The following is a 143,227-nucleotide window of genomic DNA, read 5'->3' as shown; positions in this document are numbered from 1 at the left end:
ATGGTGGAACCTGTCCACCTACTCGTATTCTCATGGATCTAAACAGCGCTAATCCTAAGCCGTTGTATTTTGGGTAGCTTAATTGGTTAGGTTTCTGATGGTTGAACCTGTCATACTTACTTTTCGAAAAGTTAATAGCACTAATTCTAAGCCGTTGTATATTGGGTACTGTTGGCGCTAAAAATCGGCCGATGATCTTCAGCGTCGGACACACGACCCGGGAGAATCTGCTTAACTCCTGTTCGGGTAATCGCCCTAGTACGGTTCGCGCGACGTGCCAGTCAATCTGACCTGTTGATTGACAAGGAAAGAAACGTATTAAATTCCAGGGTTTCGATCGGCTAAAGTTCCGATCTGTCTCGAAAAGCGTATCAGTGAATCGGCCGATTTGCTGTAGAGATGACCGGCTACAGAACAACCGATAATCACGTAGCGATTATAAAGAAACTACTAGAGTAGGCTAAACAACGCCACAAATGCAATCACTTGAAATAGATCTAATCGGCTACGTAGCGATAAATAAGAACAACAGTAATGAAGCCGACAATTCAAATCTTAAGCTGGATAACTAGTGATAAAAACTAAAACAATAGATAAAACCTATAATTTTAGTAAATATCGATAACCGGTGAATAAATCTAAACGAAATGACAGCGATGCGCCCGAAGTTAAAGCTTAGATATTACTTGATAAACGAAACTTACAAATCGGCCGGAGGTCGAGTCGATGCAGTCCTGCCAATCCGTACGAACTCGTGAAAGGAAAAGATGTATTGGCGAAGTCGCCGACTTGAAAGTAAAGTACGAGGAAAAAGTAGTTTGTTTGTATTGATTGATGTGTTGTCTTTACAAATTTCTAGAGATGGCTATTTATAGCATGTTACAACTGATTTCCTAACCGACTAGGATCTATCTCTAATTTTAAATGAAAACAAATATTTACAAACACAACTCGTATCGGAGTTGGTTATCATACCTCCATGGGCCAATCTCTCTCTATCTTCTTCTCTGGCCCACCTTAAGCCCATATTGGCCCAGCTGCCCCAACCTTCCAATCGGCCGACTTTTATCAACTCCGTTCGCCAATCGGCCGATACACTGTAGCACCAATCGGCCGATTCCCCACTGTAGCTTTTAATCCGCCGCACCGGCCAATCTTTTCCTTCCCTGACGCCGATTCAAAATACGTGTCAAAATCTGGCGTCAACAGGTACATACCCTGATGGAAGTTGAATCTCTTGCCAAAAGCGTGGCAAATTATAGTTTTTGATTTCGACTACCCAAAACCGGACCATCTGTTTCCTCAGGAATTTCTTGAATCCCTCATACATAGAGGAAAATATTTCACTCTTACTTAACACTAATTAAGGAATGGTGACACAGGGTGGAAAAAAAATATTTATCAACATGTTCACTAACTTGTAAGGACACCGATACACCATTTTGCAGATCAGAAGGACAAGAATACTGGTTCATCTCCATTGCGCTTTAATAGTTATTACACCAAACTCATGAGAAACGTTGAGAATATGGTAAGCCTGTTGCTTGGATAGAATGTTTCAGCCATTATGCAGTAATATATATGACATGTATTTTTTTGTGATCAAAAGGAGTAATATATATGACATGTGAAAGAAGCATGGGATCGACAACTACAGATTCAGAACCCTTATCTTAGGCTTCACACAAAAATTGAAAGAGCAGGGAAAAATCTCAAGCAGTGGCCCAGGTCAAAAATTGGGAGAAACGAGCTGCTTCTGTGTGCTGCAAAACAGCTTGTAGGGATTCTTGTTATCGTCCAAGACTTCAGACAGTTAAGTGATATTGAGGTGCAATTAAAAAGAGACCTAAAAGCAAGAATTTTAGGGATGACGGCCATAGAGAAAATAAGAGCCAAGCAACAATCAAGGATGACCTACATAAAAGCAGCAGATGCACAATCAAAGCTGTTCCATATGCAAATCAATGGTAGAAGGAGAAAGAATTTTATCCAGTACCTGAAAACTGAAGGGAGAATCATACATTCACATGAGGAAAAAGAAGGGCACATTTTTGAGCATTATAGCAAGCAGTTTGGCCAACTAGCACAGAGAACACACACTCTAGACTGGAGTCGAATTGATCTGCCAAGATTGCAGCTAGAGAACCTGGAACAAGAATTCAGTGAGGAGGGGGTATATGCTGTCATTACTGATATGGCTGGTGACAAGGCACCAGGGCCAGATGGTTATATAGGGGTTTTCTTCAAAACAGCATGGCACATCATCAAGCATGGTATCATGGCAGCAATTAACTTCCTTCTATCAGCAACATGGATAGCATTTCAACCAATTAAACAAAGCTCACATGGTACTGATTCCAAAACGGGCAGAGGCAAAGAGTTTGGGAAGCTATCGACCAATCAGTTTAACACATAGTTTAGCCCAGTTAATTTCCAAGTTGTTGGCAAACAGATTGTCCCCACACCTACACGAACTAGTATCGAGAACACAAAGTGCTTTTATCAAGCGAAGAAGTATCCAGGATAATTTTCTGTTCACTCAAAACCTGGTCAAGGCCTTTCACTGAGCAAATAGAGCAACATTGTTCCTGAAGCTAGATATAGCGGAGGCATTTGATAGTGTCAGATGGGATTTCCTAATAGAAGTACTAGAGCAGATGGGATTTGGAGAGAAATGGAGGAGCTGGGTATCTATACTGCTGTCAACTGCAAGCACATCTGTCTTACTGAATGGGTCAAGGGGGCCATGGTTCAGGCATAGAACAGGATTGCGACTGGGTGATCCTTTGAGCTCACTTCTTTTTATCTTAGCTATGGAACCACTACAGAGAATGCTCACCATTGCTAGCAATGAAGGACACTTATCAACAATTCAAGACAGGGCAGCCAAAGAAAGAATGAGTATGTATGCAGATGATGTGGCTATTTTTCTGAATCCAAACAGTGAAGAAGTAAAGGTGGCAAGTGATATCTTTGAGGAATTTGGACTAGCATCTGGGCTGATTACCAACAAGAATAAAAGCATGGTATATCCAATTCAATGTGATGGCCTCAATTTGGAGGATATAATGGAAAGTTTTCAATGTCCAGCAAAATCATTCCCATGCACATACCTGGGGCTGCCACTACATACAAGAGCACTCCAAAGGGTGGACATTCAACCTCTCATTGACAAAGTTGCAGCTAGGCTACCCTTATGGAAAGGCCGTGTGCTAAACAAGTCAGGAATGTTGGGGCTTGTGAACTCAGTGTTGTCGGCAATGCTGGTTTATTTCTTAACTGTCTTTGCATTGAAAAGATGGGCTATAAAGCAATTGGACAAAATAAGGAGGAACTTGCTCTGGAAGGGGCGGTTGAGGCTAATGGGGGACACTGTCTGATCAGATGGGTTAGAATAATAAGACCTAAGAAGTTCGGAGGACTGGGCACTCTTGATTTGAACCTGTTGAGCTGGGCTTTACGGTTACGCTGGTTATGGTATAAATGGAAAACACCCTGACTGTTCATGGGTTGGCACTGAATCACCGGTCAATGAGTTAGACCAACAGTTATTCCAAATTAGCACCGTTGTCACTCTCGGTAATGGCCTCAAGACTGAATTCTGGAACTCCACATGGCTGCAGGGCAAAGCACTAAGAGATTTGACTCCTAACCTATACAAGCTGGCCTGGCGAAAACAAAAAATTGTATATCAGGAGTTGATCAACCATAGCTGGACGAGAGGCTTATGGCGAATGAACATGGTGATAGAAATGACTGAATTTGTGCACATTTGGGACCTAGTTCAGGACATTCAATTCACGGATAGACCTGAGGAAATAGCTTGGAGATGGACATCGGATGGAGAATATAGTGCTAAGTCAGCATAAGCAATTCAATTCCAAGGATCTTTCAGTCCATTTGAAGCACAAGCAATCTTGAGGGACAGGTGGAAGGGAAGCACAGATTTTTTGCATGGATACTAGTCCAAAGCAAGATATTGACGGCTGACAGACTAGCTGCAAGGAACTGGCTATGCAATCCGATGTGCTCTCTTTGCCAAGCTGCACCTGAAACTGTAGAACACCTATGCCTACACTGTCCATACGCAATGCAGGTGTGGATGTTGGTTCACAGTTGGTCCAACAACCTGGTTCCCTTGCCAGTGATGGGCGTCGGTCTTGAGGCGTCGGTCTTGAAGATTGGTGGAGACATTCCCTGAAGGCGATGAACAAGACGCAAAGGCGAGCGATTGCGGCTGTCCTAATCTACATAGTATGGAATCTATGGAATGACAGAAACAGGCGTATTTTTGATGGAGTTGAAGCGGTGCCACAACGATGATTATTTGGCCTCATCAAGGAAGAAATAAGCTTGCGCCAACAAGCATGTGGAGCACTGAGTGTGCCTTAGTTTAATTATGTTAAAACAATATGATTTGAGTAATGAGTTTATTATGTAACATCAATCATGTAATATTTGAACAATCTCTCTTCTCCTTAAATGATATGGCAGGGCTCGTGCCACGTTACCGGAACTTAACTCGTATCTCGAAGGTTGGCCGGATCTTGTTCACGTCATTGCAGGTACAGTGACGATAGCATCTAGTCGCCACCTTCCGCCATTGCGCTGTCCAGGAAAGCCGCCAGCTCGCTGCAGCAATTGCCATGCATTGCCGGGGTCTGCACCGCGCTGTCCATCAGCAACATCCTACAAGGCGCCATCCATGTGACCGCGGTGCCACGTGGACGTGCGCTAGCGGGGACGGCGGCAGACAGGGCGCCGCTGGTCCGGCCCCTCCCACCGGTGCCAGGAGGAACTCGAGACACGGCTCAACCCAACAAAGTGCACTGCAGCTGCACCGCGGTTCAGGTTGCGACGGCCGCGGCAGTAGGGGATGTCGGTGGTATTAGCCCCAACCATTGCGCCCACCACAGTATCGGAGGGCACCGGATTCATTGGAGGCCCCTCCCAAGGCTGTGCTAAAGATGATGACGCCGACGATGAACAGCTCACAATATTTGGGTTTTTCAGTTTCCGCTAACAGCTCACCAATCTCTCTTAATCTCTGTGTCATTGGAAACTAGCAAATATCTTGCAACTCTTGCTTCAACCACATCCTCCAGTTCCATACTCCACCTAATAAAATCTCATAGATGTGCCAGCTCTGTTTTCTGAAGTTAATAGTTCTTTTTATATACTGCCAGTCATCTTGTCCATGAACATCATGGTTTGCGCATGGAGTAGCTGCAAACTAACTATAAGCATGATTAGCATGATGCAACTTCATATGTACCACATCGCCAGGAACGCACTCTCAGGAAGCCATGCATCTATTGTGATCTGTGAAATTTAATAACTTTTTCCGTAAATTGTTTTTTCCCCAAAGAGCCACTGACTAGCAATTTTCAGTACCGTGTTGGACTGGGGCAAAATGATCTAGACTACATTAATTCAAGTTGTTTCTCAGTATCCGTCTTCGCCCTATTTGGTCCCAAGTATGAGTTAACAAAAACGATATATGAAACGGTTTTGATAATTCCCTACAAATTGCCATAGAGTTTTCACCTCCAGCCCATGCAAATCCATTCATTTTTATTTATTTCGTGGTTGAACATGTGATCTAGTCATGCTTTTGGACGTTTTGCACAGGCAGCACACATCTGAATTTTGCTTCCCACACATAAGGGAGGACCTATTGGATTATGCAAGACCTAACATCAAATTACAATGCAGCGATGCGTAGCATTATTCTAACTGTCTTTTGCAGTCAAACCGGCCGCATAAGAAAAAAATTGAAGTCTATTCATACTGCAAATTCTAATATCAATGAATTATCTCATCTCTCTTAGAGTAGAGTTGCAGTGGCATGGTGAACTCAAGAGGATTACGTGAACACAACGTGCCAACTTTCTAAGATAGTAGATCAATGGCCTCCACACTTCAGCTTCCACCAACAGCTCAGTTCAGGTCCGGTCCTTTGCTACAGTACTTCTGTCAAAATCTTTTAGTCATGGTGAATCGAGAAAAAATAATCCTATATTGTTAAACTATATGAATCTTTAGAAATTAATGATTTGAATTTTGAAATATTTAACTTGGGAAAAAGCTAGAAAGATAACTATAATGTGAAATGGAAGTAGTAGCTACGAACACCTGCCGAAACCGCAGGCCTATAAATGTTGACACTCATATTTTCTTGTTCAGGCTATAAAGATAAAATCATAGACTTGAGATATCAAGCTATCAATAATGTATATATATGGCTGGACATGATATAAATCCTAGTCCTAAGATACCCAAACATACTAGTTTTGGATACATATAGATAGGATATAACAGCCACAAAGTCTGACACGATACATTTGATGACATGCAATCTATAAAGGGCCTGCAAGCACCCTTGCTCCTCCCACAGAAACAGAACTGGTTGTGATACTACTTCCTTCCTCATGGCACTCGTCAAGCATACTAATCCCATGACTCTATGCATGGTGGCTACTTCGTTAGCGCTTCTTGCCATCATGTCTTCAAACACCCGATCTTGCGAAGCTTGGAACGGTAAGCACCCCTACTTATTTTATTACCTAAACTGCTATACTGAACGGTAACCTAAACAATTGATGATTTTAGTGTAGGCTTCAGCGGCCGGGTTGGGTTACTGTCACTGAACGGGGACTTGCCGCAAGAATCACCACCACCACCACCAGCATCAAGGGCACCACCACGGGCAGAACCGTGCTTCTTGCCCACTAATCCAGACTATTGTACGGACCCGATCTGCGTGCATGTATGCGAGGTACATGGAATTAGCAACAGCCCCGCCTACTGCAGGCAAGAAGCAGGCTATGACATGTGCTGCTGCCCAAATCCTAATTGACGCCGTTGTAATGCTCCCATCGATCTGTGTGATGAAAATTCAATAAGTTTTCTGTATCTATAACCAGGTGCATGCCTGTCCAGTTATTTCACTTCCTACTCTATACAAATGAAGCAACACAACATTCTTCAGCTCCAACGCACTATTAATTGCTGTAACCCACTCGAGTTTGGGCGCACACTGAGTGTAGGTTAAATTAATTGGTCAGGTTCCTGATGGTGGAACCTGTCCACCTACTCGTATTCTCATGGATCTAAACAGCGCTAATCCTAAGCCGTTGTATTTTGGGTAGCTTAATTGGTTAGGTTCCGGAACCTGTCGTACTTACTTTTCGAAAAGTTAATAGCACTAATCCTAAGCCGTTGTATATTGGGTACATACCCTGATGGAAGTTGAATCTCTTGCCAAAAGCGTGGCAAATTATAGCTTTTGATTTGGACTACCCAAAACCGGACCCTCTGTTTCCTCAGGAATTTCTTGAATCCCTCATACATGGAGCAAAATATTTCACTCTTACTTAACACTAATTAAGAAATGGTGACACAGGGTGGAAAAAAATATTTATCAACATGTTCACTAACTTGTAAGGACACCGATACACCATTTTGCGCTTTAATAGTTATTACACCAAACTCATGAGAAACGTTGAGAATATGGTAAGCCTGTTGCTTGGATAGAATGTTTCAGCTATAATGCAGTAATATATATGACATGTATTTTTTTGTGATCAAAAGGAGTAATATATATGACATGTATTTTTTAAATAATGGAAGCTTTATTATTTAATAGAGTTCTGGCATTTGTGAAAGGCCCATATATGGACCCTACAAAAAAAGTAAGGAAAAAGAATATAAGTGACTCAGAATAATCTAAGCAACACAAAATCTCAGCTCAGATACAGCTCAAAGCCCACCTATTAACTACACTCCAACTACGGAGGAATAACTCGATGTGATTGGTCCTATTCTTTTGTACCATGCATAATGGTTTTTTCGACAACAGAAGTTTTATTAATTTCAAGATTGTTACATCGAGTTGATACAAAAATCATAAAACCCTGCCAGCCTTTCCATAACTAGGATACACACAGCCTACCACAAAGTGAGATGGTTAATATGAAAAAGCTGGGATATTGTTGCTGTAACAAGCATTAAGTTGTTAGGGAAAAGCTGTGAGAATTTCACTGTCTGGAATGCATTTTCCGTATCCAAGAGTTTGCATAGTGCTACAGGATCAGCTTAGCGACTTCTGGGTGGTCCTCCAACGCTGGGATGTGCAGGTGGTCCGAGTCGCGGAAATTGGGGTTGACGCTGCCGTCTAATCCAGCATCATCATTCGCGACTTGTGATCGCCGGAGTACTTCTAGTAGCAGCCAAGTTGTTTGGCTGCCTCCCTGCGCAGGAGCTCTCCGGCCACCGCCGCAGTATCTGGTTGCCTCCTCACGCTTAAACCGTCGCGTGTAGGAGTCATTGTGCAGGAGTCGCGCGCAAAGCCTTTCACATGGACCAAACAGTTGAAGGTGATCAATGATCTGCCACCCCTCAGTTTCCACCACCATCTAAAGAGTCTCTAAGGGCTAGTGTAACTCTATAACATTTTCTGTTTTTCGTTGCAAAATTTATGGAAGACTTCTGCCTGGATACATGACTTTCAATGCTCGTTTATATACAGGTGGCCAGCACCATCTCAACAGACGAGTTTATTACAACAAAAGAGACGCCAAAGTGACTAGGAGAGCAGGAACATGCGACTTTCATTACTCCTCTCATTGACATGCCGATGAGTGCAAAATCATACATCGGTTGCTTCACAATCATGCAAAGTTCACCACGAAACCAGCAAACCATGCATCATGCCACATTGCCACTCTGCAGTTGCGCAGCACGCTTCAGATTTCTGAAATTATGGCCACGGGCCGGTCTGCATTGATGACGACAACAGCCAAATCGCCAGGGCTGAAATTACTGTTAACGTTCATGTAACAACAGCCATCATGCCACACATGCATGTAACACACATTCTGCATGAAGGAAACATGTTTTTCAGTATATCTGAAATTTCTAGCACTGAAACTCACACAGAGAGCATTCCTATTATTCAGTTTAATATGTCACGTTAGAAAATTTCATACAAGCATTTAAAATTGTCATGCTAAACAAATTCAGTTTTTCCCTGAAAAAAATTCCTCATTTGACACTAGAAGATGGCTAAATTCTTTTTTTGACACTGAAAATTTTTCCATCCCTTATATGACACCGAGTTCTATCTTTTATTCTTATTTGACATTTTCTTCATTTTTATCACATAAGTCGAACAAAACAACCAGCAAATCACCTCCAAAATTTGTGAAACTTTTTCTGATTATAGAACAAATGAAGCTGAGTCCCTTTCGCTTAAAAACGCACATGTACCTTTATCATTTTCAAATTAAAATTCACCAAATTTGACTACTTTTGAAGCATATTTGAATTATTATGATAGCAAAACACTTTCCAACAATTTTGGAAAAAATAATTAATATTCCTTACATGAGATATAGTCATTTATAAATTATTTTCTATCATAAGTTACATAGAGAATTATAAGGTTCTTTTAAATTTCCCAAATTTACAATTCTTCATAATTATTTATGTAAGTTTTTCTAGAAAATAATTTAATATGTTCCAGCATCTGATGTGGGAAATATTAGTTACTTTCTTATAATTTTTAAAAGTCTTTTGGTACCATAAAAATTCAGAGAACTTATAAAGGTAGCCTAAGTTGGTGAGTTTTAATTTTAAAACCGTAAAGGTATATATGTGTACTTTTAATAAATTGGTTCATATTCACTTGTTGTATCACTATAAAATGTTTCATGCTTTTTGGAGGTGATTTGTAGATCGTTTCACCTGATTTAACTAATATAAGTGACGTAAATGGCAAATATGGAACTGAAGTTACAAGCTGGTGTCATATTGGGGAGGAAAAATTTTTCAAGGTCAAGAAAGGAATTAACTCATCTTCCAGTGTCAAATAAGGAATTTCCTCACTTTTTAACGGGAGCTTATTCATTTTCCTTCCTTTTTCATGCCTTATGTGCATAAGTAGCTTTGTTCACTTAACTAACAATGCAACAAGTGTGGAAACTGAAAATTCATGCGTAGCTCATACTTCAAATTTGACAGTGTGATGTGTCCAGGCACTCCTCGATTGCAGAATTTACAGGTAGACCTGTATAGGGATGGTCATAAGGTGTTAGCAAATAGCAACCATAATGGACTCCGTGGAGAGGGCGGTTTTGATCATTGAGAAAGACAAGATTTACCGACTACTATGATAAATCAGGAAAAGATCTTCCACCATCACGCGAGATTATTGTGATGGTCTAGACATAATTAACATGAGTCCCCTTCCTCAATGCCGTTTCACATATACCACACACTCCAGGTAACAAAGAACATCAGACCCATGAAAAATTTTAGATTGCAATAGAGCTCGTTATTACGACTTCAGACAGTAGAGATACCATGTAGTTTTTTGAATTATTGACATGTTGAAGTGATTTCTCCATGTCATAGATCTTCAAAACCGATTGTACCTCGGAGAACATTTTTCTGTAAAGCTAGAATGTATTTTTTTAAGCAGGTTAAGACAAAAATGTTCCAGTTGCTAAAAAAGATATTGCAGCTTCGTAAAAAAATTTATACGAAAATATTTCAACATTACGAGAAAATTATTCTAGATAAGAATTTATTCCAGCTTCAAAGGGAAAATATTCCGACATATAGACAAAAAAATATCCATACTACATCTCATTTTATTATATCAATCCTAAACAACACAAAGGTTGTTCAAACGGTTTAAAAAATGGATATCAGGTTTACGACAAACATGAATTCATTAGTTCCGACGAATGGAAGTGAGTTGAGCTCAGCTCATGTCGGATTCATAAGTCCAGCAGTCCACCAGAGGTTACCCAAGTGGTTGATTTGTAAGTGAGGGTCATTGCGACATCGAGAACTCCAAGCTGATCACGAGAACACGAAGGAGACACGAGGGTTTTAGACAGATTCGAGCCTCCAGAGAGTAGTAGTACCCTACGTCCTGTATGTTGGTGTATTGCTCAATGACAGATCTGGTACCCTCAGGGGGTGTCGCCTTATATAGGCCGACGACTAAGAGTTACATGTCGGTTTGAATCTAATCTACTCGGTAATTACATGAAAGGTAATCCGAGTCGGACTACAATACGCGTTCCACGATATCCAGGCAGATTTGAACTATCTTGTTGCCTTGAGCCACGTAACTTCGTGTCCTTGGCCCAGACGCCCTGGTCGGGCGGACCCACTTGTCAGGTCTGGTCAGCATCTTAAGTCATTTTTTTAAGTCATTTTTTTTATAACTTCTCTAGCCCACGGGGAATTGTTTTTCCTTTTTAAGTTGATTGATTGACTCGAGACATTCAGTTTCCTCCACCATCTTAAGTCACCGTTGGCTACCCTTACTCTACCAAAACGTATGCTATTTTTCTCGCCACTCACATTTATAGACAGAAAAACGCGAAATTGGTTTGCGTTCATGCTTTAGGAGCAGGAACATGTGTAGAGGCAAATTATACACCGGTTACTTATCTGTCATGTTGAGTTTGCCAAACCCCCTTGACGATCAGAAATCATCTAAACCAATCCATCCCATCACTACTGTGGTCTGCAGCTGCAGCAGAAATTTTCAGGCTTCTCTGGAGACTGGCTGGATTGCATTCCTGCACACCCACACCGCATGCCTCTCTCTAGAAACTTTGAGCTGGGCATGAAACTGGGCAAATGTTTCCAGATAAATATAAGGATTTCTCTGACCTTCAGTGGGAAATATTGCGAAATTTATAAAAATAAATAAAATACTCGTATTACATCTCACTAGTCCATCAACCCGTGCTCCCACACGGGCTAATATTTTTTTAGAAGCTATTGTATTTAAAAATTATTTAGAAATTAAACTTCTAGCTAATAATCAAAATTGTTCACCTACTACTCTCTTATTTTTCAATACTTCAACATAATACTTATAGAGATATGTATCTATCTTTGTCCAGTTGTGATTGATTTTTAATTAATAATTACTCAATGCACTTTTTCATCCATATTCATATTTTTTCATTTTGTATCACACCTCCAATCCTCCATACATTATGTTTAGCATACAAATCAATATTTTTCATCGATTCCTCACATACATGTATAAATAGTCTAAATGGTGGCAATCATCATGTGTATATACTTTAACTTAGTATTTTTATATTAACAATGACATAAATACGTAATTTAAAATCATATATTAATTTACCTTTTAACATTTTTGTATGATGCACATGACGATAATTAGATTAAGATTTAAATATTTACTTTAGGTTATTTTTAATAACGACATACGTGGATAACATAGATAAAATTTTAGAATGACATTTTAAGTTATGCTTTATAATGATGTGTATTAGTAAATTGGATGAAGGTTATGGGGTTACTTTAGATTATTTTTTATAATAGCTGAGCTCGATAATTGAAATATAGGTTTAGAGCTCATTTTTGAATATTTTCATAATAATAGTGGTGGGTAACTTTTTAGAAAATATAATAGATCAATGGCTATGATTATTAGAGTTTACAGGATTGATGTTTGACGTTTTTAATTTTTATGAGAATTTGTCTCTTTTTTCTGGCTTGTCTCGTGGGAAATAATGCGAAGCCTCCAATGAAAAAAAATGAGACTATAATGCTAAAAAACTATTACCATAAGCTAGCTCTCGTTTGTTAAATATTCAAACACACAATGCTTATGTAGATATATACTTAATATCTTCATCCAATTGTGATAGATTTTAGTTAGCAACTACTCTATAATATTTTCATCCACATTTATAATCTTTAACTTTTCACTTTGCATCGCAGGTATGTGCTTGAATTTGTTTAATGAACCTTATTTGAGATACAATTTTAGCATAGAAATCTATATTCTCATCACTTTATATCCTTATAAATGGTGACACACATCATGCGTATAGACCTTAATTATTATATCGTATACCAATAGTGCAAGATATAGACGATTTAGAATCATATATTGTTGTATATTTTTAATTAAGGTTATTTGATTCAAACGTAGAGTTACCTCATGTTATTTTTAATAATGGCATGTGTGGGTAATATAGATGCAAATTTTAAGGGGTTTAAATTTTTTAAGTAATAGTGGTAGGCAATTCAGTTGCAAATAAGGGGTTATTTTAAATATTATTTATAATGGCATAAGTGGGTAATTTTGATGAAGATTAGGGGGCTACTTTAGTTTATTTTATATAATGGCAGAGGTGGGTAATTTATATATAGATTTAGGGGGTTACTTTAGGCTATTTTCATAATGGCATAGGTGGGTAATTTTTTAGAAAACATAATAGATCCAATGGCTATGATGATTTGAATCTATCGATTGATGGTCCGATGTTTTATTTTTTGTGAGAATTTTTAGGATTTCTCTCTTTTTCCAGAGTATCCACCTAGGAATCCTAGGTGGCTTCACCTAGAGGCTTCAAAAGGAGCCTCCAATTAGTAATAGTAAGATTCTAAGCAACAGAAAGGTTGTTCAAACAGATACATTTCCAATGGATTATGTAAACTGCTGATTAATACTGAGATGAAGGAAGAACATTTATAGGACTTCACAGGACATAATTTTAGAGTATACAAAGGTACAACTGCTATGTGCTATCAGTGTGATGTTCATCAATCGGTGTCAAATAGGCAACTCCAGCGCCAGCAGCAGCCACACAACTCCCAATCCGAGCAGATGAGGTTATGGAGCTTGCTGGTTCATTTTTCTGCTCTACAGATCTGTTGTCCAGTTTCAACATACTTGCACTCTCAGTTTCCACCAAAACTAACAGATATCTTGCATACTTCAACCTCATCTTTGAGTTCCACACTCAATATAAAACTAAGTTCTCAGATATCAGTGGCCTCTGTTTTCTGAAGTTAATAGTTCTATGTGGTACTTACTTCATTGTGACAACTGATAAAAATCATATATAATGCCTATCGTCTTTGTCAATGAACACCATTTGCATGCCTTAGCCTCAAACTAAAAGCATGACTAGAATGCTGCTACCTCCTATCCTACCACAACACCAGGAATTGTCTCAAGAAGCCATGCAGCTGTTGTGATCCCTGAAACTTAACAACATTACATACATTATTTTCCCCCAAAGAGCCACTGTCACCACGTTGAGAGCTACGATGGTGAGGTGGCCCACTAGCAAGTCCGAGAGCGTCCTTCCAATAAATTTTCATGTGGTTTTGCTGGCAAATTTAATATCAGGCTGGACACGACCCATCAACGCTCATTTACAGATATAGGGCCACCACTGTTAATTTCTATAAAGAAGGCAATTTCTTCCAAGAATATTGTTAGATGATCTAGAAGATAGTTAGGAAAATGGAGCTTCTGTCCTATCTTGTTTCCTCGTTGTTAAATATGCAAATCTTCCCATGTCCCTTGTAAAGTGAAGAGAATCATGCATCTATTCCTTTTCTTAATCACGCAGAGTATCATAGAAGGCTTAGTCCTTAAAGTTTCAGTGTTTCACCAATAACTCTTAGCCCTGTCCAACGATTCAAATAATTAAAAAATATCCACTAAGTTCAAGAGTGAAAGCATAAATGTATTTTTTATTTGCATAATTAGTCCCTTGAAGTAATATGCATTTATGTGGAAAAAAACCTTGAAAAAGACACTAGATAAAAGGTCGTCAATGGCAATTTAAGATGTAATACTTGGACTCATCCTAATCCCCTAATGTTGAATTCGTTATGCACACCTCATTAACTAGCATCGTACAGTAGAAGATCTGTAGATTTCTTATTTTGAAAAAAAAATAATCTCTGGACTTGTAATTCCATTTGATCAATTAGTTTACATCGATTGATAACGAATGAGAAGAAAGTGATGAAGTAAGCATTTATAAGAGTCCACAGCACATTGTGCGCGATGGCACCGCAAGGCATTTCTCGCCTACTCCATATGAGGAGGTGAGGGCATGAGGCCATGAAAGTTTGTGCCGAGTGTGCTGGGGAAGATGATGAAGTGATCTAGAATGGTGCTGACAAGCCGACGACCAGGTCGACATTCGACGCGCTGGAGATTCTGACCTTCTGAGCAACATCTTCTATTTGATACCTACGCTCTCTACATTGACCCTACATCGCTTGGCAATTTCAGCTTCCTCCATCATCTCACCGTCCCTGTTTTTCTCTGACACTAGAAATCTGCAGTTGCTTCTATACTCTTACGGACTTACGCAAGTACACATGACTAGGGGTATTAAAGACACTCTAATTTAGCCTAGCAAATTGAAGGATCGGGCTCACTAAGAGCCGAACTGAAATATTATATGATTTGAAGCTAAATATATATAGGGATTAGTTAGATTGTGAAGAAAGCATGAGGGCCATGATCGGTTACCACCCCTACACATGACACTGATTTGACTTTACGATTCAGTTCCATACTCTGAGATCCGAGAAGAAACGGAGATGTAGCTCCTCTGTTTTCTGCCAGTTAATTTGTTGTTCTTCTGTACTAAATACTCATTGCGGTAACTGACAAGACTCATGTGTGTATATATTGCCTGCCGTCCTGTACAGGTACATAATTGTTTTTTGCATGCACAAGCTGCAAACGAAAACATGCCTAGCATGCTACTTCGATTCTGTATCACATCACATGACCTGAAAGGCATATAATTCTTGTAGCCACATCTCAGCCAAAGATTCTGAAATTGTTCACTGTCAAAGGATTCGTAAGTAGTAGAGTAATGTTTTATGTCTAGTTTTGCACCATGAATTCAGTGTGTTCATCAGAGGTAGCCCAAACATCAATGGTACTTCCCACGCACAAGCTAGGAACTAATAGATAATAGATTATGAGTGACCTGAAAGGCTGAAACTACATTATAATGCAGCAAACATATGATTGAACAGAAAAAAAATAGAATTCCATTCTAACTCTGCCTATCATACTTATAGGAAATTTTTTTACAGCAGTCTGCTGTTGCAGCAAAAAAAAAATTCAGGGTTCTGATTTCTTAAGCTCTAGAGACGGTGTGCTGCATTATGACCAAACTCAGATAGCCCCCGGGCCCCCATCGTGATGTTGTCTTGCGCTGCATCCATACCGCTGTGAGTAATGTAAGTTGGGGTCTGTTTTGGCTATAAACATCCACCCGTGGATGATCGAGGCCGGATATTTATCCTTAATCTAAAAAAACTTAAACCAGCCCAGTAAAAGGAAAACAGCAACCCATCAACTTATGGGACCTGAAACTGAGTAACTCTATCAATGGATTCTGCGTGGTCTGTGCCTGTTTTTAATATCAAAATGTAAAATTCATTCCTTAAAAAACTGTTAATTAAAATTCACCGTCGTAATGCCTGTGAACCACGATTCGCTGCAGTCTGCAGTTGCAACGCGCAGTTTCAGTCTGTCAGAGTTCTGAACCTACGGAGATGGGCCTGTTGCAGTGTTCTCATTGAGCCTGTGCTGCATCCACTTTCCTCTCAAGAAAGAGCCCACATTCATGTAAACCAGCCCTGGGCCATCAACCATGATCTGCAGTTGATAATTAGGAAAAGAGTTTTGACAATCCCAACATTAATAATTAGGAAAAGAGCCTGATGTTGATATGAACTATCAGGCAGAAGGAACTTTTTTTTTTTATTTTCTGTGAGTTCGTCAAACATTACTGGTCCTCAACTTGAGAGTGCCTTATTTGTTTTTTTTCTTTTTCCACATTCCAGTATTAAAAAACAACATAAGATCTTTATGCTAATAAAAACATTTTTCGCAAAAAAAATGATCAAAGCAATCTCTACTCAAAACAATGTCAATATGTTCGGGACCTCTCACACAACAAATTTACAACACTTCACAACATCCATCTACCATCTTAACGTAAAAAAAGCAGCATGCTAATGGTGACATCTATAAATTAATAGGCCCAAACTTCGGACTCAAACAATAGAACTAAAAACAGAGCTTGTACTGATCTACAAGCAGAGGCCTCTAACACATTGCATTCTGCTAGCTCCGCACATGTAAACTATTGGGGTGATTCCTGCAGGCATTCTTGTTTGTGACTGAATATCCATCAGCTTATAACAGGTCGACATGTAGTTAGTTGATAGGATGGATAAGTACTTCAAACATTGTGGTGACTGGGTCAACGCTGGGCCGTCTTGCAGGTGTTACAAGCTATTGATGCTAATGAAATAAGATGGGTTTTCAAGTTTTCACCACCATCTTAAGTGTCTCAGTTGTGTAGCCATACACTACCGAAACATTTTGGCTAATTTCATTGCGATTTTGCTGGCAGTGATCTGGATTAATGCGCTGGAGATTCTGACCCGCTGAGCTACATCTTATATTTGATACCTCTGCTCTCTACATTGACCCTACATTGCTTGGCAATTTCAGCTTCCTCCATCATCTCACCGTCCCTATTTGTCTCTGACACTAGAAATCTGCAGTTGCTTGTAAACTCATATTGACTTATGCAAGTGCACATGACACTGATTTGACTTTACTATTCAGTTCCGTACTCCGAGTAGAACAAAAAAAAAACCTCAAAATAATCACCACAAAACCTCGCTCCGAGTTCTTTAGAAACAGAGGTGTATCTCCTCTGCTTTCTGCCAGTTAATTTGTTGTTTATATATATTGCCTGACGTCCTGTACAGGTACCTCATTTGTTTTTGCATGCACTAGCTGCAAACCAAAAACATGCCTAGCATGCTAATTTGATTCTGTATCACATCACATGACCTGAAAGGCATATAATTATTGCTGCCACTTATCGGCCAAAGATTCTGCAATTGTTCACTGTCCAAGGATTCGTGAATTGACAGGGAAGTAGTAGTGTGATGTTTCATGTCTGGTTTTGCACCATGAATTCGGTGTGTTCATCACAGGTAGCACAAACTAGGCAAACATAATAGATTATGAGTGACCTGAAATTATATTATCATGCAGCAAACATATCATTCTAAGTTGTAACTCCGTCGAACAGTCAATTTGATTGCACAAGAAAAAGTTAACATAGACATTTCTGGTGCCGAGCTTGGCTTCTGCCAACACCTTTTGTTCACCCCTCGCTCATTACTTGTGATTTACTGAAGTCTGCAGTTGCATCGCACAGTTTCAGTCTGTCAGATTTCTGAACCTACGGAGATGGACCTGTCGCCGTGTTGCATTGACCCGTTGCTGCATTCATGCCATTGTCCCCTCAAGAAAGAGCCCAAATTCATGTAAACCAGCCAGTACCAGGACCTGCAGAAGACGCGCGGTTGACAGTACGAAAACAGGCGCATGTTGCCACCTGACTGTTGATCTCAACTATTAGGCAGAACCGCAGAGGAACATTTTTTTAGTTCATGATACATCACTAGTGCTCAACTTGAGACTGCCACATTCTTTTTTTTCTTTTATGAGCATTCCAGTTTGAAAAACGACATAGGATTCTCATACTGGGATATTGAAAAATGATCAAAGAGATCTCTATGCAAAACTAAAGTATTCTATTTAGAGAAGTCAATCTGTCCCGGTCCTCTCACACAATAAAACACAACATTTGATATCATCCATCTTGATCCAAAGATAAAAAACTGCAATCTACATGTGACTTCTTTACATATGCACAACCTTGAGATTCAAACAATAGAACTCAAAGCCGAGGTTCTGCTTATCTACAAGCAGAGGCCTCAAACACAATGCATTTTGGTGGCTCACACGACGGAGTAGATGCCACAGTTTCCTGTAGCCCTTCTGGTTTGTGACTACAGCTTAGAATAGAACGCCATGTAGTTGCCATGTAGTTTGCTGACAGGCTGAAGTGAGTTGTCAGGTTGCACAATACTATGGCTACTCTAATCATTGCTGTGACTGGGTCAGCGTCGACCGACCACAACGTTGGCACAAGCTATTGATGCTAATGAAATGAGAAGTGTTCTTCAGTTCCCACCACCATCTTAAGTTTCTCTGTTGTGTAGCCATACACTACCCAAACACTTGTTAATGCAATTGCAAGTCTGCCAGACGATTTCAGGCTGGATATATATAGCTGCGAGCTTAAATTTGTAGACAGAAAAAGAAGCAACAAATTTGTGTGACGTTCGTACTTTAGGTGCAGGAACCTGTGGGGGAGAGAATCATGCATTAGCTAGTTCTTTATCATGCAAAGTAGCCCATCCTTTGGTTATCATATCTCATTCAAACCAGTCGATCACATCACTCACGTTTTGCTGTGGTCTGTAGTTGCAGAAGAAATTTTCAGGGTTCTGATTCTAATCCTATATTCCTATGGAACAGCCGGTCCGCTGCATCGGTGGCCCAATGTTCTACATGCCCTTAGTGGTGTGGGCTTCTTTGCCTCCTTGCCACGTAAACCTGAAACTGAGTAAGCTTTGTCAAAGGATTTTGCATGCATGCTCTATTTATACCTGCTCGTAATGCAATTTGTAGCTATTTCTTTTTTTCTACACAATCCATCTTCTTTTACAAACACGGTATAGATGCAGATATTCACGTGTATCACACAAACTCAACATATAAACGCGAGCATGCACATCTTATTCCATTTTTTTATTATCTCTCCAAATACAGTATAAACGTAGAAATGTTGACATCTACAACACAAACTTGCCTTTGTAAACGTGAGCACGCACATCTTACTCCTATGAAAGATTTTGAGCACGCACATCCTTAATTTGATTGATGAAGTCACCAAGGTGCCTACCTAGTAACTACCTATGGGTATGTTCTTTCAGTGAAAGAATAATTAGCCGAAATACGAGCACTCATGCTGTGACTCAGCGTTACGTACTCTGGCGGACTTCTGCGCAGGAATATCTTGTTCCAAGACCCAATGCAGGGCAGGGCTGGACATGATGACTGGATATTCAAACAAAATGAGCTCGGTTTCAGCAAATTTGGGGTGGCATTTTCAGTTCACCCGTTATGTCAAAGCTAAGGCACGTGCCGCGTGACTTTTCTGCAAACTTAGATTCTTGATGAGGAACCAATTCAAATTCAAATCCTTTATATCTAGATGCACAAAGTCGTCAGACCAACACAAGCCCTGCTACAAGCCTGTTATGCATTATCTTGGATTCTTGGTCAGTCCTGCAACGTCTACACGATTGCAACGCGCGGATTGACCAAGAACGCATGGGATGCAGCTGACAGGCATTGCCGGCCATATGGTTCACGTATACAAATTACTGCTAAGATGTAAAAACTATTTCTTTGCAGTCACAATTTAGAATAATGGTGATGATGAATAGTTTTAAGTGTGTTATTAGGTAATTAGTCCAACAGCCACTCCGTTGTAACCTAGAAATCAGGTTGAACCTGATAACTAAATGGATAAAAGGTACTGAACTATAGGAGAAAGCTAAATAAATGGATAAAAAAATTCTAACAAAGGAACAGCATATTTAACCGTGTATATGCTACAAAATGTAGATAATTGATTGTTTGGTAACAGTGGCTTAATGTTAGCAAATATAAAGTTATATTAAAACTAGTACGTCAATTTTGTTGTTGGAGGGAGTAATATATATGAATGATATTTTTAGATCATGGAAGCTTTATTAAATTACAAAGTTCTGGCCTTTGTGACAAGCAACCTTACAAAACAAAAGAAAGAAAAAGAATGGGACTTAGAATAGTCTTAGCAATACAAAATCTCAAAATCAACATGTAGCTTAAAACCACCTATTAGCTTGCGCTCCAGCTAGAGAGAAAATTTTTGACATTGTGACTCCTATTGTCTTTTACCACAAAGTGAGATGAGTCCAAAAGTCCATAACCTCATTGCCCTCCTCTATAAGAAAGTCAAACTTTTTTCCAGGAAGCTACACGGGATGCTTTGCCAACAAAAAGAAACAAGGACCATGGAACTTTGGAGCAAAGATGACCACCAGTGTGATCTGTGACTACGATAGTTCAGGCTCATTAATGGCGGCTACATGTATGAACAATTTGACTGTAACTTCTCTCCTAGTGGAAGATCTTGCTGTAACAAATCTGTCCATAAAAAAAACATTTTGTCGCACTTGTTGAAATCATTTTAAGAAAGGTCATTGTTATTAAATAGCCCATTCAACTTGTAAACAAATTGGATGGCTATCACTTATAGACATTTCTAGTCGGCCTCACTCAAAGACAAACTGGTTGGCTTGAACAAGAATCAAGGCCAAACTGGTCTATTCACCGCTGACTGACTAGTAGAATTTTGCTCAGTCAAAGCGCTAGTTCAGTCCGAGCAAGCGATAACGCTAGTTAGTATAGTGATATGAGCTTTAATTGCGCGTAAAAAGTTTGAATTGACTTAATTTGGCCCTGTAGTTGTTCTGTGCTTCTCTCTTTGATCCTCTAGCCAACTCCATCTCCATCCCCTCTCTCTCTCTCTCTCTATGTAATCCTTATTACTCTCTTTGGCCCTTTATAGACTTTGAAAGCGACTGAGATATTATTGTTCTAGCTTAGCCAAAAGTTGGCCAAATGGAATTTCTCAGGTCACAAATAATTGTCGTCAAACTTTTAAATTTAGAACTATAATATCATTTCAAATATATAGATTTATATGCATAGATTTGTCCTGCCTTACCTGCATAAATAGATTTGCCTTGAATCCAAGGTTGCCGAGGAAAAAGGGAGCACTTATAGTTTAACAGTCATCTAACACTGTCTCTTGTATACTTAAAACGTGGAAATATGAGCCGGTAGCAACTAATTTATTTGATTGCATCTAATACCATATATTTTTATCCAAAACCTTAAGCTGATGCGAAAAGACAGACAATCTTACTATTACTAATTGGAGGCTCCTTTTTAGCCTCTAGGTGAAGCCACCTAGGATTCCTATATGGACACTCTAGAAAAAAAGAGAAATCCTAGAAATTCTCACAAAAAAGCAAAACATCCGACCATCAATCAATAGATTCAAATCATCATAGTCATTGGATCTAATATATTTTCTAAAAAATTACCCACCTATGCCATTATGAAAATAGCCTAAAGTAACCCCCTAAATCTATATATAAATTACCCACCTCTGCCATTCTATAAAATAAACTAAAGTAACCCCCTAATCTTCATCAAAATTACCCACTTATGCCATTATAAATAATATTTAAAATAACCCCCTAATTTGCAACTGAATTGCCTACCACTATTACTTAAAAAATTTAAACCCCTTAAATTTGCATCTATATTACCCACACATGGCATTATTAAAAATAACATGAGGTAACTCTACGTTTGAATCAAATAACCTTAATTAAAAATATATAGCAATATATGATTCTAAATCGTCTATATCTTGCACTATTGGTATACGATATAATAATTAAGGTCTATACATATGATGTGTGTCACCATTTATAAGGATATAAAGTGATGAGAATATAGATTTCTATGCTAAAATTGTATCTCAAACTTAAGGTTCATTAAACAAATTCAAGCACATATCTGCGATGCAAAGTGAAAAGTTAAAGATTATAAATGTGGATGAAAATATTATAGGATAATTGCTAACTAAAATCTATCACAATTGGATGAAGGTATTAAGTATATATCTACATAAGCATTGTGTGTTTGAATATTTAACCAATGAGAGCAAGCTTATGGTAATAGTTTTTTAGCAATGTAGTCTCATTTTTTTTCATTGGAGGCTTCGCATTAGTTCCCACGAGACAAGCTAGAAAAAAGAGACAAATTCTCATAAAAATTAAAAACGTCAAACACCAATCCTATAAACTCTAATAATCATAGCCATTGATCTATTATATTTTCTAAAATGTTACCCACCACTATTATTGCGAAAAATATTCAAAAATAAGCTCTAAACCTATATTTCAATTACCGAGCTCAGCTATTATAAAAAATAATCTAAAGTAACCCCATAACCTTCATCCAATTTACTAATACACATTATTATAAAGCATAACTTAAAATATCATTCTAAAATTTTATCTATGTTATCCACGTATGTCGTTATTAAAAATAACCTAAAGTAAACACCTAAATCTTAATCTAATTATCTTCATGTGCATCATACAGACATGTTAAAAAGTAAATTAATATATGATTTTAAATTACGTATTTATGTCACTGTTAATATAAAAATACTAAGTTAAAGTATATACACATAATGAGTGCCACCATTTAGACCATTTATACATGTATGTGAGGAATCGATGAAAAATATTGATTTGTATGCTAAACATAATGTATGGAGGATTGGAGGTGTGATACAAAATGGAAAAAATATGAATATGGATGAAAAAGTGCATTGAGTAATTATTAATTAACAATCAATCACAACTGGATAAGATAGATACATATATCTATATAAGTATTATGTTGAAGTATTGAAAAATAAGAGAGTAGTAAGTAAACAATTTTGATTATTAGCTAGGAGTTTAATTTCTAAATAATTTTAAATATAATAGCTTCTAAAAAATATTAGCCCGTGCAGGAGCACGGGTTGATGGACTAGTTTAACTTCAAAGGATATATAAAAATTTAAATTGGAGTGTTAAACATTCCTCGATGTCTAAAGACAGATCAGCGTGTGCTTGTGACCGGAAGTATTCCATCACGAAACGAGAACGACAGGAGCTAGGTGACCTTTGACCATAGAGCTGGAGAGCATAAACACTCTACAGAGGCTCACAGCTTAGCAGTTGGCTTTCCAACCATGATCGTCATCCTCCTCCTCACTCTCGGCTTCACGCCAATCGCCGCCGAGCCCTGGCAAATCTGCGGCGACGCGGCCATGAACTACACGACCAACAGCACCTACCATGGCAACCTCGAGCTCCTATCCACCAAGCTCACCCACAACGCCACCACAAGTCCGTACCACTACGCCACGGCCTCCGCCGGCGCCGCCCCGGACACCGTTTACGGCCTCGCGCTCTGCCGCGGCGACGTGAACGCCACCGCCTGCGGCGCCTGCGTCGCCACCGCATCCCTGGGCGCGCAGCAGCTGTGCCCCTACCGCGCCGACGCCACCGTCTTCTACCCGACCTGCCGCCTCCGCTTCTCCGGCAAGAACTTCCTCCACCCCGACGACTACTCCCAGATCGTCGACGGCGTCGTCAACACCATGAACACCACGGACACCACCAACACGGCGCCCGCGCTACCCGATTGGGATTCTGGCAACGCCGAGAGCGTCGCCGGCATCACCGAGATCGTCAGGGAGCTGCTGCAGGAGACGGCGAGGCAGGCGGCGTACAGCTCCGGGGCGAGGATGTTCGCCACCGGCCGCATGGATGTCGGCGGAGGCTTTCCAACGCTCTACTCCATGGCGCAGTGCGTGCCGGCGCTGACGCACAGGGACTGCTCGTCCTGCCTTCAGGTCATCAGCTTCATGGCCACCGACAACTTTGCAGGTAGGCGAGGAGGACGGCTTCTTGCTCTCTGGTGTAACTTGAGGTACGACACGGATCATTTCTATGACGGCGATCCCACGGTGACAGTCGTATCACCAGTGAAGGAGGTTGTGCCGCCGGCGGTGCTTGCCGTGACCAGACGGAAACACAAGAGTAAGAGCATGAACAACATATCCTTTCTAGAAAGTGCCTCTTAACACAAAAATTTATCGAGTTGGATTTTCAGGGATTGAAACTTTCAAACATTGATTATAAATAGTTTTAAAAATATTAAGATCACTAACATGATAAATCAAATTTCTGTCGGAAAGCATATCCACAATATTATGATATTATAATGGGTTTTATAAATATATTCTTGTGGATATTTTTGTCAAAAACCACATCATCAAGGCCATGTCAATGATCAAAATTACAGATTTTTCAAAACATTCAAAATGGGGTTAAATTAGAGATTTTTCAAAAATGTAGACCGCACTTTGATTTGTCAAAGTGTCAAATATATTCTGATCACCTCACAATTTTATTGAGTCTCATGTCTGGAAACCTTGGTTAGTAGGTATTCACTCAAATTGAGACATCCAAAGTTTTGTGTAGTTTTACTATCCATGTGCATCAAATTTTCTAATCAATGAACCATTTGTACTTGTACAAAATGATTGTCTTGTTTCACGTCAGGGGGCATGATCAAAGTTGTTCTTCCTCTACTTGCATCGATTATTGGCTTGATCATTTCCTTCATATTCATAAAACGAAGGCGCATAAAAGGTCTGCTAATTTGAGATTTCAGTTGGTTCCACTAGTATGTGCATCAATTATATAAAACAAAGGATCACACCGAACATTCAATTTAGGTAATGGGTCTCAGGATAAGCATACTAAGATGAATGTGAAGGAAGATGAAGCCATAGTTTGGGGGCTTGAAGGAAGGAGTTCAGAATTCATGATTTATGACTTTCCTCAAGTATTGGAGGCTACAGCTAACTTTTCAGCAGAAAATAAACTTGGGCAAGGTGGCTTTGGTCCTGTATACAAGGTAAGAGCGAGATAAAACAATTATAATTGCACAAAAGGTGACAGAAGAATGAAACTATAGTGAAATACTCCCTTCGTCTCAAATTACTATTTGTTTTGGCTTTCCTAGGTACATATCTTTTGTTACGTATATATCTAGACATAATATATATCTAGACATAGTATATATCTCGGTGCATCAAAAGATATATACCTAGAAAAGTCAAAACGGATAGTAATTTGGGACGGAGGGAGTAGTCTTTAATATCCTGCAAAAAAATTGTTCTTTTGCTCACTGATGTAAAAATTAAACTTCTCTTTAGGGTCGGTTTCCTGATGGGTTGGAGATAGCCGTCAAGAGGCTTGCTTCACATTCAGGTCAAGGTTTCACACAGTTTAAAAATGAAGTACAACTTATAGCCAAGCTGCAGCACACTAATCTAGTTAGGCTCTTGGGATGCTGTTCTCAGGAAGAGGAGAAGATATTAATCTACGAATATTTGCCAAATAAAAGCCTCGACTTATTTATTTTTGGTAATATGTTTCACGAGATACCATAGCATACAAACCGGGTTCCAAAGTTTTTACTCTGATATATCTATGTTTAACTAATTTTGCAGATGAAACAAGAAGACCTTTATTGTATTGGAATAGACGCCTAGCAATAATAGAAGGGATAGCACAAGGACTTTTGTATTTGCATAAGCACTCTCGGTTACGTGTCATCCATAGAGATCTTAAAGCAAGTAATATTCTCCTGGATCATGAAATGAATCCTAAAATTTCAGATTTTGGGCTCGCAAAAATATATAGCACAAATGATACAGAAGTAAACACGGAAAGAATTGTCGGGACATAGTAAGACGTTTCTTAAGTATTACTCAAGGTTGTGACAAAACTATCTAATTACAGAACTTGGCATCAAAGTTTTTTATATTCATCATTTCAGTGGATATATGGCTCCTGAGTACGCATCAGAAGGCCTCTTTTCAATCAAATCTGATGTGTTCAGCTTCGGTGTGCTAACTCTTGAAATAGTTAGTGGAAAAAGATCATCAAGTCTTCATCGATGTGGAGACTTCATCAACCTTCTTGGGCATGTGAGTCAATCTTCTATGTCCAAGTACTACATGTAAATGGTTTCTTTCTCTAGTTACTCTTAGTGAAATACACAGTTTTTAAAACCACGTGCTACATACACCAACACACTTCTCAGGAATTCAGTTTTTTCACCTTTTATAGAAGAGTGCGGAAGCACTAGCAATATTGGTTTTTCATATGCACTTAACTTTATTAATTATGACCATTCTTGTTTCAGGCATGGCAGTTGTGGAAAGATGAAAGATGGCTTCAAATCGTGGATGTGTCATTAGATATTGAGTGTCATACATTAGAGATAATGCGATGTATCAATGCTGCATTGCTGTGTGTGCAAGAGAATGCAGCTGATCGACCCACCATGTCAGATGTGGTTGCGATGCTTAGAAGTGAGGGTATGACCCTGACCGAGCCTAAGCACCCCGCATATTTCCACATAAGGGTGACAGAGGAGGAGGATATCTCAATAGTCACTGAGCCATCTAGTGTTAATGATATGACAATGTCTGCTTTACGTGGCAGATAGTTTCGTAATTTTCTCCAAGATCGTATCAAAGTTGTAGTGTGCTGTTTCTTTTTTCAAGGGCATTTTCAATTCTGTCTTAAGGCTGAAATTGTGAATTAGTACGACATAACTATGGCTGTACAATGGTGATGCAAGACAGCTGAAATTCAAATAATTAACATTGTTTGGGATTGTAGCAGTCCCTTTTCTTTGAGCATTTCTATAGCATGAATCACAGTTTTGGGTAGCCTATTATAGACACAGGAAAGGAGCTAGCACTGACACAGAGTGCTAAGTCGACCTTGAGTGGCAGCTGTTGCAATCAGTGGGCATGATGGTGCCATTGTTAGGGGGGAAAAAACGGAAGCGAGCACACGAGATACCCACCTCTCTTTCTCTCGATGTTTATGTACTGAATATACAATCCAGTTTTTTTTAAATTTCACAGAAACTATTGAACACAAGATGGCCTTGAATATAAATGCCATGCGACCCAGTAAAAGGAATTCTCATGAATTTCAGGAAGCTAACTACTGTTGACGCTTTTTTGGAGCCAACACACGAAGGCACTCGAGCGTGCAGCATGCGGAGGAGCTCGATGCAGCGCCTCTACACAGGCTGGTCAGAGCGGTTTGATGGACCAGTCAAACCCGTCCGCCGGTGAGCTCGGCGGTAAACCTTCGAACGCTCGTCCGGGAAGGATCCCGTTGGGGCAAGTGCACGCAGGGTTGCTCTAGGATTAGCAGGACACCTATAACGCCTTTAAATATCGTCGAGACGAAGGAAGAGCAGCAAGTAGTAGATTGGAAATGTTTGGGCAAAGAATAAAGGAAAAGTCAAAAATAGTAGATTGGTTTTTGTCGATTGGGTTCTGTTCCCCTCAATCGGCCAAATCCCCATCCCCTTATATTTATAGGGAGGGAAGATCTTAACCACGTAGGAGTCGAAACCATAATACAAATCGTGTCAAATTACAAGTTCTACTCGGATTACACAGATCCAGACCGGCCTGGGCAACCGGTCTGCCTAGGTGTAGATCTTGCAAAGGTCGTATCTCCCTCATCCGAACTCCAAATCGGATGTTCCATATATAAATTTTGATTGCCTCGATGAGAGATACGCCTTGATGAAGTCCAATTTGCCATTTTGGGAACTTTCCCCAAACCGGTCTGACCGATTGGGAGATCGGTCTGAACAAATCTGACCCGATTCTCCCAAGCCTGCCACTTTTGGGCGTCAACACATGCCCCCCATTTTCTAGCAAAGCTTGCATGCCAGAAAATAATCTCCTAGCCCAAAAGTGCCTAAGGATGATGATGAACAAAACATCAGCCATATATATTTTCTTAAGGGCGATAACGCCTTATCATCCATAAAACTTGATTTGCTCAAGCCGTCATTGTATTCACCTGCTTCAGCCTCCACTCCTTTTCTGGTAGATGTTGGCTTAGCTAGCTTCTCCTCAGTTTGTTGCTCCATTGGCTCTCGCTTGCGCATTCTTTGTAATCTCCTTTTTTGAGTACGGGACAAGCCTAAGGGACACCATCTCGGCTATACATACTTAGAATTTGACTTGTCACTGCTCTCACATTGTCCAACAGCAGCACATGCATTATTTTTGACCAAATTGCTATTGCAAGTGACCGGCCTTTGTAATGCACCATAATTTGGATATGAAATAGGACACTGAATCATATATGGTTGCATCTACATACTACTATAATCAGCAGGTGAGTAATAGCATGAGTATGGCCAAGACCATGGCGTAGTCGGCCTAAAAGGTGTATATGATGCAGTAACATAATTTGCATGACATTCACAAGAACAAGACGGCCTTTGACTTTTACCTTTACTATGGCGACCCACATGTTTCTGACCAGACGCTTCCTTCTCATACTTGGCCAACAGATCCTCGAACGTCGGCTTTGCCTTGCTCGTCATATTTCGCCTGGCCTCGGATTTTCTAGGATGACCGGTCCGACCGATTCCCTGACCGGTCAGACCGGTCTGTGCAGGATCGGCAACTTTGTTCTCACCTTGCCCCTCGAGCGTAGAGGTCTTTGTTGTGACTTGAGGGGTCTTTTCCAGTGGTACCTTTTCCTCAGGCCTTTCTTCACCAACGACCACATTCTTCCCTTTAGCATTTTCGGCTTGATCTGGCCGAATAAGCACCTTGGAATTCATCAATTCAAGAGTATTTACCAGAAAAGGATTTCGATCAACTTGCATTTCATGAAAAACCAAATGACCTTCATTAATGGGCGATTGTATTTGCCGGCGAAACACGTTACAGTCATTAGTTGCATGAGAATAAGAATTATGCCATTTGCAATATGCACGCCTCTTCAATTCATCAAGTGGTGGCATGGTATGAGTTATCTTAATCTCCTCACGTGTATGCAACTCATCAAAAATCCTATCGCACTTGGCTATATCAAAAATAAATTTCATATCTTCCTACCGATTCTTTTGGACCGGTTTGAGAGATGCACAAGTACTAGGGTTACCCTTGTGTGGCCATACAAGTTCAGAAGTTAAAACATCATTGCCTTCATCGTCCGAATCACCAGATGTATGATCAACGGCATAAACAGGATGACTGGCCTTTTCATTAGCCTTTTGCAAGTTTCTAGAGTCTTTACCTCGGCTTTCATTAGCCAGAACCTTCTGTAACACTTGACCAACATCTATAAAATCTTGCCCTTCTAGCTTTTCTTTATGAAATTCAAGTAAACCAGAATAAGCTAGATCAGCTAAATCTCTATCAGAAATTGTTAGACCATAGCATCGATTTCTAGTATCTCTGAATCTTCTAATGTAAGGTGCGGCAACTTCAATTCAGATTCACCGGTAAAGAAATAATCATGGAACTTTTGTTCTAAATCAGCCCAACTGCGAATAGAATTGGGTGGCAATGAAGAAAACCATGTAAATGCAGCACCCAACAAGGATAAAGGAAATAACCTTATCCTATAAATATCAGTGCAGCTGGCTTCACCACATTGTATGATAAATTGTGCTATGTGTTCTAATGTGGTCCTATCATCATCACCGGTGAACTTAGTAAATTCTGGAGTTCTAAACCCTTGTGGAAATTGCACACATTCATAAGTCAAAGGGTAAGGCTTTTGATATGTTCTTTTTGGGATCCTAGGATCTCTACCAAAAGTTTGCTTAAACATCTCAAACATCTCCCCCCTTAATTCTTCCAAAGCAGCCCTAGGCCGATTAGAAGCAACATTGTGAGCACCGACAATATTAGGAGGCATTGTACTATATGTACCATGCTGCTGTGATTGATTCAGCATTGAATATTTCAACGAACCATTAGCATTGGGTAAAGGAACATATGTACTCACTGGGGGCACAACATACTCAACCGTATGCGGTATCAAGGTATTAGTAACATTCATTGCATTCCCTCCACCAACCGAATTACCAATGGTAGTACGGCTATGTATGTGATTCATTGGTGATGAACCAATGGGAATCTTAGGTATATGCAGAGTATTCAGAATATCACTATCCTCATTGTTTTCGGCATTAGAAGTAGAACCATTAGGATCTTTGCCGGAAATCAATAGGTTAACTTTAGCATCTATTTGACCAACAAGCTTTGCAAAATTTTCATTCATAGCATCAAACTTAGTGTTCATGTGAGCAGCAACACTAGTGTCAACTAAATTTGCAATTTCTGAATTAACACTAGGACATGCATCGGATCAAACCTTGGTTTGGGGAAGATCAATGACGACATCCATGTCTTTCTTGACATTCCCTTGTCGATCCATGAAGAATTGCGACATATATCGCTTCGTAGCTTCTTCTTCCAGCTCCCGGATCTCCCGCTCCTTGTTCTCACGGATCTTCCTTCTGATCTCATCCATGGGTTTCTGATGCTCGGCTGATAGTTGATCCACCTTCGGCATTTGTATGTTTTCGGCGTCGATCTCAGCAGGTTTAGGTATCTTACCAGCTATGGCAGCCGATTGATCTTCCCCAACGGAGTCGCCAAAATGTGTTGACGCTTTTTTGGGGGCCAACACACGAACGCACTCGAGCGTGCAGCGTGCGGAGGAGCTCGATGCAGCGCCTCTACACAGGCCGGTCAGACCGGTTTGATGGACTGGTCAGACCGGTTCGCCGGTGAGCTCGGCGGTAAACCTTTGAATGCTCACCCGGGAAGGATCCCATCGGGGCCAGCGAACGCTCTAGGATCGGCAGGCCACCTAGAATGCCTTCAAACGTCATCGAGACGAAGGAAGAATAGCAAGTAGTAGATTGGAAAAGTTTGGGCAAAGAATAAAGGAAAAGATACAAAAATAGTAGATTGGTTTTTGTCGATTGGGTCTGTTCCCTTCAATGGGCCAAATCCCCTTATATATTTACAGGGAGGAAGATCTTACCCACATAGGAGTCGAAATTCTAATACAAATCGTGTCAAATTACAACTCCTACTCGGATTACACAGATCTAGACCGGTCAGACCGGCCTGGGCAACCGGTCTGCCCGGGTGCAGATCTTGCGAAGGTCGTATCTCCCTCGTCCGAACTCCGAATCGGACATTCCATATATGAATTTTGATCACCTCGACGAGAGCTACACCTTGATGAAGTCCAATTTGCATTTTGGGAACTTTCCCCAAACCGGTCTGACCGGTTGGGAGACTGGTCTGAACAAATCTGACCCGATTCTCCCAAGCCTGCCACTTTTGGGCGTCAACACTAACACAAAACAAGTTCATGTGAGATGTGGTAGAACAACCTTATAAATAAACTTTAGCCTATGTGGCACGTGGCAGAATTAACTGTGTCCCTGATTTTGATTTCTTTTCTTCATACGCTCATCCCAGGATGCGAGATGTGTAAGGTCTACTTACATTTCCTCCGACATCTAGTACTTTAATCTCAACTTGATTTCATTTTTTTCGTTAGACTTTGTCAATTTGCAATTCACAGAGGACCCCAGAGAAGGTGGCATGAAGACCGTCATATACATTCTGGATGATCTATGGAAGAAACCAAAACTTTACATAACAGCGAAATTATTTCAGCTATCCCTGGCTGATTTCAGGGTACTTTATTTTGCTAGTCATTTATGTAATAAGACTGCACATTATGCTAATAACAAGTTTACATTGCAATGCCGGCTGCTAACAAAGTATCTCATCACCTCAGCGTATTGTATAGTTGCATTGGTACATGTTGGCAAACACCACTCGTGGACTGTGACTACAGTTGCATTTCCCCATTTGGCACGACAGTTCTTGTTGTTTCCGAAGCCAAGCGCCAGCAGCTCAGGTGCCTAGCAGCTCAAAGCTATTGGTATGTAATGTGCGATCAAGCAGAAGTGATTTGTCATATTAGACCATTCGCTAAGTATCTCTCTTCATCGTGGCACCGCTAGAGTTAACTAGAGTTAACTCTATGCTCCACCGCTGAATTGTCTTCCAGATGGCACGAGTCGTTGAAGGTGATGAAATGATATGCTCTCTTCAGTTTCCACCATCTTAGGTGTCTCTGTTAGCTAGAGTTAACTCTATCAAAACATTTGTATTTTCATGTGATTTTTCTGGAAGATTGCAAGTTGGATACATAACTTCCAACACTTATTTATAGACTGATGGACAGCATTGTTTCTCTAAATGACCAGTTTGTTAGAAGAAAAGAAACATGTAACCGACTTCAGTTTATACTTTAACAGCAGGAACATGTGACTTCTCATCTTTTGTGTCTCTCCGATCCTTCACAGCAATGAAGTGAAAACTCAAAGTTTGCCAATCCTTGATGTGAGATCGAGTTCATCGGAATGATTCGAATCCAAAATCAATCGCATTTTTTCATAAGGATGGAAAATTCTTGTCGCAACATTATTAGAGAGCAGAAGATAATAAAAAACAAGTGCTGGCTCAGTTGCAGTACGGTTCTTATTTCTGAAGCTATGGAGATCGACCAGCCAGCATTGCTGACATAACGCAGGTAACCCATATCTCTCTGGCAAATAGCCGGGACGTTCGGTGTTTAGGGTGCTCTATCAATGCCCTTTTCTATCCACGCAATACATAGTCAATATCCATCGAGTCACAGAACGTGTTTATGATGATCCGATTCATACAAATATTGCTTGATTTCGTTTCATGCAAATTTAGCATGGGGAACGGGCACACACTCATGCCTTCATCCCATCCCTTTGACATGAGCAATAATAATGTGCATCATTTAGCTCATCCAATACAGGCAACATTATTTCACCAGTTCACAGAACTAAATTCATAGGTACAAGGCAACAGAAACATGTTCTACAATTCATTACACTCCTAGCAGAGAACTTGACAATAATATGAATTGTGGCTTTGGGATGTCCTAGAGTTTTTTTTTTTTTTTTGCGAAACACGGATGCCTTTTTCTCGTTAGGTAAAATGATTTTATGGAGTACCTCTTCTCGTTAGGTTCACTCTCATTATTCTTCAAAGTTCATGACAAATGGAAATGTAATGGGCAACAAACGAACTCATATTTAATAGACACATGGAATACGTTTCTTGTAAATGCTCCATGGCTTTATTTCGAATAAACGTTAGGAAAACAGAAATATTCTTTTCGCAAATAATTGTCCCAGAGGATAACTCCAATCACAATGTTTGGAGGCAGTGTAAACCAGTAAACAGAGGGTGGCTACCAGCCCTACAGTCCACTCTGCTCTGTAATGACGCTTATAGGTCCCATTGTCTTGGCAGAGCGCTCTCTCCATGCGCCGGGGGCCTTGGCAGCTTCTCCTGAGCGCCTGTCCATTGACAGTTCGCCTTGATGGGAGATTTTGAGGCAGCGGCTGGCCACGTGGATTCGACGGAACGAAGGGTCAGGAAATGTTGCTGGCCGCAGTGCTACCATGCTGCTTACCATATGTTGCCAGCACCGGAATATTGCAAAATGTTATGGCGGTATATTCATCGGCATGTGAATGCGTACAGGAGACTCTCAATATTTGAAACAAAAGTTTTCCTCTGCATTCCAATCTGTTTACTGGTTACCAGCCAAGTTGGGACATGGAAGTTTGCACCAAGATTTTCCATTATTGCTGGCTCAAATAAGGAGCAAGATGGAATCTTTATGCCATCTATTTGATGCTTCTAATATGATTGGCTAAATGGGAATACAGTTCTTGTCTGTGGCTAAACCCAAGCGCCCGATGTCTGTGCGACCAGGAGCTAAGATGAGATTGCCGTGTGATGTGCTGCCAAGCCGAAGCGATTTATCAGCTTATTAGTTCATACCCCGAATTTTGCACATCTAGATTGTGATGGGGTGACACTGATTGCATTGCTGGTAGAAGCTAGAGTATGTGTTGGTTTCAAAGAAATTTGATACCAGTCTGAAAATATAATGAGTCTCCCTTTACGACGGGTAGAGCTCCTCTTTTATAGTGACCCATGAGCCACTTTACATCCAAAAATATACATCCTCAACTACTACATTCTTAGGATATGCCGTACATAAAAGCCATCGGGGGTAACTTGTACAAATTGAATTCCACTACGTAGTCACGTTTCTCATGTCTCCATGTAGTCACGTTTCTCACGCTTCTATCCCTTGAACCTCGGGACTTTGCCTTCGCACCAGACCAAGCCTCTAGCCTCATGCCTTCACCCTTGACCCAGGAAAGACGCCCAACCTCATGGCACTTGGTTCGTCATGTTGCTTCAAGAGCTTATAACCTCGCGACGTCTCCCTTCAGGTTCCATTCCTGAGTAAAGAATGAAAAGGTGAAAGCTCGGTGCTCTAGACTGACTTCAATCACTCGAGGGTTAACAGTCGCTAGCTTCGAATTCCTAAAGTAACTAAGCGGATGCGAGGGTAAGAGTTTTATTGCTAGAATAGTTTCCATAACAAGTTGCAAGGTTGACTAAGTTTTATCTCTTGGTCAAGAACTTGAGAGGTTAGAGAGTTTTTATCCACGAACAGCGCTCAAGGATGTTTAGTTTTTTACCGATCCCCAACAATATGCAACCCAATGACCAGCACTATTCAGTTTCCACCACCATCTTAATTGTATCGGTATATATGGTAGCATAATTCTAGCAAACAAATTTGTTTGATTTTGCTGGTAGAAGACTGGAAACAGAAGTGCCAAAGTTGCTCATTTATAGACGCGTGAAGGAGAAAAGGGTTTGTTTCATGAAAATAAGCGTGAAATTAGCATGAAGTGTGTATCTTGCATTGGTTGTTTCTCGGTACGGTTATCATGCAAAGTTCGTCCAGCTCTCAATGATCCATTCCAAAACATCACATTACTTGCGTTTTACTGCAGTCTGTATAGCAGCAGCTGAAAATTTTCAGATTTTTATTGAAGCTATGGAGACGGGCCAGTACGAATTGCTAACGCAGTACAGCCTATGCTTATATTAGGGCCGGGCAAGATGTTGTTGTCCTGCAGTGTCGATGCCATTTCCCTTTAAAGGCATACACAGATACACACTGCCCCTCCATGATGTGTGCAGACGATGCGCAATTTGACCAGCCTAGCAATCACTTCCGCATTCATAAAGGATCAAAGAGGAGGTGGCTCATATAGAAAACAAAACGGCTGCAAGTCAACAAAACTCTATGGGGAAGACAACACCCTCATCTAAATATTCGTATTTTTCATAGTTTATATCATCCATGATTATTTTTATATAATTTAATATTCACAAACATATAATTAACTTTTCCCATGGTGGAACTATTTTGCATCGAAGAATGATTCATATGTATACTAATTTATTCACCACGTGAACACATTTTATTCTTCTATAATAATAATAATAATAATAATAATGTATTCTCTATGTACATTGTTCAATTTGCACATCTCTACATAATATTAAAGCATGTAAGGCTTCTGCCAAAAAAATTTCATCCGTCCTAGCAAGTGGGTCCCACTTCTCAGAGGGCACCCGCGCTGCCCCAGCCCGGCCCCGGGCGCCCACCCCGACCGCCTCGGTTGGGGGAGAGGGAGGAGGAGCCGAGGAAGAGGGAGTGGGGGGCGGCCGGATCCGACGGAGGAGGAGAGGGAGGAGAGGAGGTGGGGGCCGGAGGGAGGACGAGTGAAGTGGCGGCGGGCTCATCCTCAGTCTCCAGGTCGGAGACAATGAGAAGGGAGTACTCAGAAGCCGCCGCGCGCGTGGATCTCGGCGACGGGAAGGAGGGTGAGGAGGCGGAGCGTGAGGAGGAGGAGCCGGCGCCGGTGCTGCGGATGAGCAGGAACCTTACGATGCAGGGCGCTGGCTTCTCCTTGCATGCGTGTTGACTCCATCCCCACGGGGATGGCGCCGGTCTTGATCCGTTTACGATGAAGCTGGTGGAGCACAGGAGCGGGAGCGTTCACTGGCAGAGCGGCACGCAGGCTGCTCGACGCACGCCATCTCACTCAAGGCCTCTCGATCTCTCCCCTAGATGCGGTTTGGTTTGGTTTGGATGAGGTAAGCAATGGAAGAAAAAGAAAAATAGTTTCTGAGTGATTTTTTTTGCCCATCCCTCCATAGCTAGCATGTGTCCCAACATGGTTCACAGATTGGTTTTTATATGATGATACATAACTAAGTATAAATTAACAACATTACCAATTGCACTGACTTCACAACAAACATGATAAAAAATGTGGTACGCTACACAACACGATAGAAAACATCGCGCGCTAAGCAACGTCGTTTTGCCGTAGCAACGCAAGGGCATCTCGCTAGTAAGAATAGACTATTGCTTGGAACTATAATTTATTGGTAGTGTTAAATTGTTTGTTCGTTGTATACAATCATTTGTTCACACGTATTATAGTTGTTCGTGATGTTCAATTTATATTATTTGTCCTATACGATGAAAATGTTTGTGATATTCAACCTTTCGTTCGTAGTATAATATTATTTGTGCATCATGTTTCATATGTGTGAACAATTATTTGTGAAAATAATTGTTTTGCCCAGCATGATAAAAAAACTGTTTTTCAAATTCATCCAAACATAGTAAATTGTGCCATTATTTCGAAGATTTTTTAAAAAATATAATAGTGCAATCGAATTTTAATTTTAATACAGGTTCAAGATTCATATATTTTTTTTCATTACGAACATGTTGCATGTGGATGTAGATGACGTCAGTAACGTTGCGCACTTCTCTTCAATGCTCCTTCGTGTGGTGGGCTGTGTTTGTTTGTCCTCTTGCGTCTGGTGGTGGGTTGAATTGTCAAAGTAAAAACACGGACAAGCTTTAAGCGACAAGTAAAAGAATTGTCAAAGTGGATATGTGAGAATAGTAAAATGAATCTTTTTTTTCCTCTATGTAAGGAACGGACAGGACGGAAGGGATAACTCTGGGCTGAGGACGAGAGCTGGAGACGCGACGGCATCCGGCCGGTTGGGATTACGGACGCGTTTCGAGTTCCCGTGTTGGACATAGAGGGAAGTAGTCTCGGCATCCGAACAGGTATCCCCAAATCCATAGCCTGATAATCCTGTAGCGATCAAAGCCCGCCACCCCGCACGCTGAGACGAGAACGAGAGGTGTCTCTGATTCATCCAGTGCCGACTTTCCGGGGACGTGCATGTGCACCATGCATGGCCTCGGCCGCGGAGGACTCATTGTCGTCGGCCATGACGGTGGCGGAAGAGAAGGGCAGGAAGAGGCCAGGGTCAGAGCTGGCGTCGGAGGCGCCCAAGCTGATGGGAGCAGAGGATGTGGGCAACGTCGTCGAGGGTGACGAGCAGGCTGCGGCAGACGTGAAGAAGTACAGGGTGCCGCAGGATCAGATCGACTTCATCAGTTCATCCTGTCCTAGGACGTCTCCGACTATGTCTTCGCGACGCCGGACAACATGGACGACATGCCCATCTCAGACGAGTACAAGGCGAGGTACCGAGCAGAGAGGAAGCAAGCTGTTGCTGTCATGCAGAAAAGCCGCAGCAACCGGAGGAAGATGCAGGAGTAGGTGAAGGTGAAGGCTGAGCTAGAGAAGCATGGCTATGTTGAGATTGAAACTACAGCCCAGATGCTTGAGAAGCACCAGCTGGTGCAGGAACATATCGGCGGTTAAATTGCTCAAACCGCCGTAGTGATAATTGTAATAGTGGTAGTGGGATTGGTGTTTGAATGGAACAATCGGACCATTTGACAGTCCATAGTAGATTATATGTTTATGTCAATTTCAAGCTTTACTTAAATCATATGGTACTAATAATGTTGGTAGTGGGATTGGTGTCTGAATGGAACAAATCAGGGGCGGAGCTGGGCTAGCCCAACGCCTAGGGCCAGTCAATGGGCTGGCAGGCTAGGCTAGCTACAGTGCGAAATAGTGAGCTACAGTACAGGAAACATGGGCTGACGCCTTGGGCCATGGCCCTACTGGCCCTATGCATCCCTCCGTCACTAGAATCAATTGGACCATCTGACAGTCCATACTATATTATATGTCTATATCGATTTTAAGTCTTATAGCCATCGATCGAGAATGTGATCGATACGTATATATTACCTATCTATGATACGCATCCCTGCTTCTGCAGTTTCTGCTGCTCCAGAGAAATAATGTTTCAATGGCTTCATTTCAAAATAATTGTTAGGAAAACAGAAATATTCTTTTGGGGAATAATGGTCCCAAACCAAAACTCCAATCACAATGTTTCGAGGCAGTGTAAACAAGAAAACAAAGCATGGTTGCCAATCCTACGGTCCACTCTGCTCTTTAATGGTCACCACTCACTCAGTCACTCCTATACGTTCCCATGTCTTGGCAGAGTGCTCTCTCCTTGAGCCCAGTGGAAGGCCTGACGGTTAGCCTTGATGGAAGATTGCCCTAGGCTATTGCCACCGGAGGAGTATTGATGACTCAAATAAGGAGCAATATGGAACTCTCTATGCCATCTATTTGTTGCATCTAATATGATTGGCTAAATGGCAACACAATTCTTGTTTACCGCTAAACCCAAGCGCCCCGTGTTTATGCGACCACGAGCTAACATGAGGTTGCCATGTGGCGTCCTGCCAAGCCGAAGTGATTTAACATCTTAGTGCATACCCTGAATTTTACTGATCATTGCTGTGATGGGGTGACATTGATTGCGTTGCTGGTAGAAGCTAGAATACGCAACCGAATGACCAGAGCTCTTCAGGTTCCACCATGTCCCTCAGCTTTCGAGTGTCCAGGCCGCCATCATCGGCCACCACCATCCTCTAGATCTCTGCTCCGGCCACTTCCTGGGGCCGCAGCACCTCGTGGCACGTTGCCGCCTCCGCCACAGGGTCAAGTTGCTCCGTCACCATCTCCGCAGCTGAACCTTGAGGTTTGTCGCCGTTGAGGTTTCCCACGTCTTGTGCCTATTGCGTCTCCTCTGGCTCGCCGTCAGCTCCGTCCCCGTCTACCTCCTTATCTTATCCACCGCCTTCACTTCATTGTTGCCGCTATGCTCAACTCACCACATCTGAAAGCATCGAAGCCACTGAGTACTCGCCGGCCATCACCTTGGGCTAGTTCCTCTTTGCTACGGCCTCTAGCACTGGTGCCTTCGAGGGCGTCGACGGCATCCTGCAACTCGAGCACCTGCTTGGTGACACACGCACCACGTCAAGCACGTGCAGCATCCTCATCAACGCCTCCTGCGCGTCCCCGTGTAGTGCCTCCATCTTGCCTACAATCTTTCCCTAACCTCCTCCTGACCTCCGCCTCCAGCATCGCCCGTATTGACCTCATCACTAGGAAACCACGCGTTGTTGCTGCACCCTCACCGCAGCCACCTCCGCTGACGTTGTCCACTTTCTTAGTGGCATCGTAGCCGTCCCAAGCTCAGGATGTTAGGTTTAGTCCCACATTGCAAATTGATGGTGGAAGAGCAAAATAAGGTGAGATAGTCCTCACCTATCAAGCTAGTCTTTTGGATTGAGTTAGGCCTAAAATCTTATTGTTATGGGCTCCTATTGACGTGGTTTCGTGGAGCACCAGCTCGTTGGTATAGCGGGTTAGGTCAAAACCCGTTGCGCACTCTAATAATTGGTATCAGAGCTGAAGGTCAGGAAATCTGGAATAATATCGCTGGGTCACATGGTGGTGGGGAAGTCTATGAACATCTCCGAAGGGTCATAAAGGATTGTGTGTGACTAGAGAGTTGGACTTTGGGGCCTAGGATAATGTTTTCTTGGAAATCACATGGGATACTTGTAATGGAAGAGTTGGGCCTCATGTGTGACTGGCTGGCGATCATTGTGGGGTTCAGGAGATGCGAAAGAAAGAAGGAGAGGTAGGCAGGGGTACTTAAATATCTTTCTTCCAAGGTAGATTGCACATAAATATCAAATGATATGCAAGTGAAAAATTTGGATATTTATTAGGTCCTCAAGGAGAATCATAGTTATTGAAATTTCCTCAGTCTCCAATAAATAACCAAATAAATTGACTACCCAAACATCCAAATTAATTCACATCTCAACTTCTCAAGAATCTAAAAGAGTTCACATCACGCTGACGTAGTTCAATGCATAAGGTGCAGAATTTTCTTGGTCTCCAATAAATATCCAAATAAATTGACTACCCAAACATCCAAATTAATTCAAATCTCAACTGCTCACATCACATTGACATAGTTCAATGCAAAAGGTGTCGAGTGTATCTGATAAGAAAAGAGCATGTAATGGACTAGTATGTATTCCAATCCAAAAGGAGCTAATAACCATACAGGCTACAGACTACAAAACAGTATAATAAACACCCAAATGATGGTAAACAAGTACATCCATGCAGCTAATAATAGCACCAACAATACCACAAGCAACACCATGCAGTGTATCTATCTTATAGTAAAGGTACGAAAACAAGGTAACCATAGCACCAGCAACACGGTGCAGTGTATCTATCTTACAGTAAGATTACATGAATAATGTAACCATAGCACAAATAGTATTATGAAATTTATATATCTTATAGTAAAGGTACGGAAATAAGGTAACCATAGCACTAGCAACACCTTGCAGATTATCTATCTTATAATAAAGGGACAGAAACAAAGTATTTGGTGTACCCAGCCAAAACAACTACACATGTTTATGAAAGCATCTTTGACTAGCGAGTCCATGAAAGAAACACATAGCATTCTTCAAAGCATGTGAGAGCAGCATCTTGATGATAGCAGCCCATCAAATAGCATTACAAAACGCTTGCGGTTCCTTAAACACGCAACGGTGGCCTGGAAATTCTTCAACCATCTTGACAACATCCTTGACATCTTCATGAAGCTGCTGAATCATAAGTCTAGATGGTCCAACAAATGGGTAGAAGCTTATAGTGGTCACTAATGAATTACCCCATCTTCTCTTCATAGATTGCCTTACAGTAATCTGGGATGTCTGATTAAATGCTAGCTAGCCGGCCATTAGTTTGATTCACAATAGTTTGGCCACTGCTAAGGTCAACAGGGCCTCATAATTTAGTGGCTAATTTTCTTGAGATTCCATACATACCAAGATAACAGTGTAGAAAAAATTTCAAATAACTACAACCAATTTAAAAAATAATAAAATAAAAATATCATTCGGATTTTTGTTAGCAACTTCAACTTAAGATAAGTTCACCTGATAGTCCATATGCCTTCAATCACCATGACTAATGGCACCAGCACATCTAGCTTCCGCGCATAACTGCAGTCCTTACTCGCACACTGCGACAGCTCTCCTCCACGTCACGTGCTTTGGCGGCGCAATCGGGTTCATATACATCCTGACCGGGCTAACTACTAAATATATTTGGATATTTAAGTACCCCTGGCTGGGGGTACTTAAAGCTTCTTCTACATTGCACATAAATATCTTGATCCAATAAATATCCAAATAAATTCACCTTTAGAAACATGCTAAGTTTTAGGCCACATTGCACGAAGTGGGTACTTGTTAGGTTAACAAAGTACTCTTTGCTTTATCATCTCAAAAAGAGTCATGGTTCTAGCATATCATTTGATAATGGCTTCTGCAATGGACTTCAATGCTAGTTAACACACAATGGTATATTTGATGGATATCACCCGATATATGAATTTTTCATCAAGTTTTGTTTGGAACCTTGTGATGCCCATCATGAAGAAATGGCATATACATATCATATCTTTACTGAATATTTGACTCTATACATATGCATGAAGAGGATGCAGAAAACTTTTATATAGCAAGGAAATCATTCATATTGTATGGGGCCACTCATCACTTGCTATAACACACTATTCATTCTACGAATCCCGACACATAATTGATGTCACATGGCAATCAGACGGATGTTTTAGAACTGCATACCTTGGTTTGATACTTATATTATTTTGTTAGGTCTTATCAAACTATATATGTTGTTCATATATGTCATGGTTTCAAGGTGCCTTCGGTACTCTTCCTGTTTTTAGCTCTTTTTAATAATATTGGTTCCTGATGGTTTGACTTAGTAAAGTCATGAAAGTTGAGCCAATGAGTTGTACATGTTGATTTGTAGAGTTCATTCCTTTTTTCCATACTTATCATGCTTCATTTTTCGTACCCTTGTAATTCCACCTTAATCATTCCTCCAATGTAATCGAGCCAAGCAGACCGGGCAATCCACTCAAGGAGAAGTGAATAAATAGTGGCCTAAAACAGACCACCAACAAGTGGTCCCCATGACCTTCCACAGGCTGTGGGCTCTAATGAAACAAAGCGAATGCAATCATGACACATTATATTTCTCGAAAAAAAAGGAAAAGAAAGTCATGAATAGGTGATTTCCTGGTCATGCAATTGTTTATCAAATGCAGAACCTTTGTCATCAATGTTTCATGCATGAGTGTGCCCCTCCTCGATGATCTAGGCGCCAACACTCCTCCCCAACCTGATGCGACCCAACCACCCGACCTAGCCAAACCCTCCTCAGCCTAGGATCACCCCTCTGCCCTGACCCTGCACCACCTCCTCTTCCTCCTAAACCAGAGCTATAAGTTCAATGCTAGGCCAAAATGCTGGGGATGAACTTAAAGATGAGATTCTACGGATGAATTTTAATGATGAGTGCTATGGATGAATGCTATTGATAAATGATACAGATGAATGCTATGGATGAAATGCTAGTGATAAATGTCTCACATCCATACATACTGCCTTTACTTCCTAGTTATTTTCTAATAGCATAGGTCGCCTTCAAAATCTTCGAGGAGTAATTCTTCAAGGAGAGATTGTAATGGATGGTATTAGTGATAAAATGTCATTTTTAGTGTGTTGGCGGCGGCTAGCATGCCAGTTTGTCAACCGCAAGTGCACGGATCATTGTAGCTTTTTCCTTACAGTATTCCTTCCAAGGTTTATCAATCTGTGGATCGGCAGTGAACTGGCTAGGGTCTTCTATGTAGTCTAAGCGATCTATCCTAACATGAAGCATTGATTGCAAATGAGTGCAAACTAGATATAGATTAATGGTTTGAACAAGGGTAGATCACATCCACAAATATATATGATATAACACCACCAAGGGTAGCAAAAGCCTATCATCTTCTAGTTGCAGTTCTAGCCAACGAACAAGCACATGCATCTCATCCAAAGCAATCATTAAACTACTACCTCCAGTCAACCTCCCGAAAACCCTCACCCTACACAGAAGAACACCCCGTCATGATCCCCCCTATCAGCGCAGGCAGTTTAAGGGTACGAATACAGGTGAACATATCTAACTATCATGAAGGGTCAACATACTAGATCTTATCACCATGATCATATAAAGCATGTTATGTAGTCTAAACTATAGCATTGAGTCACTAATAGATCGGATGACTTGAAGAACATTGCTCACATAATTGATGTATTAGATCATCATCTCTGAGTACATACCATCGATGGTCTATTACTGCCTCTCCTGCACTGCACCATGGCACAACCACACAGGGAGGCCATGGTGACTAGGGTTTGTTCTAAGCCATCTCCTAGACAACTCCAAAGATTTGCGATGGCCCTCAACTTTTTCTGGTGAATGCCCTAGGTTTCGTCGAGTTCTGGTGGATGAATGTGTGTGCTAACGGAGAACAGGGATATTTATAGTTTAGAGGTGTTATGGGGTGAAGGGCACGTCGATCAGGGTTGAAAATAGGCTAGGCCGATCGGCCTAGACCCACATAGGATGATCGGCCTAGACCCACATAGGATGATCGGCCTGCCCTCTGTAGGCTTTCAATGCCTGAGTGCTTGATACGAAAGTTGTAGATCTTTTCGAGGCATGCAACTTTTCCTGTAAATTCACCCCAATCAAAGTTCGGATGAGGAAGATATAGCCCATACAAGTTCAGCTCCTCCTGCAGGCCCGCAGTTCAATGTTCGTGCTTCGGCCTTCCAATATCCAAAGTTCAGGTCCAAATCTAACTTGTAGGAAAACTATTTATTTATGTCGTATTTCCTGTGATTTTGCAATATGATTCAAAACACAACATATATGCGAATGCGGGGTTATTTCATGTGCCAAGTGGGGGTTAGTATAAGATTTAGTCCAGAAACACTACTTAAATAGCACTAAAAAGGTGGCAATAACAAGCACCAACGGTGTGCTAGGTTGGATATGTAGTTCACTTGAGAAAAAAATGCTAAATGTTCTTTACTTCTAAGCTGGGAGCCACCATGGTGGATAAGCAACTTTCCATTGAGCATTTTAAGAGTAGAAAACTCCTCTAAATACAAAAATGAGAGCTCCCTTAAATATAAAAAAGAAAGATACAAGTGAAAATGTTAGGATATTTTGGGTTGTTCCCATTTTATTGTATTTGTCATATGGTACATATTATTTTACTTGGATTTCTTTTACTTGAATTTGCCATGATATGGTTTATATTTATATTGTATTTATGACATGGTACTCAAGCAGCATAGCGCTTGGGACAAATTAGCATCTATATCACCACTGTGTGCAGAAAGTCTCTCAGACATGATGTAGATATGAAAGCATATAGCATGGATTATGATCGAGTTTTGGAAGCCTGCTATAGGACAAGGCATGAAGAGTCGAGCTTGCAACAATTGATCATGTAGTGTGTAACGAACATGGCCTCATTAGGCTATTTGTTTGTGATTTTGATGATTGTATGACAACATGATCATTAGGACTAACAAAGTGTTTAGAATATGTATTGAAGATATTCTAGGTCCTAAAGAAGCAACCACAACAAAAGACAAGCAAAGAAACAAAGAAAACAATGTTTACTGTAGTCATCAACTTATTCCGTGGCGGCAAGGAGAGAGCCACTAAATCAATCGGTGACAAGCCCGCAGAAGGAAATTGTGACCATCGGATGTTCTGATGGCCCTTGCGAAAAGCATCGGAGCAACCATCAGACGTTTTGGTACACTACGCAAGAGACAAGTCAACTAGGACCATCTGATGGCCTAAATTCTAGATGCATCGGACGAATCGCTAGGCTGAAGAAGAATGTCAACCAGGCACTGGATGATCCGATGCATTGCGTCGGTGACCGTCGGACGAATCATACTTACATTGCCAAGTTCCATTGCCAAGTTCCAAAGAAATTTTGGGCAAAGAACCATCAGCATCGGATGATCCGATGGTGGCGTCAGAAGACGCAACAAATGAATCGGTGCGCAGCGAATCAGTCGGTAGATTGCGTCAGTGAGGAATTTGGACGCGGGAAGGCTAATGTCTAGTAGCACCGGATGTTCCGATCCTACCAAAATGCATACCATCGGTACACTTTAACTAGCCATTGGAACAATGGCTCTTTGATGCCTTGGGCTATTTATACCCCCTCCACTTGCCCATTTGGAGTTGCTGGTGTGTGCAGGAATTCATTGGAGATCAAGACTTATCAAGAACACGTCCAAGCCACCAAAAGTACATAAGTGATTAATCAAAGGCTTAGCACAAGCTTACAAGAGTGATTAGTGCTAGAATACGCCTAGAGAAGAGAGTGTGCAAGGTGTTGCTGCCTTGTGATCGGTTCAAGGAGTGAACCACAGTTGTACAAGGTGTGCCAGTGCCTTGGAGCCTTGCTGGCTCGCCAGTAAGTCTTCGACCCTCCGACTTGGTGTGGAGCGGCGTCGACGTGACCATGTGCGGGGGACGAGGAGACCCCTTGCTTGGTGGAGAAACTCCGTAGTGAAGACAACATCAAGGTGACTGAAAGAGAGGGAGTGGTGAGCCTTGCCTTAGTGGCAAGCTTCTCAGCCAGCATGGTACGAACCTTTGTGGTGAGTCCAAGACCTTGACCGGTAGAGACTTGGTGACCGGGAGCATATCCTTGGTGGAGCTCCAACGTGGACTAGGGGTGGCATTTGCCTACCGATACCACGGGATAAATCGTCGTGCCTGAGTTTGCATTCTTCCTAACCCACTTCTTTACGTTTCCACATTTCATACTTGCAACTTGAGTGCTTTACTTACTAGAGTAGAATCTTGATAGGATTGGCTATAGGTTGCAAAACTTGTTTTGGGTGGGAAGAATCACTAGATCAACCTTAGTTGTATATCTTGATAGCATGACCTAGTTTATGTTTTATGTAAAAGTAGTGGATGTAATAGGTTAAAGTTTTAAGTTCTTAGGCTACGAGCATCGATTCCTTACATAGTGACAGTTGTTCATGATGTAGCGGTCAAGAGCCTCGGATTATAAAGGTTTCTACGTATATATACTATGATATCTGATTAATATGGCCATCATATTAATGATGTTTTATTTAAAATGCACCTTTAACCTAAAGACACCGAGGTAGTGATAGCCTGGCATCTTCATAATATACTAAAAAATCTGCCACTAAAACTTAAGTATCTCTTGTACGCCCTAGTGTTGCTGATAACTCTAATCTGACCTTACCCCCATCGGTTTCATGAGTAATGGGCTCAAATTTTATAAATGCTGGAAAATGTTGGACATACCGGAATATTTGTACTCGAGATCTAAGCTAGGGTCCAGTATTCTCTTGATGAGGACCTCAAGTTTTCCTGGGGCTAGAATACATCAAGCTCATCCAAGTTGTCCGATACCCGGTTAAATTCAGCAATACTGGCAAGCTTATTCCATCTTGATAAAGTCATCCATCTAGATCTATCTCACTTATTCCATCTTGATAAAGTCATCCATCTAGATCTATCTCACAATTCCTTTGGACGATCAGCTCCTACAAGATGTTTCGTCTAGGACCGACCTGAATGACTTTCTTTCACCAACATTTGACCTGGGTTTACTCTGCTCAAATGACTCACCTGATCAAAGGATGACGATGAGGGGTGTGGTTGTGAGACTGATGAAGATGAAAAGAGACTATTGCACCAAATTATAGGCAACAATGCAGAGTGCTTCCCAATGATTAACCTTAACCATACCTATGTATGTCGGATATCACTACTTTACAAGTACTCCCTAGGTCGTTTTGACTTTTCTAGATTCATAGATTTTATTATGCACCTAGACATACACTATATCGATCTAGATACGTAATAATATCTACGAACCTAAAAATTCTAAAACGACCTACAATTTGGAACGGAGGGAGTAGAAAAGGTGCTCTTTGTCTCGGTTACACGTGTCCCCTATAATCCCTGCAATAAGTTTCGTGTAATTTGAAATGTGGAGTTGACTCTCTGTTGGTGATAAAAAAAAGTGAAAAATATTAAAGAATAATATGCCTTGGCCATAGGCGAGTTATTTTCCCTAGCCACAAGTCCTCACCTACGGCCCAGAGAGTCCTCATCTAGTAAACAAAATCATTTTTGCCTTCAGCACCCTCCACCTTGAACTCGGTCTGTAGCAAAACCTTAACTTTATGAAATAGCAATATTCTAAAGGATGTTTAATTGAAACTATGAGTCTACATGAATAATTTTCCAAAATATCAACAATGATAAACTGGAAGTGATCCAATAGAAAATGTATAAATCAATTCTCTCAATATCTCCACGTATATATGGAAGCAGAAATGTTTTTTTGGTGCATTCATGCGGGGAAAAGAAAGTAATGGCAGTCATTCACTTATCTGGCGAAATGTTCTAGGTCAATATAATTCATTTTGCTCATTATTAATGGTTGCACAACCTATAGGGATCAGTGATCTTTTCTTCTTGCTTCAGACCATTCAACCTAAAAAGGTAACAGGGCGAATTCAATATGAAGCTAATAATCAGACATCTAAAAGCATCGCACAAGCACAGGATTTGGGTTGCAAAACATTGGCTCACACCAACTGATGACTCGATGTGCATCTCGTCAGGCGTTTTCATCCAAAACTTGTAACTCCACCATCATTGTTAGAATGCCGTAGAATAATTCTATGGAGAGGCTACATTTTACACTAAACGATGCAAAACACCTAGTGGCATTTCTAATGTAGATTCCACATGGGGTGATGACCTTTTGGCCAATCTATAACTCTTGAGCCTGAAATGAAATTTTTGTAACAGCAACATCTAGGAATTGGTAAGTTTGTGGAGTTGTTTGACAAGAAAAGACTTCTTAGTTTCCTCGAACATCTCAAATTTGTATCTCAACATAATTTTTTTTCTTGGACAAGTACATGCATAGAACTTGAATCATAAAGAATGTAATTTTTTTTGTAGTCTATATATAACTACTGATCTCAATGCCTGCAATAAAGTGTTTCTAGTGATCAGATTCATGCAAAAGTTGCTTGATTTTCTTCCATAAAAGTTATATATGCATGAGGAGAGGAGAGCCTCCTTGTGCTCGTCCGATCATCCCACACTGCCACATGAAGAATAACAACCTTCAACATAGGTCATCAAATACATGCCTGGTTTTCATGTTATCTGGTGCATCACACATTTGTAGCACTAAACTTGAAAGAGAGAATCTCAATGTCTCTATTTACTTCGAGGCTTCAATGCGGTCCAAGGATCCACTACAGATCGGATTTTTTGTCACTGTCCCACAATTTTGGTGACAGTTAAAATGAACAAAGTCACTGCGGATTGTTATGATGACAAGCAAGGTGGAACACTCACCAAATATAAAGATTTTGTGACAATTTTTGAAGTAATCTCACCAAATATCACTCGTAAATTCTTTGGAGATCAGTAATTTCTGAGTCAACAAAAATCATCCTCTCGGTACCACCGTTAAGACGAAAGAACCTATGCTGGCTGACTGACTTGGTTATTCCAGAAAAAGAAAATGAACCTAGCATCAGCTCAGTTCAAAAGGCACAGAAACTACTCGCACGCCAGCCCACTAGCCGAAGCCCAATCCGCTGCTCTCCGCCGCCGCCGCGTCCTTCCCACGCCGTAGTATGCCGCTCGTCGCCGTCCGCTGCTGTGCTACCCCGTCACATACACCAACACTCCCTCGACTCCGCCTAGCACTACTGCTCGATTCCATCGTAGCTGCTCGACTCCACCAACAGCTTCCCTCGAGCCTATGGAGAGTAGCTACTTGATTCACCCTCTGCACCCTCACCCAAAGCATACCATCCTCTCCCAGGTGCAGCCCTGCATTCCTACTCGACTGGTGTAAGTGGGTACAAAATGCGAATGTTCATGTCTGAACCGCCAAAATTCCTGTCCTACATGCAGCATAGATTCCCAAATTTATATGTTGTTTTAAGCAATCATTGGTTATTGTTATTTGAAATTGAAACCGGTATGAGTGAAGCGATGAAGCCATTTCCGTTCTCTCAGTTTTTGCTAGTCGCCTACTATGTAATAAAGCTGCAGACATGATTTCCTGTTATTCTGATTGTAATTAATCCTGCGAGAAGTAAAGCAATGAAGCCATTACTTCATTCTATTGATCTGCTTTTTTGCAAGCTCGACCTCATCACGTCATGAATTTGCACCAAACTTGATATGAAAGATACATTGCCTAGATCTAATTACAACTTCACATTGCAGTGAGTACTCCTTAGGCTAATGTATAATTACATCGGTGGCTGGTTTCGACTGCTAACATAATTGCATCGGTGGCAGATAAACTTTTGAAGCTGGTGACAGGAAGTTACATTTAAAGTTGGGTACATACTTCCCACTTGTAGACGGCATTGGCTGCTAATAATGATCAAATGATCTGCGCTCTTCAGTTTCCACCACCATCAGTTTCCACCACCATCTTAGGGGGGGGGGGGGGTGTTGGCTAGCTTAACTCTAGCGAAACATCTGCTATTTTTCATGCCAAATTTCTGCAATATTTCAGGCTGGATGCCACGCCAATGCTCATTAATTTATAGACAGATGGCCAGCACTAAATCTGCAGAGGAGTATGTGACAAAGAATGCAAATTTGACATGTAGTTCATTCTGTCATCCTTTGTGTCACTCCTCATAACGATGAAGTTAGAAATCATGCGTTGGTTGCTTCAATGTCATGCAAAGCTCGCGCAACCCTTACCATGAGGCACCTTTTGAAAGCAAGGGGGAGCAAAACCCAGGGATGGAAAAACCCCACGATGATAATTAAAATTATATCTCCATGAATTACCTACCTAGTGAAAAGTTCGGGATCCCAGAGGGATTGGAGTTTTCAAATTAGGCACGAGAGTTCATTGAAACCAACAGTCCATTATACCACTGCTGTTGCAGCAGGGAGGCTTCAATTCGGCCCAAAATTTCAGCCCAATAATAGTTCGGGTAACTGTCTATTTTGCAGACCCAAGAGTTTTGGAGGATTATTGGACCGGTCATGACGAATTTGGCCCACGCGTACGTTTTGCAATCTTTTCCTTGGATTAGCATTGCTGCAGTTACACCATTTAGCAAGTTTTTCTCCTTTTATTTTCCATTTGCTTTACTTTTTTCTTCCTTTTGTTCTGGTATTCTCTTTCCTCTTCCTTTAATTTTCCTTTCCTTTTCCATTTCTTTTCTTTCTTTTTTTTATTTTTTATTTTAATTGTACACATTTTGATGTGGCTATAACAAATGAAAAATTTAATTTAAATATCATGTTTAAAATTTATGGCGTTTTTAGTTTTTCAAATCTCCTTACAGATGGATGACGTCAGCGATCTGGCATTTCGCGCTCATATGATCCTCTTCATATTGCACTCCTTTTTCGCGTGGTGGATTAGTCTTGTGTCAGTATCTAGTAAGCCTCCTGTGAAATAATGTGGAGCACTTTTTAGGCGATGATAGGAAATTATGTCAATATAACCTCTCCCACAAGCTTAAGCCTCTCTCCGACCAATGGCCAGGGAAGTGGAAGTGGTAGGCTGGTGCTGTGTCCATGCCGTTTTCCTAATTGCACTAACACATAATCTGGTCCATGAAACAACAAATATCTGTGCTCTTAGCAGAACAAGATCACACACCTAGAAGCAGCAAAATCCAAATATGAGATATGGACAGTAGCCAGAGAAGCAAATAAACATAATATCATTTAGTTGAAGGAGATATGAACACTAATCATCTGCATAAAGTAGTGTCTAAGTATCTTCCAGCAATGGTATGACTCCTTCCTTTTCAGCAAGGAGTGAGAATTGTTCATTTACAAAGATGGTAAAATTCACTGAAATTTTGAACTTTGTATGTAAATTAGAGAAGTTATAATTTGTATTTCACAAAGTATCCGAACTCACCACATGCATGAACAAAGGATCCAGGCCCGGCGACGCGCGCGCCCTTCTTGCAGGAGGTGAAGAAAAACCGGTCTCCGGTCTTGGGCAGCGGGCGGAACTGGGCGGTGAGGTCGCCGGGCTCTGTTCATGGCCAATGCGTTAATTCACAGCTTATGTGTCGGTTCATACCCTTAGCATCTGAAGAACCATGCGTTAATTCATAGCTTCTCTGTTCATGGCCAATGCAGAAAACAGTAACTATTGAGAACAGATTGTCGTGTTACGTTCAGTTAAAGCAAACTAGCACCTCCGTAAATTGTCTCTGTAGTTTCTTTTTTAAATCTCTGTAACTTGCACGCACACGGAATACGATCTCCGGAAGTTTAACTTAGAAACAGAACACCTCGACCAAACAGCAGGAAGGAAAACTGAAGAAGAACAGTTCTATCAGCTACTTAGCTCCAGCGCCGCACCACAAGAGCGCTTGCTCACTGATCTCACAGGCCAGTTGCCCATAGAGCTTTCCCGGCGACCTGCTAAAAACCCTGCTGTTACGCTCCTTCCAAATGCTCCACGAGATCGGCATAAAAGCCAAGTCGATTCCTCTCTTCTTTAGAGCATCTACGAGAATCCATCCTTGACCCGCATCAGTCCTTTCCAGAAGGGTGAAGCAGTGGGTTTTGCCTCTACTTGAGAAAGAGTTTTATTCTTCAAATATTTGTTATGTAACAATTCTTGCCACATACCTTGCTCGGTAAGAAGTTTAAAGAGCATTGCGCGAAGATGTGATTCGAAGTCTCAGGTTCTTGCTTGCACAAAGCACAAGCAGCATGATCCTGCAGTCCCCGATGCTGTCTCCGTTGAGCAGTCCACAGGCGGTCCTTAACTGCTAACCACATGAAGAACTTCACTTTCAGAGGCGCCCACGCTCTCCAAATGAACTTGCATTGTGTGCAGCTTGATAGCTCCTTGGAAGAAGGCCCTATATACCGATCTAGCCGTGTAGTTGTCGGATGGAGTCCATCTACAGGACACGATGTCCTCGACCCAGGTACTAGCTGAATTCCATTGAGGGCATGCCAAAGGTGGACATATTCAGAGAGTATTTGCACTGTAGCGAATCCGACAATGTCTTTTATCCACTGCTCTTGGTGTAGAGCTTTAGCAACGGTGCGCCGTCTTCTGATCCTTGGACTTATGAGGTTGCAGAGATGTGGCGCCATGATACAAGGAGAGGAATCACCATACCATCTATCTGACCAAACTAAAGACAAATTCCCATCTTCCAACTGAACTTCAATTGAGGCATGAAACATCTGTTGGATCACTTGGTCATGTTGAAAATCCAACTGCATACGGCTCCATGGTCTGTTATGGTCTGTCTTTTGCAACCAGAGCCACCTGAGTCTGAGAGCAAAGGAGGCAAGACGGAGATCAACAATTCCCAGACCCCCAAAGTCGATTGGTCTGCAGGCTGTAGTCCAGGCAACTAGACAGTGGCCAATTTCCTTTAACACCCAATTCGGTATCTTCAAAGAAATCAAGGTGTGTATGCAGATGAAACTCATCACAACTTTGACAGTAGTCAACCTGCCAGCCCGATTCATCAATGGTGCTCTCCAAGTTGGAATTCTAGCAGTTACCTTGTCTACAAGGGGTTGGAGGTGTGATTTTTTCAGCCAGCCAACTGTCAATGGCAAACCCAAGTACTGAATTGGAAATTCAGCAATTCTAGCTGGCAGGATGTGGCTGACCCTATTTAGTTGATCTTCAGAGCAACCAATTGGGGCAATCAAGCTTTTCTACAGGTTAGTGTGCAAGCCAGTAGCAGCCCCAAAGAATTGCAATATCTCCCTGACAGTGACCATATCTTGCACTTGAGGAGCTACAAACAAAACCACATCATCAGCATATATTGAGCATTGGTGTTGGATTTCTTGGTCAGGTGGTGCTGTCAACACTCCTTGCTGCACTGCTATTCTAAACAACCTGTGCAGCACTACCATGAGCATTATGAATAGCATTGGGGATAGTTGATCCCCTTGCCTCAAACCCCTGGAGTTATGAATCAGCTGCCCAGGATTTCCATTCAGTAGCACTCTTGTGGAGGCTGTTGAGACCAAGGCAGTTATCCAATCCCTGCACTTACTGCCAAAGCCAAGTGCTTGCAAAAGTGGGATCAGGAAGGGCCAAGATACAGTATCAAATGCTTCCAGTGTGATTGCAGTGTGGAATGCCATGGGATGCTGAGGTGGTTTCAGTTGGTTCATTTTACCATTTACTGCTACTCCCTCCATTTTAAATTGTAGGTCATTTTGATTTTTCTAGAAAAGCCAAAACGGCTTACAATTTAGAATGGAGGGAGTACTAGTTATGGGATGAGATGTTAGAGGGAGTGCTGATAATGTAACTACAATTTGGAAAGACCTACATGTATGTTGTCTTTCTTTTTTAAAAATTCCCATTTCTTCTTAAGAAATGCATTCTTAAATATTTTCAAAGGCTTATATCTTCATCGTCAGATATCAGTTTCACTAAAACAGGTGCAAAATTGAACGTGCTCCTGTTGTTTTTTGTGACTATTGTTTTACCATGTAACACATCGCATGAAGGTACAAAAATTAGAAAAATCAGGAGACAACATGGGACAACAGAAACTAAAATTGGCGGCCATTATACTACTGTTGAGACTGACAGTGATAATGTCAAGACTGTTTGAGACTGACAGTGTTAATGTCATGGCATACATTATGTCTTGGACAGGAGGATTACTCCCTAACAAACTCATCAGCATGCAACATTTACATTCAGGATGGCATACAAAATTCCATCCACAGAAAAAATTCTACATGTGCTACGATCCTAACATTCCTACCACGAGATGTGATCGGAAAGCCTTCTTCTGTGTGGAGCTCTTCCGCTGCTGCTGCTGCTGCTGCTGCTTCATGTCCAGGCAAGCTCGTCAACAGCCATTCCTGAACTCGATCGTCGTAAGGTTTCGTCCATTATCTTGCGAAACAAGTCCAAGTCATCTTGAAGCGACGATTTGGATCCCTTGGACGCCGGAGAAGGTGCTGGTGCTGCAATTGCATCCGGGATCTCTTCCTCCTCAAACAACAACGAGGACAAGTGCTGGTCCATCTCATCCTCAGTCATGGTTGAGCCCTCGGCTGTTGGCGCGGCGTCGTCCATGCACTTTTCCAACTCGGCCCAGTCGTCTTTTTGATCAACAAGCGCTGCAGGGGACTCCTCAAACAACAACGAGGACAAGTGCTGGTCCATCTCATCCTCAGTCATGGTTGAGCCCTCGGCTGTTGGCACGGCGTCGTCCATGCACTTTTCCAACTCGGCCCAGTCGTCTTCTTGATCAACAAGCGCTGCAGGGGACTCCTTGGGATCAGGCGCTGCTTCCTCTGCTTCGTCTCCCAGCTCAGCGGCTTCAAACGGATCACGTGTGCGCTGCTTCCTCTGCACGGACGGCTGAGGCGGCTGGCAGTGACGTGCTGGTGCTTCCACCGGCATGTGGCAGGCACGTACCACCGGGAGAGTTGCCGGCGGCGCCTGCTGCTTAGGTAGCGAACGCGGCTGCAGTGGTGTGGGCGCCGGCGAGCGACTCGGTGGCGGCGCTGCAAGACGGGTCGGAACTGGCGGCATGTGGCAGGCACGTACCACCGGGAGAGTTGCCGGCGGCGCCTGCTGCTTAGGTAGCGAACGCGGCTGCAGTGGTGTGGGCGCCGGCGAGCGACTCGGCGGCAGCGCTGCAAGACGGGTCGGAACTGGCGGCATGTGGCAGGCACGTACCACCGGGAGAGTTGCCGGCGGCGCCTGCTGCTTAGGTAGCGAACGCGGCTGCAGTGGTGTGGGCGCCGGCGAGCGACTCGGCGGCGGCGCTGCAAGACGGGTCGGAACTGGCGGCATGTGGCAGGAACGTACCACCGGGGGCGTCAGCGGCGGCGCGGGTTCTAGCGAGCGACTCGGCGGCGGCGCTGCGAGACGGGTCGGAACTGGCGGCGGCGGAGGCTGAACTGAAGTGGCGATGTGAGGCACGTACGGCAGTGGTGGCGCGAAGGACGCCGTGCAATAACCCGCCGGCTGCACGACCGGAGGCGTCGGGGCGACGGCACCCCGCATCCGCTTGGGGCACGGCGGCTCGGCACTCTGCGGCGCTGGCCTCTTGGGCGCCGCTGCCTGCGCGATCGCGACGGGCGCAGGCGCTGGTGGAGCGAAGAAGGCGGCAGATTCTTGGCGCGCCGCGGAGCCTTGATCGGCCCTGGGGGACACGTAGATGTTGCACAGCACAAACTGCCTGTCGCCAGCGACGGCGTCCTCCAAACAGCACGAGTACTCGTCCATGAGCCAGTCCGTGTACGCGCCGCCCTTCTTGTACCGGAGCTTCCTGATCTCGCCGACCTTGACACCGGCGTGGTCCACGACGTCCTTGACGCTCTGCGAGTGCCACGACCCAGAGCCGGCGGCGCGCGTGGCCCTGCTGGCCTTCCCCTCCCTCTGCGGCTGCTGCAGCTTGCAGTGGGTGAAGAAGAATCGGTGCCCGGTCCTGGGCAGCGGGCAGAACTGGCGGGCGAGGTCGGCGGGCTCGCAGCCGTAGACGTCGGCGTGGTTGATGACGGGGCGCACGGCCTCGTGCAGCGGCGCGCCGGCGACGAGGCGAGGGAGGTAGTAGGTGGCGGACTCGAGTGGCGTCGGGTTGAAGCGGAAGCCGCGGGAGAAGATCACCGGGACCGGCGCCGCCATCTCCATGACGCTAGGAAAGTGGGGTCAGAGCGGGCGGCGGCGGTGGCAGAAGGGAGAAGGTGATGGGTGGAATGATGGATGGATGGAGCACCGGAGGGGAGGGTTGCCATGGATTTATAGGCCGGAGGACGCGCAGCTGGAGTTGTTCCCGGTTCGGATCGTCGGTCTGTAGTCGACTCGGTTTCCAGTTTCTAGAGCAATCGAATCGGATTGCCTGTCTGGCTGCAGATTGGAATCCGACATTCCGAGTCGCTCCCCTGCCTTTGGTCGGACTCCGTCACAATGACGGCAAAGGGAAGTTTCCAAGCTTCCGGACGGCCATGGGATGCTCTTGACACGCATGCTTCTGTGTCACCGCGCGTGCGCGGCGAGGGGTATGGCCTCCGCGAGCGGCGTGGCGACGGGCGACGGCACGGGGCACACGGGGCAGGTGGCGCTCACCCGGAGCCACCACTCGGCGCAGCACGCGTGAAAGCCGTGGCGGCCTTGTGCGGACGCAGAGGTAGGAGGCGAGCGTGGCGGTGGAGACGAGCACGAGGATATGCCCACCGCGATGGCGATGCCGTAGCCGAGGCCCACGCCGCCCGCTGCGCAGGCGGTGGAGACGGCAGCAGGAGCAAGCACGGGTGCGGTGGCGATGGCCGAGGCGCGGAGGTACGCGCGCATTTGGGCGTGAAACCGTGAACTTGGTATGGCGCGAGCGAGGGGTGAAGAGCTGCTAGAGTGAGGAAGAGCTGCTAGAGTGAGGAACAGCCGTGAACTTCTCTTCTCACTTCTTAATCATAAACTAACCTACAATCCTTTTAATATCTCTAGGGTCTATGTTGTCTTATTGGTCTGTGTTGTCTTGATCAATACGAACAAGCCCGATCTCTTGCTCTCTTTCACCCTCAGTGGTTTCCTGCCATGTGGTATTCTTCTCCTTTGGTTGTGGCATCGTGGATTATTTTGTAGCTGAGAACACAGTGGATGCCCTGTTGGTCTAAAGAAATTTGATACCAAAGAGGTTTGTGAATGGAAAGAGATAACACTTGGAAGTTCTGAAAAATAACGGGTCTCCCTTTACAACGGGGTTGGGCGCCCCCTTTTATAGTGACCCATGAGCCATTTTACATTCCGAAAAAGTACTCCTTCAACCATTACATTCTTAGAATATGCTATACATAAAGGTCATTGGGGGTAACATGTATAAATCGAATTCCTCCACGTAGTCATGTTTCTCACACCTTCATGTAGTCATGTTTTCCACGCCTTCATCCTTTCAACCTCGGGACTTCTCCTTCATACCAGAAAATCTCCAGCCTCGTACCTTCACCCTCGGCCCGAAAAAGACGCATAACCTCGTAGCACTTGGTTCATCACCCTGATTCAAGAGCTTGTAACATCGCGACGTCTCCCTTCAGGTTCCATTCTGTTGACAACAAAAGCTTGCTGACACAAAATCCTGAAGATGGTGGACCCTGCATCACCACATGAGGACCTGGGAGATCTGCTTAACTCCAGTGCAGAATCCAAATCGGCTCGCATGGTGTGCGCGGGCATGCCAGTCAGTTTGACCATTCAACTGACAAGGTGGAGATAATTCTCTCGAAGTTCGATGGAGTCGGCTGATCGGGCCGATTTAATATAATTTACAATAACCATCAGCCATACGGCCGATAGGAAACACGATGCTGTTGAGTTGTTGCTCCACTATAGCTAGAGCCACAAGCCGATGAGATCTAAACTAACATCACCACCAATATTTTTAGGTGAAACCACAGCGATGCGCCCGGTAGTTGCAGTCTAGAAATATTTAGCAGGACGTTAATCTGAACCCCGCCAGCTGATGAATCCAATCACAATGTAACTTACTCCCAACAACACTCGAAGGGGTAATCAAGATTAAGATGCAACAGGCTATTAAATGATCTATCGTCTATGATGAACCGATCTAAAGCTAATTAAAGCAAACTGAACGGCAAGACGAAAGAACAGATAAATATCAGCCGATGCAAACTTAATCAAGACGGGATAACTGGTGAATACCGTAGATCGAGACAGAAGCGATGCGCCGTAAGTCAAAGATCCAAGATACTCGATAACTGGTAGATGAAACTAGACGAAACCACAGCGATGCGCCCGGTGGTTAAAGCCTAGAACAACTGGTGATGGAACTTGCAGCTCGCCGGAGATCGAGGTCGATGCAGCCCAGCTTGCTAGAAGGAACTCGTCGAGAATCTACATTACTCCTACTCCTAGGGTAATGGCGTGAAGCTGAAAGGTAAAGGTAAATATGTTGTATTATTGATCGTGTGATTATTCTTTACAATGGCCACGTCCCTTTATATTTGTAGGGCGGACGTTACATAATTGGTATCTAACCACGCACAAGGCAAGTCATGTACACAATTTTTTCTAATAAAAAACTCTATCTCTAACTAACCCAACTCTATCTCTAAAATATTTTATTCTATGAAACAACCTCCCATACATGCACAAATCGGCCGCATGCATAATTATTATGGAAGCCTCCCACGCATGGCATGCAAAGCGCACCAGAATCCATGTTATATATTCTAATCATTTTTATCCATACGTGCTGGCCTTTCCTTTATATCATCCTTGCCTCTCCTTGCCGATCAATCCAATGAAGCCGATTTGGACTCCGTGCCCATATACACGCATGCTAGCTTCTTATTGTTGTACGTGACTCCAATTATCTTGTACTCCGAATTTATAGGATTGGTCAAAATCCGGTGTCAACACATTCCTGGGTAAAGAGAGTAAAAAGATGAAGGCTCGGTTCTCCAGACTGTGAGCACTCGAGGGTTAGCTCGGCTGGAGTTTAGTCATCAGCTACAAGTTGCTAACTTCGAGTATCTAAAGTAACAAAGAGGATGCGAGGGTAAGAGTTTTATTGCTAGAATATTTTCCATAACAAGTTGCGAGGTTAACTAAGTTTTGTCCTTGGTTCAGAACTTGCGAGGTGAGAGAATTTTACCTACGAACGACGCTCGAGGATGTTTAGTTTTTGGGTGATCCCTAACACGGTCACCGCTGAATTGTCTTCCAAATGGCACGAGTCGTTGAAGGTGATCAAATGATATGTTCTCTTCAGTTTCCACCACCATCTTAGTTGTCTCTGTTAGCTAGAGTAACTCTATCAAAACATTTGTATTTTCATGTGATTTTTCTGGAAGATTTCAAGTTGGATACGTAACTTCCATTAACAGCAGGAACATGTGACTTCTCATCTTTTGTGTCTCTCCGATCCTTCACAGCGATGAAGTGAAAACTCAAACAAAGTTTGCTTGCTTCTGTGTCAAGCAAAGTTTGCCAATCCTTGATGTGAGATCGAGTTCATCGGAATGATTCGAATCCAAAATCAATCGCATTTTTTCATAAGGATGAAAAATTCTCGTCGCAACATTATTAGAGAGCAGAAGATAATAAAAAACAAGTGCTGGCTCAGTTGCAGTACGGTTCTTATTTCTGAAGCTATGGAGATCGACCAGCCAGCATTGCTGACATAACGCAGGTAACCCATATCTCTCTGGCAAATAGCCGGGACGTTCGGTGTTTAGGGTGCTCTATCAATGCCCTTTTCTATCCACGCAATACATACACTACGGGAAAGCTAAAAATTGACGAGTGTATTTTTTTTGCCGAGTGTTTTTTTTCGAGCACTCGGCAAACAAGCTCTTCGCCGAGTGCCAAGCCAAAAACACTCGGCAAAGAAAAAACACTCGGCAAATCGGGGCTTTGCCGAGTGTCAAATAAAAAACACTCAGCAAATCACCCTCTTTGCCGAGTGTTAAAAAAAACACTCGGTAAATTTGCCGAGTGGTTTTTTTGACATTCGGCAAAAAAATAATTTTTTTCCTCTTGTCACCATGAAATTTTTTCTACTCCCCACATACAACATGTGGTACTCCATGTTAAAATTTGGTATATTTTTTGATTTATTTGTTATATTTCTTTAATTAATTGCATTTCAAGGAAATTTTTGGTATAAGTCAAATTTGAACCGCAAGTGATTCAAATTATGGAAAAAAATGAGTAGAAAAATGATATTCATGTTATTTGTCCCAATTTGAGACCCGACCCATGAAATGAAAAGAAATTTCGAACATCTTGTTCAGGAAATACGACCATGAACGTGTAGCAATAGTATTTTTAAATTGTAAAAAAATAAGCAAAGTCTGAAAATCATGAGATTTGTCATGATGTGATGATATAATACGTGGAGGCTGTGGAAAAAAATTAAGAAGGTTTTGCACATTTCATCATGTACAATGATTACAAACCGAAGCATCTCAGAAGAAAAATACTAACTTTGAGAGGATTCCATAAGATTTAGAGTCGAAGTGACGGTCAAGTTTGGTTTGACTACCAAACTTTTTGTATAGTCAATAGAGAACATATATTGGTCGTGTGAAAATTTGGTATTTTTTTGAAACTGTTGGATATTTTTTAATTTTTTTTCAAAAAAACTTTGCCAAGTGTCCTACGTTGGACACTCGGCAAAGAAACCCTTTACCGAGTGTCCACGTAGGACACTCAGCGACCAGCTGGTCCCCCCCTCAAAATTAAACACCCGGCCGCAACCCCCACCCCCCCCCCCCCGGCCCCCTCTTCACGCCGCCCCCCCCCCCCCCTCTTCACGCCGCACCCTCCTCCTCACGCCGCCCCCCTCCCCTGCACGCCGCCGCCCCACTCCTCCCCTGCACGCCGCCGCCCCACTCCTCCCCTGCACGCCGCCGCCCCCCTCCTCCTCCCCTCACGCCGGCCCCCTCCTCCTCCTCCTCACGCCGCCGCCCCCCTCCTCCTTCCCTCATGCCGCCGCCCCCTCCTCCTTCCCTCCCGCCGGACGCCGCCTCCCCTCTCCCCTTCTCCCCCCAGATCCGGCTCTCCCCTTCTCCCCCGGCGGAGGCCAGATCCGGGCGGCGGGGGCTAGATCCGGGTGAGGATGGGAGGCGGCCCTCCCTCCCCCGGCCGGATCCCCTCCCCGGCGACGCGCGGCCCACCACCGTTGTCTCCATCATCCTAGTCGACAAGGTCGGCCGCCGGAAGCTCCGGGTGGCCCGCCCCTCCCCGGCGGATGTGGCAGCGTGGCGGGCGGCGGCCGTGGCGCGGCGGCGTGGGGGGCGGCGACCGTGGCGAGGCGGCGTGGCGGGTGTCAGTTGTGGTAGTGGTGGAGGCCGGTGGGCGGCGGCCGTGGCGAGGCGGCGGTGGTGGAGGCCGGTGGTGGTGGGCGGCAGTGGTGCCGGTGCTGGTGGCGGCTGGCGTTTTTGTTTTTTTTTATTTTTTTCGAAAAATATGTTTGCCGATTGTCTTTGGTCACTCGGCGAAAGCTTCACCGAGTGCACGACATAAAACACTCGGCAAAGTTAACTTTGCCGAGTCAAAATTTACCATGTGTCGTTTGCCGAGTGTTACACTCGGCAAACGTTTCGCCGAGTGTTTTTGGGCCTTTGCCGAGTGCCCTGTCTGTTTCCCGTAGTGATAGTCAATATCCAAGTCACAGAACGTGTTTATGATGATCTGATTCATACAAATATTGCTTGATTTCGTTTCATGAAAATTTAGCATGGGGAACGGGCACACACTTTTGCCTTCATCCCATCCCTTTGACATGAGAGCAATAATAATGTGCATCATTTAGCTCATCCAATACAGGCAACATTATTTCACCAGTTCACAGAACTAAATTCATAGGAACAAGGCAACAGAAACATGTTCTACAATTCATTACACTCCTAGCAGAGAACTTGACAATAATATGAATTGTGGCTTTGGGACGTCCAAGAGTTTTTTTTTCGCGAAACACGGATGCCTTTTTCTCGTTAGGTAAAATGAATTTATGGAGTACCTCTTCTCGTTAGGTTCACTCTCATTATTCTTCAAAGTACGTGACAAATGGAAATGTAATGGGCAACAAACGAACTCATATTTAATAGACACATGGAATACGTTTCTTGTAAATGCTCCATGGCTTTATTTCGAATAAACGTTAGGAAAACAGAAATATTCTTTTCACAAATAATTGTCCCAGAGGATATAACTCCAGTCACAATGTTTGGAGGCAGTGTAAACCAGTAAACAGAGGGTGGCTGCCAGCCCTACAGTCCATCCTGCTCTGTAATGACACTTATAGGTCCCATTGTCTTGGCTGAGCGCTCTCTCCATGCAGAGCTTGTCCTGAGCGCCTGTCCATTGACAGTTCGCCTTGATGGGAGATTTTGAGGCAGCGGCTGGCCATGTGGATTCGACGGAACGAAGGGTCAGGAAATGTTGCTGGCCGCAGTGCTACCATGCTGCTTACCATATGTTTCCAGCACCGGAATAGCAAAATGTTATGGCGGTATATTCATCGGCATATGAATGCGTACAGGAGGCTCTCAATATTTGAAACAAAAGTTTTCCTCTTCATTCCAATTTATTTACTGGTTACCAGCCAAGTTGGGACATGGAAGTTTGCACCAAGATTTTCCATTATTGCTGGCTCAAATAAGGAGCAAGATGGAAATCTTTATGCGATCTATTTGATGCTTCTAATATGATTGGCTAAATGGGAATACAGTTCTTGTCTGTGGCTAAACCCAAGCGCCCGGTGTCTGTGCGACAAGGAGCTAAGATGAGATTGCCATGTGATGTGCTGCCAAGCCGAAGCGATTTATCAGCTTAGTTCATACCCCGAATTTTGCACATCTAGATTGTGATGGGGTGACACTGATTGCATTGCTGGTAGAAGCTATTGTATGTGTTAGTCTCAAAGAAATTTTATACCAGACAGATGAAAAGAGGTAACACTTGGAAGTTATGAAAATACAATGAGTCTCCCTTTACAACGGGGTAGGGCTCCCCTTTTATAGTTCCGAAAATCTCCCTCCTCAACTACTACATTCCTAGGATATGCCATACGTAAAAGTCATTGAGGGTAACTTGTACAAATTAAATTCCTCTACGTAGTCACGTTTCTCACGCCTCCATGTATTCACGTTTCTCACGCTTCCATCCCTTCAACCTCAGGACTTTGCCTTCGCGCCAGACCAAGCCTCTAGCCTCATGCCTTCACCCTCAACCCGAGAAAGATGCCCAACCTCATGGCATTTGGTTTGTCATGCTACTCCAAGAGCTTGTAACCTTGCGACGGCTCCCTTCAAGTTCTGTTATTCCTAAGTAAAGAATGAAAAAGGTAAAAGCTCGGTGCTCTAGACTGACTTCGAGCACTTGAGGGTTAACTTGATTGGAGTTTAGTCATCAGCTAACAGTTACTAGCTTCAAGTTTCTAAAGTAACTAAGAGGATGCAACGGTAAGAGTTTTATTGCTAGAATAGTTTCCATAACAAGTTGCGAGGTTGACTAAGTTTTATCTCTTGGTTAAGAACTTGCGAGGTTAGAATTTTTATTCATGAATGGCGCTCGAGGGTGTTTAGTTTCTTACCGATCCCCAACAGTATGCAACCCAATGACCAGCACTATTCAGTTTCCACCGCCATCTTAATTGTATCGGTATATATGGTAGCATAATTCTAGCAAACAAATTTGTTTGATTTTGCTGGTAGATTTCAGAATGGAAACAGAAGTGCCAAAGTTGCTCATTTATAGACGGATGGTCAGCACACTGCTTCTAGAAGGAGAAGAGGGTTTGTTTCATGAAAAGAAGCGTGAAATTAGCATGAAGAGTGTATCTTGCATTGGTTGTTTCTCGGTATGGTTATCATGCAAAGTTCGTCCAGCTCTCAATCATCCAAACCAAAACATCACATTACTTGCGTTTTACTGCAGTCTGTATAGCAGCAGCTGAAAATTTTGAGATTCTTATTGAAGCTACGGAGACGGGCCAGTACGCATTGCTAACGCAGTACAGCCTATTCTTAGGGCCGGGTAAGATGATGTTGTCCTGCAGTGTCGATGCCATTTCCCTTAAAAGACATACACAGATACACACCGCCCCTCCATGATGTGTGCAGATGATGCGCAATTTGACCAGCCTAGCAATCACTTCCGCATTCATGAAGGATCAAAGAGGAGGTGGCTCATATAGAAAACAAAACGGCTGCAAGTCAACAAAACTCTATGGGGAAGACAACACCCTCATCTAAATATTCGTATTTTTCATAGTTTATATCATCCATGATTATTTTTATATAATTTAATATTAGCAAACATATAATTAATTTTTCCCATAGTGGAACTATTTTGCATCGAAGAATGATTCATATGTATACTAATTTATTCGCTACTGGACACATTTTATTCTTCTATAATAATAATAATGTATTCTCCATGTACATTGTTCAATTCGCACATGAGAATAATCTATGTTCGTTACGTAGACTATCACTTGGAACAGTAATTTATTGGTTCACACATATTATAGTTGTTCGCTGTATACAATCATTTGTTCACACATATTATAGTTTTTCGTGATGTTCAATTTATATTATTTGTCATATACGATGAAATGTTTGTGATATTCAACCTTTTGTCGTAGTATAATATTATTTGTGCATCATGTTTAATCTTTTATTCGTGAAAATAATTGTTTTTCCCAGCTTGATAAAAAAACTGTTTTTCAAATTCATCCAAACATAGTAAATTGTGGCATTATTTTGAAGATTTTTTTAAAAAATATAGTAGTGCAATCGAATTTTAATTTTAATACAGGTTCAAGATTCATATATTTTTCGTTACGAACATGTTGCATGTGGATGTGGATGACGTCAGTAAGGTTGTGCACTTCTCTTCAATGCTCCTTCGTGTGGTGGGGTTGAATTGTATCTGCCCGAGGCAGTAGCAAGAGAAACTAAAAACACGGACAAGCTTTACGCGACAAGTAAAAGAACGACAAGTAAGAGCAACTCAAGAATATACTAAAAAATTCTTCCAATGAGATAGGCTTTGCTAAAAAATTCCTCCCTCGTACCAGCCTACAGCAGAATGCTAAAAAGCTAGGTCATGTTTACTTCCCTCCAAACTCCCAACTTTGACACTATGCAAAAAGAAGATTCCCCATCACATCAAACTTGCGGTACATGCATGGAGTACTAAATGTAGACGAAATTAAAAACTAATTGCACAGTTTTGTTGTACTTTGCGAGATGAATCTTTTGAGCCTAATTAGTCAATATTTGGACAATAATTCACAAATACAAACGAAACGCTACAGTTGCGCATTTATGGCAAAATGCCAATTTTGCCTATCCCAAATTGGGAACTAAACAAGACCCTAGTCTCCCAATATTTCAAATCAGTCCACGTCATCGGATTGGATCCATTTTAGAATTCGTTTTTTCCCTTTAAAAAGGATCACGCCGCCGGCTGGAAACCTCCTGTCGCCGCTGTTGATTTTCTCACGCCATCGAGTAAATTTGGTCCTCTCGCACCATCGCAACATCATCCAGACCCTATAGCTTGCTACTTCCCTCCAAGTTTAAAGGACGGTGTTCAGATGTCAATAACCTTCCAAAGACACATAACAATGTCACAAAGAGCGCCAACGCTGTCAGTTGTCCTCTTTGACTGCAGGATAGCTCCATTATCTTCTTGTTCTGAGTTAAGGAAAGCTAGCAGGTTCTTGTACTCGAGAAGATTATCCTACAAAACAGCAAGATTTGACAAGGAATTATTTGTGCAGTAGTACAGAAGCAAAGTAACAGTTTGGAGTTGACGAAAGGTACCTTCTGCAAATTTGTGCCACCGCCCGGTCCATTGAGGCTATGCAATTGGCCATCAGATGAGCCAAGGATAAGATTTCAATCATAATTCATAGGTGCCAACTGATGACGTATTGATTCAGTTAATTCAATTTGTAGATGTCAGAAGCCACGCTCTAATTGCCAATTAGCAATTATAAACTTTCCACAATCCAACCTCAATTAGGAAAAACAAGTTTGCGAGTCTAACCGAGAGCCTTTAACAGACCTGAGCTGCTATTGAAGTAGGTGACGAGGAGAATGACACCCTGCAGACCTGAACAGCTAAACCGTCAGCGTCAAAGGAGGGGGGAATACCAGGACGACGAGGGCAATGGTGAGCACGGGTGGCGCGCGCGACTTGGGGTGGAGCAGGCCATCGACGGACGGCAGGCCCTCGTCTGCCACCTGCCGGCTCAGGTTCACCGACCTCCTAGACATCCTCTTGCCCTCCCTCCCGAATCCGGCCAGCCATAGAAGCGCGTCAACCGCAAATCGGAATCCCCTATGGCACGAGGAGGCGGAGGTACCTCTGTCAATGGCACCGGTTGCCAGGAGAGGAGATCCGCGTCCTGGCCTGCCACCGCATGGCGCTCACCGGTTGCCGGGAAAGGAGAGCCGGCGCCGGGAGAGGAGGCCGCGCCGCCTGTCGCCGGGAGAGAGCTGCCGCCGGGAGATAGCGCGCCAAAAAAAAATAGCACGGGAAGGGGGCGCGGGAACGGAGTTCGGGAGGATTGGGGGAACACCGCACGTCGCTAAAATATGCGGGGTGGTGGGGTGATTTTTCGCGTCGCTAATCTTTTAGGGTAGTTTTAAGTGGACTGTTGGAGTTCATTTTTTCTCTTTTTTTCCCAAAAGAATGTATTGGGAATAAGATTAGCAACCTCTTGGAGTTGCTCTAAAATAATTGTCGAAGTGGATAAGTGAAAATAGTAAAATAGATTTTTTTCCCCTCTATGTAAGGAACGGTCAGGACGGAAGGGAACTCTGGGCTGAGGACGAGAGCTGGAGACACGACAGCATCCGGCCGGTTGGGATTTCGGACGCGTTTCGAGTTCCCATGTTGGACATAGAGGGAAGTAGTCTCGGCATCCGAACAAATATCCTCAAATCCATAAGCTCTGCTTAGCAGTCCCTAGTAGAGAATTGGCTTTCGATGCGTCCCCTTTTGTTCCGGTTTAAGATTCACCAACCGGGACTAAAGCTCGGTCACTGGTGGGAGGGCTCACCAACCGGGACCTTTTATCCCGGTTGCAAAGGCTAGTGGGAAAAAAAGACCCTGAGGGACCTTTTATCCCTGTTTGAAACACCAACCGGGATAAAAGAGTCGAGAGCCTTTTATCCCGGTTTGTAATACCAACCGGGATAAAAGGGGGTCATTTATCCCGGTTGTTGTTTCAAACAAGGATAAAAGGGTCCCCAACGAAGTGACTGGAAGAGGATTAAATCTCTCGAACCCTTTTATCCTGGTTTGTAATACCAACTGGGATAAAAGGGGGTCTTTTATCCCGGTTGGTGTTTCCAACCGGGATAAAAGGGTCCCCACGAGTTAATACAAAAGGATAGCATCCCCTACATAATCAGATGTGGTGTGTAGGTGGGATGGCAAGGAAGCTACACGCAAGGCTGGAGGTTGTGGGTTCGAATCCCACGAACCGCGCACGCACATATTTCGCGTGAAAAATCACGTGTGGGGGGGGGGCCTCCTATGAACATGGGATTTCTTTTTTTTTTGCGGCGCCTGGCGTGGTGACCCGTTTTATCCTGGTTGGTAATACCAACCTGGATAAAAGAGGGTCTTTTATCCCGGTTGAGTGACCCGGGATAAAAAGACCCCCCTTTTGTCCCGATTGGTTTATCCCGGATGGATTTTCGTGATATTTGCACCCTACCAACCGGGACTAAAGGCCAATTCTCTACTAGTGAGTACTTAGTAGTATATAGTATATATAAGATCTAAATGTTCATGATTATGGATGGTTTAGTAATTATTACACGTGAAAAGTGATATTTCAAACGGAATGACCTTTTAAACTTTATACTAGTGTCAAAAATAAAATTTTAGTGATGTCATTTGTGTTCTTTTACCATGATACATTTATACTACCTATACTACTAATGCATACTACCTATACTACAGCTTAAGATTTTAGTAGTATACAATTAATCTCAACCGTCGGATCCTTACATACGAGTCTTTTTCAAACAGCAATATAAGGTAGTATTGTGTACCGAAAAAATCTCAAATCCATAGTGTTGACACCCAAAAGTGGCAGCGCTGCCGATTAGGCTTGAAAGCTGATCTGGCAGGCGAAACCGGTCTGACCGGTTTCCCTGACCGGTCAGACCGATCTGCCCTAGTCCAAGAAGAAATCAAGAGTCCTGGTTGAATTGGAGTTGAAACGGGACTTTGTTGCGGGAAAAGGCCTCCCACCCTATAAATATAGAGGGTCCTAGCCGACTGAGGACCAATACCCAATCGACAAACAATCTTTTACCTTTTTTATTTCCAAACCCTAACTTTTCCAACCCCCTTACTTTCCTCCTTCTTCTCGACGGCGGTTGAGGAAGCTCTGAGTGGCCTGACCGATCTCAGAGCAACCCTAGGCGCGTCACCTCTGACGGGGTCCCTCCCGAGACGGCGATCTTAGGTTTTCGTAGCGGCTCTGTAGGGACCGATCTGACCGACCTGGTTCAGCGACACTGACGAGGTGATCTTCAGTGCACGCGCGAGCAAGCGCAAATTATGTGTTGACCAGAAAAAGCATCAACACATTTTGGCAACTCTGCTGGGGAAAGAAAGATCTGGTTTCCATAACCGTTCCAGAAAACCCTAGCAAGATGGGATCTCCTACGGAAATCGACAAAGACAACATCATCACGGCTTCCGCAGAAGATCTCAGTGGGGAGGAGGATCGGAATCTGGTAGCGCTCCAGGAATACGTCAAGATGCAATATCTCCTGGGCATCAAGAAAGATTGCAAGGGCAAGATGACGAGAGTGCAAGACTGCGAGTTGCCTGCAATCAAGATGAAAGACAGCATGGTCGAAGAAAGTGCACAATGTAAGTAATTTCCCCTTCGACCAAGCCACCGTTAATGATGAGCTCCGTAAAAGTCTTGCTGATCAAAATAGGATCACTAATACATGCACTAATGGCTCGGATAGATCAACTTGTAGGAAATGAATCTGTTTCTTATGTAAAAATAATTTTTCGCATGTTGAATCGCATGGGGTTGCACAAACTAGTTCATCGGCAAATATGGGAGCCATTCATGAAAACCCTGCATACGACGTGCCGTTGAGCTTCTATTCGGGGCACCTCGGACCCAGCCGCAATAGCCGAGCACGGCTGGAGCGGTCAGACCGGGCCTTTCAGGCCGGCCAGCTGACTGTCGTCCCCGAACGCCAGTACCGATCATTGTCGTGCCTAGCTCGGTCGTTCCTGACTGTGTTGGTGAGTTTGGGCTTAACCCATTCTCATTTGGCACGATAGCATACATGTCTCCTCCAATCCCCAACAACGTTGTGGCATCTAGAGGGATCTCGAATGATGTGTTTTCTGATTTGCATCGCATTCAGAACGGCAACCCACCCCATGCGAGCACCGTGAATACATCAGCCCAAGAGCACTCAGAGATACCCTCCCTTCGCAAGATTAGGAAATTTAGAGAGGAGGTGTTAGCTTTGATGCAAAGCAAATATGGCATAGATACTGGGATTTCAAAATTATATCAAAAGCCGTATCAAGCTGATTTTGACTATGTTCCCTACCCAGTCGGTTGTCGCATGACCGATTTTGTTAAATTTAGTGGCGAAGATAACCAAACTACTTGGGAACATATTAGTCAATATCTGGCTCAGCTAGGCGAGGCGGCATATTATATGCTTTGCACGTTTGTTTATTTTCCTTGTCATTAACTGGAACCGCTTTCGCTTGGTACAAGTCCTTAGCTCCCGGCTCTATTGATTCATGGGAACATTTAGAGCAAAAATTTCACGATCATTTTTATACCAGGAATTTTCAATTAAAGTTCACGGATTTGACATCAGTTAGACAAAAGGCAAAGAAGAATCTGTTTTTGATTACATAAGATGATTCAAAGAAACAAAAAGCTGGTGCTTTAATTTATCGCTAACCGATAGTGATTTAGTCGACCTTGCACTTAAGGGTTTAAAATCCTCCATTGGAGATTGGCTAGAAGGTTTTGAGCTTCACACTATCGCACAAGTGTTAATGAAGGCCTCAACAATGGAACTTAGAATTGGTAAAGAAAAAGATAGCTTCAAGTCACGTCGGTCAAATATGCATGCCATTGAGTATGATTCCAATAGATCGAACGACGATGATAATGCAGTTTACATTACTGAATTTGTATGGCCTTCTAAAGCTAAATATTACTCTTGTGCATTACTTAAGCAAGCCCAAAAGAGTCAGCAAGAAGAAGTAAAATTTACTTTTGACGTTTCCAAGTGCGACCGTATTTTTGATGAATCACTTAAACTTGGGCACTTGAAAATGACTCATATCATGCCTCCACTTGAGGAACTGAAAAGGAAAGCATATTGCAAGTTTCATAACAGTTTTTCTCATGCTACTAACGATTGCAATGTGTTTTGTCGACAGGTTCAATCGGCTATAAATGAAGGCCGATTGACTTTCCATGAAATGCAAGTGGACAAAACTCTGTTGCCTATCAACACCATGGACATTCTGCAGCCCAAGGTGTTCGTTCAGCTGCATCAAGCCGAAGCAACTAAGGGTAAAAATGTGGTAATTGGGGAAGAGAAGCTCGATTTGAGGGGCAAGGAGTTGACAAGGGAAGTGGTATACGAAAGAACTCCAGATGGCAAAGAGTCATTTAAAATCACTGTAAAATCCTCTAGACATGGGTGGCAAGCCTCACACTCGGGATCTGGCCAAAAGCCGTCTGAGTCGTGCTGGACCGGTCAGAGCGGTTCAGGAGACCGATCAGACCGGTCTAACACAAGGTTGTCCCTAATGCTAAAGCCCAAACGCCCGGAAATTGGGACCTGGAAGCTTAACATGGCAAAAGATCAGGGAAGCAGCCCCAGGCAAAAATTCACCTTTGAGATGCTTCTGAACAAGTATACCAAAGAAAAGGCCGTTACAAGTGATCGGCCGGTAAAAAAAGAATGAGGTCACCTGCCCGCCAAGAGAAGCAAGGTTCACCGCCGAGAGTGGTTGTTAGACAGAGGGGTGACCAGGTGAAGCAAAGGTAGCATCCCTCCACATCTTGGGTTCCTCAGGCGTCGAATCCTCCAGGCCTGGTGTAGGATGATAATGGGGTGATGTGGGTGCCTTATCAGTCTGTGCAGCAGCCGTCTTTCCATCCTGGATGGGGAGGCTCCAGAAAGTCGGCTTTAGACAGTCTCTGCATCACGTGCATGGCTGGTGGGCTCCTCGCCTGTCTGGTCAGGGTCAGCAGACCCGACCGGTCAGACCGGTCCCCTATGACCGGTCAAACCAGATCGGTTTGTTCAGACACCGCGCGCTTCTTCCCCCAGGCAGGTGTAGCGTCCCAAGCAAAAGGAAGGGGAAGTTCAGAAGATAGAGATAGACTCAAAGAAGGGTAGAGGAGAAGCTACTATCCAAATTGGGTCTATGAAAATTCCCGTTGAAGCTAATGCGGAAAGACCGATTGATATGAACAATCCAATCGCAGCTCCTGTTCAGAAAGTATCCGCTGCCAATGATCATGAAGCTAGCAGCAGTGGGTCAAATTCTAAATATCTCCTACCAAGGTGGTGTCCTACCGGGTCAACTCGCACACAAAGGAGGAAATTCCAGAGACTAAGACTGCAGGAGAGAAGGGAACAGGAGCTGGAAAAATAGAAGGATGAGGCATTCAACAAGTACAGACCCATGGCGCCTCAAAATAACGAGTGGAGAGCAAAGGCCGACATTTAGGCTGAACCAGTCAAACCGGCTGAGGAACCGGTCAGATCGGTCAAGACGTCTGAGCCAGTCCCTAAACCAATCAAACCGGTCCAGGAACCGGTCAGACCGGTCTCGTCAGAAACTTCGTCCGTTTTCGCTCTTTCTAACCCTATGGCGTGCAATGAAGAGTTGGCATCAGTCCATGAGATAGAGGACAATGAACAACTTGTTGATTATAGTTCTTCTCCTGAGAGGATGACGCTGGATATAAATGTGGTTCATATGTCAATGGATGGTTATGTGCTCTCGGAGGAAGATTTGGCTCACCTTGACTTTGGGCCTAAGGAAGTAGTATTCCAGAAGCCTAAAGCCACTGAAAATCATCAGAAGCCTAATTGCATTAACACATAATTGGTCCATGAAACAACAAATATCTGTGCTCTTAGCCAAACAAGATCACATACCTAGAAGCAGCAAAATCCGATCCAAATATGAGATATGGACAGTAGGCAGAGAAGCAAATAAACATAATATCAGTTGAAGGACAGAAGGAGATATGAACATTAATCATCTGCATAAAGTAGTGCCCATCTTCCAGCAATGATTCCTTCCTTTTTCAGCAAGGAGTGAGAATTGTTCACTTACAAAGATGGTAAAATTCACTGAATTTTTGAACTTTGTATATAAATTAGAGAAGTTATAATTTATATTTCACAAAGTATCCGAACTCACCACATGCATGAACTAATTATTGTTACATTTTGCTTTCTTGGGGGTTTTTTTGTGTCGGAATTGAACACGTTCCTTCTTCTTCTTCTCTTGGGCTTATAATACCCAACACATGAGCCCAGCTTCCTTCGTTCCAGGCTAAAAATCCTATATCAATTTGAGCCCAGCAACACGAACCAGCCAGCCTCGAGCTGACCCACATACCAAAACTGCTCTCTCCTCATCTTCTGCTCTTGGGCTTACTACAATGAAGTAGAAATGTTTTCTGGCAAATTTGTCGAGTTAATAAATCTAGTATACGACTATATTATGATCATACATTCATATGCATTTTCAAAATTTATTCAGTTTTTGCCATTATTAATTGTTGCACAATCTATAGTGACTTTTCTTCCACTCGATGGATTGACCATTCAGACCAACAGGGAGAATTGAAGCTAAAGCTAATCATTCAGGGCCCATTAAGAGCATCATACAAGTAGAGGATTTGGATCACAACACAATGGCTCAAAACAATTGATAACTCCATGTGCATCTCAGCAAAATTTGCAGCTCTGCCATCAAGGCCAGCATGCTGTAGCAGATTTTGTGGAGAGGCTACATTTTGCACTAAATTAATGATGCAAAATATCTAGTGCGACATTCCTAGTGTGGATTATGCACAATTTTTGGATCAGCAGCATTTAGGAATTGGTATTATTGCCTTAATGCCTACATGTCCAAAATCTGTAACAAGATGAAACACAACACTTGACACCAAACTTCAACTCAATGTACATGCAACAACTTGCTCCAAGAACTCACTTAGTTCAATGCCCAACTTTATGAAGTTGTTTGAGAAGAAAATAATTCTCAGTTTCCTCAAACATCTCAAATTTGTATTTCATCGTGATTATTTACTTCGACTGGTAAGTCTGACTCTCAGAGCCAAAGAACTTGAAACACAAATAAGGCATCTCTTTTTTACTCTATATAACTACTAATCTTAAGGCTTGCAGATAAAGTTTCTGGTGATCAGATCAGATGCATGCAAATATTGCCTGATTTCCTTCCATACGAATTATGCATGAGGAAAGGAGAGCCATTCTGCTGCTCGTCCCACCCCTTCCACGTGACGAATAACAACATTTAACATATTCGCAAAATACATGCCTGGTTTCATATTTTTTTAATCTTAATGTATGTCTCTCTTTTGCAATATAAAAACATTCAAGTTTGCACGACACTCAAGCTTGCACGGCCATCTAGAATTATCATACTTCGAGGCTTCAAGGCGGTCCAAGGATCCACCGACCACCGCTACAAATCGGAGTTTCTGGTGACTCCAACAAAATTGGTGATAAATTTAGCAATATATATAATGCTAGAAAGAACTTTACATGGCTTAAATGAAGCATTCACAAAAATTATCCTCTGAGTAACGCCATTGAATGGGGGCTCCTATCTGTCTCGGAAGATATAGATAAGGATGTGAACTTCCAGCCCAATACCGGCCCATCCTCCCCTTCATCTTCTTCCCTGAGCAGCTCCCAATTGTCACATCCGGTTTTAAAACAAAACCAAATGGTACCTATATGTATGGCATGATTCATTCATATAGTGACATCATCAGTAAATAATAATAACAAAAGTATCACGTAAAGATTATAAATAATGATTGAAAAGTCTATCAGAGATATGCGCTTAATCCTGGAAACGGAGGCTCCAAACTTCACGGGCAATCGACTGGGGGTCGCGTACGCCTAGAACTCAACATCATCTTCAGAAAATCTCATACCAGTTTCTTCTTCTAAGCAACGTTGGTTATAGCAAGGGTGAGCACGTGTCGTACTCAGCAAGTGTAGGAAAAATATGAATGCAAGGTTTAAACAAGGAAAGGCTGACCGGTTAACTACATTAAGCATTTTTAGTTGGTCAAATTTTATTAGTACCTGATTACTAAGGTATGAGTATATACCAACCCACGTTAAGCATGAACATAAATAAAGATAACATCAATAAATAATAGCAATCTAATTCAACTTCCAATAGATTAATCATGTGAGGGTCCAAGCCGCTCTTGATCATGAGCACGGCTGATCGATCAGTTTTACACTCTACAAAGGTTGCACATCTTTAACCACAAGTCGTGTTTCCCAAGTCGCCCGGGTTTGCAAGGCCCTTAAACACTGCCAAGGTGAGTGGCTAGGGATTCACTATGAGGTCTTCACATAGTTTACTTAATACAAAATGACCCGCTAAGGTTTCAAGTCAAAGGAGTGCAGTACCTTAGCCAAGAATACCACTTAAGAGGACCAGGCTATACCCCAACGATGCAACCCCTCTTGCCCTTTTCAAGTAAGACCATAGAGTATTAAGTTCACTAGTTAATAGCTAAAGTTAGAGCCATACGACACTTGTGGTTGCACTATTTTCCTATTTTCCTGGGTGGTTCTCCATGTTCCAATTAAAACATGATATTCTTGTATTAATAGAAGGTATAGCATAAATAAAACAAGTTCATCATATTGTTCATTAGAACCATCGTAATCCAAGTATAGCAGCTAAGCATAGCTACCCAACGGAAAGATAAACCTAGGTTGACAAGAAATGATCATAGAAACTTGGCAAACCTTAATAGGACCCATCAATATTAAATGCAGAGCAATGCAAAAGTGATTAAATATAGTTATTGGGATAAAAGCACGAGGACACACTTGCCTTTCTCCAAAGAATAGCTGCTTAGATTATCTTCAACTCTTGTTCTTCAAAGCTCTCGAACGACATTCCTTCTACTTGCATCAATCATCGGGCACAAGCATGCAAGACAAACAAACAATCACAACTAGAACAATACATCAATCAAAAGAAAAAAGCTTTGAAAGAACTCACTAAAGGATAGGGCTCGATTGGGTGATCACACGAATGCTGGTAACGGAACTAAGGTTGAAAAGGCACAGCTACCGAGAGATTTGAATTATAAAAGAAAAGAGAAGAGCTACATGCTTCATTTATTTTAGTTGAGAAAAACAATGTAAAGATAAAAATATCCTTAGTTGGAATTAATCAAGTTATATTTACGTATGAAAAGATGATGTAAAATTTAATCTAATCTTATTTATAAATATTTAAGTACTATTTATGCAAATTAAACATTTTGATTTGAAAAGAAGCATATAAAAGCATCTAAACGTATAACTTTATTTTTCGAGTTCAACTAAACAAATATATTTCAGAATACAGTTATTATTCACATTAATCAAATAAACATTAGTTTTGAAATCCGAGTTATACTTTACTTAGCTTTTATTTGGAAAATAAATTGAATAAACATTAATCAATTTAAGTTTAGTTATGAACAACCATGGTGTAGCTCCTAATTAGATTTTATTAATAAGAACTAGTTCAATAGGTATTAATCAAATTAAAACTTAATTAAGAAAGCGAGGTAAAGATCTAATTAGCTTTTAATTAGAAAACAAGTGTATAAGCAATTAATCATATTAATATTTTAAATAAATTTCAAAACATGTAACATGATTAAAACTTGCTCCTAAAATGTAGTTTAAGTTGGGATTAATCTAACGCAACAAGAACGGATTGAAACAGAGCTAAAATGTAAATCGGTGGTTGCAGGGATCTAATCATGATTAATCGAAGGTGACAGGAGCCAGCAAGGAAGTTCTACAAGACACTATAAATAGTGCTCACAAAAGGCTGCAAGATGAGTGTTAGATTTGTTAAAGATTACGGCTTGGGTTTGATTGCAAGGATCAGATAAAGTCTAGGGGGTTCATTGTAAAAGGCTCAAGACACAGGAAAACTTCTAAACATTATAGGATCTTCCAGGGGCAAAATCGCAAAAGTTCAGAGCTTTGGCTCCCACGACGGTTGGCGGTCCTGAGCGCTCCAATCGCCGACACTCCAGCAACCCTGGGCTTCGGCTGGCTAGCGGATTAGAGAGAGGAGATGGAAGGGAGCTAGCAGGGTGGCTCACCGCCGGCGGGAGTGGATGGAGACGGCAGGAATCGGCAGGATGGTGTTGGTGGCCGGTAGCTTCGGTCTTCGTGTGGGCGGGCGTTGGCGCTCCAATGGAGGAAGACTGGCGATGGGGCCTGTGGGATGCGTGCAGCTCAGCATCACGGTGCTCCACGTGGTGCCAGCTCCCTCCGGCGGCCGTCAAACGCGATGAATCGGTCGGGGAAGTCTGTGGCAATGCTCTGTTCTTCCAGCTCAGCGGCGGCTTGCTTCAAGCGAGCGGGCGGCGCTTCGGCATCTAATCGAAGGTGGCGGCCAGTGGCACACCCCCTGCTCAACTTCGTGGACCTCATGGTGGTGTCGGCCTACTACAGTTGTGCGCCTGGGCGGCGAATCGGGTGGAAAGGCGATGACAACCCGGTGAGCTCTAGCGGACCACGGTGGGCAGCGCTGCGCGAGGATGAAGGCGAGGCATGGGCGGAGGAGGCGGCGGGCTGTGCAGTAGGGCGCGTAGGGCTCGGGCTCTCGCCCTTTTATAGACTCGTGGCCCGAGGTTCCCCGAGGTGCGCATGCCAAGATGGATGCGGCGGCGCACGCTGTGTCCGTGCCCGACTCAGTGCTAGGCCCGGATGGGCTAGGCGGGCTTGCAGCTGGGCTGGCCGGAGCGACTCCGGTAGGAATAGGATAGTTATTCCATTTTATTTTCAGAAATATTTCCTGTGTAAAGATAAATATAGATAAATCAATAAAGCCACGAAAAATACTCAAAAATCCCAAAAGATTCCTAGAGATAGTTGGGGACGCGAGGAGTCCAAATAAAATACTTGAGGTCGTGAAAAGGATTCTAGAACCTTCTGAAAATTGGATATAGCTCTAGGAAAATGAGAATAAATCAGAGAATCATGAAACACCAGAATGCATCAGCATGAATGCACACACAAAGAACAATTTTATTTAATTCAGAAAAATAACAATTATTTTTCCTATACTAAATTTCCTGACAACAAAATAAATGTTGGAAAAAATTTTAAAATTATGAAAAAATCTTTGCTTACTTGTTCTTTCCAATCACATCCTGAAATTTAAATTTCAGGGTGTGACAACCCCCCCCCCCCCCCCGCCTTCTCCACCACCTCAACCGGCGGCAGCCGTGCGGCGGCGCTCCGATGCTGCCTTGCCCCCGCCGCCGGCCAAACCGCCACCCAAACCACCACCACCCCCTGGGCCTGTCGCCGCCACCGACCTCCCTGGTCCTCTAAGGCCGACGACCATTAGAATCCCCGAGACCCGGACCCCGAACCCTAACCCTAAGTACCGTCGGCCTCAACCACCGCTCGCGATCGGCGGCGACCTCGCCACCCCCGTCCACCTCTCAAGCTTCTACCCAAGCGGCGACGCGTCACGAGCAAGGTGGCAGCGCGAGACGCGTGAGGAAGATGGAGATCGTGCGGCCAGCGGCTGGGCGCGCGAATCTCCAACATCGGAAGATCAAAGGCTTTCCCATCTTGCGGAAGATGGATAGGTTTTCCGCCCTTAAATCCCTATGGTTAATGGACCTAACATTAGCCCAGTTCAAAGGCCCAAGACCTACTTGTACGCCAGCCCACTAATCCAAGCCCAAAATTGATAAACAATACGAGGTTAGTATGTATGTTAAACAGGTGAGTTTGAATTGATATCAAAGGATGTAATTAGTTCATTTCCACACTTGTACGAGGAAGCATTCGTTCTCCCATGAACATAAGAGGTATGTTCAACTTTGAAGTCAATTACAGATCCATTTGATTCCAGCAGCCCAATGAATTTGGAAATGTACAATGCAGCTTTTTAGAAAATAAGAGATGAATTTATTCTCCATCTTTCCTATACACTATGATAACCACCTAACCTACCTTAGAACAAGTGTGAAAATTGCAAATTCGTGTGTAGCTGGTACCTACCTACAGAAAGAATATATTGCTCTTCAAGTCCCAACCCAGGAATCCAGTTTCCCATCAACTCAGGAATCTGCTGTTTACCCCAGCCCTGAACAACTGCATGGACCTGGGGCCCGAAGTGTAGAGCTTGACCTCTGTGTGAGCCGGCACAAAGAAAATGTCGCCTTCCTTTGCCTTTGCGTTGTCAGGCATGGAGCCTCCCTGGATTTCTCCTTCACCTGTCATGACGATGAAGATGGATGGCCCAGGCACCGGAGACATGGTGACTGATTTTCCTCGGGGCAGCAGGTAGCGATCGACTTCAAATTCGTCAGTTGACGGGGTGTAACGTGTCACGTATGGCTGTACAGGTACTCCTTGCAGAACTTCAGGGAAGGTCTGCATGTAGAACATGTAGCGAATCAAATATTTCTTACAGGCATATTTATAGCATGATATTTCTGGGAGAATCAAATGGGGTGCTATGAACAGGTAGTTCACATAAAGGGGGGCGAGTAAAACAAACCTGATTATATGTTAGCATTGAACAAAGAGTTTGTACATCTCTGTACTTAGGGGTCAGTCCAGCACGAACAACATTGTCTGAAGTAGCCATACACTCAATGCACTCGCCTGAGAGATATGCATGAGGTTCATTGGCACCCACATAAAGGGCTTCACCAGGACTGAGTTTAACATAGTTCAAGAAAAATGCTGCCAGAACGCCAACATCTCCTGGGTACTGCTTCTCCAATGATAAAACCAATTTCTCCTTCTTTGTTAATGTTCTAACCTGAATCCAGGAAACATTAGCAGCACGAACAGCTAAAAACAGAGTATGGAAACATTATCAGCATGAATAGTTAAAAGAGTAACAGGCTATAGCCAAAACAATAAAAAAAAGCATGCTTAAATATATCTTCAAACACAAAAGCTGTTGCAACACTCACGAAAATATATCAGGGGCTCACTTTACCCCTGAACTGTTTCTAATCATGTTCACCATGTTGCCTCATATATGAGGTGAGAAGACATGAGGGAAGACAACAGAATAAATCTATTTTTCTTGGGGGAGAAAAATGAGGATAATGATAGAACAAAAGAAATATTAATTGTACATGATTGTAATGTTTCTCTAGTTGCTCCAAGGATGCAATGAAAAATGGGTGGACGAGTTGACAGTGCACTACAGTTTGCATAAGGTTTACAACTACCTGTTTCTACTGAATGCTTGAGGCTTCCAATAACTTGATGAGCATCAGCAATGATGTTTGAGGCACAACAAACTTTCGAATGAATTTAGTTTTAGTAAGCATAAATATCACTTTGTTAGCTACGTTTGACCATATATTTGCTGCCCAATTGGATCAGTTGTCTCATCTTTTGTTGAGTCTTCACGTCTGTCAAGCTCTACATTACTGTCATTACCTACCCAACCAAGGTGGTTTTTAGGAGTTTCATATATAGGATCTTCAAGAAATAATCAATGTTTTTACAGCATGGAAAACATAATCTGCACTTCTCTGCTACTGGTAGTAAACTCCCATTGGTGAGTCCTAGCATCAATATAAGACTGGCTAACTCAACTATGCTTTCTCTGAAAAGATCTAACCCCAGAATAATCTAGAAACAGACAATGAGACACGAGAAATGGGTAAAAGCAGAGCATCGTGGAATGAAAAGAACCTGTCATCAAACCTCAGGCTGAAACAAGTTACAAGTACTTCAGAAACAAGAAATTTCCTGTGTCAAGAAAATGATATTTACCTTACTCTCAACATTCAAGCGATTCTTAAGTTTCGCAATCGCTTCAGAAACTGCTTCTTCACTTGCTATCATTAACTTGGTGAATGCTGATTTCAGATATGACCTCACTCCAATCCCGCCATCTTGCTCTTTGACACTCAAAAGCTTCCTAGATTCTTCTTTGCCAACTAACTCTTGAACCTCGGGTACAGTCCTCAAAACTTCCTTGAGCTCCTGGACACCAGAATAAATGAAGTCACTAGATAGTATATAACCCACACTGCTAAAAATTCAGTGCCTGGAACACTTTGCATTCCTTTATAGACGGAAAGGAAATTCGCAAAGAGAGACACAATAAGCTCATAATTGTAAACTGAATTACTCCCAGAATGTATACAGCAGATATTTCACTGTCTCTTACTGCCTACTACTCCAAAACAAGATCACTCAACCCACAAGCCTGACTATCAGTCAAAAATGGTGAAAGACATCTACAAATATTTCAAGGCTCAAGCTACATGCTACAAACAAACAAGAATCTGAACTTTTACAGTAAAAGTGCATGGTAATCGACTTCCTATCTCAGTCACTTAGTAGTCAATTCATTATGCTTGCATAGGCAGTTCAGTTATCCACTGCGCCACAGAAAATTCAGTGGTAAACAAACACTTGCCCATCACTTGCCCACTTTTGCTGCTACCCACCAACCCAGCAAGCACTTTCAAGAGCAGTGCTGGATGTGATTTCAGGGCCCATCAGCCTAAGATGCCATTGGCCACCGGGGTATATCCAGAACACTTTAGTGGACAGCATGGCTCGTCGCTTAGCATAAAGGCCACACAGTCGGAACCTCACGAAAGGCGTGCGATTTACCAGCATGTGCATACTTTGTTTATAGAAACCTCTTCCTCTGACAGTTTCAGATCAGAACAAGGAAAGGAATAACTTAAAATGCTCAACAGTCAGGATTCAATCGTGTTGTTTAACAAAGAGTTTCAGTATCCATGCGATTAAATTACTGCATACTAGTTACCAGATTCATTTACTACTTACGAACGAATGCAATCAATTATTGTCACAACTACCAGATTCATGTAGTCATGAACACGATTAATTATATTGGCATAATGAACAAATCCATTAGCAGCCAGAGAGACCTCCACGGCTCCACCTGACGTCAGTCAACTCCCCACACCTAACAACCCGGGATCATCCGCGGAATCCTGCAGCCACGTCCGATAAACCAGGAAACTAACCCCCAGGACTCGCCAAACAAACGACTAATTCAACTAATTCAGCAGCCGGCGGCATCTGCTGATGTGATGCCATGCCACCCAATTCCAGAATTCCAAGTCAACGTCATCGCCGATTGGAGAAAACGATACCAATTTTCTCGACCAAGTAACCGATGGCACGTCGCGCGCGGCCGCAGAAAAGACGGGTGGTGGTCGTCGTCGTCGTCGTGGGTTACGTACCTGGGTAGCGGTGAAGCCGCAAAGCGCGTGGAACTCGGTGACGGCGATGGCCATCTCGGGCTTGTGGTTGGCGTCGCGGTACGTGGCGGGGCGCAGCGCGTGCAGCGCCGCGGCGAGCGCGCGGTCCGGGTGCGCCTGGATCGACAGCGCCTTCGCCACCGACAGCACCTGCGCGCGCACCATTGAATCATCGATCAAGGTCACACCTTAGGATTCAACCGATCAATGCCGGAATGGCGGCGAGACCGGAGGAGTTCAGCGACGGACCTTGAAGAGGAACGGGAGGTCGCCGCCCCATCGCGCGGCGACGTCGCGCCCGAGTGCGGCGGGGTTGCGCGCGATCCAGTCCCGCAGCGACACGTCGGGGGCGAGCGACGACGGCGCGGACGGGTGCGTGCCCATCCACAGCTCGGCGCAGGGCCGGCCGTCGTCGGCTCCGCCGGGCCCGGCCTCCCCGGCGGCGAGGCGCGCGACGAGGGAGTCGGCGCCGCGGCGTCCCCAGTCGTAGTGCTGCACGGCGCAGCGCAGGCGCATGAGCCCCGGCATCGGCGGGGCGGGCGGGCCGTTGGTGTCGGCGTCGGCAGGGGCGAGGAGGCCGAGGCCCATCCCGCCGCCGCGGCGCCCGAGGCCGAGCCGCCGCTCCAGCGAGGCCGTGGAGGACGCCATTGCGGGGGTGGCGGCGGTTGTGCGCCGGGGGGAAAGGAAAGGAGGAGTGGGAGTTGGGAGAGGTCGGTTGGGTTTTATGGATGGGAACGGTGGGAGAGAAGCGGCGGGCGGAGGAGACGGCGACCGGCGAGGGAGGAAGAGAGAGGGAGAGCAGAGGAGAGGAGAGAGGATGTGAGTTGGGTTACCGGTGGTCGGTTGGGCGCGCGAGATGCAGGGGCGCTGGTGGGTCCGTTGGGTGTTAGAGGAGCAGAGCTTCAAACAGGGAGGTCGATGAAGCACGCAGACGGTGTTTTGTTTCTTTTTTAAAAAAAACGAAAACGCAGTTCAGTTTCCACAAAGCACTTGTTTCTATTGAATGCGTATATACATACATTATGCGTATAGACATGCCTACTTAGTTGTGCACACTAATTCGTACTACCACAGTTAGGTAGTGATTGGTTGGATGCATAAGCCCTAGTGATTGGTTGGGTGCATAGCCCAATAGTTAGACCCAACTTATGCATCACGACCCTCTTAGCCTGACTAGCTGAAAACGAGAGGACAGGTCGCATATGTGAAGCCACGGTCCAGCTCCAACTGCGCATCCGCTCACCTCCCAAGATCAATCTGTCGCCCCTCCCTTCTTCCTCATGTTGTTTGCGGGGCCTGCGCCTACGTCGTGCGCCTTCTGCGGTCACGGCCGCCACGGCCTCGATATCGCACCGTCGGCGGTGACATCGGAGGCTGGCTTCTTCATGTGCTTCTTCGACTTTTGGAGGGAGGTGGCCTCGCTCCCTTGAAGACGAGACGAGCAGCCACTTTCTTGCATGCGTCAGACATAGAGGACGGTGGAGACTGAAGAAACTCGGGCGAGGCAAAGATGAGGATGAAGTAGATGCGTCGCGCGGTCAATTCACGTCGAATCGAGGTTGATTTGTCGATGAAGCTTCATTCTTCCTTTCACCACTTTCTTGCTCGTTACAGAGTATTTGGTGCCACGCTCTTTTTTTTCGATTGTTGGGGGTTAACAAAAATTGGATGCTATGATTTGTTAGATCCAAGTTGCTGCCTCAATAGTGGCTGATTTAAGCAATGACGATGGACTGATGTTGTTTGTTTTTTCCTTCGTTGTTGACCTGGCAAGAGGAATGTTTCTTTGAACTTCTGTATGAATCAATTAAAAGTGAAAAAGAAATTGCAGCTGATGGTAAGAACGATGAGAGCAAGAACGCAATAGCTGATAGTAAAGATGATGGAGAAGGAAAGAAATGGGATGGTAAGTTCACCTTCAACCAAGGTCACCATGTTATACTGTGCATCCAACCAAACATCCAACCAAACATGAGCATAGCAAATCAAGTTATCTTTAGCCACTCAAACAAATATGAGCAATTTGCATTGGTTTAGCCTGATCAGAATCGGTCTGGGTTATAGTTAGCCTAGCTAGAAACTAGTGCAGCCTACCAATCAGCTTATTGTACAGCACGAGCAAAGTCTAAATTTACTACGGCCGGACTTAGTGTCCAAGGGACTTGGTGAACAAGGGAAAAAATTGCTGCTTAAGGAACGTAGAACCGACCTACACTAATCAGACTAGACTAGTACTAGCTAGTAAGATAACCAAAGAACATAGGATCATTACTAACATTCTACCTCTAATCCTTATCCTTATGTCCATCTTGACGTTGATCACTAAACTCATGGATCAAACCCGACCTAATGCCATTGTTAGAATATGTCTACGAGGCCCATCCCGCCGCCGTGGCGCCCGAGGTCGAGCCGCCGCTCCAGCGAGGTCACGGGGGCGGAGGATGTGGAGGACGCCGTTGCAAGGGTGGTGGTGGTTATGCGTCGGGAGGAAAGGAACGGATGAGTGGGAGTTGGAAGCGGTTGGTTGGGTTTTATGGGTGGGAACGGTAGGAGCGAAGCGGTAGGTAGAGGAAACGGCGAATGGCGAGGGAGGGAGGGGGAGAGCAGAGGAGAGGATGGAGGTTGGGTTACCGCAGAGGAGGAGCGGTTGAGTCGGGCGTGGTGGTCATTTGGTTGGGCGCGCGAGATGCAGGGGCACTGGTGGGTCCGGATGTTGGAGGAGCAGAGCTTCAAACAGGGAGGTCGAGGAAGCACGCAGCTCTGTTTCTTTTTTTTTCTTAACGAAAATGCAGTTCAGTTTCTATGAAACACTAGCTTGCTTCTATTGAATGCATATACGTAATGATGGTATATACGACATGTTTCTATTTAGAAAGCGCATACACATATCAAGATTCAAACTTTACAATCGTTCATCAATAATTTAGCCAATATTTTTTATATTTGTAATGTAAACTAGTTGGATTTGTAATCAAATGTACTCTCCAATTATTATAAGTTTATAACCATAAATAATGTAATATAAGATAAATGAATGGTCAAGATCTATTTTTGGAAACCGTGCCATATCATATTATACCTTAAAACAGGAACGGAGGGACTCGCTGACCAAGGAACAAGTGCTAAACTTACTGTCCAAGGTACTCAGCTGACCAAGGAACTTGCTGCCTAAGGAACGTAGAACCTTAGGAATGTAGAACCGATCTATATTAATCAGACTAGACTGGTACTCCCTTCGTTTTAAATTATAGTTTTTTTTTAATTTGGTAAATTTATAAATTTTGCCATATATTTATATTTAGATATAGTCTATATCTATATGTATAGTAAAAATTACAAATCTTAACATTCAAAATGACCTACACTTTGGGACGAGATGGAGTACTAGCTAGATATCCCAGGACACGGGATTACTACTAACATTCTCCCCATCAGGATCCTTGTATCCATCTTGGATCTTGACCAGTGAACTTATGGAATCGAACTCCCTCTATGCCTTTGTTAGGATGTGTATGTGAGGAGAGGAGAGGATGGGGGGATTGGGTTTACCGCGGAGGAGGATGTTGGAGGAGCAGAGCTTCAAACAGGGAGAGGAAGCTCGCAGCTGTTTCTTTTTTATTAAAAAAAATTAAAACACAGTTCAGTTTCTACGAAGCACTAGCTTTGCTTCTGTTGAATGCATACACATACATTATGCATATACATGGCATGCCTAATCCCTACTACTACAGCTATTGTACAGCTCGAGCAAAGTCCAAATTTACTAAGGCTAGACTTTCTGATCAAGGAAAGAAACTTGATCAAACTACTGAAGCATACGTGGGCCCAAAAGGACAAGTGTGTCATCTCCACCACGCGGTGTGGGCCCCGCCGTTCCACCCCCCCGGGCCCTGGCCCCCTCGTTCGTTCCTCTCCCGCGGAGGAACCGGCGCCACGTTTCCCTCTTCCCCGCCCCTCCGCGCGCCCACCCGTGCGCAGCGAACGGCACGCACGGCAAGCATGCGTGCGCGGGCGTCGGCGTGGCCGCGACAGGGCCGCGTGGGGTGTGGGGCCACAGGGAACGCCGGCGGAGGCGGATCGGGATACCCCGCGCGCGCGGTCGCAGCACCGCCGGCCCGGTGAGAGGTTTCCCGTGACGGCGGGCGGGCACGTTGACTGCTCTAGCCGCGTGGCGCACGCGCCGTCCGTCAATTCTGGTGTTTGGGACGCGCGACAGTTCGCAGGGCGAGGTGTGTTTTGGACCTTGTTTAGTTCCAGAATCCAAACTTTGGCACGGCAGAAATGAAGATTCCCATCACATCAAACTTGCAGTACATGTATGGAGTACTAAATATTGATGAAATTAAAAATTAATTGCACAGTTTGGTTGTACTATGCGAGACGAACGTTTTAAGCCTAATTAGTCAACGATTGGATAATTATTACCAAATACAAACGAAATGCTACATTGTACTACAGTACCGTACAGTGATTTTGGCGGCGCCAACTTCACCGAACTAAACAAGGCCTTGGTCTTCCATCGGATCGGTGCATGCAGTGCTTCTTGTATACGGAACAACACCCCCACACACCTCACGTAAATAAACTAGGACCTGCGACTGCAATATACGCAGAAGAGCCCATGAATCCGCGCATGTGTTATACTTGTATATCGTGAAAGAGATATTATTAAACCTTATGCAATACCATATAAGATTTTTCACTGATGTGGAGGAGAGAGCGTGGGGGAGAGAGAAAGGTAAGGATGGCAACAGATCAGGTTCGGAAGGATATCCGCGGGTTTTGATTTTGGTTCCTAGTTTTCGCTCACGGATTTACGGGTTCGGATACCTGAAATACTGCGGGTTTGAAGTGGATTCTTAAATTCACCCGTGGAGCTCCATCAGGGCCCGAAACATTCAGCCCACTAGAGGCCCTTCTAGCAACCCTAGGTATATAAGCCTAAATCCTTACTCCCTTTTCATCTAGTCCGCCCGCACGGCCGCACCCCGTCCCTCAGGCACCCCGCACCTAGGCACCCCGCCCTCCTGCACACAGCCGCGCCGCCAACCCTGCCCGGTGCGGCGACGCCCCGCACGGCTGCCACCAGCCGCACGCCCGCACCACCGTCCCCCAGGCACCCCGCCGTCCCGCACCCAGCCGCGCCGCCAATCCCGCTCGGCGCAGCGGCACCCCGCATGGCGGTTGCCGGCCGCACGCCCGCACCCAGTCTGCTCGATGCCTCCACTCTCGGGTTTCGATTAATCCGTCGGGTTTTGGGGATGGATTTTCACCCAAATCAGTGTTCAGGGCGGATTCGGGTTTCGGTTTTGGGTGCCCAGACACTCCACCTGATCCGAACCCACCCCGTTGCCATCCTTAGAGAAAGGTCGTTGTTTACTGTCTCGTAAGCTAGATTTTATGATCGTGAGATGACTACTCCACTGTTGTACAAGTTGTGGTTGGCATGTATACAACTCATATTGTTTTTTTCCTTTGCATCACTACAAAATAATTTAAAAAAAATAAAATATTGTATATGATGCTTGTTAAGTCGTTTCACCACACTGCCGTGTGGGCCCCGCCGTTCCAACCCCCTCGTTCTTCGTTCCTCCCGCGATCCGAGGAGGAGCCGGCGCCACGTTTTCCCCTCTTTCCCGCGCCCTTCTCCGCCCGCCGCAACGAAGAACGATTGAACGAACGGCATGCCTCTGCATGCACGTCCGCAAGCGTGCGTGCGCAGCACGGGCGGAGACCGGGGGGCCGTCGGCGTGGCCGCGACAGGGCCGCGTGGGGTGCGGGGCCACAGGAACGCCAGCGGATCGGGATCTCCCGCGCACGATCGCAGCACCGCCGGCGCCGGCGCCGGCCCGGTGAGGTTCACCGTGACGACGGGCACGTTGACTCCACTAGCTGCGTCCTGCGTGGCGCACGCGCCACTCCGGTGTTTGGGACGTGAGAGCTCGCAGGGCGACGTCATGTGTGTTCTTCGATCGGATCGGGGCAACCCCCCCCCCCCCCCCCCCCCCCCCCCCCCCCCCCCCCCAAGTGTAACTAAACTAGGACCTCCTGCAACTGCATTATACGCAGGAGAGCACGTGATCCGCGCATGTGTTAATATGCTTGTATATTTGTGAAAGGAACCTTATATCTCTGGAGCTTTTAGATTCTCCCTCTCCTACAACTGCCAAAATGGCCGAAATCATTCTCGCCTTCTCTTTTCCTTTTATGGGCGGGCAACCTCTCCTTTTCTTTTTTTTTTTTACCCCCAATCGAAAATCATTCTATCAAATGAGTCTCCTTTTTTTGGGCATTCGTTATCCAAAAGAAAATCCACCTTACATGCATGGCCCAGAAGAGAGGACAGAGATGGGAGTCATGGGCCGAGCTTTCCAACAAACATCAAATTTCTGCCTGACCCATTTAGTTCCCACGATGAAAACCGGATTCAACAAGCTCTGTCCTACCACACCATACACGCCCTCCTGCAGGAATGAAATGAAGTTCACGAATAACAGTACAAGCAACATTTCGAATTCGGGTGGCAGTAAAGGCAGCGTCATAATGTAAACAATGAATTTACATTGAATCCGATGCTTCGATTACACTCGCTCGAAATAAAGGTACAGAGAGTTTCCCGCTGAATCGCATCCTACTTGGCCAAACAGGAAGCAAAAGCCTAACCCTCGTGAAGCAGTGGGGCATCAAACAACGAAATGAGCCAGGATTTGTATAGTATGGTCAGCAGCCGCGAGGAGCTACTACTGGGGCTATGTCGTTAGCTATTGCTGTTGCGGCTGTGCTGGCTCGTGCTCGTGCTGCTGCGGAGTGGCGGGGGAGTCTGGGGCGATGGCAAACTGGAGGCCGCGGCCCCGGGCTGACTGTAGGATGAAGGCCACCTCTGCTGCCGCCAGTGCAGCCTCTTCCTGCAGATGAAGGGGGGAACTAAAAGTTAGATGGAGCAGTGTGCGGCATCAGCGGCATAAGTTTATGACCAGGAACCATAGAGTGATTTATGTAAGCATTAATACTCTAGTGAAATGATGTTTATATGCCCAAGAATATTTTCTTTTGAATGGTTACAAAAAGGTGCATCTGGATTATTATAAAGTTGGAGACCAACAGATGACTCCTTCAAGATAGGATCAAATTGAGGTACCTGCCGTTGCCGCCGGCGATGCAAAACACTGAAGATCCATGCCATGATATAGCAGGGCAGCAGAAACCCAGCAGCTCGCAGCAGGAAAAGCTGCAAAGGTTCGAGTCCACAGTCAGTCTAAAGCACCAACTGAACTGCAAAATATCAGAAGGAAAAAAAAAATGGCCACTACACTCACTGAGAATATGGTTGAAGCATCATCATCGTTCCCTTCGTTGTCTGAGATGGACAATGTATGCCTCAGCAGCAACAGTGCCATTAACTGCAAAAGAAGCAAGGATCTTCAGGTACTCTTACCTAGATATGATAATACTAGAAATCTGACACGGGCCATTCGGTAAAGACTGGGAGAAAAGCAAAGGTGAACAGGCTTGGAGCCAAGGTGGATTCGCTATAAAAAGCAACAACAGTTTCCCTACTTGTTAAGCAATTAAGCAACTAAAATCATTGTAATTCCATCCATAAACAAGTTATAAGGTAACTGTAAGATACATAAAAACATTGTTCTTTGATCCAAAACAGAACTGCCCTAAATAGCTATTACACAATATTTATACATTGGTTAGGTTAACTAAGTTACAAATGGCAATAAGGAATGGCTGAAAAGTACTTACAATAAGTGCAGCAGAACGGCAGAATGCAGCACCACCAGCATCTGTAGTAGCATAACCATCATACTCTGCCTCAAGAAGACGACGCTGAGCAGCTGCTACAGCGAGAATTCTTGGGTCACGCAAATCCATAATCAAATCTTCACTGCAAAATGATAAGTATTGGCTTAGGTATGTTCTAGCTTTTAAGCACTCAACTAAAATGGAACAAAATGGCTGTTGCAACAGTTACTGAAAAAGATACCAAGAAATAACTTACCCAATGTCTATGGTTGTCTCATCTGGTTCAACACGAGGTGGTGCGGTGTAACCAGGCTTGTATTCCTACAGATTATCATCAAGCCTGGAAGGAATCAGTATACAAAGAAAGAAAACTCTACAGATGTACAGAGGAAAGCCTGAAGACTGTTCTACAAAACTAGCATACTGCAGAATTTAGAACCTTCCATAACAGTAGTTTTCTTTTAAAAAGTTCTTTAATACTTTTATTATTCAAGACTCAGAACTTTTGATAGAATCAATAATGGAGGAAATCCATGATTAAAAACATACAAATCCAACCATATCAAAATTGGTGAACTGGAAAATGCCCATTTAAAACACACACACAGCATTTGCATATGTTTGCTCAGTTTGTTACAATATCATCCAAATTAGATCATTAGTCTAAAAACACTAAAGTCTGATCCCAGCAACAACCACACATAGTACCAACCCTTCTAGTACAACCCCAAGTTGGTAGCTGAGCGACTGCACATGGTGTGACAGCACATGCTCATGGATCTACCATCTTAGTTCTGGTTTGGTGGTGCATGATGCTTGTGAGGTTATTGTGAAGACAAGAAAGCCAAGTGCAACCACAGAAGTTGCACTGTTTCAACAAAATAGATCTTGAGTACAAAGAAGCATGTGCAACGAGGTTTCAGAGATACAAATATCAACATATGTACTATACCAATTTTGCAACAAGCACAAAAGAAAATTAGAACAAGAATGAAACATGTATTAGTGGTATGAAGTTTTGAAAACTTAACCGACCTGATGGCAAATTTCACATGTAGTGTCTCCTTTCTCATTGCACCAGCGTTGAACACAAGCTCTATGAGCATACTGCACATGGAAAGTGAAGCTATAAACACCATTTCGTTCAACATGAATACATAGAATAATGACTTCTATATCATCAGAAGAAGTTAAATACATATCTTTTATACAAGTGCAATTTGAGAATATTCATGATTACGCCATTGATGTACCAAGGAGTAAAGTGACTTAATTGAAAGATAGCAGTAAAGGATAGTTGGTTCAGAAGTCATCATTACTATGCTGTATCCAAAGAACAGTCAAGAACATGAGTTCACATTAATTTTGATTCAGAAGATATGGACCAACTAAACTTGATAGAATGTAAAATTCAGCCAGCTATTGCTATAGACTGAACTGGAATGATAGTGTTACAAATGTCAAGTGCTTTAACATACAAAATCGCATCAAATGGATGCACAGTAGGTGAATAACTGGTTTATCTCATTAGCTCTGTTAGCATTGTGGTAGAAATACAATGGAACTCAACTGCATAGTTCGAATGCCAAAGTGAATGAATGTTCTGGAACTATTAAATGCCAACAACTACAACATAAAGAATATAAACAGACCGTGAATTTACATTAATTGTGATTCAGAAGATATGGATCAACTAAACTTGATAGAACATAAAATTCAGCCAGCTATTGCTACAGACTGGACTCAAATGATAGGGATACAAATGCCAAGTGCTTTAATATACAAAATTGCATCACATGGAAGCACAGTAGGTGAATAACTGGTTTATTTCATTAGCTCTGTTAGCAGTGTGGTAATAATGCAATGAAACTCTACTACATAGCTCAAATGCCAAAGTGAATGAATGCTCTGGAACGCCAACAACTACAACAGAAAGAATATAAACAGACAATATTACAGGGACATTTCGCAGTAACTGTTGGGGACAGGTGTTACGTTATGAATGGCACACAATATATGGGAACCGGAGCAGGAGAGGGGATCCAGACCTTGAGGCTGCCGCTGCAAGCGCACGGCTTCTCGAGATTCTTGACGCTGTCCTCCTCCTGGCATATCCGGCACTCAGCCGCCTGGATGAGCGGCTCCTCCTCCCCACCGCCTCCCTCCTCGTCGTCGACCAAGTCAACGACCGCGGACGGAGACGCAGCAGCCGCGGAGGCGCTCACACCCTCAGACGGCTCGGCAACCCCGTCGTCCTTGGACTTCGCTAAGCCCTCCACATCAACCACCACGTGGTCATGGCCGGCCATCCCAAATCCCTCCTCCCCCGCAACCCTCGCAATCGCTCTCCCTATCAGAAATCGATCTCCTGCAAGGAATAGGCGTGGCGGGGTAAGAACAATCAGATATTTCTCTCAGTCAACAATTAATAAGATGGTACAATTAGGAGTAGCATGGACATGTAATGGGTAAGAACTTAAGACAGAAAGAATGGAGCACAACGCTGGTAACCAGTAACCACCGATGTCTAAAAATGGAGCGCCTCCGTTTAGGAGAAGCACGGTAGCAGCAGCCGCAGCAGCGTCCCTCCCTCCCCGTTTACTGAAAATCGGACTACTGGTCTGGAGCCTTGAACCGACCCCTCACAACCCTAGGTACCGCCGCCGCCCTCGAACTTCTGCGGAGTCCCCCCAACACGAAGGGAAACCGAAAGGGGAATTAGACCTCTAACAGGCGAAATCTACGAGGCTGGCCTGCCGCCGAACCAGGCCGCCGCACCCCGAGCTGCGGCGCCGGCGGAGCCCACGAAGGGACCCAACCCCTAGCGGGCCCGCTGGCGGCCGGCCGCCTCGATCGAGCGCGGGGGAACCACGGCCCCACGCCGCGGCGGCGGATCTAGCGCCGGGGAATGGGGAGGGGGTCGGGGACGTACCTCACCAGCGGCGTTGGAGGGCGGCGGCGGCGGCGGCGACGGGTTCCTCGGTTCCTCCTCCCTCTCCGCTCCTCCTCCTTCCGGTCGGGGTCGTTCGCACGGCTGTGGAGAAGACTGAAAATTCCGAGTTTTTTTTTTCTCGTCCAACAATTTCCCTTCGCCTTTGGGTTTGGTCTAAATACCACGCGATTTCTTTTGTTTTTTTTTAGTCCGCCTGCGGAGAAAGCGTCTGCGCTCGCAACGGTCAAACGCGGCGCGCCTGCGCGGCCAGTGGGGCCCCGCCGCCGCCGTCGTCTGCCGGCGTAACGGCCGGCTCGGCTCGGCCTCGACCGCCTCGCGACGTACCTGCCGTTAGTTGACGGAGGGTCGCTCCGTTACTTTCGGCCTCGCGACGTGTTCGTGCCGTTGGGAACGGGGCAACGGGGGCCGTACTCGCTGGTTGCTGCTGTCAGCGCACACGCACCCGCACACGCTAATGAAAAAAATCATTTTGCGGGTTGGGAACCGAAAGAAACTCCAACAAGCATTGCTGGGCTGAGTTTTTTATTAGACTCGAGTCGGACTCGGGCCGCCGTTCTTTTTAAGTAGATAAATAAATAAAATTAATTTTGCCTCAAAAAATAAATGAAATTAATTGTTTAGCAGGTTTGGGCTAGCCTTTTTTTTTCTTGATTTTCGCTGACCACGCCCGTTCTAATAGTGTGTTTGGGCGGACCAAGACCGTATATTCCCACTCATTTATTCCAAATTTTCCGTTGCCAAATATTACGGTGGTTGAGAGCTTAATTTTTCTAAATTTTTTCTACACCAACCATGACCTTATATTGGAAAAAAAATATACTAAAGTTTCTTATGAAACACCTTTCCTACAGCTATAGAATCAATTTCATGACAAATGTGCTAACATATGAAAATAATCATGAAAAATACCACAAAAGGATAAAATCGCTAAATAAGGCTTTATGTAAAAGAATACATAAAGAGCTTTTCATGATACTTTTATGCAATTTTGTATTTCTAGGATTTGAATCTGTATTAAATATTACTAATCTATGGATATAATAACAAAAACTTTCTAATGTACCTTTTTTCAATATTGGCATCATGTTCTCTATGAACTCACATAATTTTTATTTTAAAAAAATCAACTTACATGTGAAGGAAAAAATAAAAAAAATCTTATTGTGAGTTAGATTAAACCAATTAAAATAGTTTGAAGATCAATTAAATTTTGTTCAAAAGTTAAATGGACAAAGCGAATTGTCTAAGTTAATAAAATGGATCTTTTCCTAGATATGCTTCACCATTGGCCAACTCTAAATAAAGTATTGTGAACAGAAGAGAGAATACAATGTTGGCGGTACGCGAAAATATATAAAACAAAGTTTCTCATACACCTTGAATACCTTGTATAAAAGCATAAAACCAAACGATATGTATATGCGGTTATACAAGCCTGTTCGCTTCAGCTTATAAGCCGGCTGAAAAGCTGAAACGGCTGATTTGTTGTGAGAAAAAAATACTGTTTGGTGGCTGATAAGCCGGTTGAATAAGCTGAAGCGAACCGATCAAAAAATTACTTTGTGGTTGGGTTTATGGCTGAACAAGGGCCGCCGGGCGTCCTGTCCCGTGGGGCGTGCGCGGGCACGTCGTGTCACGCCATTTTTTTTTATTTTCGTTTTTTCGCTAGTGCTAGCTGCACATGGCCAAGAATATTGTGTTGAGCATTTTTCTTAACCAACTCTTGCACGCAAAGATACACCAGCTAACCACATGACGGACATCCACATCGTTAACACGCACGTACATCCTCCACCGCGTAGAATCGATCAAACCAAGACTTTTCCGTGTGGTTCGCATGTGACAAAAATTAGCCTAGAATGACCAATTAGAAGCGTACCAAACTGACATTATTTAATATTGTTTGACAGGTAATATCAAGACATACAGGTATGCTCAACCGCTCTAACAAGCTGTCGATGTCAGTAGAATTGACGCAGAAAAGCTTAACACACTGCATTCTTTTAATCCACCCGAAGGCTCACAAATATTGGGCAACGTTGGTTAAGTGAGTTTTATGATTTTGTCGCACAAAATATGTACTCTTTCGGTTCTTAAAATGTTCGTTGTTGTTCAGTCCAGTAAAAAGTTTTAGAATGCAAAACTCTAAGTCATACTTAAGTTATCTTTGATGATAAAAACAAGCCACAACAAAAAAAATTGATATTTACACATAATCTTTTTAAATAAGACGAATGATCAAACATTATGTCCAAAAGTCAATAATGATAAATATCTATATGCCTACATACCTCAATAATAGAAACGATAATAAATTAATCAAGATGTTTTTTTAGAAGACGTAGGCTCCTAATTTTGAAGTTATGCTTTCTTTCTTTTTATGGCCAGCAATGGCTTTACCTTTTTCCTGTTATATGTAAGCTTTTTGGCTAGGTAGACGGCACACACATGGCTCCGTGTAGACTTGAGCATTTTTCGGGACTCGGCTGAAAAAGTCCGGTTCATTTTAGGTCGAAAATTTGTGGTGTCGGGTTGATTTTTCGGACCGGTCCAGACTTTCCGCTATTTTTTGTTGGAAAATAAATCAAATAAATTGTCTGCATGGGTCAGGTCGGCTCAAATTTTTTGAACTTGATTTTCGCTGACCACGCTAAGTCCCGTAATCATCGTGAGTGGACCAAATTCCAGCTGGCTCGAACCCAAGCAAAAATGCTCAGGTATAGCCCCTTGCCCTGACCCTAGCCCTGTGGAAAGTCATCTCAATTGAGTTATTTTACAAGCTTGGTCAAATCTTATATGTCTAAAAAACCAGCCTCCCATATATATTTTCCATTTTTCTTAGTGTAGATGTAACGAGTGGTCCGAAATGCTTATAGTAAAAAAGAACCTACCTTTTCTTGGACCTGGGCCGAGAAATGCTCGGGTCTAAGGCATTTTGCATTCTCTTGTGTTATGTCTCGTGTGCCTTTTATTTATTAAACTGTTCAGAATAATTTGGCAAATTTACTGTAGTACTGAAGGGGAATGCAGAAAAGCGTTCACACATGCCACGTCGTCACATTTTCCTTAGAATTGAAGGTGCGATCCAGAAATTCCACACGCCTGGGCGGTCACACACCTTACTGGTATAACCACCCAAAAAATATTTTTCGTACGATCGACCTCCGCTCCAAAAATATACTCCAAATATATAGGAGAACCGTAAATCCTTGTATCAAAAAGAAATAAGTTCTATATGAAATAACGACTTCTGGTTGGCCTCCCTCGTTGATTTGTCACACTCATTCCAAACCCTTATGTATAACTGACAGCGTGTACATATACGGACTAACGTGTGAAGGGGTTACGGTACAGATACGGTAGTCGTGTATTACAGTAGTATAAACTCCAAAAACTCTCAAGTCTGAAGAAGGTGCGCTCTCTGGTCTCTGCTCCATTCCTCTCTGCACGCGAATGCAGGAGGAGAGCTCATCAGTTCCTCCGCTCCTGGCCCCACGGCGAGTGCCGGGCGTTGGCGCCGGAGCCCGGGTAGTCCTCCAGCTCCAGATCCATCCTCCCGCCGGCGCCGCCGTCGCCGGCCGCCTCCGCCTCTACCGCCAGGACGGCCTGAAGGACCAAAGAATCATGTCAGAGTTGCACCTGGCAAACGAAGCACTACTGAAACTACTGACAGGGCCGGAGCACATAACAATTCACCAAATTACCATCACAGATCCTAAAAATTTGTTGTTGATCTAAGTTGAGAAGGCTGGTATATAGATCAAATCAAATCAAGTCACCTGATCGTCTGCGCCGCACGAAGGCGGAGCTGCTCTGGTATCCTGCTTGACCTTCAATCCTGTGCCAAGGTGCATGAGAAACAAAAATCTTCAGAACTGAGGCACAAAAGAGGACAGCAGTTTTCGTTTTTGAAATTTTTTGATAATGGAGAACGGATCGGAAGATCCAGAAGGTTACCTGGAGAAAACGAAGTATCAGCAGCAGCGCTTGATGCGTGGATGAGGCAGCAGCACAAGGCGAGGGCGACCATGGCCAGGCGCATCGCCATCTCTCTCTTCTCCAGGCTTTCTTGAAACAATTCTTGTGCTCTTTACTCACTGTTCTTCTACATCCATGGAGCTCACATGGAGCTCTGGATCCTCACCTATTTTATAGCGATTCCAGTGTGGAAGAAGATGATAGAGGATTCTGAAGCGGCATCCATGATGGTGTGTAGCTGTAGCCCATCTTCTCTATATAGGCGGCTTTTCGGAGAGCAAAGTGCCTCATTAGCACGCTGGATGAGCTTTTTCTATGACTATACCTAGAAAAAGTTGGTGAGCGTTTCCGGCAATAGGCCTGCTAAAGCTCCTCAATTACTTCAGTGATGACCAATCGATCCACATGCGTTGGTTCTTGCGCATTTGCATCGGCAGGGGCTCCGATCGAAACGCAAGCAAACCGAATTTCCTCGATCGGCATGCGAAAAGGCGGTGCGAGAAGATTCATGTCATGTAAAAGATGGCAAAAAGAGGACATGGAAGGCGCACATGATTGGCAAGAAATGGCAAGATTGGGAGTGAATTTAAAAGAGTTTTACACGGGAAAACTGTGATCAAGAGGGGATCTTATCGGGGTACTACCATGCATGCTATTGCTTGCATATTGGATGCTGACATGGCGCAGATGATGCTGGCAATTTCTGCTGCTGCTTGAGGACTGTGCCTCAGCTCAGCTTCCCACCAATCCGGTACCGGCGGCTTTTCACATCCTGATGCAGGCAGTGTGGGCCGCAGACTTGTACTAAACTAACGAAGGTTCATTTGCCTAGTTTAATCACATCGTGGATTCAGCACTCAAATAGATAGTTTGTGAGCCTCCACTAAACCTAATTTACCCTATCTGATCAAGTAAAAACAGTACTTAACAAACTCATCATCGAGTTAGCTCGCCTCAATTGGAGCTTGACAGCTATGAAAAAAGGTCTTCTTGAGTTCTGACGTCAAAGTTTGTCTTCAGTGAAACTTCAGGAACATGCAGTAGGTAGAAACTTTGGTCGAAGTAGTGGAAGGGTTGAAATAAAGTGCCAATTGATATATGACAGTGGGTAGATGTTACCATTGAATTTCACCATTTTGATGAGTCACGTGCATTAGCATCTTGTTTAGGACACCCAAAAGCAGCAATTGATTGTTTTTTAACACTTCGTTCAGACTTGAGACAGTGTCCATGCAATCGACTTGTCATTTCTCTGGAAAGCAGATGACGGACTTGAACGTAGAAGACACGTTTTCATGTGAAGTGAAAGAGAAATGAATGAGAAGACGACCGCACGTTCAACTCTTACAGTCTATCCAATAGCAGAAGCCTCCAAACTTACAGAGTCAAGTTGATCAAGAAATTGAAGCAGTTGATCCTGATTGACCTTGCAGGGAAGAACAACTGAACAAGTACGTATTAGAAAAGACGACAGCGTGAAGAAGTTGCTATAGTTTAAGGACGAAATGTTTATCTCAGCCTCCCAGGTCTTGAGTCTTGGTCTTACCAAAGAAATACTGGCTTTCCTGCAACTTCTGGACAATTTCGTCCCAGTCATTGTACTTCTTCGTAATTCAAACACGAACAGAGCTTCTGGTTTTATTTGTTTTCTAGACAGCCACTGCAATGATTCTACCGAAAAAATGTCTAAGACTGTTCATACACGGATTTGCAATTATATCTGAGGAAATACAGAGAGAAAAGGCCATTCCAGCCCAATCCAGCCCAGAGGTGCCAATCTGTCTTCTCATGAGAAAACAAAAGGGAAATCCATTTAATCCTCTTACAATTTTTTTTACCGAAGTCTGAGGAAGCCCAACATATTTTTTTTATAATTTTTTTATTCTAAACCTATTTAATTTGCTTCCACATAGAGTCGAACCTGAGGCTGCTGGATGCTACTTAGGTGCTCTAACCACTAGTCTAGAGACCCTTTCATATCCTCTTCAACTCTTACTTGAGTCTGATTTATTATTATGTGTCTTTAAGTATTCTAACTTGATAAAAGAGAAAAGGAAATTCAAGAAATGAATGCTCCCTCAACTATTTTAACGGGATACATTACAAAAACAAGGGAGAGACTTTTGTTTTTTGAAAACTACAAGGAAGAGACATGAGACAGAAGAAGAAATAGAGAAGAAAGAAGATGGAGGGGAAATACCTCACATGTGCCCCCACATTTTTAATGGTTCCCACTCTTTTTCTCTATGGAAAAACATATTTGTATCTAAAAAGAAAGAAAAAACAAACTTGCAGCCGACCAAATTTAAGTTTGCATCTTTTTTCTAAGTCACTACACGGTCCTTCCCAATCCAAGAGAACCAGTCCATGAGCTGAAGATGTGTTACTCTGTTTCCCAACATCAACACAACTCCGGAGCCACGTCATATCTAACATTGTCTTCAAACTAGCATAGCATAACATCAGCGCTTAGATGAAAAGAATCTCAGAAGAAAAAAAAATATTATGCACAGACTAGGCTCTGTGTGAGAAAGAGAGAATAAAGTTCTACACTCCTCACTTTCCAGGAAGCTTCAACTGTCAGTTTGAAGAAGGTTACGAGAAAGTACAAGCACCAAGACCAAATTTTTTTTTCTGAAATCAACCAAGACCATAGACTCTGAATCTGTCGGTCAAGACCATCTTGCTGTCTCCTATCGTTCCACACGTAATTTCAGAGAGGAAACATCTTGTCATCTGCTTCGATGTTTCAGATTAATTCTGCTGAAACAACAACCAACAACAGCTCATCAAGACCTTTAGTTTCCTATATAACCTCCGTTGCTACATCTCCCTTCTCCCATTGCATTTGCTAACTTCCATTTTTTTCTCTGACAGCAGCTTAGTCTCACCAAAACAACAAGAACTTTCAGAGCTCAGAAGCTTACGAGGCGACGCCAATGGAGAAGTCAGTAGCCACTACAACAGGCCACTATTTGGAATCCGTTCTGCAAGAACCATGTGGTATCATCCTCTTCCTCGAGTTCCTCGCCTGGTGCATCTCAATGTTCAATATGTTCCTCCCCAGCTCATGCCAATCCTGCAACTGCAACCATAGTCCTGCTGAAAAGGCGGTACAGGAATCAATTCTCACTGAAAAAGAAGTAACCAAGACAAGGAATAAGAATCAGGGCAATGATATGGAGTTGACACATGATGATATAAACGTCGTGATGAGAAACATAGGCCAGGATTTTGGTCAAGAAAACAGCATGGTCGGCAAGTCCATTGGCAATGACTCTATTGCTAGGATTTTCGATGAGGATGAACCCAGCTTGCAGGAGGTATGGCAGGCGTTCTTGGTGTTTGATCACAACCATGATGGGTATTTTGACGCGTCGGATTTGGAGCGAGTGCTCCAGAGTCTAGGACTAGGGGAAGGTGTTGGGGTGGATGAGTGTGAGCAGATGATTGCCAAATATGACACGAATAAGGACAGGAGAATAGATATGGCAGAGTTCACCAAAGTTTTGGAGGCTGGCATTTGCTAACCCAGTTCGTGTACGTGTGTGTTTGCTTCCATGTTCCAGAAGCCAAAAGATTGATGATATGCAGAACAGGATGCTGAGATTTCGTTTTGCAATTTAGCAGGAAAAATGGATGTTTATTTTGTTCTACAATCACATTTTACCGTGTTAAGTTTAGTCAATGACAAGAAAAACAATTGTTCAGTTCCATGAATGCAAACTTCATCGTACCTGGGCATTTTGCACATCTAAAATGGTTACAAAAATACAACTTTGGCACATGACCTTATTACTGAGCAATGGAACACAATATATTTAACTAAGATATAAGTATTTATTTGTAACACGGCAGTGAGGGGCCCCGCGTTGCTCCCACGTGAGCGACACGGCCGGATGCAACCGCCACGCCGCCGCCCCTTCCTCCACCTCCCACGGCTGTGCTGCCGCCCGAGCCAGCCAACGGAAGCCCACGCGGCTTGCGAGGATGGCACCTTTGTCTCTTCCTTCATCCCTTGGCGGGCGCGGCCGCCATGGCTGCTCGAGGGAGCAACCGTGAGGTGGCACGCGGCGGGGCCGGTGAGGCTGGATCCAGTGCCCACGGCGTCGGATCCACCATCTGGCACGGTGGCGGTGGCCTCCCCCACCCAAGCCGGCGTCTCCCGCCCGGCATAGCGAGGGCCGCTGCCTGGGTGGCCGAGCCTCATGTGCGGGGGCGGCATCGACGTCTGGGCGAGTGAGGTAATGGCTGTAGGATGGACGCGAGGAGCAAGACAGTGGCCCGCGCGGGGTGTGGTGGCTGCATGCCGGCGGCCGCCGGGCGTGACGCGCCGCATTTGAGTCGGTCGGCTAGGGCTGACAACGGCATGGAGGCACGCAGTAGCTGGCCATGGAAGTAGGTGGCGACGGTGAAAGAAGGCTTGCGCGCTAGATCTAGGGCACGGTGGCTCGCAGGCGCAGTGGTGGGCTGAAGCCAGCGTGCAGAGGCGTTGCGCGTGGGCAGCGAGCGGTGGAGGCTGCACGCGGAGGCGCTCCACGTGGGGAGTGGTGGTTGGATGGTGGGCTTGCAGCGTGGAGGAGGCTTGGGGCGTAGTGTGGCGATGCCCCGAGGAGATGCACGACGACGCTGGGGTGGTGGCCGTGTGCGAGTAGCGGAGGTCGAGTGGTAGCGCCTCTGGGCGTCGACCGGAACGGAGATGGAGGTACGGCGGCGGCGCCGCCCCAACTAGGCTGCCGTGGCTATGGTCTGGGAGTGCTGAGCCGTGACCGTGCAATGAGGGGTTGGGATGCTCCGGCGAAAGCCCTCGCTGGCTTCGTACTAGTGGAGATGACGGTGGCACCCTAGGGCGTCGTTTCCCCATCGGGGGCGTCATGTTGGAACTACAACCCTGCTGCACAGGGTTTCTCTGAATGAAAACCTTGTCTAGATCTTGGATGAGCGACGGCGGCGCCATTGGCGTCATGCCCTCCTTGGAGGTATCGTCTCTAGAGACCCAACTCGGCTTGAGGCATTGCTGGTCCATTGGTCATGGTGGCAGCAGCCGGTGGCAGCAATCCCACCGTGTGGCAAGCTGAATGGGTATTGCAGAGCCCACGTGGAGGCGATCGCAGTTATGGTGGTAGCCAGGGGTTGTCGCATGGTTGTCGAATTTGGCTGCTTGCAGCAAACTGTGGCGGTTGGCATTGATTGGCAACTGTCAGTGTGGCGTGGGACTACGTCGGAGGATGGCGCTTGCGGCAATGGCATCGTGGGATGACTAGGCTTGTAGCGGACTGCGGCAGGTTCCTCAGCTTGGCTAGGCCATCCGGTGCGGTAAATCATCAGAAGATGGCACAAGCGAGTTCTTTGGCTCGCTGATGAGGCGGCGGAGGCTATGTGCGCAGGTGAAGCAATGAGGCGAGGCCGACCCGTGGCGGCGGTTCGGCTAATTGATGGAGATATGGGGAAGCGGGGCAACATTGCTCCCCACCCTGACGATGACAAAATAAACGCAAAATCGCCTAGATCAAGTCAGGAATGGCCACGATACTTAAATCGCTCAAATAGCCACCTTAGACTCGAACCAAGCCGACTCCATGACGTGGTGTACCATGGCGGGCGTGGTGAGACCCCCGTGCACGGTGTTTCTTCGAGGCGATGAGAGCGAGGTGGAGTCCGACGACGGAAGTGGCGAGACCCCCGTGCGTTGTGTTATCATGGTGGCAACTGCGAGGCAGCCTGAGAGAAGTCCGAATTCGGTGGTATCACTCTGTCAGGTGGAGTGTGGTGTTTGCAGCGGCACTTTGGCGGAGGGTCCCGCACGGCAGTAGCCTTCTCGGTGTGGTGCAGTTTGCTTCTATCAGGTTCCCTATCGACGCAGGATCATGCCTAGAGGTTTCGGTGACTACATGAGCGTGAATGTTGGTGGGTGCCACGGTAAGCTTTGTTTCTGCTACCGTTGTCGGGTGGAGTCAAATCCACTAGAGATGTGTTGAGTTCGGCGCGTGTTGATGTCCCAATCCAACCGACCGATGTGTTGTTTAGTTGAGTTGAGTGCTATTGCGTGGTGCGGCACGTCTTGATGACCCAATCCAACCTCCCGGTGTTTGTTGTTGTTTTTTCTTTTTATTGTTTTCGTCCAATCTGGGCTTTATCTTTTTTTTTAAACATAATCGATAGCTCTCCTGCCTGGTTCATTTCAAAAAAAATATATAAGTATTTAGTATTCTACATATGATCCTAAAGTTTGTATTATTAGCACTCCAGTGTAGAAAAATTAAACAACTTGCGTCCTGAACCAGAACCAAAGAGGGCAAATTCCTGATGAAAGTAGTTTCATACAATTGTTTTGGATGATGGCTATTTATACTCCAAATGTTCTCATTTAGCTTCTCAAGTCTGTAAGCTGCATAATAATTCAGAATGTCAGTGGTGTTGGTAGGGCGTGGCCTGTTGCGTAGGAAGTAGCAATGGGAAACAGGAGGTCGGGGCTTGAAGCTGGCGCGATGGGGAGGCGCCGTGCTGGTTGCACGGCATCGAGCTGGGAGGCGAGGGAAACGTGGAAGAGCTGGACAACGATATCCCTTTGATATTATTGCTTGCCTAATTTCCTAGTACAATTGGGTTTATATATCGCCCCTACTACAAAGGAGAATCCTAACCGATTACTCTTTGGCCAAACAAAGGCCTAAACCAACTCTATCTTACTTAATAAGACTCTAACTAATTGGGCTGCTGCCGGCGCCTCCTATATGGTATGCCGACCATAACATCTCTCCCTGCCTCGGCAAATAACTCGTCCTCGAGCTGAAACTCCAGAAAGGATTGTTTGAACTGCGCCAGAGGTTCCCAAGTGGCCTGACTCGCATCCATGCTAGCCCACTGAACATGAACATCCCAAATGCCGCACCGAACACGAGCCTGTAGTACCTTGGCTGACAGGGAAAGGAAGCGGCCATTTTCCAGTGCAGGAAGTGGAAGCATCTGTGCCGGCGGATCACCATGGAACCGCTTGAGGAGCCCCACATGGAACACGTCATGAATTTGGGCACCAGCAGGAAGGCGCAACCGATAGGCGACCTCGCCAATGCGCTCCACAATCTGAAATGGTCCTGCATACCAGGGCCCCAACTTGCCTTTAGGGCGATCAACCAATAACAGGGCTTGGCGATGAAGAAGGCGCAGTCACACCCAATCACCAACATCGAACTGCAGCTCCCTTTGATGGTCATTGTAGTAGCGCTTGGAGTACTCCTGTGCTTGTAGCAACCAATCACGAACTTTAGCTATAAATATGTTGTGTTCTTGCAGCAACTCCTCCACCGCGGGCAGTGTTGCTGTCCCTAGCGAGTAAGGCAGCATGGCCGGAGGTGGTCGACCATACACCACCTGAAACGGGGATGTTCAGAGGGATGAATGGAAGGACGTGTTGTAACAATATTTTGCCCAAGGCAGCCAAGTAACCCATGCCCGGGGACGATCACCAGTGATAAACCGAAGATACATAGCAATCGTCTTGTTGACCACCTCGGATTGGCCATCTATTTGTGGATGAAATGTTGTGCTCATCTTCAATTTCACACCGGCAAGTCTAAACAACTCCCGCCACAATGCTTGTGAAAACCGGTTCACGGTCACTGATGATGGATTCCGGAAACCCATGCAGCCGGACAATATCCTCAAAAAATGCCTTGGCCATGGAAGCAACAATATATGGATGACTGAGGGTGATGAAATGCGCATATTTGGAGAATCTATCCACAACGGTGAGGATGACAGACTTCCCGTGAACCTTGGGAAGCCCCTCAATGAAATCCATGGCGATGTCCGCCCAAACACGCGATGGAACATTCAGTGGTTGCAACAGTCCTGCTGGCTGTAGTGTTTCCGTCTTGTTGTGCTGACATATGGAACAAAACCACACAAACTCACAAACCAGGAATCGGTCACGGGGAATATGGAAGTTAGTACGCAGCTGCTGGAGGGTCTTCTGAATCCCCTCATGACCGACCGTGTGCGCCATATGGAGCACCTTGCGGGCATGCTCAAAACCATCAGGAAGAAAAATGCGCCCGCCATAGAGAACCAGCTCATCCTGTACACTCCAAGGATCTCCCAACTGGCTAGCAAGTATGTCATTACGGGTGCCATGCAACTCATCTATCTTCTCGGTGTTATACTTGATGTCAGCCAATAACTAAAAAGATGGTCCAAAAATTGCCTGCACAGCTGTCTCCAGAGCATCACGGCGTGATAAGGCATCAACCACCGTGTTCAGGCGGCCGGGGTGGTACTCGACTGCGTAATCGTAACCAAACAGCTTGCTGATCCATTGGTTTTGAGGGATAGTAGAGAGGTGCTGGTCTAGCATATATTTGAGACTGTAGTGGTCAGTGTGGATGATGAAGCGGTGGCCCCAAAGATACGGCCGCCAATGGCACATAGCTTGACCAATCCAATTAGTTCTCGCTCATATGCCACAATCTTCAAGTGACGAGAAGCAAATGGTCCACCGAAGAACGCTATAGGCCTGGCCCTCTGGTGCAAAATGGCGCCAAACCTGGACCCAAAGCATCACAATCCACCAGGAACTCTTTGTCAAATGCGGGCAGTTGCAGAACAGGAGCTGTGGACACGTCTTCTTCAATGCGGACATGGCTGTTTCAGCCTCAGTGGACCATAGCAAACCCTCCTTGCACAGCAACTTAGTCAATGGTTTGGTGATGATCCTGAACTCTTTGATGAACTTGCAATAATACCCCACGAGGCCGAGGAAACTGCGGAGGCCACGGGCTGACCGTGGGGTCGGCCAAGTTGTCACGGCTGCCACCTTGTCTGTGTCCATGGCCACACCATCCCCCGAGATGACATGGCCAAGGTAGGCGATGGATGTAGCCCCAAATGAACACTTTGAGCGCTTGGCAAAGAGGGAGTTGGTGCGGAGCGCGACGCGGACTGCATGAACATGTTGCAAATGCTTCACCCAAGTAGCACTGTAGATTAAGATGTCATCAAAGAACACAAGGACAAAGCGGTAGAGGAACGGGCGAAGCACCTCATTCATGAGACTCTGGAAGGTCGCCGGTGCGTTGGTCAAACCGAATGGCATCACCAAAAACTCGAAGTGACCATGGTGTGTACGGAACACTGTCTTCTCAATGTTGTCCGGGTGGACACGAACTTGATGATAGCCCGAATGAAGGTCCAGCTTGGTGAAGAAACGGGCACTGCGCAGCTCATCCAGTAACTCATCCACCACCGGAATAGGGGACTTGTCCTTGATAGTCACTGAGTTGAGTGCCCGATAATCCACGCAGAAGTGCCATGTGTCATCTGGCTTCTTCATAAGCCATACAGGTGCTGAAAATGCCGAGGTGCTCGGGTGGATAATGCCTTGTTCTAACATCGTATGATACTGCTTCTCTAACTTGTCCTTCTAAAGCTGTGGGTATCTTTAAGGCCAGACTGCCACCGATGCTATGCCAGGCAACAAGTGAATGTGGTGATCATAGGCGCGTGCCGGAGGCAATCCCGACAGCTCATCAAACACGGTGCTAAACTCCAGCAGTAGGTGATCCATCAAATTAGAACCAGCACCACTAACGGCGCACACCGCGGGCTCCTGAATGTCATCCTTGGCTGATTCAATCCCTTTCCAAAACCCTCGGCGGTCACCACGCCAGAAAGCCATACATAGATCATCGAAGTCCCACAAGATCGGACCCAAAGTGCGGAGATATTCCACCCCCAAAATCGCATCAAAGGAGCCCAATGGAATGGCGTAGTAGTTGATGGAGAAAGCTTCCATGCCGATGGTGATAGGGACATCTAGGGCACAGCCTTCACAAATAATCTTGTCGCCGTTAGCTAATGCCGATGCGCAGACCTGTACATGGACGAATGGGCATGCCCAAGTGACAGGCGACAATGATGTCGACGAAGTTGTGGGTGGAGTCGGAGTCTAGAAGGGCGCGCAAGAACTTGGAGCTGCATCGTATCCTCGGTCCGGATGCCCCTGAACGCATGGAGGGAGATAGTCGGCGTGGCATCATCCGTTTCCTGATCAGGTAACTCCATCCCTTCATCGTCATCATAGTCTGCGACCCCAATGTAGAAGAGGCGCTGGCAGCAGTGGCCGTGGACATACTGCTCATCGTAGTTATAGAAGAGGCCCTGCTTGCGGCGGTCCAGGAGCTCGGCCGGGGACAACCGGCGGAACAGATGCGGCGGGATGGAAGCGCCCTGCGGTGTAGGAGACGGTGCTGCTGGTGTAGATGTCAGGGTAGTGCCGTGCAAAGCCGCTGGGGTAGGGAAGGAAGGCCAGGCTGACGAGCGAGGTGGCCGGCTCGGTGTGGAACCCTCCGATGCCTGGGAACGGTGCTCATAAGCCTATGCCAACGACATGGCCACTTGCAGGTCCTCGGGGTTCTGGAGCTCAACATCGATACGAATCCGCTCCGGGAGGCTAGCCATGAAGAGCTGCACCTGTTGATGAGGCGCCAGACGATCAGCGTGGCACAGAAGGGCAAGGAAGTGTTCCTGGTACTCGGCCACCGTGGAGCGGAATTGCAGCTGTGCCAACTTGCCCAAGGATTGCTTCGGAGAGGTGGACTGAAGTCCTGATTGCACAACTCCTTGAAATCAGACCACAACGGAGGCCCAGAGTCGCGTTCCAGCATGAAGTACCAAGTTTGGGCCATCCCCGTCATGTGATACGACACCAGCTAGACTTTATCCTCCTCCAAGGTGCTTTGGCCATGGAAAAATTGCTCACATCGTTGAGCCAGCTGAAGGGATCTTCCTTGCCGTCAAAGGTGGGAAACTCAAGCTTGTGGAAGCGAGGAACGGCCAGCCCAGCAACCAACGGACCCGGGACAAGAAGGTTATTGGCGGCAGTAGGCAGTGGTAGCGGTGGCAAGTGTGGCACAGGTGATGGAGAGGGGGGGAACTGGACGTTCAAGATGGAGGCGTGCTGGGAACGCGCAAGTGGAGGAACATGTGGGGGCGACGACGGTGGAAGCGGGCGGCAGACTGCCGTCGTTGGGCATGCCAAACGGACGAGCAATCTAAAGAGTAGCAGAATCGGTAGGGCGGTTCTCCACCTCAGCGATGTGAAGGTGTTGAGCGGCGAGTTGTTTGGAGATGTCTGCCAATTGGCGTTGAATGGCAAGCAAGATGGACTTGCCACCATCTGGCTGTGTATTGGCGGAAGCGGCGGCAACGGCGCTGTCTACGTCAGATGAATCGGCACCCGACATCCCTGATACCAGATTGGTAGGGCGTGCCTGTTGCGTAGGAAGTAGTGATGGGAAACAGGAGGTCGGGGCTTGAAGCTGGCGCGACGGGGAGGCGAGGGAAACATGGAAGAGCTAGGCAACCTTTGATATTATTGCTTGCCTAATTCCCTACTACATACAATTGGGTTTATATATCACCCCAACTACAAAGGAGAATCCTAGCCGATTACTCATTGGCCAAACAAAGGCCTAAATCAACTCTTTCTTATCCGAATAAGACTCTAACTAACTGGGCTGCTGCCCTGGGGCGCCTGGGGCTGCTGCCGGCGCCTTCTATATGGTATGCCGACCATAACAGGTGTTCTGCTTCATGTTGAGCTGGTGTCATTTGGAGTATAAATATTAGTTCTTCATACAGTGCTATGAATGTCATGGATTGTCAATGGCGCTCTTCATACAGCGAGGAATTGTCAGCTAATTATTAGCTCTTCATACAGTGCTGTTCATGTAAATGAATCTTCCCTTTTCCATTTCCATAATTTCATATATCTTAGATCATCAATATTTTCCAGTGATCTCATTGTTCTGTAGCTCTTGCCAAGGAGCATAAGAACTGTCTAAATAGAATAAAAGCTTGTTCGGGTGAAATAAAATTTCATATAGAAGGAATAAAATGCTAGCTTGTACACATGAAACAAATGATAAAAATACTCATGGAACAAAATTTGTACGCATGGCTTGCGAGGCAAGAACTACTTTACTAGAACAAATAAATTATTTAGATGGAACAAAACTTTTATGCATAAGGAACAAACAGTCTATACACTTGGAACAGATCATGAAAAATTGTCAACAAAAAAACTTGTATTCCTAGTCCAGCTAATAAGAACTATCTAATTATACATCTATGATAGAAAAGATAAAATAACACTTCTCAAAGGCGACTGGTGAATCCCAGAAAGTTGTTTCGATCTTCTCTGCAAACGAAGTTGTGTTTTTTTATCTTCACCATGGAGAAAAGGAGGGTAAGCTATTTTTTTATTTCTTCACATACGCGTAGGAAGGGTGATTTCTTAAGATTGAAAGGGTGAAATAGTAATTACATGATAATACCCTGTGGTTAGCTGTTCAGGCTGATGGGCAAGACTAGTGCTAATCTGAGTGTCAGGAAATCAATTCAACTTTACTAGGATGATTTTGAATAATTTTTTGATGTAGGCATTGGCAGATATAAAAAAACACCAAAGCATAATTTTTTTGACGTAGGCATTATTAGACAGCAAACCTGGGCATTCCGGTAGTGCATACAGTAATTGTGTAGCATCTGTTAGTACAACGACAGAGATTGCACCACAAAAATAGAGAGCACGCTATAATGTTTCTATATATTATTAGACGTTAGTACGTAACATGTACTCGCAGCAGATTGATGATTGTATTCGATCCTAAAATTTATTGCTTTGTTTAGAATCGAGTAGAAAAATTACAAGACTAGTAGCTTGAAAACGTAAATGAATCTTGTACACACATTTCCAGCGTAGAAAAATTGAAGAATGGAGCTATGTGGTGCACTGAAGACAACTTGAGATACTCTGTTTGGCAATACAACACTATAACCTATAGTGAAATTGAGGAGCACATTTTATAGGGATGCATAACAATATATAGTAGACTGACGTTATCCTTCTGGCTCCAGCCTTCTTAGTAGCATCGAAACTGAAAACCATACAATGTCCAAAAATCACTGGCTATCCCATATCATGAGTTCATGACTGCCAAAGATTGTTCTCCATGCAGCTAAGCTGTCATTCTAGTGATTTCTTCGATAGTTTTCATCTGTTGTGGCCTTTTAGGCATGTTTTTTTTTATGTGTGTGGCATGTCTAAGGTGGGCGTGTGTGTTTGTGCGTGAACATGTAACACCCTGGTTCTTAGTCTCTTTTATAATTCACTAAAATTTTAATATTTTAAAATTTGTAACCAAAACCCATATGCATATATTTATTTAACATCTTTAGGAATGATTAAAATTATTTCTTAATTTAATTAACCTTTCATAAAGCAACCCCTAATACTTGTGTTGCATTTGATTGCTTCTAATCCTAGACCTGTCTAATTCCCATAACTTAAACAAATTTGATGATAACAAAACCCAATACCTCACAAGCCCCCTAAATCTATCCCTAAACCCGAATTTAGTTTTGGGATGAAATCTCTACTCCTCCTTAACCCGGCCCACGTGGCCCTTTTATCCACTTTCCATCGCGGGCTGGCACAATCTGGGTTTCCGGACTGCTAAGCCCTCTGCTCTTTCTAACTTTTCTTCTCTTTCTCACCCAGTGCCCTGCTCCCTCTTCTAGACATGTCGTTCATACATTATCTATAGCTAGGTAGTGTAACACACAGCCCACTTCGTCGATCAAGAGACCAGGGTACACAACAAAATCTTTAAACTAATTAACAAAGAGGCGGAGGAATGAAGGGAATATCATCCACTGGAAATGAAATTATCCTATAAATGCAATTATCTAATTGAATATGCAAACTAAATTCTCCCATACATGAACTAACGCATGGAAATGATGAAGAAAAAAATGCATGTGTGATGCACGATGACTATTTTGCCATCATGACCACAAACTCGCTAATTATTAACTAGACCAGTACTACTAGTTCTGAGTTGCATTGGCTGCTGGGTTTCCCTTCCTTTATTTTCTTCTTTTTTATTGATCATGATCGATCAGACGACGACATGGATGATCAGATCGATCCATGCCAGTAGTACTCGACCCCGCTGCTGCTGCCTGATGCCCCACCGCCATTGTTGTTGTTGTTCTTGTCCGCACGGCCATCACCACCAACAACCTGCTGCTCCGGCGCTGCTGACGACGGCCACTGCTGGGGCCCACTACCGCAAGCAGCAGCCAAAGGGAGCTTCAGTGCCTGATCCATACCCTGCAGGGGCCCCACCAGCTGTTGGTCAGATGAGCCACCCATCATCCCATGCCCATGCTGATGCATCGCACCAAATGAAGGTGGCACCGGAAGAAATGGCAGCGCCGCCATCCCGCCATCAGGAAACCCTCCTCTAAGAATGCCGACTAAAGATGGCATCGTGCCTGTAGGGTTGGAAGGCAGAGACAATGGTGGGAAGGGCAGGGAGTGGTGGTCACTGCCGGGGAGCTCGCCGAAGCTGCCGCTGCCTGCTGACATGAACGTCGGGAGCACGTTGGGGAAGTTGGCGGGCATAGGTGTCGTAGTAGTAGGCATCATCATCAGTTGTTGCGTGAGGTTCATCTTGTTGGAGTCGTTAGAGGTCGAGGATGGTGCTGGTGGTGCCGAGGAGGAGGAGGAGGAGGAGCCCCCGGCGCGGCTCTGCTTGTTCTTCCGGGAGCTGCCGCCGATGGGGACCTTGCGGAGGGTGCCACCTTGCGTCCAGTTGCGGCGGCAAGCCTTGCAGAAGTAGCGCGGCTGCGTCATGCTGTTGTTGTTATAGTAGCAGAACTTGGTGTTGGTGGAGTCGCAGCGCGGGCAGTTGAGCCCCTGCTCCTGCTGCGGCCGCGGCTTACGCTCCCCACCGCCGCTCGCCGCCATCTGCTGCTGCCATGCCTGCTTGGCCTTGACGTTCCTAGCTGCAGCAGCTTCCTCCCTAGGTGGTGATGCCACCATCGCCGCCTCCTGCACCAGATCATTAGAGGAGTATACAATGCACACTCAGATTTTATATATGTAGCATGCAACAAAAAGGAATATAAGTAATCATGTGATATAAGCAAAAAGATAGGATGACATGCAAGATGATGGATCAATTCTATAAAGATGCGGTGAGCGGCGTGCAAACTAGCTTATATTCCGGCCCATGGATGGAAATTTAACCAATGTAGTATGAACTCATTTCAGCATGCCAATTACAAAAATGAGCATTTCCAGCCCGCCAACGTACACCTGAATTCTGGACCAATCCACATGATCCACCGGCCCATTTTTCCAGCCCACTTTATCCAAGCTTTTCTATGGAACAATCACAACTCTCCTGTAGCGTCCGACCATAGCCTATTGCATCTCCTAAATTTTAAGCCATCGATTCCATGAGATCAAACAACCCATCTGTCCATCATATTTATTTTATTTTGATTGATCATGGCCCACTTGTAGAAGTAGAATCGGATGGTAGCCTGTATAGACGTGTCCTAAATTTTAGGCCGTCAAATCAAGTGATCTAGCAACCCATTTCTTCACCCCGACTTCTTTTCTCTCCATCAACCATGACCATCCCATAAGGATCCCACATCTTACTATTACTAATTGGAGGTTCCTTTTGAAGCCTCCAGGTGAAGCCACCTAGGATTCCTAGGTGGACATTCTAGAAAAAGAGAGAAATTCTAGAAATTCTTACAAAAAAGCAAAACATCCGACCATCAATCAATAGATTCAAATCATTATAGCCATTGGATCTATTATGTTTTATAAAAAATTACCCACCTATGCTATTATAAAAATAGCCTAAAGTAACCCCCTAAATTTATATATAAATTACCCACCTCTGCCATTATATAAAATAAACTAAAGTAACCTCTAATATTCATCAAAATTACCCATTTATGCCATTATAAAAAATATTTAAAATAACCCCATAATTTGCAACCGAATTGCCTACCACTATTATTTAAAAAACTTAAAGTAACCCCTTAAATTTGTATCTATATTACCCACACATGCCATTATTAAAAATAATATGAGGTAACTCTACGTTTGAATCAAATAACCTTAATTAAAAATATACAACAATATATGATTCTAAATCGTCTATATCTTGCACTATTGATATACGATATAATAATTAAGGTCTATACGCATGATGTGTGTCACCATTTATAAGGATATAAAGTGATGAGAATATAGATTTCTATGCTAAAATTGTATCTCAAACTTAAGGTTCATTAAACAAATTCAAGTGCATACCTGCAATGCAAAGTGAAAAGTTACAGATTACAAATGTGGATAAAAATATTATAGAGTAATTACTAACTAAAATCTATCACAATTGGATGAAGATATTAAGTATATATCTACATAAGCATTGTGTGTTCGAATATTTAACAAACGAGAGCTAGCTTATGGTAATATTTTTTAGCAATGTAGTCTCATTTTTTTCTATTGGAGGCTCCGCATTAGTTCCCATGAGACAAGCTAGAAAAAAGAGACAAATTCTCATAAAAATTAAAAATGCAAACACCAATCCTGTAAACTCTAATAATCATAGCCATTGATCTATTATATTTTCTAAAATGTTACCCACCACTATTATTGTGAAAATATTAAAAAATGAGCTCTAAACCTATATTTCAATTACCGAGCTCAGCTATTATAAGAAATAATCTAAAGTAACCCCATAACCTTCATCCAATTTACTAATTAATACACATCATTATAAAGCATAACTTAAAATCTCATTCTAAAATTTTATCTATGTTATCCACGTATGTCATTATAAGAATAACCTAAAGTAAACACCTAAATCTTAATCTAATTATCTTCACGTGCATCATACAAAAATGTCAAAAAATAAATTAATATATGATTTTAAATTACAGTAAATTAATATATGATTTTAAATTACAGTAAATTAATATATGATTTTAAATTACCTATTTATGTCATTGTTAATATAAAAATATTAAGTTAAAGTATATACGCATGATGAGTGCCACCATTTAGACCATTTATACATGTATGTGAGGTATCGATGAAAAATATTAATTTGTATGCTAAACATAATGTATGGAGGATTGGAGGTGTGATACAAAATGGAAAAAATATGAATATGGATGAAAAAGTGCATTGAGTAATTATTAATTAAAAAAGAGAGTAGTAGGTAAACAATTTTAATTATTAGTTAGGAGTTTAATTTATAAATAATTTAAATACAATTGCTTCTAAAAAATATTAGCCCGTGCGGGAGCACAGGTTGATGGACTAGTAATTCTTAATTCGTGTACCTAGTGACCCATTTATACACCCCAGTTATTTTCTCTCAAATCGATCACGACACCCTCTCTCCCCTTGATCCAAATGTAGATTATTTGGGCATATCCTAAAATTTTGGACCATTAATTAATGTGATCCAACACCCATTTCTCTACCTCTCTCCTCTGCCCCCGATCGATCATGACATCAATTCATCTGATTAGATTTCAGGACATCAATTCATCTGATCTAACGACCCATTTCTCCAACCCCCTTATTATCTCTCGATTGATCACGTCCTTTACGAGCCAACCATAGCCTATTTTGGGCATGTCCTAAATTTGGACCGTCGATTCATGTCATCCAATTGTCCATTTCTCTTCCCCACTTCTTTTCTCGATCAATGATGACCCTCAAAGGATCCTGCCATTGCCTATTTGGGCAAATTCTATACTTTGGGTTGTCAGTTCATGTGATCCAATGGCCCATATCTCCATCCCACTTATTTTTTTATCGATCATGATCCTCCCATAAGATTTTGCTATAGCCTACATGGGCAAGCCCTCAATTTTGGGCTGTCAACTCATGTGATCAAACAGCCCATTTATTCCCCTACCCAATTCAATCCAAACTTTTCTTCCGATCGACCCTCCCGTAGGATACAAGCAGAACCTATTTGGGCATGTCCTAAACTTTGGACTGTCGATTCATGTGATCCAACAGCCTACTTCTCCAACTCACTAATTTCTCAATCTAGTTATTGGGCTTTTCCTAAATTTGGGCCATCAATTCATTTGATCCAACGGCCCATGTTACACCTATTTAATCTAATCTTTCTCCCCATAGATTCCGAGATCCCTACCCTCCCGTTCTACCGCCGCCACCCACAACTCACCCCTAGAGTCTCCGTCCCCCATCAGCATTACCTAATTTCTTGACTATCATGACCTTCTCTATTATGCCCTCACCCTGTGAATCATTAGTTCCTCTTATCCGATGGCTCCCCCTGACCAGATTTATCATTGCACATACTCAATTGGCTTCTATAGGATGATGACTTGACACCTCCCATCTCCGTTCCTGTTTATCACTACCATCGGTGCACCTTTCCCTTTCACTCGCTACACTCCAAAAAAACGAGGCCCCTACACTGAATCCTCACCTCATTGGCATGTCACTGGAATCGGAGAAAGTACGATTATGTAGGTTTTATCACCTCAAGGATGGAGTGGCATCTGATACAAACAAATTCCGGGTAAAATTATCTTTCCCCTTATATCCTATAACTTGCTACTGGCTTTTGAGGCATATACATATAGTAGTACTTGTCAACAATGCACGGTGATTAATCGATCTGCAAGTGAATAGAGAAAAAACTAGAGGAGGAAAATCTTTAGTCCCTCGGTCTTTATATATGCAACTACCAAAGAAAAAAAAAAGATAGATCGATCCACGCCTTAATTCATCTTTGAATTGGTTTGGTAGTTGATCCGCTCCATGGAGGAGAATATGCATGGATACATTATCGATCGAGTATTTGTGCTGATGTACACCTCAACTCCTAGCAGCTAGCTATGATGCTACTCTTAGTTGGGGAGGTAAAACCAAATCATGTTCACGCGTTATCGACCGAGCTAGTTCATCACCACACCCAAAAGAAGTAGCATTTATAAATACACACAGATCGATCGATCTGTATATGGAAGGAAGGATGGAGGGAGTATCTAGGGAAAGTGAGAAATGGAGGAATAATGAAACAAATCACGAATGGAGTAGTTACCTGCTTGTTCTGCAGAGCAGATGGCGCATTAGTGTTGCTGGTGGTGCTGGAGATCATGTCCATGGATCCTTCCTTCCGCCAAACTGTATATACCAAATTAATAAAGGATCGATGAGGTCACAAAATAATTTAAGCCATGATCGATCGACCCAAGCAAATCAAACCTGTTGTGGAACACCTTACCAGCAAGGAGTTGAGGATGGAGGACGGACTGACAATGGACTGACAGCCTCCGATCTGATCCCTCTCGTCACTGGGGAGGAAGAAGGAAGAGTGAGAAAGATATAGCCCCTGAGAGATGCCTTCAGTTGTATATAGAGAGAGGGATGGGTGGATGGTGTGAGGACCTGGACATATTGTGGGCTGCTGGAGATGGAGCCACCGGTGAGGTGGAAACGTTAGGACGATTTTCCGTGAAAGCAACCACGCGGCATGGCAGCTAGATGATGACGCACGCACGACATGATGGTCCCCCCTCTCTCGCGGGAGAACCATGCATGGTCTGCAGCCCGCCCATCGAGAGAATCTTTCCAGGTCTCCTCTTTTGTTTGCATATACAACAGAAACGGTGTAGACACTAACAATCCAGACATGGTGCATTGTTGTCTTCATGCATCATCTTCTTCCACTGCAAGCAAGGCAACCCTTCCTCCTTGTCCTTGTTAAATTCTTACTTGAATTACTATACATTGATGGATCCATATATAACCTAATTGGGAAAAGCTATATTGTACGCGAGTCTTTTTGAAGCCTTCTGCATTCAATTTTTTTTATGCTGAACAGAGGTGGACTCAAACTATGGTGATAGCGGTTTTGAGCTCAAGCAAACTCTAGTGAGAAATTAGGGTTCACGATTCGGGTATGAGGTTTAGGGTTCGAAATTGCTTGAGTCTAGCCGGCTTAGAAGGAGGGCCGCCAGCGGCAGTCCGGCCTTGTGATGGTGGCGAGCGTGTGGGTGCTGAGGCAATGTGGTGGGGATGTCACCGCCGTGGCTGGTGGAGGACATTCGGTAAGTGCGGTTTGATTAGGAGTGATGACAACGAGGATGGCTATGGCAGGAGGGGTCGAAAGGGAGCTACCACGACAGGCTAGAGTCTCGGTGTGGTCCTTCTATTTTTTTTTAATTTTTTAGTCGGACCATCCCTGGAAATCCATTTTCAGGTATGGTTTAAAATCTGCACCGGCAAATGCTTGGTTTGTAGCTGCAAAAAGCAGCTGCTGATGTAATTAGAACTGGAAATATGATTTTATCCGTGCCTACAAACTGTTTATATAGTAGTATTGTATATCTTTTTCAACATCGAGGTCCTCCTTCTCTTTTAATTGATGTCGATTCACTAGATGAATTGGTTTAAAGTTTCCCTTTCAGTCTCACACACAACCTAATGCAGTCACTAGTGGCTGTTGTCTTCTTCCGAGGCCACCAGCATCATCTTCTGGCTGGATGGCAGGCCACGCGCAGAGGCTCAGATGAGCACGTGGAATGTGCTACGGGTGCATGCCTAGGCCACGACAATCCAGGGATTTTTACGAGCACCTCGAGCAGAAATTTTTTTCCCAGGGATTTTTCACACCTGTTATACGCCGCCGTTAGTGAACTGCCTTCCAGTGTCCACTTCACATTAGTATTTCTCCATGATCGGGATTATCTACTCTTCTTCTCTTTAAACTTCTCCGGGATTTAATTCTTGCTGACTGCAAAGCCGCACGTGCACTGGAGCAAAGTGCACTTGTTAGTGGAGCCCATTAATGGAGCCCACTGTGTAGTAGGCCCCTTACTCTAGATGTGCATATATGTGAAGCCGGTTGATTCCCCGCCCTACACACCAACTAATTCCGCCCCTTAAATTTCACATGCTAGTTAACCAGCAGGAAGACAAGGCAAAAACTTATGGCGCTCCCAGCCATATCCGTAACTTCTTCACACCACATGTCCAAGCACCATCCACTACTACAAAATGAGCCATCCCCAATGGTATATTACTGCCGGTTAATATAAAACCAATGATGATAGAGTATCACAACCGATTTTACAGTAAAACCTGGCGGTGAAAAAGACCATCACCGCCGGTTTGTATTACGAAGTGGCGGTGATAACTGGCAGTGGTATGTGCTTTGAATCCAAAATATTTATGGATTCCAGTTTCAATAGACCTCACGTCCGCACCCCTAGCCCACTCCCCTCTCCCGTCCGCCCCTCCCCCAGTCCCCCCACCCCACACTTATCCGCTCATCCTCTCATTCTCTCACCCACCACCCCTCTCTCTCCCCCAGCCGAATCCTCTCCTCTCTCTCTCGTCACCGTCCACAGATCCCGCCGTCTCTCCCCTATCCACAGATCCCATCGCTACCCCTCCCACCACCACCCCTCTCCTTCCCCCTCTGCTTGCCCCTCACCTCTCACATGTGGCGAAGAGCATCAATGGGGCAAGGAGCGGCGAAGGCAAGGAGCGCGGGAGGGCGCAGCAAGGCGTGGTGGAGCTGCAGCGTAGGAGGAGGAGCGGCAGCATGTGTGGAGGATGCGGGCACGAGGGAGCTGCGGTGCATCGGCATCCAACGTAGGGGAGCCATGGGGCGAGGCACGGCGGGCTGACGAGGTATGGGGCCTCTCTCTCTCAGTGATGGGGTCAAGGGCAGCGGTGCACAGGGGCAAGGGCGGCGTCGGGAGACAAAGGCGGTGACGGGGGCAAGAGCGGCGGTGGGAGGCCCGAGGGTGACCAGCTGGCTCAGACGGCGGCGGTGTGTGGGAGGTGCCGGCGGGAGGCGGCCGGCTGGGGATTTTTTCCTTTTTTTTTCAACAGACATCAGCGCTGGTTCTACCACCTCGGTGAAGGGGGTGGGTTTCACCGCCGACCTTTTCCCAACTATACCCAAATCCGGCAGTGATGCTATTTTTGGGTCCAGCTGTGATAGGCCTTTTTGTAGTAGTGATCACTTGCAGATCATCACTGTAGAATATGCACTGGTGCTCTCACCTCATCGGTTGCCACCACTGCAGATCCACTTGAAACCATGCACATCTGTTCATCGAAAAAAAATTAGTATTATTCGTAGAATAAATTTTAGGATCAAATACAATCATCACTCTGCTGCGAGTGCATGTTGCTCCCTCCATCTCAAATTACTATTCATTTTGGCTTTTACAGGTACATAGCTTTTGATATGCATCTAGATATAAACTATGTCTAGATACATAGCAAAAGTTATGTATCTAGAAAAGCTAAAACAAATAGTAATTTGGGATGTAGGGAGTACTACGTAACGTAGTCGCAACAGAGTGATGGTTGTATTTGATCCTAAAATTTATTTGCTTTGTTTGGCCTAAAGTGAAATTGAGGAGCACATTTTAAAGGGATGCATACCATGCATACATAGTAGACTGCTAGATGATATCTTTCTGCCTCCAGCGTTCTTAGTAGTATCAAAACTGAAAACCATACAATGTCCAAAAATCACTAGCTATATATCATGAGTTGATGAATGCCAAAGGTTGTTCTCCATGCAGCTAAGCTATCATGTATGATGTAACTACATAGAGCAGTAGGCTTGGGAGGTATCAAGAAATCTTATAGCTCAGTGGTGTGGTCGGCCGGTGTAGTTTCCACTGCCTGCAGTTCAAACCATGCTCAATCTGGGTTTTCACACCGGGGTTGTGTCCTCAAAACAAAGTTTGCAGCTACTCTTACGTGGAACCACAAAGGAAATATGGCACACCCATTGTCTAAAGTATAGGATGATTCTACTGATTTCTTCAACAATGCGGTATGATGTTTTTATGTGTGTGGCATGTCTGAGGTGGGCGTGTGTGTTCGAGCATGAATATGTAACACCCTGGTTCTTAGTCTCTTTAATAATTCACAAAAAAACTTTTTAAATTTTCACTACGGGAAACAGAAGCTTTGCCGAGTGCCCGGGGCACTCGGCAAAGGCCTAAAAACACTCGGCAAAGGCTTTGCCGAGTGTAACACTCGGCAAAGAGCACACGGCAAATTTTGTGTCGGCAAAGACTAGTTTGCCGAGTGTCAAAACTCGAGCACTCGGCAAACATTTTGCCGACGGTCAAAAAACACTCGGCAAAAAGATGTACTCGATGAAATGCGGGATGACGGCATCGGGGTAACGGCGGGTTTGCCGAGTGCCAGACGGGAGGCACTCGGCAAACACCGGGTCTTTGCCGAGTGCCAACACTCGGCAAAGACCGGACCTTTGTCGTGTGCCGGGTCCCAGGCACTCGGCAAACCCGGCCCCCTTTGCCGTGTGCCGGGTCCCAGGCACTCGGCAAACCCGGCCCCCTTTGCCGTGTGCCGGGTCCGGGGCACTCGGCAAAGTGTAGTTTTTTTTCCCCGAATTGCGTACTGACGCTGTCACGTGGACCCGGGGTAACCTTTGCCGAGTGCCCCTGATCTAGCACTCGGCAAAGGGTGTGCCGAGTGCTAGATCAAGGGCACTCGGCAAAGTGTAGTTTTTTTCCCCGAATTGCGTACTGACGCTGTCACGTGGACCCGGGGTAATCTTTGCCGAGTGCCCTAGGGATGACACTCGGCAAACAATGTGTTTGCCGAGTGCCCTACTGCGACACTCGGCAAAAACGTACCTATATTGCATGTGCAACAACACTTTTAGTAATTAAAAGTATGTAAACTTTGTGTAAACCTAGTCAAATTCACTAAACATTGCGTATTCCATTTTTTAAGTAATATTGTTCCATTATTTCATGGATTTATAGCTCATATTTAATTTATATCTATTAAATTCATATACGTGCAATTAATGAATAAAAATTACCAAACGGATCTGAAAAATTCCCAAAATTTGACATGAACCAATCTATGTTCTCTATAGCCTATAAAAAAAATTTGGACTCAATGAGAATTACATTTATCGATTCATCTCAAAATCTTACCGGATCCTTCCAACTTCTACGAATCATCTCCGGAGATGCTTCGAATTCTAAACATCATATGTCAAAACTTGTGCGAAACCTTGTCAATTTTTTACCACAGCCTCTACATATGAAATCATAGCATCTTGCAAAATCTCGTGATTTTCAAACTTCGTTTGTATTTTTGAGAATTAAACAATCATTTGGCCACACGTTCGTAGTCGTGTTTCCTTAGCAAAATGTTCGAAATTCCTTTTCATTTTCTGGGTGAGACCTCAATTTGGACTCACTAACATGAATATGATTTTTCCACTCATATTATTCCATTATTCCAATCACCTGCAGTTCAAATTTGACTTAAATCAAAAAATTACTCTAAATGAAATTAATTGATTAAATATAGCAAACAGGTCAAAAAATAGTCCACCTTCTACCATGCAGTGCCAAATACCATACATGTAGAGTGTAAAAAGTTTGGAGGGTGGAGGAGGGAAAAAAAAATTATTTTTGCCGAGTGTGTCAAAAGACACTCGGCAAACCCTATAGTATGCCGAGTGTGCCCCCTAGCACTCGGCATACTACTGGCTTTGCCGAGTGTCCCATCACGACACTCGGCAAACTAATGGCTTTGCCGAGTGCCCCCCGTAGACACTCGGCAAAGCTTAACGTCCGTCACGGAGTCGCGACGGCGGCGGCACGGGGAAGTCACGTGCTCGTCAGTTTGCCGAGTGTCCAACTTTGCCGAGTGCCTTGTGGGTGTTTGCCGAGTGTTTTTTTGGCGGCACTCGGCAAACCGGTCCTTCGCCGAGTGTATTATGTTTGCCGAGTGTTTTTGGTATTGCACTCGGCAAACCGGTCCTTCGCCGAGTGCCCGAAAAAATACACTCGGCGAAGTAATTACACTCGGCAAATTCGAGGTTTCCCGTAGTGTTTTAACCAAAACCCATATGCATATATTTATTTAGCATATTTAGGAATAATTAAAAGTATTTCTTAATTTAATTAACCTTGCATAAAGCAACCCTAGAGATTCCTTTTTGAAACTTCCCCACATTATCTATTAGCTAGCTAGTGGAACACAAACACACACACACACACACACACACACACACACACACACTTTAAAGTAATTAACAAAGAAGCGGAGGAACGAAGAGAATACCCACTGGAAATGAAATGATCCGATAAATGCACGATAGCTAATCGTCCAGCAATGATTATGGAAACTAAACTCGCTCATACATGAACTAACGCATGGAGATAGATTATGAAGAAAAATGCATGTGCGATGCACGATGACTAGTTTGCCATCGTGACCACAAACTAGCTTATTATTAACTAGACTAGTACTGAATTGCATTGGCTGCTGGGTTCCCCTTGCTTTATTCGCTTCTTCTTCATGATAATGGTACTTTGCATGGTGATTTTTGCTGCACACACGTCAGCTATCAGACAACGACATGGATCATCAGGTTGATCCATGCCAGTAGTGCTCGACCCCGCTGATGCCGCCTGATGCCCCTCCGCCATTGTTGTTGCCGTTGTTGTTGTTGAACGCACTGCCATCACCACCAACAACCTGCAGCTCCTGCGCTGCCGACGAAGGCCACTGCTGGAGCCCACTACCACCAGCAGCAGCCATAGGGGGCTTGAGTGCCTTATCCACTCCCTGCAGGGGCCCCACCACCTGTTGGTCAGATGAGCCACATATGATCGCATGCTCATGCTGCATCGCACCAAACGACGGCGGCGCTGGAAGAAATGGCTGCGCCCCCATCCCGCCGTCTAGAAACCCTCCTGTCAGCATGTTCAGTAATGATGGCATTGTGCCAGGGTTGGACGGCAGAGACAAGGGCGGGAAGGGCACAGAGTGGTGGTCACTGCCGGGGAGCTCGAATCCTTCGCCGCCTGTCGACATGAATGTCGGGAGCACATTGGGGAAGTCGGCTGGCATAGGTGCCATCGCAGTTGGCATCATCAGCAGTTGTTGCGTGAGGTTCATCTTTTTGGAGTTGGTGCAGCTGGAGGATGGCGCTGGTGGTGCCGAGGAGGAGGAGGATGAGCCCCCGGCGCGGTTCTTCTTGTTCTTCCGGGAGCCGCCACCGACAGGGACATTGCGGAGGGTGCCGCCCTGAGTCCAGTTGCGGCGGCAGGCCTTGCAGAAGTAGCGCGGCTGCGTCATGCTGTTGTTGTTGTAGTAGCAGAACTTGGTGTTGGTGGAGTTGCAGCGTGGGCAGTTGAGCCCCTGCTCCTGCTGTGGCCGCGGTTTACGCTCGTCGGCGCCGCTCGCCACCACCTGCTGCTGCCGTTCCTGCTTTGCCTTAATGTTCCTAGCTGCAGCTGCTTCCTCCCTGGATGGTGATGCCACCATTGCCGCCTCCTGCACAAGATTAGAATAGTGCAGGATGCACAAATTAGATTCTACATATATGGAGTAGCATGCAACAAAAAGGAATATATATACAATCATGTGTTTTAAGCAAAAAGAGAGGACGATATGGAAGGTGATGGATCGATTCTAATGGTGCAGCATGCAAACTAGCACTACGGGAAAGCTAAAAATTACCGAGTGTTTTTTCTTTGCCGAGTGTTTTTTTAACACTCGACAAACAAGCTCTTTGCCGAGTGGTAAGATAAAAACACTCGGCAAATCGGGGCTTTGCCGAGTGTCTAAAAAAACACTTGGCAAACCCCCCTCTTTGCCGAGTGTTTTTTTTTGACACTCGGCAAAAAAAAAAGTTTTCTTTCCTCTTTTGACCTTGAAATTTTTTCTACTCCCCACATACAACATGTGATACTCCATGTTAAAATTTGGTATATTTTTGGATTTATTTGCTATATTTATTTAATTAATTGTATTTCAAGGAAATTTTTGGTGTAAGTCAAATTTGAACTGCAAGTGATTCAAATTATAGAAAAAAATGAGTAGAAAAATGATATTCATGTTATTTAGCCAAATTTGAGACATGACCCATGAAATGAAAAGAAATTTTGAACATTTTGTTCAGGAAACACGACTACGAACGTGTGGCCGAATGATTTTTAAATTGTAATAAAAGCAAGCGAAGTCTGAAAATCATGAGATTTGTCATGATGTGATGATACCATACGTGGAGGCTATACAAAAAAATTGAGAAGGTTTCGCACATTTCATCACGTACGATGTCTACAAATCGAAGCATCTCAGAAGAAGAATAGTAGCGTTGAGAAGGATTCGATAAGAATTGGAGTTAGAGTGACGGTCGAGTTTGTTTTGATTACAAAACTTTTTGTATAGGCAGTAGAGAACATATATTGTTTCATATGAAATTTTTATAATTTTTTGGAACTGTTAGATAATTTTAATGTATTAAGTGCAATTATAGAATTTTAATTGATATAAATTGAATTTGAACTATAACCGCATAAAGTAATATGAGTAGAACAATCAAATATATATTGTTGAGTGAATTTGACCTAAAATCGCATAATATGATCAAATAATATGAGTAGAAACTGTTATGAAAAAGAAGGAAAAATAAAAGAAATGAAAAAAATCTTTGCCGAGTGTCAACACTCTGCAAACAAATTTGTTGCCGAGTGTTACGCTCAAGACACTCGGCAAAGAAAAAAAAATCCCGCGCCCCGCCCCCTAAAATCCCGCGACCGGCCGCCCCTTCACTCCTCCACTCTTCCCCTTCTCCCAGGCGCCCGACCCGCACCCCTCCTCTCCCACACCTGCCCGCCGACGCCCCCCTCCCCAGGCCCCCGCCGGCCCCTCCCTCCCTCCTCCCTTACCGGCGACCCTCCCCTTCCTCTCCCCTCTTCCCTCTCTCTCGCGCGGCGGCCCCTCTCCGACGGCATCTCCGGCCGCCGCCCCACCCCTCTCCCCGGATCCGGTCGGATCCGGCCGCCGCCCCGCCCCTCTCCCCGGATCCAGTCGGATCCGGCCGCCGCCCCGCCTCTCTCCCCGGATCCAGCCGGATCCGGCTGCCGCCCCTCCTCCCCGGATCCGACCGCCGCCCGCCCCTCCTCTCCCCGGATCCGGAGGTGGTGGCCGGTGGGTGTGGTGGTGGAGGTGGTGGTGGTGGCCGGATGCGGCGGCAGCACCTCCCCTCCAGGCCCGATCCGACGGCGGCTCCTCCCCTCCCGCCCAGATCCTCTCCCCTCGCGGCCGGATCCAGCGGCGGCCGGTCATCCCCTCCCCTTCTCCTCGGTGACAGGTGGTGTGGCGGCGGGTGGCCCCCTCCCTTTCTCCTCGGCAGGTGGCAGTGGGTGGCCGGGTGCCCCCTCCCCTTCTCCTCGACGATGGCGCGGCCCGCCCCTTCCCTTCTCCCCGGCGGACGTGGCGGCGTGGTGGGCGGCGGCCGTGGCGAGGCGGCGTGGTGGCAGGTGGCAGTGGTGGCGGTGGTGGAGGCTGGTGGTGGCGGCGGCCGGCATTTTTTTTTCAAAAAATATGTTTGCCGAGTGTTTTTTTGGAACTCGGCGAAGCTTTGCCGAGTGCCCAACGTATGACACTCGGAAAATCCACTGTTTGCCGAGGGAAAGTTCGCTGAGTGCTACACTCGGCAAACGCTTTGCCGAGTGTTTTTGGGCCTTCACCGAGTGCCTAAGGCACTCGGCAAACTTAGCTTGTATCCCGGCCGATGGATGGAAATTCAACAAATGTAGTGCAAGCTCATTTCTGCTTGCGTATAACCCACATGAGCATTTCCAGCCCACCAACATACACTTGAATCCGCGTGATCCAATGGCCCATTTTTTTCCACCCCCACATTATCCAAACTTTTTTAGAACAATCACAACTCTCTTGTAGGATCCAACCATAGTCTCTTTGGGCATGTCCTAAATTTGGAGCCAATGAATCCATGTGACCCAACTTTTCCACCCCATTTATTTTATATTGATTGATCATAACCCAATTGTAGAATTAGATCATGACCTATAGAGACGTGTCATAAATTTTGGGTTGTCAAATCATGTGATCCAGCAGCCCATATCTTCACCCCCTTCCCCCAACTTGTGTTCTCTCGATCAACCATGACCATCCCATTAGGATCCCACCATAGCTTATTTAGGTGTGTCCTAAACTTTTTACCACTAATTCCATGTACCCAACGACCTATTTCTGCATCCCACTTATTTTCTCTCAATCTCGATCACGACCCCCCTCGATCCAACCATAGACTATTTGGGTATATCCTAAAATTTTTGGGCATTAATTCATATGATCCAACAGCCTATTTCTCCACCCCTATTCTCTTCTCCGACTGATCAGAACCATCGTGTTAGGATCTGCCTATATCCAATTTACTAGGCATGTTCCAATTAAATTACAGGCCATCAATTCATCTGATTTAACGGCCCATTTCTCCAGCCCGCTTATTCTCCCTTGATCGATCATGACCCTCACGAGCCAACCATAGCCTATTTGGACTTTTTCTAAATTTGGGCCATTGATTCATGTGATCCAATGGTTCTTTTCTCCACCCCAGTTCTTTTCTCGATCAATGATGGCCCTCTCATAGGATCTGGCCATTGCCTATTTGGTCAAACCCTAAACTTTGGCCTGTCAGTTCATGTGATCTTATGGCCCATATCTCGGCCTATTTGGTCAAACCCTAAACTTTGGGCTGTCAGCTCATGTGATCTTATGGTCCATATCTCTGTCCCACTTATTTTGTTGATCAGTCATGATCCTCCCATAGGATCCAGCTATAGCATAAATGGGCAAGCCCTGAATTTTGGGCCGTCAACTCAAGTGATCAAACGGCCCATTTATTTCCCTACCCCAATTAAATCCAAGTTTTTCTCCTAACCGATCCTGCATTAGGATCCAACCATAACTTATTTGGGCATGTACTAAATTTTGGACCATCGGTTCATGTCATCCAAAGGCCTACTTCTCCACCCCAATGCTTTTTCTCAATCTAGTTATTGGGCTTTTCCTAAATTTGGGCCGCCAATTCATGTGATCCAGCAGCCCATTACACACTGTTTAATCTAATCTTTCTCCCCATCTCTCGCCATCCTCCCGTTCCGTCGCCGCCACCAAAGGTCATCGGCGTCCAATACCAACAATCCACCCCTAAAGTCTCCATCCTCCATCAACATTTCCTAATTGCTTGACTATCGCAACCCCCAAAACCCCTGATTCATTAGCTACTCCTCTTCGATGGCTCCCTATGACCAGATTTTTTCATTGCACATAATTAATTGGCTTCGTCAGTATGACAACTTGACACCCCTCGTCTCCGTTCCTGTTCATCACTAAAATCAATGCAGCTTTCCTTTTTCACTCACTACACTCCAGTGAGCAAGGCCCCCTACCTTGATTCCTCACCTCATTAATTGGCATGTCACTGGAATCGGGGAAGAAGGTATAGAGTGTGAAGGTTCTATCATCTGAAAGATGGAGTGGCGACTCCTACAAATAAATTTTGAGTAAAATTATCTTTCCCCATAAATCCTATAATTAACTTGCTACTGGCTTTTGAGGCATAAACATATAGTACTACTTGCCACCAATGCACGATGATTAATCGATCTTAAAGCTGGAATACAAAAAAAATAGAAGGAGGAAAATCTTCATTCCCTCAGCCTTTATATATGCAATTAGATAAGAAAAGTAGACAGATCGATCCACACATCAATGCATCTTTTGTTGCTCCGTTCCATGGAGGAGAATACACATGGATACATTACCGATTGAGTATTTGCACTGATGTACACCTCAACTCCTAGCAGCGAGCTGCAACGTTACCATTAGTCAGGCAGGTAAAAACAAATCATGTTCACGCATTTTCAACCTAGCTAGTTCACCACAACATCCAAAAGAAGCGGCTTTTACAAATCCACACAGATCAATCATTCTGTATATGGAAAGACTGATGGAGGGAATATCTAGGGAAAGTTAGAAATGGAGGAGTAAGGAGCCAGATCATGGATGGAGTAGTTACCTGCTTGTTCTGCAGAGCAGATGGCGCTGTAGTGTTGCTGGTGGTGCTGGAGGTCATGTCCATGGATCCTTCCTTCCTTCCGCCAAGCTGTATATACCAAATTAATAAAGAATCGATGAGGCCACCAAATAATTTAAACCAGGAACGATCAATCCAAGCAAGTCAAACCTGTTGTGGAACACCTTACCAGCAAGGAGTTGAGGACGGAGGACGAACTGACAGCCTCCGATCTGATCCCTCTCATCGCTGGGGAGGAAGGAGGGAGGGTGAGAGAGATACAGCCTTAGAGAGACGCCTTCAGTTATATAGAGAGAGATGGGCGAATGGTGTGAGGATTTGGACGTATTGTTGGCTGTTGAAGATGGAGCCACCGGTGAGGTGGAAACGGAGGCCAATTTTTCGTGAAAGCAACCACGTGGCATTGCGGCTAGATGATGATGCATGCATGACATGATGGTCCCCCCCCCCTCGAGGGAGAGTCATGCATGGCCTGTAGCCTACCTATCGAGAATCTTTCCAGGTCTCCTCTTATGTTTGCATATGCAACAGAAATGGTGCAGATACTAACGATCATGACATAGTGCACCATTGTCTCCATGCATCATCTTCTTCCACTACAACAAAGCTGGTGCTTCCTTCTCGCCCTTTTTAAATTATTACTTGGATTAGTATCCATCAGCAGATCCATAATCTAACTAGGAAAAGCTATATGATAGGTGAGTGTTTTTGAAGCCTTCCACATTCAATTTTTTTTACCCCAACCAGAGGTGGAATCAAACAATGGTGAGAGCAATTTTGATCTCAGACAAGTCATTGAGTATCTCCAGTGAGAAATTTGGGTTCAGGATTCGGATTTTGGGGTTTTGGGTTCAAAGTTGCTAGAGTCTAGCCAGCTTAGGAGGAGGGCTGCCAGTGGTGGCCAACCTGGTGTTGGTGGGCGCGTGGGTGCCAAGGTTATATAGCGGAGACATTGCCGATGTTGATGGTGCAAGACATTTGGTAGGTGGGGTTGGGGTGGGAGTGATGACAAAAAAGGATGGCTATTGGCAGGAAGGGTTAGAAGGGAGCTGCCATGGCAGGCTAAGTGTCACCGTACCTCCGTGCTGGTCCGGCCAACACGAAGCACCGATGAGATGTTGAGATTGTAGCTCGTCGCGGTAGGGCAGCAGCACATGGGGTGGCAATAAGGGCAGGGTAGAGGCAGAAGAAGTTCCAAAAGGATGTTAAAGACAAAGATGGTTTGTTAGATCTTCATCTAAAGGTGTAAAAAGCTGAGCGTCAATGTGCTTGGAAACACTCAAATAGTATCTAGACAAACACTTCTAAATTCCCCAACACTGCACAAGCATGCCCAATGGTGGAACACATACCGTACTAAGGGCAAGTACATTGGTGTCATCTATTATGCGGTATAATGCATTGACACGTAACTATGAGATAACTTAAACATGTACAATGGGTTGTGTTCGAAGTTGTCTCCTAATAACTCTATAAATCCTTAATTTGTGAAAACAAAGTAATATCATGAGTTGTGTGGCAAATACGACAACTCATACAGAGTCGGTAGCCACCGGCCTTGACACAGGCACGGCCCAGGTGCAACACAGGTTGGCGGGCATCACCCACCAACAAGGGTGGGGTTGGCACGGGGCACATGTGCAGGAGGAAGCCTTGGCCCTGATGTTGTAGGCCCTGGCACGGTGGCGGCCCGGAGCGGGTGTAGCTTTTGAGGTGGGGCGAGCGCCGATGCAGGCGGCTGTAGGCTCCTTGTTGCTTGGGCGGCTTGTGCATGGTGATTGGGAATGGCCTATCTAGGGCAAGCCTCTCGGTATGGTCATTTTATTTTTTTTTCAAATTTATTAATTGGACTGTTCTTGGAAATCTATTTTTAGTACAGTTCTAAATCCGCACCTGCAAATGCTTGGTTTTTAGCTGCGAAAAGCAGCTGCAGATGTCAGAGCTGGAAATATGATTTTACCCGTGCCTACAAACAGGTAGTGTACATCTTCTTCAACCTCCAGGTCCTCCTCTTTTATCTCATGTTGATTCACTAGACGAATTGGTTTACTTTTTTCAATCTCACACACAGCCTAATGCAATCACTAGTGGCAGTTCCCTTCCAAGGCCAAGAAGCCAGCATCACCTTCGGGCTGGATGACCGTCCACGCGCAGATCAGATGAGCATGTAGATGCCTAGGCCACGATAGTCCAGGGATTTTTACCAACACCTCGAGCAGAAAAATTTCCAGGGATTTTTCAAACCTGTTATGCCGCCGTTAGTCAACGACCTTTCAATGTCCACTTCCCATTTGTATTTCTCCATTAGCGGATTTTAATCTACTCTTCTTCTCTTTAAACTTCTCCTGGATTTCTTGCTGACTGCAAAGCCGTGCACCGGAGCAAAGAACACTTGGTGTTAGTGGGATTTATGCACTCTATTCCCTGTAGAATAGTGGTGCACCCACTTGAAACCATGTGCATCTGCAGCCACGCCGTGGCCTTCGCTGTCGCCGGCCTCCTGGCTGATGGCCCTCACTCAGCTCGCGGCTGGCATACCGTGGCCGGCGTGCAACAGCAACATCACGGGGTACTGCATGGCTAAGGGCACCTATGCCGGCAACCTCCGCCTGGTCGCCGCCGCGCTGCCACCTGCCAGGCAACGTCTCCGCGTCCCCTGCCCTCTTCTTTTCCATCACGATCGGAGTGGCTCCGGACATTGTTTACGCCCTCGCCCAATGCATCGGTGACGACCAGAGCGCCTCTGCCAGTCTGCCTGCCACGACTGCGTCACCTTTGGCTTTGACACCGCGCGAAAGCTGTGCCCCTACAACAAGGGCGCAGCCATCTTCGGCGACGCATGCCTCCTCGGCTTCTCCGATCGGGATTTCCTGGTCGCCTCCACCAACCTGGATGATCAGAAGGTATTTCTCTACATCATCCAGAACGTCTCCTCCGACGTCGTCGCTGGCCGGTTCACCGCATCCGCCTTCATCGCCGATTATGTTGCCACCACGAACTCGCAGAGCAAGTTCGGGTGAGGAGCCATTCGCTTTGACGACGCGACCTACCCCAATATCTACGGCATGGCGTCGTGCACCCTGGACCTGGCGACTTGGCAGTGCTGTGGGTGCTTCCCTGCGGTAATTGCTGAGATGCATGCCATGGCAGTTCACCCTGAACACGAAGGGTGCCAGGATTGCCGGGCTGCGGTGCACCACGCGGTACGAGGCGTACCGCTTCTACAACGGCTCCAGCACGGTTCCTCAGTTGCCAAGCATCCAGGCTAGTGAGTTTCTTGGGTTTTATTCTTCTCGACTAGGAAAAATCTGTCGTATCTCTTGATATCAGTCAGTTTATAGATTGGCTGCGTGCTGGGTCCTTCTCATTCGATCAGACGCTGAGTAACTGACAAGGTATGAGATATCATGCACACCATATGTTCGATGAGTACCTACAAGCAGTACTGATGAGAACTGCCGGCTATTAGTTATTGGGACAAATGTTTGTCCGTTTCCAAAAATGAGAATGAGAATTCAGGGCCTATCCCGACACAAATTGGTATTCTCAGAACCTTACATAGGTTTATTCTCGACACGAACAAATTATCTGGCTCTGGCTCTATACCAGCTAGCATTGGCAACATTAGTAGTAGGATTGAAATCATCTGGTTGTTCGATAACCAGTTAGATTCAACTATACCTGTAAGCTTGTTCCACCTTGACAAACTTGTTCCTATCAGATGAAGGTTTACAGAATCAGTTTAGGAGAGTAGACATCTTATCCTGTTGTGCTCTAAACTCTGATGAGGATCTTCCTAATTGGTGGTGGGAAAAATCTGATGTCCCTTTTGTCTAGAAAATGAAACAACCTCGCATCTTATGTTTCACTGTTCGCTGTCAAAATATGTCTGGTGTCTGGTTGCTTTGGTAGTGGGTGCTGACTGCAGGCCCAATTCTTTAGGACAATTTGGATATGAGGTGAGTTATATTAATTACCTAATGGGATACAGTTTATTCATCTGGGCAATATGGCTAGCGAGAAATAATGTGTGTTTTGAAGGAAAACTAACGAGATCACCTACTGAGATTATATGTTCAGCTAGTTCTTTTCTTACATATTGGGCATGTCTAAAGGGGAAGGCGATCAGAAGTTGCTGGAAGAAGGCACTACCGGAAACCTTAAATTTGCCGAGTATTTTTTTTGCCGAGTGTTTTTTTTACACTCGGCAAACAAGCTCTTTGCCGAGTGCCAAGCCAAAAACACTCGGCAAAAAAAGAAACACTCGGCAAATCGGGGCTTTGCCGAGTGTCAAAAAAAAACACTCGGCAAACCACCCTCTTTGCCGAGTGTCAAAAAAGACACTCGGCAAAGAGGGGGCTTTGCCGAGTGTTTTTTTTGACACTCGGCAAAAAAATAATTTTTTTCCTCTTTCCACCTTGAAATTTTTTCTACTCCCCACATACAACATGTGGTACTCCATGTTAAAATTTGGTATATTTTTGGATTTATTTGCTATATTCATTTAATTAATTGCATTTCAAAGAAATTTTTTGGTACAAGTCAAATTTGAACTGCAAGTGATTCAAATTATGGAACAAAATGAGTATAAAAATGATATTCATGTTATTTGGCCCAATTTGAGACCTGACCCATGAAATAAAAAAGAAATTTCGAACATCTTGTTCAGGAAACACGACCATGAACGTGTGGCAGTAGTATTTTTAAATTGTAAAAAAACAAGCAAAGTCTGAAAATCATGAGATTTGTAATTATGTGATGATATAATACGTGGAAGCTGTGGAAAAAAATTGAGAATGTTTTGCACATTTCATCATGTACGATGATTACAAACCGAAGCATCTCAGAAGAAGAATAGTAACTTTGAGAAGGATTCGATAAAATTTAGGGTCGAAGTGACGGTCGAGTTCGGTTTGACTACAAAACTTTTTGTATAGTCAGTAGAGAACATATCTTATTTCGTGTGAAAGTCTGGTATTTTTTTGAAACTGTTGGATATTTTTAATTTTTTTAAAAAAAATTTTTTGCCGAGTGTCCTAGGGTAGACACTCGGCAAAGAAAAACTTTACAGAGTGCCCACCTAGGACACTCGGTGACCCTTTTTTAACCCTACCAGCCGGCCGGAGCCCGGCCCACAACCCCCCGGCCCCCCACCCATGCCTCCGGACCGCCCCCCTCCTCCCCCTAGCCTCCCCTCACGCCACCCCCTCCTCCTCCCCTAGCTCCCTCCCCCGGCGGCCCTCCCTCCCCCGGCGCACATCCTCCACTCCCCTCCCCTCCCGGCCGGCGGCCGGCCCTCCCGGCGCACATCCTCCCCTTCCCTTCCCTCCCCTCCCCTCCCCTCCCCTCTCCCTCCCCTGACCGGATCTGGCGCCCCTAACTCCCCTTTCTTCCCCGGCCAGATCTGGCGCCCTCCCTTCTTCCCCGGCCGCGGGGCGGCGACGGCGGCGGTGGTACATGGTGACCGGGGCGGTGGCGGCGGATCTGGCCGCGGGGCGGCGGCGACCACGTCTTCGAGTTCAACTATGCCATCAACGGACACGCCTGCCGCATGCTCGTCACCTCCGTCACGGGCCACCTCATGGAGCTCGAATTCGATGACCGGTTCTGCCGCTGGCACTCCTGCGACCCCACCGACCTCTTCCACGCCCCCGTCTGCAAGTTCGTGCCCCAGGTATGCCGCGGCAGATCTGGCGCCCTCCTTTCTTCCCCGGCTGCGGGGCGGCGGCGCCGAGTCGAGGCAACGGCGCCCTCCCTTTCTTCCCCGAGTACTCTACTTCCCCGGCCGTAGGGCGAGGGCGGGGGCGTGTCAAGGCGGCAGCGGGTCGTGGCGGCGGCGGGTCGTGGCGGCCGGCAGGGGTGGGTCGTGGCGCGGCGGCAGATCTGGCGCCCTCCTTTCTTCCCCGGCTGCGGGGTGGCGGCGGCGGTGGGTCGAGGCGGCAGCGGTGCGTGGCGGCCGGCCGGTGGTGGTGGCTGGCCGGAGGTTGTTTTTTTTTAATTTTTCGCAAAAAATGTTGCCGAGTGTTTTCTGGCCACTCGGCAAAGACTTTGCCGAGTGCGCAACACAAAACACTCGGCAAATCCGTGTTTGCCGACTCAAAATTTGCCGTGTGCCGTTTGTCGAGTGTTACACTCAGCAAACGGTTCGCCGAGTGTTTTTAGTCCTTCGCCGAGTGCCCCTGGCACTCGGCAATGTTAATGTTTCCCGTAGTGAGGGGCAGTGGCGCTCAAGAAGACGGCCCTACAATTCCATCGACATGAAGCACCTCGCGACGATGGGGGAATGGTGCTTCTTCAGTAATCAATATGCGACAACCTATGGCTGATTGTTGGAAGAGGACTGCTTTGGCCACCAGTTACCATGACGACCTGTCGATTGTGATGCAAAACTCCATTTGGAGCTGTTGGAGTTGTTCCAAATTCACTCCAGGATAAAGGCCGACCTTCCCGACCCTTAACACTCAGGGTCGGGCGAGGCGGAGAATCTCCCGACCCCGGGACTCGAGATCGAGCGAGGCGGAGCATCTCCCGACCCCTGGACTTTGGGGTCGGGCGAGTCGGAGCGTCTCCCGACCCCAGGACTCGGGGTCGGGCGAGTCGGAGATCGACCCTCAAGGGGTCAGGCGCATCCGACCCCAGGCTTGAGGTCGGGCGAGGCGGAGTCCCAGGCGCATCCGACTCCAGGACGAAGGACTCAAGGTCGGACGAGGAGGAGTTCCATCCTTGCATGGGACCAAGAGTCCGTACAGCTCAATACCCCTGTCTAGGGTTATGGTACTATATATACATACACCCTTGCTAGGGTTTTAGAGATAGGACGACAGAAGAAGAAGAGATTATCAGATTCTCTTGTAAGCCGCCATAGGCATGTAACCCTAAACTCTTGAGATAGTGAGATTGTTGCCGGCTGGTGCCCGTGGTTTTTCCCCTTCACATTGAAGGGGTTTTCCACGTAAATCGTGTGTCTCCTTTGCGGTTTGATTCTTTACTTCATATTCCATACGCCGTTCATAACAAGTGGTATCAGAGCTTTGGTTACTGTTTGGATTTCATGTCAACGTCGATGAAGTTTGATCTACCGCTGCTGAACTACGACACGCGGTTCTCGCTATGGCAAGTCAAGATGAGGGGAATTCTGGCGCAAACTCATGATTATGATGAGGCGCTGGATAGCTTCGGGAAGAAGACAAAGGCCGAGTGGACTCCAGAAGAGATCCGCAAGGATCAGAAGGCGCTCACCTTAATACAGTTGCATCTTCATAATGATATTTTGTAGGAGTGTCTGAAAGAAAAAACTGCTGCAGAACTATGGCTGAAACTGGAATCGATCTGTATGTCCAAGGATCTAACCAGTAAGATGCAGATGAAGATGAAGCTGTTCACCCTGAAGATGAAGGAAGAAGATTTAGTGATGAGCCACATCGCTGAATTCAAGAAGATCGTCGCCGATCTAGTATCAATGGAGGTGAAGTATGATGATGAGGACTTAGGTCTTTTACTGTTATGTTCTTTGCCAACTTCGTATGCAAATTTTCGTGACACCATACTCTTGAGCCGTGATGAACTAACCTTAAAGGAAGTTTATGAGGCTCTCCAGTCAAGGGAGAAAATGAGAGGTATGGTGCAGAATGACAGGACGTCGTCCTCCAGGGGCGATGCTTTGCTTGTGAGAGGCAGAACTGATAACAGATCCTCCAATGATGATGGAAGAAAAAACTATGAAAGGAGAGGCCGTTCAAAGTCCAAGCCGCATGGTAACAAAAAATTCTGTGTTTATTGCAAGCTAACAAATCACAATGTTGAGGATTGCAGAAAAGTACAGAATAAGGAGAAGAAGAAAAATAAGTCGGCTGGTAAGGTCTCTGTTGCTGCTGCCGTGTCTGATGAAGAATCTGGAGATAGTTTGGTGGTATTTGCCGGTTGTGTTGCTGGTCATGATGAATGGATCCTTGATTCCGCATGTTCATTTCATATTTGCATTAACAGAAATTGGTTTAGCTCGTATAAGCCTGTGCAAAAAGGGGATGTTGTGCGGATGGGAGATAATAGCCCGTGTGATATTGTGGGGATTGGATCAGTTCAGATCAAGACTCATGATGGCATGACACGTACTCTGAAAAAAGTCAGGTACATACCAGGGATGTCCAGAAATCTTATCTCATTGAGCACGCTTGATGCAAAAGGTTACAAATATTCCGGTTCGGATGGTGTTCTGAAGGTATCAAGAGGTAATCTTGTCTGCTTGAAAGGTGATCTCAATTCTGCAAAGTTATATGTCCTTAGAGGGTGTACTTTACCTGGTTCTGATTCCGCTGTTGCTGCTGTTACTAATGAGGAACCTAGTAAAACTAACCTTTGGCATATGCGTCTGGGACATATGAGTCACCATGGTATGGCAGAATTGATGAGGAGAAACCTACTGGATGGCTGCACTTCGAGTAAAATGAAGTTTTGTGAGCACTGTATTTTCGGGAAGCATAAAAGGGTACGTTTCAACACTTCTGTTCACACCACTAAAGGTACTCTTGATTATATTCATGTTGATTTATGGGGTCCTTCCCGTAAGTCCTCGCTTGGTGGTGCTCGTTACATGCTCACAATTATTGATGATTACTCTAGAAGGGTTTGGCCTTATTTTCTGAAACAGAAAGATGATACCTTTGCTGCTTTTAAGGACTGGAAAGTCATGATTGAAAGACAAACTGAAAGGAAGGTGAAATTGCTTCGTACTGATAATGGTGGAGAATTTTGTTCGCGTGAATTTAATGATTATTGCAGATCAGAAGGCATTGTAAGGCATCACACCATACCCCATACTCCACAACAGAATGGTGTGGCTGAACGCATGAACAGATCCATCGTATCCAAGGCTCGTTGCATGCTGTCTAATGCCAGGATGAGCAAGCGTTTTTGGGCTGAAGCTGCTAATACTGCCTGTTACTTGATCAACAGGTCGCCTTCTATTCCACTAAATAAAAGAACTCCCATTGAGGTATGGTCTAGTACGCCTGCTGATTACTCACAGCTGAAAGTTTTTGGATGCACTGCATATGCTCATGTTGATAATGGAAAATTAGAGCCTAGAGCTGTTAAATGTCTTTTCCTTGGTTATGGCTCGGGTGTCAAAGGCTATAAATTGTGGAACCCGGAAACAGGAAAGACCTTTATGAGCAGAAGTGTTATTTTCAATGAATCTGTGATGTTTACTGACAGCTTGTCATCAGATCAAGTTCCAGACAAAGAGCTGCAGCGCATGCGCATGCAGGTGGAGAACGCTCGTGATGATGCTGATAACCCCGACCCCTTGGTCTCGGGGTCGGATACGCCAGACCCCTTGGCTCCAGGGTCGGCTGATGCTCAAGCGCCAGACCCCTTGGCTCCGGGGTCGGATGTTGCTGCGCCAGACCCCTTGGCGGCGGGGTCGGATGTTGCTGATGCGCCAGACCCCTCAGTCTCGGGGTCGGCTGATACTCATGATGATGTCCAGCAAACTCTAGAGGAGGAACTACCCATTGCTCACCGCAAGTCCAAAAGGACAGTTGCCCCTCCTAACCGTCTCATTGAAGAGTGTAATTTGTCTTACCATGCTTTGAGTTGTGCTGAACAGGTGGAGAATGTTCATGAGCCAGCAACCTATAAAGAAGCTATTCATTGTGGCGATACTGAGAATTGGATTTCGGCTATGCATGAGGAGATGCAATCTCTTGAGAAGAACAGTACATGGGACCTTGTACCTTTGCCTAAGAATAAGAAGGCCATCCGCTGCAAATGGATCTTCAAGAGAAAGGAGGGTTTATCTCCAAGCGAGCCTCCAAAGTATAAGGCAAGGTTAGTTGCTAAAGGCTACAGCCAAATTCCGGGTGTTGACTACAATGATGTTTTCTCTCCAGTGGTAAAACACAGTTCAATTCGCACTTTCCTTAGTGTTGTTGCTTCACATGATCTTGAGCTTGAGCAGTTAGATGTGAAGACTGCGTTTTTGCATGGAGAACTCGAGGAGGACATATACATGGACCAACCAGAAGGTTTCATAGTGCCTGGCAAGGAGAAATATGTGTGCAAGTTGAAGAGATCCTTGTATGGTTTGAAACAGTCCCCTCGACAGTGGAACAAGAGGTTTGATTCATTTATGTTATCACACAGTTTTAAAAGATCTAAGTATGATAGCTGTGTTTATATCAAGCATGTTAATGGATCACCTATATACTTGCTGATATACGTTGATGATATGCTGATTGCTGCCAAGAGTAAGATTGAAATAAATAAGTTAAAGAAGCTATTGAGTAGCGGTTTTGATATGAAAGATCTTGGTAGTGCTAAGAAAATTCCTGGTATGGAAATTAGTAGAGACCGAAAATCTGGTTTGCTATTTCTTAGTCAACAGAATTATATCAAGAAAGTTCTTCAGCGTTTCAACATGCAAGATGCTAAGGCTGTAAGTACTCCTATTGCACCTCACTTCAAGTTGTCTGCTGCTCAGTGTCCTAGTACAGATGCAGAGGTCAAAGACATGTCAAAGGTTCCTTATTCTAGTGCTGTTGGGTCTTTGATGTATGCCATGGTTTGCTCTCGCCCAGATTTGTCATATGCTATGAGTCTTGTTAGTAGATATATGTCTAATCCCGGCAAAGAACATTGGAGGGCAGTTCAGTGGATTTTCAGATACCTCAAAGGCACAGCAAATTCCTGTTTAAAGTTTGGAAGAACTGATGAGGGTCTTGTTGGCTATGTGGACTCAGATTATGCTGCTGATCTGGACAGGCGAAGATCACTCACAGGCTATGTGTTTACTGTTGGCAGTTGTGCTGTGAGTTGGAAGGCTACTTTACAGTCGGTTGTTGCTTTGTCTACTACTGAAGCAGAATATATGGCGATTTGTGAAGCGTGCAAAGAATTGATTTGGCTGAAAGGTTTGTACGCCGAGCTTTGTGGAGTTGAATCTTGCATAAGTTTGCACTGTGACAGTCAAAGTGCAATTTACCTCACTAAAGATCAAATGTTCCATGAAAGAACTAAGCACATTGATATCAAGTATCATTTTGTGCGTGATGTGATTGAAGAAGGTAAGCTGAAGGTATGCAAGATCAGTACTCATGATAATCCTGCTGATATGATGACAAAGCCTGTTCCTGTTACTAAGTTTGAGCTGTGCTCAGGCTTAGTTGGTTTAATTGGATAGTCCAAGAGACTATTGTTGGCACCAGTGGTTTTTCCTGTCTTTATTCTGTTCAGGATGAAGGGTTGATGATACAAGATGAATTTGTCTCAAGGTGGAGTTTGTTGGAGTTGTTCCAAATTCACTCCAGGATAAAGGCTGACCTTCCCGACCCTTAACACTCAGGGTCGGGCGAGGCGGAGAATCTCCCGACCCCGGGACTCGAGATCGAGCGAGGCGGAGCATCTCCCGACCCCTGGACTTTGGGGTCGGGCGAGTCGGAGCGTCTCCCGACCCCAGGACTCGGGGTCGGGCGAGTCGGAGATCGACCCTCAAGGGGTCAGGCGCATCCGACCCCAGGCTTGAGGTCGGGCGAGGCGGAGTCCCAGGCGCATCCGACTCCAGGACGAAGGACTCAAGGTCGGACGAGGAGGAGTTCCATCCTTGCACGGGACCAAGAGTCCGTACAGCTCAATACCCCTGTCTAGGGTTACGGTACTATATATACATACACCCTTGCTAGGGTTTTAGAGATAGGACGACAGAAGAAGAAGAGATTATCAGATTCTCTTGTAAGCCGCCATAGGCGTGTAACCCTAAACTCTTGAGATAGTGAGATTGTTGCCGGCTGGTGCCCGTGGTTTTTCCCCTTCACATTGAAGGGGTTTTCCACGTAAATCGTGTGTCTCCTTTGCGGTTTGATTCTTTACTTCATATTCCATACGCCGTTCATAACAGGAGCTACTGTTTTTTGATTTGGTTGGTAGCTGGAAAAGGCTGGAAAAGACTGATGGCCCTTTGTGCGTCAAGTTTGGCCAGTGGTGGTGTCTTACAGTAGATGGATTAAACCTGGTGTTTTCTATTTCAAGACACTTGTAATTTCGTTGCTTACTAGTAATGAAATTCGGGCTCGCCCATAGTGGAAAAAAAATTTGTATCCTGCATATGACTTCTGATTTCTGAACACAACTCACATATGTGAAATAAGTTTGTACATGTCTATGAAATGGAATACCTTTTTAGAACGAACTGTGAATGGAGATTAGTCTTCTTGAAACCCTGCTACGGAGAACAATTTTGTCAGAGTGTAGACAGACACACCGCTGCCGCAGTCGTCGTTGCTGCACACGCTCTGGCCGCCATGTTTTGCTGCCGTGCAGGAGGATAAGGGGTGAAGTCAAGCTCACAGCTGCTTGCTCGGCTCGCCTGGGATGATGATGAATCGAGTGCGCCCCTACCACTGAACTTGATTTGGGCGGAGCTTCCTGATTGTGACTGGAGGCAGCGGCGGCGGCGGATAGAACGGAACTGGGAGCACCGATCCAAACCAAATCAGGGGTCTTTATGCAAATATTTGGATTATGACCAATAATCGCGATCCAATTTAAGAGGTATTTATGAAAAGGAGTCTATTTTGCAAATATTCGGATCGTGATTAATAATCGCGATCCAAATCAGGAGTATATGCAAAAGTCAGGGGCCAAATTGATAATAACTGTATTGCCAATATACCAAAGGAAAATCTTAATTTTCAAATACTAGTGAAATGGGTCCCATGGTTAATCAAATAGTGATACAAGGACCATACAAAAAAGTGATCGTGTCTATGTAAGCTCCAGGTAAAGAAGTCCCTTTCAGTTGAGAGTTGAACATAAGCTATTTTTGCTGGTTATGCTAAGCCGCGAATTTATCTCCTACCAAAGTCCTTTGAAAGGAAATGTTTAGTGGCATTTGATTCAACACAATCCCCACAATATTAGTGGGTAGTTGGCTATATTATATAAACTGGCGAATTGTTCCTTAAGGATTGTGGTCCCACCCAAGTGTCTTACTTAAATTTGGTTTGTGAGCCATCTCTTATTTTTAAAGTCTCACATCTCAGAAAATCTTTTCTCACCTTCAACAGCCCTTTCCGAAGTGTGGAGTCTCCGAGTTTGATTTGAACCTAGCAAAAACGTTTTGAACTTAGATATTCATTTCTTTGCAGGGTCTGCCATGTTTCTTCCTCATTAAGTAACTTAAATAAAAATTTATTGAGGAGGCACTTATTTTTAAGGCCGAGATAAGTTATTTCTAGACCCCTATCTTTAGGGAGACACAAGATATCCCACTTACCTAGGTGTGACACTTCTTTTTATCACGGTTGCTATGACAAAAAAAACCTAGACCGATAGGAATCCAAGTTTTTAAGGAAACTCTTTGGATTTCAAAAAATTACATCATGAACATAGGAAGACTACTTAGAACTAAATTTAATAAAATCAATCTACCTCCATAAGATGTTTAGTTTTTCAAATGTATCCCTAAACCCGAATTTAATTTTGGGATGAACCCAAATGTATCCTTAACACGGCTCACATTGGCCTTTTTTTTTTCCTTTTTCTATTTCCCCTCCCCTATTACCTTTTTCCATCTCATTTATCGGACCGCGAAGCCCTCTGCCTTTTCTATCTTCTCCTCTCTTTTTCACCCCACGCCCAATCTCGTCGGCCTCCAGTCCATCAGCGCCACCAAACTCTTCCATCGCCTTCCACTCCTCCGCTTGTCGCAGATGCCGCAGCCATGCACGCGGTAGCTAGGTCGGCGCCAAGGCATGCATGTGTGGCACTAACCTACATTCTTGCAACTTTCCTACATTATCCATTAGCTAGCTAGTGTAACACACACACACGTGCGTGCGCGCGCGCCCACACACAAAGACACAATACACACGCACACACACACACAAACAAACAAACACACACACACACACACACACACAGAGGGGAATCGTCGATGCATAGACCAGAAACTGATTATTTGGTACACATTGCAATCATTAAGCAATTAACCAAGATGCTGGGGAATGAGGAGAATATCCCACTGGAAATGAAATGATTAGATAAATGCACGATAGCTAATTGTCCGGCGATGATTATGGAAACTAAACTCTCTCATACATGAACTAACGCATGGAGATAGATGATGAAAGAAAAATGCATGTGCGATGCACGATGGCTATTTTGCCATCATGACCACAAACTAGTTAATTAACTAGACTACTGAATTACATTGGCTGCTGGGTTCCCCTTCCTTTTATTTGCGTCTTTCTCATGATGCTGGTGTGTTGCATGGTGATTATTGCCGCACTTACATCATCAATCAGACGACAACATGCATCATCAGATTGATCCATGCTGGTCCTGCGCTGCCGACGAAGGTCACTGCTGGAGCCCACTACCACCAGTAGCAGCCATAGGGGGCTTGAGTGCCTGATCCACACCCTTCAGGGGATCCACCAGCTGTTGGTCATGTGAGCCAACCATGATCCCATGCCCATGCTGCATCGCACCAAATGACGGCGGCGTCGGAAGAAATGGCAGCGCCCCTATCCCGCCGTCAAGAAACCCTCCTGTCAGCATGTCCAGTAACGACGGCGTTGTGCCAGGGTTGGACGGTAAAGATAAGGGTGGGAAGGGCAGGGAGTGGTGGTCACTGCTAGGGAGCTCGAATCCTCCGCCGCCTGTCGACATGAATGTCGGGAGCACAATGGGGAAGTCGGCGGGCATAGGTGCCATAGCAGTCGGCATCATCAGCAGTTGCTGCGTGAGCTGGTTCATCTTCTTGGAGTTGGTGGAGCTGGAGGACGGTGCTGGTGGTGCTGGGGAGGAGGAGGATGAGCTCCCAGCGCGGTTCTGCTTGTTCTTTCGGGAGCCACCGCCGACAGGGATGTTGCGGAGGGTGCCACCCTGCGTCCAGTTGCGGCGGCAGGCCTTGCAGAAGTAGCGTGGCTGCGTCATGCTGTTGTTGTTGTAGTAGCAGAACTTGGTGTTGGTGGAGTTGCAGCGTGGGCAGTTTAGTCCCTGCTCCTGCTGTGGCCGCGGCTTACGCTCGCTGGCGCCACTCGCCGCCACCTGCTGCTGTTGTGCCTGCTTGGCCTTAACATTCCTAGCTGGATCTGCTTCCTCCCTGGGTGGTGATGCCACCATCGCCCCTTCCTGCACCAGATTAGAGTAGTATATGATGCACAAATCAGATTTTAGCACGTAGCAAAAAGGAATATATATATATATATATATATATATATATATATATATATATATATATACACACACACACACACGATCATGTGGTATAAGCAAAAAGAGAGAATGGTATGCAAGGTGATGGATATATAGAATCTAAAGATGCAGCATGAAAACTAGCTTGTATCTCGGCCCATAAATGGAAATTCAACAAATGTAGTATACACTCGTTTCAGCATGTGTATAACCCACATGAGCATTCCCAGCCCACCAACATACACCTGAATTCGGACCGTCAATCCACATGATCCAATGACCCATTTTTTCCACCCCCACTTTATCCAAACTTTTCTCTGTAACAATTATAGCTCTCATGTTGGATTCAACCATAGCCTCTTTGGGCATGTCATAAATTTGAAGCCATTGATTCCATGTGATCATACTTCTCCACCCCATTTATTTTATATTGATCGATCATAATCCAATTTTAGAATTAGACCATGGCCTATAAAGACGTGTCCTAAATTTTGGACTGCTGACTCTCATGTGATCCAGCAGCCCATTATTTCTTCACCCCGGCCCACTTCTGTTCTCTCGACCAACCATGACTATCCCATTAGGATCCCAACATAGCCTATTTGGCATGTCCTATTTTTTACCATTAATTCCATGTACCCCACGACCCATCTCTGCACCTCACTTATTTTCTGTCAATTGATCACGACAACCCTCGATCCAACCATAGAGTACTATTTGGGCATATTTTAAAATTTTTGGGCATTAATTCATGTGATCCAACGGCCGATTTCTCCACCCCTCTTCTCTTCTCTTATGGATCATGACCATCCTGTTAGGATCTGACTATATCCAATTTGTTGGTCATGTTCTAATTAAATTTAGGATAATCAATTCATTGATTTAACGACCCATT

At 44.6% G+C, this 143,227-nt stretch overlaps 10 protein-coding genes across 13 annotated transcripts; 3 read left to right on the top strand and 7 right to left on the bottom strand.

Annotated features, from left to right (window-relative positions):
* The first annotated feature begins 23,617 nt into the window (after window positions 1–23,617).
* LOC117866860 (cysteine-rich receptor-like protein kinase 10) lies at window positions 23,618–27,176 on the top strand. 2 transcript variants are annotated; one of them, XM_034751151.2, is made up of 7 exons: window positions 23,618–24,495; window positions 25,021–25,110; window positions 25,197–25,378; window positions 25,680–25,890; window positions 25,977–26,214; window positions 26,306–26,456; window positions 26,675–27,176. In XM_034751151.2, the coding sequence occupies exons 1-7, from the start codon at window positions 23,643–23,645 to the stop codon at window positions 26,978–26,980; spliced, it is 2,031 nt and encodes a 676-aa protein (XP_034607042.1). In that variant the 5' UTR covers window positions 23,618–23,642; the 3' UTR covers window positions 26,981–27,176. The 2 variants fall into 2 exon arrangements, with proteins under 2 accessions (XP_034607042.1, XP_072151895.1); XM_072295794.1 differs by lacking the exon at window positions 25,021–25,110.
* Window positions 27,177–55,173: 27,997 nt separating this feature from the next.
* LOC117834527 (NAC domain-containing protein 86) lies at window positions 55,174–56,231 on the bottom strand. Its single transcript, XM_034714086.1, has 2 exons — window positions 55,525–56,231; window positions 55,174–55,231 (listed from the first exon to the last, which is right to left on the bottom strand). Exons 1-2 carry the CDS (start codon window positions 56,229–56,231, stop codon window positions 55,174–55,176), a joined length of 765 nt encoding a protein of 254 aa, XP_034569977.1.
* Window positions 56,232–78,162: 21,931 nt separating this feature from the next.
* Window positions 78,163–82,527, bottom strand: LOC117866185 (mannose-6-phosphate isomerase 1). Its single transcript, XM_034750341.2, has 5 exons — window positions 81,901–82,527; window positions 81,634–81,801; window positions 80,180–80,392; window positions 78,939–79,205; window positions 78,163–78,811 (listed from the first exon to the last, which is right to left on the bottom strand). The coding sequence occupies exons 1-5, from the start codon at window positions 82,297–82,299 to the stop codon at window positions 78,491–78,493; spliced, it is 1,368 nt and encodes a 455-aa protein (XP_034606232.1). The 5' UTR covers window positions 82,300–82,527; the 3' UTR covers window positions 78,163–78,490.
* Window positions 82,528–88,142: 5,615 nt separating this feature from the next.
* LOC117833995 (uncharacterized) lies at window positions 88,143–92,496 on the bottom strand. 3 transcript variants are annotated; one of them, XM_034713598.2, is made up of 9 exons: window positions 92,336–92,496; window positions 91,925–92,080; window positions 91,452–91,771; window positions 90,439–90,510; window positions 89,660–89,724; window positions 89,404–89,545; window positions 88,968–89,051; window positions 88,790–88,879; window positions 88,143–88,556 (listed from the first exon to the last, which is right to left on the bottom strand). In XM_034713598.2, exons 3-9 carry the CDS (start codon window positions 91,710–91,712, stop codon window positions 88,413–88,415), a joined length of 858 nt encoding a protein of 285 aa, XP_034569489.1. In that variant the 5' UTR covers window positions 91,713–91,771; window positions 91,925–92,080; window positions 92,336–92,496; the 3' UTR covers window positions 88,143–88,412. The 3 variants fall into 3 exon arrangements, with proteins under 3 accessions (XP_034569489.1, XP_034569490.1, XP_034569488.1); XM_034713599.2 differs by lacking the exon at window positions 91,925–92,080 and having other exon boundaries at window positions 92,341–92,496; XM_034713597.1 differs by lacking the exon at window positions 91,925–92,080 and having other exon boundaries at window positions 92,336–92,494.
* Window positions 92,497–95,547: 3,051 nt separating this feature from the next.
* Window positions 95,548–96,908, bottom strand: LOC117833538 (uncharacterized). Its single transcript, XM_034713088.2, has 3 exons — window positions 96,314–96,908; window positions 96,136–96,194; window positions 95,548–95,962 (listed from the first exon to the last, which is right to left on the bottom strand). The coding sequence occupies exons 1-3, from the start codon at window positions 96,402–96,404 to the stop codon at window positions 95,828–95,830; spliced, it is 285 nt and encodes a 94-aa protein (XP_034568979.1). The 5' UTR covers window positions 96,405–96,908; the 3' UTR covers window positions 95,548–95,827.
* Window positions 96,909–99,273: 2,365 nt separating this feature from the next.
* Window positions 99,274–99,864, top strand: LOC117834526 (probable calcium-binding protein CML46). The gene has a single exon (XM_034714084.1). The coding sequence runs from the start codon at window positions 99,274–99,276 to the stop codon at window positions 99,862–99,864; it is 591 nt and encodes a 196-aa protein (XP_034569975.1).
* A 10,448-nt stretch (window positions 99,865–110,312) lies between these two features.
* Window positions 110,313–111,738, bottom strand: LOC117834525 (dof zinc finger protein PBF). The gene has a single exon (XM_034714083.2). The coding sequence runs from the start codon at window positions 111,219–111,221 to the stop codon at window positions 110,313–110,315; it is 909 nt and encodes a 302-aa protein (XP_034569974.1). The 5' UTR covers window positions 111,222–111,738.
* A 9,586-nt stretch (window positions 111,739–121,324) lies between these two features.
* Window positions 121,325–122,579, bottom strand: LOC117834086 (dof zinc finger protein PBF). Its single transcript, XM_034713703.2, has one exon. The coding sequence runs from the start codon at window positions 122,550–122,552 to the stop codon at window positions 121,650–121,652; it is 903 nt and encodes a 300-aa protein (XP_034569594.2). The 5' UTR covers window positions 122,553–122,579; the 3' UTR covers window positions 121,325–121,649.
* Window positions 122,580–129,644: 7,065 nt separating this feature from the next.
* LOC140220285 (uncharacterized) lies at window positions 129,645–130,157 on the top strand. The gene is made up of 2 exons (XM_072290307.1): window positions 129,645–129,780; window positions 129,874–130,157. The coding sequence occupies exons 1-2, from the start codon at window positions 129,645–129,647 to the stop codon at window positions 130,155–130,157; spliced, it is 420 nt and encodes a 139-aa protein (XP_072146408.1).
* An 11,335-nt stretch (window positions 130,158–141,492) lies between these two features.
* On the bottom strand, window positions 141,493–142,260 carry LOC117834524 (dof zinc finger protein PBF). The gene is made up of 2 exons (XM_034714081.1): window positions 141,997–142,260; window positions 141,493–141,891 (listed from the first exon to the last, which is right to left on the bottom strand). Exons 1-2 carry the CDS (start codon window positions 142,258–142,260, stop codon window positions 141,493–141,495), a joined length of 663 nt encoding a protein of 220 aa, XP_034569972.1.
* Between the last annotated feature and the right edge of the window lie 967 nt (window positions 142,261–143,227).

The sequence above is a fragment of the Setaria viridis genome, chromosome 8 (assembly GCF_005286985.2).
Source record: "Setaria viridis chromosome 8, Setaria_viridis_v4.0, whole genome shotgun sequence".
Taxonomy (NCBI): Eukaryota; Viridiplantae; Streptophyta; class Magnoliopsida; order Poales; family Poaceae; genus Setaria; species Setaria viridis.
Note: the sequence above shows the minus strand (reverse complement) of the source record. Positions and strands in the feature narration are given on the sequence as shown.

What these genes read in the sequence shown, in the direction of transcription:
- LOC117866185 (XM_034750341.2), bottom strand. Translation starts at nt 82,299, where the DNA reads ATGGCGTCCTCCACGGCCTCGCTGGAGCGGCGGCTCGGCCTCGGGCGC. An exon ending in GCTTGAATGTTGAGAGTAAG is followed by an intron (nt 79,206 to 80,179) that starts GTAAATATCATT and finishes TCCTGGATTCAG; the next exon opens with GTTAGAACATTAACAAAGAA. An exon ending in CAATGCTAACATATAATCAG is followed by an intron (nt 78,812 to 78,938) that starts GTTTGTTTTACT and finishes TTCTACATGCAG; the next exon opens with ACCTTCCCTGAAGTTCTGCA.
- LOC117833995 (XM_034713598.2), bottom strand. Translation starts at nt 91,712, where the DNA reads ATGGCCGGCCATGACCACGTGGTGGTTGATGTGGAGGGCTTAGCGAAG. An exon ending in CATGTGAAATTTGCCATCAG is followed by an intron (nt 89,725 to 90,438) that starts GTCGGTTAAGTT and finishes GATAATCTGTAG; the next exon opens with GAATACAAGCCTGGTTACAC. An exon ending in ATCGCCGGCGGCAACGGCAG is followed by an intron (nt 88,557 to 88,789) that starts GTACCTCAATTT and finishes CTTCATCTGCAG; the next exon opens with GAAGAGGCTGCACTGGCGGC.
- LOC117866860 (XM_034751151.2), top strand. Translation starts at nt 23,643, where the DNA reads ATGATCGTCATCCTCCTCCTCACTCTCGGCTTCACGCCAATCGCCGCC. An exon ending in GACCAGACGGAAACACAAGA is followed by an intron (nt 24,496 to 25,020) that starts GTAAGAGCATGA and finishes GTTTCACGTCAG; the next exon opens with GGGGCATGATCAAAGTTGTT. An exon ending in GCTTTGGTCCTGTATACAAG is followed by an intron (nt 25,379 to 25,679) that starts GTAAGAGCGAGA and finishes ACTTCTCTTTAG; the next exon opens with GGTCGGTTTCCTGATGGGTT.
- LOC117833538 (XM_034713088.2), bottom strand. Translation starts at nt 96,404, where the DNA reads ATGGCGATGCGCCTGGCCATGGTCGCCCTCGCCTTGTGCTGCTGCCTC. An exon ending in TGATACTTCGTTTTCTCCAG is followed by an intron (nt 96,195 to 96,313) that starts GTAACCTTCTGG and finishes ACCTTGGCACAG; the next exon opens with GATTGAAGGTCAAGCAGGAT. An exon ending in CGTGCGGCGCAGACGATCAG is followed by an intron (nt 95,963 to 96,135) that starts GTGACTTGATTT and finishes TTGGTCCTTCAG; the next exon opens with GCCGTCCTGGCGGTAGAGGC.
- LOC117834526 (XM_034714084.1), top strand. Translation starts at nt 99,274, where the DNA reads ATGGAGAAGTCAGTAGCCACTACAACAGGCCACTATTTGGAATCCGTT.
- LOC117834524 (XM_034714081.1), bottom strand. Translation starts at nt 142,260, where the DNA reads ATGGTGGCATCACCACCCAGGGAGGAAGCAGATCCAGCTAGGAATGTT. An exon ending in GCACCCTCCGCAACATCCCT is followed by an intron (nt 141,892 to 141,996) that starts GTCGGCGGTGGC and finishes AACTCCAAGAAG; the next exon opens with ATGAACCAGCTCACGCAGCA.
- LOC117834525 (XM_034714083.2), bottom strand. Translation starts at nt 111,221, where the DNA reads ATGGTGGCATCACCACCTAGGGAGGAAGCTGCTGCAGCTAGGAACGTC.
- LOC117834086 (XM_034713703.2), bottom strand. Translation starts at nt 122,552, where the DNA reads ATGGTGGCATCACCATCCAGGGAGGAAGCAGCTGCAGCTAGGAACATT.
- LOC117834527 (XM_034714086.1), bottom strand. Translation starts at nt 56,231, where the DNA reads ATGGAGATGGCGGCGCCGGTCCCGGTGATCTTCTCCCGCGGCTTCCGC. An exon ending in TCCTTCGCGCCACCACTGCC is followed by an intron (nt 55,232 to 55,524) that starts GTACGTGCCTCA and finishes CCCGTCTTGCAG; the next exon opens with CGCTGCCGCCGAGTCGCTCG.
- LOC140220285 (XM_072290307.1), top strand. Translation starts at nt 129,645, where the DNA reads ATGGCCCTCACTCAGCTCGCGGCTGGCATACCGTGGCCGGCGTGCAAC. An exon ending in GCTGCCACCTGCCAGGCAAC is followed by an intron (nt 129,781 to 129,873) that starts GTCTCCGCGTCC and finishes GGTGACGACCAG; the next exon opens with AGCGCCTCTGCCAGTCTGCC.